The sequence below is a fragment of the Haematobia irritans genome, chromosome 1 (assembly GCF_050003625.1).
Source record: "Haematobia irritans isolate KBUSLIRL chromosome 1, ASM5000362v1, whole genome shotgun sequence".
NCBI classification, from domain to species: domain Eukaryota; kingdom Metazoa; phylum Arthropoda; class Insecta; order Diptera; family Muscidae; genus Haematobia; species Haematobia irritans.
Window position 1 is genome coordinate 70501008 of NC_134397.1, and position 121896 is coordinate 70622903.

The following is a 121896-nucleotide window of genomic DNA, read 5'->3' on the forward strand; positions in this document are numbered from 1 at the left end:
GATCGGTTTATATGGGGGCTATATATGATTATGGACTGATATGGACCACTTTTGGCATAGTTGTTAAATATCATATACTACCACCACGTACCAAATTTTAACCAGATCGGATGCATTTTGCTTTTCCACAAGGCACCGGAGGTCAAATCTGGGGATCGGTTTATATGGGGGCTATATATAATTATGGACTGATATGAACCAATTCATGCAAGGGGCTCCGGAATTCAAATCTGGGGATCGGTTTATATGGGGGCTATACATAATTATGGACCGATTTCGACCAATTTTTGCATGGGTGTTTGAGGCCATATATTAACACCACGTACCGAATATCAACTGAATCAGATGAATTTTAGTCTTCCAAGAGGCTCCGGAGGTCAAATCTGACGATCGGTTTATATGGAGCTATATATAATTATGCACCGATGTGGACCAATTTTTGCATGGTCATTACAGACCATATACTAACACCATGTACCAAATTTCAGCCGCATAGGATGAAATTTGCTTCTCTTAGAGGCTCCGCAAGCCAAATCTGGGGATCGGTTTATATGGGGGCTATATATAATTATGGACCAATTTTTGCATGGTTGTTAAAGACCATATACTAACTCAATGTACCAAATTTCAGCCGGATCGGATGAAATTTGCTTCTCTTAGAGCTCCGAAAGCCAAATCGGGGGGTCGGTTTATATGGGGCTATATAATATTATGAACCGATGTGGACCAATTTTTGCATGGTCATTACAGACCATATACTAACACCATGTACGAAATTTCAGCCGCATAGGATGAAATTTGCTTCTCTAAGAGGCTCCGCAAGCCAAATCTGGGGATCGGTTTATATGGGGGGCTATATATAATTATGGACCGATATGGACAAATTTTTGCATGGTTGTTAAAGACCATATACTAACTCAATGTACCAAATTACAGCCGGATCGGATGATATTTGCTTCTCTTAGAGCTCCGAAAGCCAAATCGGGGGTCGGTTTATATAGTAACACCATGTATTAAATTTCAGCCGGATCGGATGAAATTTGCTTCTCTTAGAGGGTCTGCAAGCCAAATTTGGGGGTCCGTTTATATGGGGGCTATACGTAAAAGTGGACCGATATGGCCTATTTTCAATACCATTCGACCTACATCAATAACAACTACTTGTGCCAAGTTTCAAGTCGATAGCTTGTTTCCTTCGGAAGTTAGCGTGATTTCAACAGACGGACGGACGGACGGATGGACGGACATGCTCAGATCGACTTAGAATTTCACCACGACCCAGAATATATATACTTTATGGGATCTTAGAGCAATATTTCGATGTGTTACAAACGGAATGACAAAGTTAATATACCCCCCATCCTATGGTGGAGGGTATAATAAAATAACATAATATTAGGTGCAATATTATTCACCAAAAAATAATAAAAATATAATCATATTCATTTGTGTTTCTAAATACGATAAAGTTTTAATGCAATAAAATTGGTATATAAATGCAAGTAAGAAATCGGTTACTCCTAAATAGAATAATGTACTTTTTAATATTTATCGGGGAAAAATATAGGATTCGATAAAAAAAAAAAAAAAACATTAATGTTTATACTTGTCTTGCGACATATAATTCATAATATCTAATATATTAACTAACGTTATGCATACACATAGAAAGAATATTATCACCTCAAACATATTTCAAAAGTAAAATGTTATTTTTGGACGGTGAACATGGAACATGTTTGTCGCAAAAATGTTGTTTTTCCGCCGAACATATACGAGTACATGCTTGCCAAAATCAGATACATAATTTCCCAAAAGATATTACATTACAGATATTACAAGTTTACTTCTTTTGTATATCAGACTTGTGAAGCTATGTAAGTAAGTCTTGTGGAGCCTTTCTACTCAATCTTTTGAAGGTTTCATGATTTGTCATTAAGTTTGATGCCAGTGGATTTGGGTGATTCCTGATTCTACTCATGTAAACATGAAACATGTTTGAGGTGATCACATTCCTTCCCTGTGTGTAGGCAATCAATTCTTATATTCGAAAAATGAGCACTAACTACAATCACAAATAATGGGGAACATGATACTGATATTGGGAGTAGGGCTTCCTTATTCAATGGGGATATTTGGAACCATCCCCCAACAATATTTTCTTCAGTATTATTTATTTATAAAAACACAAACGGTCCCCTAAATAAATCACCAAGCTACTAGGAAAAATACCAAATATTATTTGCTGTAAGACTACTTTGCCATTTCATATATAAAGTAGCCAAGCATACAAAAAAAAAAAAAAACATAAAAAGCAAACAAAATAATAAACCCCAATAAAGCAAACAAAATTGAATAAAAGTAATATCATCCTTAATGCATTGACATGTGTTTTAGCTGCCGATTTATTGGATAGCATTGAATTTATGTTACATTGGCACTTTTCAATATTATAATAATTATGTTCCCTGATATTGACTCAGACTTGGGCAATGGTTTTTTGAAAATCATCGCCAGAATTATGGTTTCTGCACAGTTGGAAGATGCTTGAGTTAAGGCAATTGGTCCGACTACCACTGCTGCTGCTAAAGCACTACCATAATTAATCAATTTTCGTTGAAGTATATTAGTGAAAATCTCAATGGTCTCAATACCAAAGAAAAATATCGAAATAAACAAAAAAAAATGGAAAATACCAGTAACCACAACGTTTTGCGTAAACGGTGATACCCTTTCTGCAAATTACACAGCACAGTGATACGAACCGAGAAATATGATAACATGATTTGATATTGTTGCGGGAGTTCATGGAAAATTGTTTTTTTCAATCGAAGTGAAATTTTAGACCAACAAAGTTTATTATACCCTAAACCACATAGTGGTCAGGGTATAATAAGTTTGATCGGCCAAAAAATGTGCCTACCAGAAATATTGATTCTAGACCCCATAAAATATATACCGATCGACTCAGAATCACCTCCTGAGTCGATATAGCGCTTGGTGTCCGTCCGTCCGTCCGTCTGTCCATGTATTTGTTGTTCACACGATTCCGGCCGCAATTATTAACCGATTTTGATGAAATTTGGTACAGGGAGTTTTTTGGGCACAAGGACGAACGCTATTGAATTTGGAAGAAATCGGATCAAATTTAGATATAGCTCCCATATATATGTATCGCCCGATTTCGACAAATGGGGTCACGTTGCGCGTTTTTTCAAACGGATCGTCACCAAATTTGGCAAAAAGTAATATTTTCCATCGCCCTTCAAGTCTGCAAAATTTCATCCAAATGGGTTCAGAGTTAGATATAGCTCCCATATATATGTATAGCCCGATTTTCCCAAATTTGGCCATAGAACACTTATTTATTAACCGATCTTACTACAAGTTGGCTAGATCCAGTCCTCTATAGTACTAACTATATGTGTAAAATTTCATCGAAATCGGTTCAAATTTAAATATAGCTCCCATATATGTATCGCCCGATTTTCAAAAATTCGCCCTTATAACCTTATGTTTGACCATACAGCCCTCATTTCGTAACTGATCTTACTCAAATTGGTTCAGATTTAGATATAGCTTCCATATGTATGCATCGCTCGATTTTCCCTAATTTGGCCATAGTACTCTTATTTATTAACCAATGTTACACAAATTTCAAATTTTGATGTACTAGCCGATCGTACTTATGCGTACTTGTAGCTCTTACATCAGAATATTGCTCGATTTTTACAAATTTGTATTTATTACCCACACTAATTTAACGATTTTCTCTTTTTTAATAATGGGCTCAATATTAGTGGCATACTAACTCCGTAGGCACAATATCAACACAGCCAGTGTTGCTAGAAGTAGGGAAAAATCCCTATATGTAGGGGTTTTCTAATATTTAGCGTCTTGTAGGGACGTAGGGCCACAATGTAGGACATTTTCACTCAACACGATTTGTAATAATTTTTACATTTTGGTGGCTCTAGAGGAGGAAATTAGAAGCCGGCAAGGCTTGATCTTTAACAATGTGTGGTAAACTTTATTTCTGTAGAAAATTTTGTCAACATTTTATTTCTATTGAATATTTTGTCAAAATTGTATTTCTATAGAATTTTTTTTCAAAATATTATTTCTATAAAAAATTTTCTCAAAATTTTATTTCTCTGGAATTTTTTCTCAAAATTTTGTTTCTATAGAATTTATTGTCAAAATTTTATTTCTATAGAAAAATTTCTCACAAAAATTTGTTTATAGAAACTTTTTCCAAAATTTAACAAAAAAGATTACTAATTTGGGTAGAATTCTACCAACTGTGGCAACCGTGGTGGTAATACAAATTTATATTCTAAGTTATATACGTCGCATATTCATGTTTTAAGATAATCAAGTACTTAGAACCATTTTTGTTTTGTAAAATTTTTTAAATTTAACGAAAAATATAGTAGGGAAAATTGTTTGGGAATGCATGGGAAAGTAGGGAACTTTTTTTGTCCTTGTAGGATAAACCGAACATTTTCCCTGGCAACATTGACTATGAGCTATAGTCAGATTGACACAAAGCACCCATAGACATGTACCCCTTAATTTTCTTAAATATGCAACTGCGGTTTATCTCCCAGACCTATATGTTACCCCACAAATGCTTATGATTACTAATTCTGTAATGGTGGTTTAGGGTATGATATAGTCGGCCCCGCCCGACTTTCTACTTTACTTACTTGTTTTATTAATGAAGTTGTCTCCTATGTTTATGGTACCTCTTGTAACACGTGTCCTTTCTGTCAGGCTGTCTGTCTGTTGTAATCACGCTACAGCCGCAGGCGGGCCAACTTCGAAGATGGGCTTTATCGGTACAGGTTTTCATATAACCCACATATAAACCGATCCCCCGATTTGAGCTTCTATAAATCTGAATTTCTATCAGAACTGTCGTGCGGATAAAAATCTATAGAATTTAAATTTCAACATATCTAAAACTGAAAGATTTCTTAAAGTGAAACAAAAACGGTTGTCATAAATACGGAATGTGATGTACTCGTAGTATCCATCTAGAAACTTTAAATTTATTTTCGGGAAGCCTACCATTTGATCGAACCAACTTGATAGAGTATATGTGATTAAATCCATCTGAAATTCTATGTATTTCTAAGTAACCCTCCACGACGAGTTTGGAAAGGAAACTTTGATTCCCTGTGGTGGGTATATTATTTAAGATTCGGCTCTTCCGAATTTAAGTCCGTATGTAATTATTTTGCTTTTAATTTGCAGCACTGTACACTTTTAGTTTTTTATCAACTGTTTTTTGGTTTGTTAAGCAAAAAACTACACATAATAAATTATATTCGCGCTGAGTTGAAAACAATATTACCGGTCAATTGGAATTATGTAGCTGGTCTGGTGCTGTGTCCTTACAGTAATTCACATTTCCTTGGACCTGAGTAAGTCATGCAAAATTAAAATAAAAAATAAAAAAACAACAAACCAACAACAACAACAACAAAATTCCCTTGGACAACCTACATTTTATTCCATTATGGTTTTGTTTTTATTTTTGATGGTATTTCTGGTTGGATGTTCTGTTTTGAACAATGGATTGGTGTTTGTGTTGCCCTGCATATACTTTCCTTGCTTTACAATCTTGAATGTTGTTTTTTGGGGGAGCTTTTATGAAATTTATGTAAACACTATGTTGATTATATTTTTGAGTTATGAGCTTGCGATGAATTTATTTTGCCCAAAACAAAAACGGAGAAAAAAAAATTTAAAGGCTCCTCCTTATGATCCACACCCTGGTTTGCGATAATAATGCCCCAATCACAACGCCTTGCACCAAATCTCATCGACAGCAGCAGCATCAATTTTCTTATAATCGTCCTCATCATATCTGGTTTTCTTTGGCCGTGATAAAGAAAAATGGTCATTGATGATGATCATGAAGGTGATGTCCATGCCTATTCGGCTGATGATCCCCATGATGTCTCTATTATTTTGTTCAACGCTGCAGTCATCCAAAAACAAAAAACGAAGGAAGATCCATCACAAAAGCAAGCGCCTTTTTTTATGGACCTTATTATATGGTACATCACAATCAAACCACATGAACCTAATGACCAACAAAGCACCGCTGGTACTTGAGTACCTTACATAAATGCTTATCTCAGAGGTCGTAAATTAAACTTTTCGTGCGTGTAATTATGAGTTGCATTTAGAGGAGTTAAAGTTGTAAATTAAAAGAATCGCACACTAAAATGTCCCATTAACAAATTAAATTTGATTTACGATTAATTTTATTTGGCATCGACAACTCTGTTTGTTTTTTTTTTACTTTGTTTGTGTGGGAGACTACAATGTCTTTTTATACAAATATTGATTTTATGTTTGAGAGATTTATACATGTTTAAGCTAACATCTTAACAAGTATATACGGCCGTAAGTTCGGCAAGGCCGAATCTTATGTGCCCTCCACCATGGATTGCGTAGAAACTTCTACGTAAGACTGCCATCCACAAAATTCAACTCACATGGTTGTTAAATATCATATACTACCACCACGTACCAAATTTCAACCAGATCGGATGAATTTTGCTTCTCCAAAAGGCACCGGAGGTCAAATCTGGGGATCGGTTTATATGGGAGCTATATATTATTATGGACTGATAGAAACCAATTCCTGCATGGTTGTTGGATACCCTATACTAACATCACGTACCAAATTTCAACCGAATGGGAAGAATTTTGCTCTTCCAAGGTGCTCCGGAGGTCAAATCTGGGGATCGGTTTATATGGGGCCTATATATAATTATGGACCGATATCGACCAATCTTTGCATGGGTGTTTGAGCCCACATATTATCATCACGTACAAAATTTCAACTGAATCAGATGAATTTTGGTCTTCCAAGAGGCTCCGGAGGTCAAATCTGGTGATCGGTTTACATGGGGGCTATATATAATTATCGACCGATATGGACCAATTTTTACATGGTTGTTAGAGACCATATACTAACACCATGTACCAAATTTCAGCCGGATCGGATGAAATTTGCTTCTCTTAGAGGCTCCCCAAGCCAAATCGGGGGATCGCATGGTTGTTAGAAACCATATACTAACACCATGCACCAAATTTCAGCCGAATCGGATGAAATTTGCTTATCTTAGAGGCTCCCCAAGGCAAATCGGGGGATCGGTTTATATGGGGGCTATATATAATTATGGACCGATGTGGACCAATTTTTGCATGGTTGTTAGAGACCATATACTAGCACCATGTACCAAATTTCAGCCGGATCGGATGAAATTTGCTTCTCTTAGAGGCCTCGCAAGCCAAATTTGGGGGTCCGTTTATATGGGAGCTATAAGTAAAAGTGGACCGATATGGCCCATTTACAATACCATCCGACCTAAATCAATAACAACTACTTGTGCCAAGTTTCAAGTCGATAGCTTGTTTCGTTCGGAAGTTAGCCTGATTTCAACAGACGGACGGACGGACGGACATGCTCAGATCGACTCAGAATTTCACCACGACCCAGAATATATATACTTTATGGGGTCTTAGAGCAATATTTCGATGTGTTACAAACGGAATGACAAAGTTAATATACCCCCCATCCTATGGTGGAGGGTATAAAAATTTGTATGAAACAAAGTAAAGTGGGGGTACCTCCTAGCACACAAAAGACTTAAGTCACAAACTTGGGTTGTTACTTGAACAAAAAAAAAAACAAAACGGGAGATGAGTACCTTCTAGCACACAAAAGACTTAAGGCACAAACATGTATTGTTGCTTGAACATATGTTTCTTTCTCATCTTATTCATTCACGCGATTAATTGAACCACTAAAACATATAATTGAAATTGTTTCAATAACGAAAATGATAATATCAAACACAGAACTAATTAGAAATAAACAAGTGTATACGGCCGTAAGTTCGGCCAGGCCGAAGCTTATGTACCTTCCACCATGGATTGCGTAGAAACTTCTACTGAAGACTGTCATCCACAATCGAATTACTTGGGTTGCAGTAACACTTGCCGATGGCAAGGTATCTTAAGACTTCCTAACACCGTCTTCTAATTATATATTACGTATATAATTAAGTTTGACAAAATTTTGTATAGAAATAAAATTTTGATAAAAGTTTCAATAGAAATAAAATTTTGCTAACATTTTCTATAGAAGTAAAATTTGGACAAAATTTTCTATAGAAATAAATTTTTGTCAAGATTTTCTATAGAAATAAAATTTTGACAAAAAATTATATTGAAATAAAATTTTGCCAAAATTTTCTATAGAAATGAAGTTTGACAAAATTTTTATAGGAATAACAGTTTGAAAAAATTTTAGATAGAAATAAAATTTTGACAAAATTTTCTTTAGAAATAAAATTTTGGTAGATTATTTTGGCTCAAGTGGCAACCATGATTATGAACCCATGGACCAATTTTTGTGTGATTGGGGATCGGCCATATATAACTATAGACCGATATGGACCAAATTTGGCATGGTTATTAGCGGCCTCATACTAACACCACGTTGCAAATTTCAACCGGATCGGATGAATTTTGTTTCTCCAAGAGACTCCGGAGATCAAATCTGGAGAACGGTTTATATGGGGGCTATATATAATTATGGGCCGATATGGAGCAATTCGTGTCCATATCGTGTTTGTTAGATGCCACATATTAGCACCACGTTCCAAATTTCAACCGAATCGGATGAATTTTGCTCCTCCAAGAGGCTCCGGAAGACAAATCTGGGGATCGGTTTATATGGGGGCTATATATAATTATGGACCTATATGGACCAATTCTTGCATGGTTGTTAGAGACCATATATTAACACCACGTACCAAATTTCAACCGGATCGGATGACTTTTGCTTCTCTAAGAAGCTCCGGTGGTCAAATCTTGGGATCGGTTTATATGGGGACTATATATAATTACGGACCGATATGGACCAGTTTTTGCATGGTTGTTAGAGACCATATGCTAATGTACCAAATTTCAACCGGATCGGATTAATTTTGCTCCTCTAAGAGGCTCCGGAGGTCAAATCTGGGGATCGGTTTATATGGGGGCTATATATAATTATGGACCGATATGGACCAATTTTTGTATGGTTATTAGAGATCATATACTTACACCATGCACAAAATTTCAGCCAGATCGGATGAAACAGGGCTGTGGAGCCGGAGTCGGAGTCTGAAGATTTTGCTGGAGCCGGAGTCGTAAAAATTTTGCTCGACTCCGACTCCGGCTAAACCAAATTTTTTAAAACACTTCACATTTTTGTAACTAAGCAAGTTTTTATGCAAATTAGTTTCCATTGCGCTATTCATTCGATCAATGTACAGCATGATTGTAAATGAAAATCAACTTCCAATTACGGCTATCTTTTTATGTTTCCTAGAATGTTAGACTAGCAGATGGGCTGGATCGATCCATTTTAATGCACATATCAATTTATTTGAAATATTTTGAACAATCGGTATTATTTTTATTTTAATTTTATTTTAAGGCCATATACATATGTGGAATATTGACAGACAATTTTTTCAAAGTTGTTTTTTTATAGAAAATTTTGTCACAATGTTATTTCTATAAAAAGTTTTGTCAAAATTTTATTTCTATAGCAAATTTTGCAAAATTTTATTTCTATAAAAAATTAATTCAAAATTTTATTACTATAGAAATATATTTTTCTATAGAAGATTTTGTCAAAATTTTATTTCTATAGAAAATTGAGTCAAAATTTTGTTTCTCTAGTATATTTTGCAAAATTTTATTTCTATATTACATTTTGCAAAATTTTGTTTGCGACAAAATTTTTTTTTTAAATGGTGTTTCTTTTGATAATTTTTTTCAAACTTTTATTTCTATTAAAAATTTTGCCAAATGTTATTTCTATACAAATTTTATTCTAAATTTTATTTCTATATATTTGGTCAAAATTTGATTTCTATAGCATAACCCGGCCCGCTTCGCTGCGCCTTCCGAAGCATATTTGGAGGAATATTTTGCGTTAACTTAGTCAACTATATCCTTCGTGCTGAAAACAAATTCGAAAAGATTTGAATTCTGTTAAACAAATCGGACTACATGATTTTTCGTTTATAGGTACAAATACGGCGGGAGAGGGTGTACCTTCTGCTATATTTCTTGTGAATTTTAAGTGTGGTTTGTCAAGGAAAGGTATCCTTCTCCTCAACATGTCTGAAAATTAAGCACTATATTATAATAACATACAAAGAATTACTGTTTCCCATACAATAAATCGGAAAAAGCAAAAATAGTAAAACATTTTACCACATTAACATTTGCTAAAATGTTGGAAAATGATGCACCCTCTACGTTGGCTGCCAATTTCATGTAAATTTAAGTTCTTTACTAAAAAGAAGTCTGGCAGAAGCCTGTGCAAAAATCATAAAATTATATACCGAGTTCCCATTTACGGACAACCCTCTACTTTCAATTTAAGAAAAAAAAAACGGACAAAAGGGAACCCTCCCCCCACCATCGCTCCACTCCGACCTGATATCGGACTATCACGTACCCTATATTAATTTCGCAACTACTCAATGGTCCCTATAAATTCTATCGAAGTAAATCGACAAAGTTTATTTCAATTTTCCCCTTCCCCAACCAGATATCGAAAAATCATATACTAATTTAAAAATCATGTATAAATTTAATCACCTCCTCCCACGTTCCCTGTAAAATTCAAGTAGATCGGCGATGTTTAAATTTTGCTCTATTGTTTTAAAGGGACGTCACTTTCCCCGATACAATATCGACAAACACCGTAGTGAATAGCACCCCTAACCTTCCCTGAAAATTCTTGAAACTTTCCTTCAAGTGTGGGGCAAGGAAGGTTGCCTCTTCGTTCATAACCTTCCCCCACTGCATTTGTAAATTTCAAGAAAACTTAAGAATTGTTGTTTTTTTTTTGCAGTTTTAGAGGAGGACCTCCTCCCCGACTAAATATCGATAAGTGATGTAGCGTATCTTTTGTAAACGTCCCAGAAAATTTCAAGCAAACTATAAGCCTAAAAGGGCGGCCTCTATATATCAACTATTAATATCGTAACCTCTCCCCAGTCCTTTGTAAATTTCAAGTAACTCGTAAAAGTTTAATTGTTTCTCTGTATGTACTTAAGAGAAGCGGATGACTCCCTGTGCCCTTTTATTTTTATTAAAAAATCGAGAACCTGATATAAATTTCATAACCCATTTTTTCCGTAAAATTTCAGTCGTGGGAGTTTAGTTTTGTTTGTACTTTCAAACAAAAAAATTCGGGCAAAGGGGTGGTCCCCCTCCCCGACCAAATATCGAAAAATAATGTAGTGGATTTTTGTCTAGATGCCAACCCCAACATTCAATGAAAATTTAAAGCAAATCGCATAATTTTGTTCCAAGTTTCAAAAAGTAGGGCAAGGGGGAGGTCCCCCTCCCCATCCTCATATGAAATCATCGGGTACTCCATATTAATTCCATAACCTCACCACATGTTCTCTGTAAATTTCAGATAATTTAGAGAATTTTAGTTTTTTCACTGTACTTAAAAAAAAGTCGAACAAAGGGGAGGCTCCCCTCCGCCACCAAATATCGAAGTAAAAAGTAGCGGATCTTTGTCTAGATGCCAACCCAAATCTTCAATGAAAATTTCAAGCAAATCGGTCAACTTTGGTCCAATTTTCAAAAAGTCCGACGAAGGGGAGGTCCCCCTCCGCGACCAGGTGTCAAAAAATGAGGAACCCTATTTTCACCAAATGAACGTCCCCTACGATCTCTGAAAGTTTCAAGTATATCGGTTCAGCCGTTTCGGAGCCAACTCGGAACATACAAACAAACAAACATACACTGAAAAAAAAGCATACTCGGTTCCAAAGATTTTGTCTTTACTTTAAAAAATTTGGTATTGATTCCGAGCCAAAGAAGCGGAGAGTACAAGTAAGTATACTTTTAAGACACAATTCTCTTTTCAATTTAGGTTTTGTGTACTTGCTTCTAGGAGCAAATTTAAAATTTTCGCTTTCTCAGCTTTTTTTCTTCATATGCTATCAAAGTCCTTTAAGTTGACGGCAACTTTATTTTCCAAATTAGGTCTCGAAATTATGCTATGTTTGAAGTAAAAAACTTCTTTAAAATAAAGTTTTGAAAATCATGTCCTATATTTGAACGATTTTTTGCTTTGTAGTGAAGATGCAAAAAGACAACAAATTTAAAGACAATTTCATTAAATTTAAAGAATTTTTCTGAATTATTAAAGTCAAGTTGAACTTAGCCTATAAATTTTTTCTTTCATGTTAAGATACCCATTTTTAAGTCAAATCACTTAATTATAAGGACAATACGACTTCATTGAAAAGTTTATCGACTTTTGGACAAGGAAAATAACTTTATTTTAGAGAAATGCGTCTTCTATGCTAAGCAAAATTTGTATTCGTACTTTAAAGATATGAAATCTTTGACCTCACGACAATATTTTTTTCTGTGTAGATTGAATTTTATATATATAGATTTTGCCAAAATTTTATTTCTATAGAAAATTTTGTCAAAATTTTGTTCCTGTAGAAAATTTATATAGAAAGAAAATTTTGCAAAATTTTATTTACTAGACAAAAATTTTTCCAAAATTGTATTCAGTGAGCATACAATTTTGGAAAAATTGCTGCTAAGTAAAAAACTTGAAATGACGCAAATTTTAAAATTTTTCAATGAATGAATCATAAATGCATTTTTTCGAAATTGTCTAAACAATTATAAATATTTCCCAAATATTGCCCGAGTTTTGAAGAAGTCTGATTTGAGATGTTATCAAAATGTAGATCTAAATACAAAGTTGTGCAAAGTAAATTATAATCGTCCCGCCCGACTTTAGACTTTCCTTGCATTTTTATTTTTCGTTAAAATTGTGTTACGTCCCATAACGTTAGATTTAAATTGTATGTACATAGATTTTGTAGAAGTATATACAATTTTGTCCAAATCGATTCAGATTCAAATTCATGCATATGGAAATATAAACCTTTATATAGTTCACAACAAATTTAAAGGATTTGAGATAGTATCAATAATTTTGGTCCACAAATACATATACTGTTGGTATCTTCTCATATTATGATGGGTATTTTATATCATTATTTTATTTATTAAACATTGTCTTAAATTTGAAATATAGAGTTCAATTGGCATCTAATGTGAAATTAAGACCTTTTTTTGCACACATAAATAAATACGATAATTTATATGGATCCACTTACGGTACCCCCACAATAGAACTACAAATTAGTGGTATTAAAATGAGATTTAGTTATATTACCCGGAGTCGACTCCGGAGTCGGAGTCGAGCTGATGAAAAATGCTGGAGTCGGAGTCGAGCAAAATTGGCTCAACTCCACAGCCCTGGGATGAAATATGCTACTCTTATAGGCTCCGCAAGCCAAATCTGGGGGTCCGTTTATATGGGGGATATACGTAAAAGTGGACCGATATGGCCCATTCGCAATACCATCCAACCTACCTCAATAACAACTACTTGTGCCAAGTTTCAAGTCGATAGCTTGTTTCGTTCGGAAGTTAGCGTGATTTCAACAGACGGACATGCTCAGATCGACTCAATTACACCACGACCCAGAATATATATGCTTTCTGGGGTCTTAGAGCAATATTCCGATGTGTTACAAACGGAATGACAAAGTTAATATACCCCCCATCCTATGGTAGAGGGTATAAAAACGCATATTTGTCTCAAAATCCTTAAGGGAAGGCCAAAATCTTTGGGTCAAAGTAAACTTTTTTTGAGTGCATAAACTCGTCGAATTAAATGATAAATTAACCTATTAACTCATCAAGTTAAGAATAAATTAAACTCAGTTCTACAGAATTTTCTTACCCATTTTTAAGTCGGTGTGACAACAATGAAGCCGCCCCTAGACAATACGGCTTCATAGAAAAGTTTATCGATTGTTGGTATAGGACAAAAACTTTTTATCAGAGAAATGCTAAGCAATATTCGATTTCGTATTTTAAGGACAAGCATTCTTTGTTCTCATTGCAATATTTCTTTCAGTGCATAAGTTAATAGATTCAACATGGCATTATGGTAATCTCTTATTGTACAGATAAATGCTCTTGAGATACGAAGACTTTCTTTAACTCGATTGTGATTCTGATTTAATTTTCTTAGCGGTATACGATAATTGAATCGGGTAAATTTTATAAGTGCAAACAAGGGCTTTTTGATGTCATTGGCTTTGGAAACTCCAAAGAGTTATCACTAAATACTTATCGAAACAAACAATTACAAATAAAAAATATATTTATAACTTATTTGAATATTATACTCCACATATTTATTTATAAAGAAAATATAAAAGTCAACAAGCCATCTCGAACATCTACATTTTACATATTCCTTCATGTTGGAATTTTAGAAATTTAAGTTCCAAACATATAGTTTTCATACCGAATCATATGAAAAACGGTCTTTTTCATCCGTGAACCTTTATATAGCTCCAAAAAATTTGAAGAATTTGAGATGGCATCTAAATTTTTCGTCTACAAATGGTGAAGGGTACGATATAGTCGTCCCCATCCGACCTCAGAATTTCCTTACTTGTTCAAATATGATTTATTTTAGAGTTTTTATATACGAATTAAGCCGCCAGTTTGGAAATGTTTTAATATTTAAGTTGATGATTTTATCTACTAAATTTAATAAATATTTTTCATGACCATAACATTTACCAAAAAATTACAACTGCACTGAGTTGAAATTTTTGTCCAGCGCTTAAGAAAAATGTGAGACTAATTTAGATATGAATTTTATTGCAACAAAACAAAAACACAAAAGCACAACCCACGATTTTAGTTCAATATTTTTTCACTCCAACCAAACAAAAAAAAACTACTAAAGATCGACTCTTAAAAACACCTAAAAAATACTAATGTCCAATTGAACCACCCAAATAGTTTTTCATATAAAAATATATTGTATCTGTTTTCATACTGTCCACTAAAAATCATTTAAAATAAATCAACTTTAAACTCTTTGTGTGGTGTTTTGTGGGGTCCATGCTAGCCCATGTTTATTAGCTGTCCTACCTGTGTACAACCGTTGAATAAGTCGACCATTTTATGATTTAATACAAGCCAGAATCAGTTAAAAACTTCAAATAATAAAAAACGCTAAGCTATCGTAATTGTACACTCAAGCAATTAAGTCAATGGTAAGAAAGAAATTTCCATAAAAATTAAATATGGAAGAGTTGAAGCAGCCAATGGGATGTTGGAATTGTGGGCAGAGAGTTTTTTAAATCCATTGTCATCATATAGTCAAATCTTATTTGATTAATTATTATTTTTCTTGAATCTCTCTCAAATTCAAATGCAAATTGAATTAAACTTCAACTGAGTACTAGATAGTATCAATTAAAACATTGGTTTAATTTTGTGATCAAAATCAAAACTTAAGTGAAATAAATTTTTTTTGAGGAATTCTCATATCGATTAGTTGCTAAGTGATCTCATTCAATTTTACACCCTAAACCACATAGTGGTCAGGGTATAGTAACTTTGATCTGCAAAAAAAAAATTCCTACCAGAATTATACATTATGGACACCATAGAAAAACACTACAACCAAAATATTTTCAATCAAAAAGTTGACTGAAGTTGAAAATTTTTTCAAATAAAAAAATTAATTGATACAATTATCTTTATAATCAAGATAGAAACATTAAATTAATTAAATCAATCACTGAACATTTTTAAATTTTTAATAAAAAAAAATAGTTGATTAATTTTTTTAATCAAACTCGGAAGACTACGTCAGTTAAAAATAAGCATATACGGCCGTAAGTTCGGCCAGGCCGAATATTATGTACCCTCAACCATGGATTGCGTAGAAACTTCTACTAAAGGTTGTAATCTACAATCGAATTACTTGGGTTCTGGTAATACTTACCGATGGCAAGGTATCTTAAAACTTCATTACATCGTCTTCTAAATTGTAAGTTAGTCCATAAGTGGTATATATTAAACAAAAACAGATTAAATACGTATATAATTCAGTTCTAGTCCGGTATATATAGGGAAGTCTACAAATAATTACGAACCGACATGAACTTTTGAACCGATATGAACCAATTTTTGTGTGATTGGGAATAGGTTTATCTGGGCGCTATATATACTGAAAAAAATATTGTTGTGAGACCAAAGATTTCATGTCCTTAAAATACGAATACGTTTTTTGCTTAGCATAGAAGTCGCATTTCTCTGATATAAACTTTCTATACCCTAAACCACATAGTGGTCAGGGTATAATAAGTTTGATCTGCCAAAAAATGTGCTTACCAGAAATATTGATTTTAGACCCCATAAAATATATACCGATCGACTCAGAATCACCTCCTGAGTTGATCTAGCGCTTGGTGTCCGTCCGTCCGTCTGTCCATGTATTTGTTGTTCACTGGATTCCAGTCGCAATTATTAACCGATTTTGATGAAATTTGGTACAGGGAGTTTTTTCGGCACAAGGACGAACGCTATTGAATTTGGAAGAAATCGGATCAAATTTAGATATGGCTCCCATATATATGTATCGCCCGATTTCGACAATTGGGGTTACGTTGCGCTCTTTTACAAACGGATCGTCACCAAATTTGGCAAAAAATAATCTTTTTTGTAGCCCTTCAAATCTGCAAAATTTCATCCAAATCGGTTCAGATTTAGCTACAGCTCCCATATATATGCATCGCCCGATTTTCCCAAATTAGGTCATAAAACCCTTATTTATCAACCGATCTTATTCAAAGTTGGCTAAATGTAATCTTCTATAGCAGTAACTATATGTGCAAAAAATCATCGAAATCGGTTCAGATTTAGCTATAGCTCACATATATATGTACCGCCCGATTTTTCTAAATTTGCCCATAAAACCCTTATTTATCAACCGATCTTACTCAAAGTTGGCTAAATGTAATCTTTTATAGCACTAACGATATGTGCACAAAATTGTCGAAATCAGTTCAGATTGAGATATAGCTCCCATATATATGTATAGCCCGATTTTCCCAAATTTGGCCATAGAACCCTTATTTATTATCCGATCTTACTCAAAGTTGGCTAGATCCAGTCCTCTATAGTATTAGCGGTATGTGCAAAATTCCATCGAAATCGGTTCAGGTGTAGATATAGCTCCCATATATGTATCGCCGGATTTTGAAAAATTTGCCCCTAATAACCTTATGTTTGACCATACAGGCCTCATCTTACTCAAATATTGCACAAGGTAACCTTTTGTGGTATTAATCAAACCCGCAAAATATTATGCAAATTGGTTTAGATTTACATATAGCTTCCATATATAACATATCCATAGCCCGATTTTCCCAAATTTGGCCATAATACTCTTAAAGGGTGATAAATTTGGTAAAGGGAAAACGCGTGTAAATCGGTGAAATCGTTTATTTAAAAAATCAAATTAAATTTCTTTTTCAAGTTAGTATAAAATTCAGGAAAAATATGCAGTTAGGCTTTCGCTTTTCCAAATCCGAATTGCCCGGCCTCACGCTTGACACCTGCCATCAGATTTTGTACAGCCACCTTGTCCACCTTCTTCGCCGCAGAAAGCCAGTTTGCCTTGAACTGCTGCTCGTCCTTAGCAGTTTTTTGGTCTTCTTTAGGTTCCGCTTGACAATAGCCCAGTATTTCTCAATTGGTCGGAGCTCTGGCGTGTTGGGAGGGTTCTTGTCATTGGGAACCACCTGCACGTTGTTGGCGGCGTACCACTCCATGGCCTTTTTACCGTAATGGTCAGATGCCAAATCCGGCCAAAACAGTACGGAACAACAGCTATGAAAATGTTGCTTTTCAAGCCACAGGTACAGATGGCTTGCCAAACCAGATATTTCTTTGCGAACTTTGACAGTTTTATGTGCTTGAAAATATCTGCTACCTTTCCCCTTCCTTTTGCCGTATAAAACTCCTGTCCCGGAAACTGCTTGTAGTCGGCTTTGACGTAGGTTTCGTCGTCCATTACCACGCAGTCAAACTTCGTCAGCATCGTCGTGTACAGCCTCCGGGATCGCGCTTTGGCCGTCGTATTTTGTTTATCATCGCGATTTGGAGTCACTACCTTCTTGTAAGTCGATAGTCCGGCTTGCGGCATCTCGGAGAGAGAGGTTAGGGTTTCGCTTGAAACTACCGGCAACTCTCTTTGTCGTCACAGCGGCTTCCGGTTTTCGATTTCCCCCCGATCCAGACTTCCTGGCTGTCGACAAACGTTCCCCAAACACTTTAATTACATTTGTAATGGTTGATTTGGCAACTTTTAGCGATTTTGCCAGCTTTGCGTGCGAGTAGCTCGGATTTTCGCGATGCGCGAGCAAAATTTTGATACGCTGCTCTTCTTGCTTGGACGGCATTTTGACAACTGAAGAGTGAATTCCAAAATCAAAATAGGAGCAACATTCTACACACACACCTTCAAAATGAGGGGTGTTCAGGTTTTTTAAATGCAAATTGAAAGAAATACGTCAAGTTTATATTGACCAAATTAATTTCATCCGATCCGGCTGAAATTTGGTACATGGTGTTAGTATATATTCTCTAACAACCATGCAAAAATTGGTTCACATCGGTCCATAATTATATATAGCCCCCATATAAACCGATCCCCCGATTTGGCTTGCGGAGCCTCTAAGAGAAGCGAATTTCATCCGATCCGGCTGAAATTTGGTACATGGTGTAAGTATATGGTCTCTAACAACCATGCAAAAATTGGTTCACATCGGTCCATAATTATATATAGCCCCCATATAAACCGATCCCCCGATTTGACCCCCGGAGCCTCTAAGAGAAGCAAATTTCATCCGATCCGGCTGAAATTTGGTACATGGTGTTAGTATATGGTCTCTAACAACCATGCAAAAATTGGTCCACATCGGCCCATAATTATATATAGCCCCATATAAACCGATCACCAGATTTGACCTCCGGAGCCTCTTGGAAGACCAAAATTTATCTGATTCAGTTGAAATTTGGTACGTGATGTTAATATATGGCCTTAAACACTCGTGCAAAAATTGGTCGATATCGGTCCATAATTATATAGGCCCCATATAAACCGATCCCCAGATTTGACCTCCGGAGCACCTTGGAAGAGCAAAATTCTTCCCGTTCGGTTGAAATTTGGTACGTGATGTTAGTATATGGTATCCAACAACCATGCAGGAATTGGTTCCTATCAGTCCATAATAATATATAGCTCCCATATAAACCGATCCCCAGATTTGACCTCCGGTGCCTTTTGGAGAAGCAAAATTCATCCGATCTGGTTGAAATTTGGTACGTGGTGGTAGTATATGATATTTAACAACCATGTGAATTGAAATTTGTGGATGACAGTCTTTCGTAGAAGTTTCTACGCAATCCATGGTGGAGGGTACATAAGATTCGGCCTGGCCGAACTTACGGCCGTATATACTTCTTGTTTTGTAAAATTTGTTTAAATTTAACGAAAAATATTGTAGGGAAAATTGTTTGGGAATGTATGGGAAAGTAGGGAACTGTAGTCAGATTGAGACAAAGCACCCATAAACATGTACCCCTTAATTTTCTGCGCAACTGCGGTTTATCTCCCAGACCTATATCAATGTTACCCCACAAATGCTTATGATTACCAATTCAGTAAGGGTGGTTTAGGGTATGATATATTTGGCCCCGCCCGACTTTCTACTTTACTTAGTTTTTTTAGTTCATTCAACTAAGTTACGCAAAAAATTATTACAGTAAAGGAAACTTTCTCCAAAAATAATAATTCCATGAGCTAATATAAAGTTATTTATTTATTATTTATTACAATTCTAAAAACTATAATAAGCATTAAAGCACTAGCTACAAGGGCTATCGGCTTAATATAAAGTTAAATTGGCTTTAGTGAAATAGAGCCCTCACTTTTTTTTTGTTAATGAAATGATAGTGCAATTTCAAGATGATTGTTAATGCATTATATTGTGAGGGATACAGGACCCAAATATAATACAGCACCAGATATAATACTGTGCTTTGTTTGTCATTTTGAAGTAATTTCAATCACCAATAAACCCCAAATAATACAGATCTTAATGGTTCCTTATTATTTCGTTATTATATACTTAAATTTCCTCTATACTTTATACTTTAAAAAATATTAATCGTCGGGTGTATGACATACACTGCATATTTAGCAACATATTCAAAGGCCAAGATTTTCATACATATATTGCCACATTTTGGTCAAAGTTTATTTCAGCATGCATTTGATTCGATTCGGTTTTGTTTCCTGTTCACTTAAGCAACCAACGAATAGTGTAGTGGTACGGTAATAAAAGACGAAAAATGACGACAAGAGCCTGAAAACAAAAAAAATACAAAACATATACAGAAAAAACATATTACATGATAATATTTTAATTTTAAGCAATGAATAAAAAAAATATTTTATATGAGATCTATAAGTATAGCCTTTATTATGTGCACCGACTGCACTATGTCTAAACATTGGCTTAATTTTTAGGAGGCGACTGCTGTAGCTTTGATTTTGGCTACAGTCAAAAATTTTTGTAGTAGTCGAGCACTTTTGTAAATAGGTTTTAAATTATTACAAAACGTGCCGTTACAAATCTTAATCATGAATTGAATTTGAAAAATGCAACATAATTTTCATGCTACACAGAAAATTAGTTTTAAAATCCATTTTGGTTGCAGTAGTGTACGTGTGTATGTGCATATGGGTAAATAGACCATGCATGTGACATTTCGGAGTAGATTATAGATTTTTTTATAAATCTTAAGTTACTCTAGTTAAAAATTATCGCTAAATTGTTGAGGCTTTACCAAGGGCACAATGCGCAATGACCAAGGATTAAAAGGTATAATCCTGACAGTAACTAATACGAAGAAGATTATAGAAATGTCCATATATTAAGGCAATTTATACTCTCCAATATAAGATACAGGGTATAGTAACAATTTCATTATAGATTGTCATTAAATCTATGACGGTTTGATGCCGACAGTCCATTTGTAAATAAGACAATCTACCATCATCGAAATATCAAAATTTTGTCTACTTGGATCCAAAGATTTTAATCTTCCCTTAAGGACTTTGGTCATTTGGCCAAAGATGCAGCTTCTCCACAATATAGAGGCAGATTAAATCACTATATAAGAAAATACAGTTCTTAATCAGTTTATATAGAGGACTATATTAATAATTATGAACCTATATGAACTAAGTTTCGCAAGGTAATTGGAGGGTCAAATTTAAAACGGATCGGATGATATATGTTTCTACAAGAGATTTCAAAACTAAATGTGAGGATCGGTTTATATGTATAATTATGAACCGATATGTACCAAGAAATCATATACTGACATCACATACAGAATTTCAACAGTATCCGATGAAATTTGCAGCTCCAGGAAGCGCAGGAAATCGAATCTAGGGATTGGTTTATAAGGGGGCTATATAAAATTATGGACCTATACCGACATATTTTCGCATGGTTGAAAATTGAACCCTATATGGCGCTAACGCTAATTTAATTCTATTTTAGTTCATGGAACTATTATGGTTTGAGAAAGTTTTGTTGACTTTAATATTTTGTATATACGTTATTAAATGAACTAAAAAGAGGGAAAAATTAAAAAATTAAAACAAAATTAATTTAGAATTAGATTTTTGTCCCAAATACATACATTTAAATTTGATTCGACGTGGACAAAATTTGTTAGACTTATACAAAATCTATCGATTTAAAATTTGAGTCGGCTAATGCTCTGGGGTGGAACGCAATGTTAGTAAAACAATATGGGAAGCATTTAAATCTGAAGCAATTTTTAGGCAACTTCGCAAAAATGTATTTTGGTATACTGGCCATTTTTGCCGAAATCAGAAAAACATACATATGGGAGTCATATCTAAATCTGAACCGATTACAACCAAATTTGGCATACATAGTTACAATGTTAAGTCTATTCCCTCTACACTGAAAAAAATATTGTCGTGAGGTCAAAGATTTCATGTCTTTAAAATACGAATGCAAATTTTTTTTCGCGATTTGGAGTCACTACCTTCTTGTAAGTCGATAGTCCGGCTCGGTTTTTGGCTCGATGCACGGTTATACACCCAGCTTATTTGCGGCATCTCGGAGAGAGAGGTAGGGTTTCGCTTGAAACTACCGGCAACTCTCTTTGTCGTCTCAGCGGCTTCCGGGTTTCGATTTCCCCCCGATCCAGACTTCCTGGCTGTCGACAAACGTTCTCCAAACACTTCAATTACATTTTTAATGGTTGATTTGGCAACTTTTAGCGATTTTGCCAGCTTTGCGTGCGAGTAGCTCGGATTTTCGCGATGCGCGAGCAAAATTTTGATACGCTGCTCTACTTGCTTGGACGGCATTTTGACAACTGAAGAGTGAATTCCAAAATCAAAATAGGAGCAACATTCTACACACACACCTTCAAAATGAGGGGTGTTCAGGTGTTTTAAATGCAAAATTGAAAGAAATACGTCAAGTTTATATTGACCAAATTTTGACCGTATCAACCTTTAGTATAAAGTTTTTTTCCTTGACCAAAGGTCGATAAACTTTTCAATGAAGTCGTATTGTCCTTATAATTAAGTGATTTGATTTAAAAATGGATATCATAACATGAAAGAAAAAATGTTTGGGCTAAGGTCAACTTGACTTTAATAATTTAGAAAAAAACTTTAAATTTAATGAAATTGTCTTTAAATTTGTTGTCTTTTTGCATCTTGACTACAAAGCAAAAAATCGTTTAAATATAGGACATGTTTTTCAACACTTTATTTTAAAGACGTTTTTTACTTGAAACACAGCATAATTTCTACTGAAAGTCAAGTCTTAGTTTGGAAAATAAAGTTGTCGTTAAATTGTTTTTAAAGGACTTTGATAGCATATGAAGAAAAAAACGGAAAAACGAAAAATTAAAATTTGCTTCCTAGAAGCAAGTACACAAAACCAGATTTTAAAAGAGAATTGTGTCTTAAAAGTATACTTACTTGTATTCTCCGCTTCTTTGGCTCGGAATCAATACCAATTTTTTTAAAGTAAAGACAAAATCTTTGGAACCGGGTATGCTTTTTTTCAGTGTACAAAATTAAAGAAAATTAGGTCAAAACTCTGGCTTCTGGCATATCGGGAGAAAAAAAAAAAAAAAAAAAATATATATATATATATATATATATATATATATATATATATATATATATATATACATATATATATATATATATATATATATATATATATATATATATATATATATATATATATATATATATATATATATATATATATATATATATATATATATATATATATATATATATATATATATATATATATATATATATATATATATATATATATATATATATATATATATATATATATATATATATATATATATATATATATATATATATAATATATATATATATATATATATATATATATATATATATATATATATATATATATATATATATATATATATATATATATATATATATATATATATATATATATATATATATATATATATATATATGGGAGCTATATCTAAGTCTGAACCGATTTCAACCAAATTCGGCAGGCAGAGCTCTAGAATCTAAATTCTACTACCTGTACAAAATTTCACGTAAATCGGATGAAAAATTTGACCTCTGTGGTCATATGAGTGTATATCGGACGAAAGATATAAATGTGCGCTACATCTAAATCTGAACTGATTTGGCACACTTTACGACGCTATCGATTGCACTCCTTGTGCAAAATTGAAAGTAAATCAGGCTGAAATTCTGGCTTCTGGGCCATCTTGGTAGACATCGGATGAAAGATATATATGGAAGCTATATCTACAACTGGACCGATTTCAATAGGGTATTCTGACCCAAAACACTTATGCTAAAATTGCGACCAGACTTTGAAAATGTGGTTCACAGACACAAGGTCAGAAGGAAGAACGGACAGAGGGACATGGCTAGATGAGCTCTAGGGCCGGGCCTGAACAATATTGTCACACAGAAAAAAAAGTAAACTACATTATGGGAAAAATGAACTATCTCGTGAGTAAATTGAACTAAATTGTATTCCAAATGTTGAGATTCATTAAACTAACGAAAATTTTCCGATATTTTTGGATCTTTAATTACCATTTACGAAATCCATTTTCCTCGAAAAGAAAAAATGAACTAGCAATAAAGAAACAATCTTAAGCGCCAGATCATTCCCATTTTAACCACGCTGTAGTTCATTCTTACTATTTTTGAGAAGTGTACGAGAAAACTTATTCTGTTTTAGTTAGAATTGAACTAATTTGTATGCGATTAAAATTTTACTGCCATTTAGTTCATAAAATTTTTGACACATACTTGGAATAAAGAAAAAACATTGACTGGGGAACATTTCTTACAAAATTTTAAAAATGAACTAAAACAAAATAAAATGTTTGCAATAAATATTAGTTCATTTTAGCATCAGTTTTACAACAGACTTTTTTTTCTGTGCATATGTCTATCTCATTTCCTTCTAGGTGTTGCAAACATATGCAACTCATCATGCCCTGTTCCACAGTGTTGCTCAGGGTATAAAAACGTTTTAAACATATTTTGTTTGAGACATAAATTGCTTATGAACATTATATGCTTGCACTTAAAAATAATATGCTAAAAAGTTGAGTTCCAAACATATGAAAAACGGTCTTTTTCGTCCCTGCAGGAGACCCAGTTTTTCGATATACTTTTCGATGAATTCGTTTTGTCCTTATAATTAAGTGATTCGACTTAAAATTAGGTGTCCTAACGTGAAAGAAAATTTCGTTTGACTAAGGTCAACTTGAACCTTATAATTCTGAATAATTTTACAAAATTAATGAAATCGAGCTGATGGCCTTAGCAGCCAATGCTACTTTTCCCTTTTTTATCATACATTTACTGTATGATTAAAATAAACAATAAATAAAACAAGTATATACGGCCGTAAGTTCGGCCAGGCCGAAGCTTATGTACCCTCCATCACGGATTGCGTAGAAACTTCTTCTAAACACTGCCATCCATAATCGAATTACATAAGTTGCGGTAACGTTTGCCGATGGCAAGGTATCTTAAAACCTCCTAACACCATCTTCTAAATTGTATGTCCATACGTGGTATATATTAAATCAAAAAAGATCGATCCAATACGTATATAATTCAGTTTGACAAAGTAGACATAAAATTTTGACAAAATTTTCTACAGAAAGAAAATATTAAAAAATTTTCTATGGAAATAAAATTTTCACAAAATTTTCTATAGAAATAAAAATTTTGACAACATTTTCTATAGAAAGAAAATTTTGACAAAAATTTCTACAGAAATAAAATTTTAACAAAATTTTCTATAGAAATAAACTTTTGACAAAATTTTCTATAGAAATAAAATCTTGGTCGATTATTTTTGGCTCTAGTGGCAACCATGATTATGAACCGAATAAAATTTGAACAAAATTTTCTATAGCAATAAAATTTTGACAAAATTTTCTATAGAAATAAAATTTTGACAATGATGAAAATTTTATTATGAACCGAATAAAATTTTAACAAAATTTTCTCTAGAAATAAAATTTTGACAACATTTTCTATAGAAATAAAATTTTGGTAGATTATTCTTGGCTCTAGTGGCAACCATGATTATGAACCGATATGGACCAATTTTTGTGTGATTGGACCAATTTTGGTATGGTTGTTAGCGACCATATACTAACACCACGTTCCTACTTTGAACCGGATCGGATGAATTTTGCTCCTCCAAGAGGCTCCGGAGGTCAAATCTGGAGAACGTTTTATATGGGGGCTATATATAATTATGGACCGATATGGACCATGTTCCAAATTACAACCGGATTGGATGAAATTTGCTTCTCTTGGAGACTTCGCAAGCCAAATCTGGGGATCGGTTTATATGGGGGCTATATATAATTATGAACCGATGTGGACCAATTTTTGCACGGTTGCTAGAGACCATATACCAATATCATGTACCAAATTTCAGGCGGATCGGATAAAATTTGCTTCTCTTTGAGGCTCCGCAAGCCAAATCTGGGGATCGGTTTATATGGGGGCTATATATAATTATGAACCGATGTGGACCAATTTTTGCACGGTTGTTAGAGACCATATACCAATATCATGTACCAAATTTCAGGCGGATCGGATAAAATTTGCTTCTCTTTGAGGCTCCGCAACCCAAATCTGGGGATCGGTTTATATGGGCGCTATATATAATTATGGACCGATGTGGACCAATTTTTGCACGATTGTTAGAGACCATATACCAACGCCACGTACCAAATTTCAGCCGGATCGGATGAAATTTGCTTCTCTTTTAGGCTCCGCAAGCCAAATCTGGGGATCGGTTTATATGGGGGCTATATATAACTATGAACCGATGTGAACCAATTTTTGCATGGTTGTTAGAGACCATATACCAACACCACATACCAAATTTCAGCCGAATCGGATGAAATATGCTTCTTTTAGAGGCTCCACAAGCCAAATCTGAGGGTCCCTTTATATGGGGGCTATACGTAAAAGTAGACCGATATGGCCCATTTTCAATACCATCCGACCTACACCAATAACAACTACTTGTGCCAAGTTTCAAGTCGATAGCTTGTTTCGTTCGGAAGTTAGCGTGATTTCAACAGACGGACGGACGGACGGACGGACGGACGGACATGCTCAGATCGACTCAGAATTTCACCACGACCCAGAATATATATACTTTATGGGGTCTTAGAGCAATATTTCGATGTGTTACAAACGGAATGACAAAGTTAATATACCCCCATCCTATGATGGAGGGTATAAAAATAAATAATGAAATCGTCTTTAGATTGGTTGACTTTTTGTTTCTTCACAGAAAAAAGGGAATAATTGAATCTAATACAAAAATTGTGAATTCAATTATTTTTGTATTTGATTTTCAGCTTATGACGAAAATTGTAAATCCAATTACCCAAATTGTAAGGTTGTCATAAAACTATTTTCAAATGAAGTAATATTTGCGTTGAGTATAAATGTAATTGGAATTTGTCAAAATATTCAAATGACATAGTACTCAATCCAAATACATTAGTATTTGAAGTATATAGTGTTTTCAATTACAGTCGTAATTGAACTGAGTACAATGTTTATAGAATTTTGTAACCTATACAATTACTATCGTAATTGTGTTTATTACGATGTTAATCAATACAATCTTTGTATTATATAATCTATATTAATTTAAGAAAATTATACAAATACACTCTGAAAAAAAATTATGCATTTTATTATAAAAAAGAAATTCTGAAAATATGTATAATTGAAAATACAGCGAAGTACATGTTTGGTAGAAAAATACAGAACATTCATTATAAACGACGTATTTAACAGGGTAACTCACAAAGTTTTTGATTTATCTGTACCACCTGCTGGAATTTCTCAAATCTTCCTCATTTATATGCGATTTGTTTAGGCATCCTGCTCTTCTGTATATTATATTTCAAAGTTTTACATGATTTTACCTTCTGTTGCTGGAAAGAAATCCTCGAAATCCCCGTTTTCGAAGTAAACACATTTTCCTCTAGGCCACATATTTTTGACAGTCGGCTTATATCCATTAATAGGGCAATTTGACGTGTACACGAACTAATTGCAAAAACAAAATAGAAAGAATGTAATTGTATATATATTCCAAAGCTTATTCGCAAGTTTTTAAACGACCCAATTCAGGATGTGTGTAAGTTTATACAACGAAAGAAATCATTTACATATTTTATTAAAGTTTTCAGCGAATTTTAAAAATTTTACGAACGTAGAAATATGTACTAAATATATTAAATTAACTTTCCATAGTAAAAAGTTTGAGCTGTGATACTTTCGTCGTGATCCCGACTAATAGTCGAAGTCACGAGAATTCTCGTGAGTCTAAAAATTGTTGTGAACCGTCAATCGTCTTTAAAAGTTCTGTTTGCGTGAACGTACATGAGTATTTCGTGAATGTGCTTGAGAGAGAGAAAGAATTCTACCAACACGTGGCACGTTAGACTCACAATGAAATTGTTCATTTTTACGAAGAGAATTCTTTCAGTGTAGTTTCCACAAAAAATGAGCTTGACCAAAGAACTGGTATTTAGATAAAGGTACTTACCTGCGGTAAAAATAAAATATGATGCGCTAGAAATGTTGTTAATGTTAACATTTCGAATCGCGGTACCGATACCACGGTTTATTTGCGGGTAAATTCGACCATTTTCTTAAGAAGATTCTTAATAATAACAATAAATGACATTTTATTGTTTGTATTAATTTATTTTTCGTTACGTAGCAACGTTATAAACAGTTTTATCAGGCAATTACGCATTATACTTGAATCAATAACTTTTATACTTGGTCCAATTGAACATAGTAATTGATGTGTTGTGAATTCAATTACCAGTGAATTTTGATGTTTTTGCCAGTTTTTCATTCAACCAATTATTTTCATGTTTGACTTAATAAAAATCGTATTTGATATAATTTTTTCATTCAATTATGCCAATAATTGATTTTTATTTTGTTTCAGTTTTTTCTGTGTTGAAAACAAGCCAAACAAGCGTTTAAATATATTAAACGTTTTTCAATACTTTAATTTAAAGACGTATTTACTTGAAATATGGCATAATTTCTATTTGAAGTCAAGTCTGAATTTCGAAATTTAAATTGTCGTTAACACATTTAAAACGGACTTTGATGACACATGAGGGAAAATTTGTTTCCTAGAATCAAGTTCGCAACACTCATATTTAAGAGATAATGTAAAGGATGCATTTATCCTTACCTAAATTGTCCGCTGCTTTGGCTTTGAATCAATAAACTCAGAGAAGAAACATGTTATTTGTCCCCGTGAAAAAGTAACATGCTGCTCCTGAAACATGTTTGGGATGATCATGTTCCATCTCTGCATGTACCAAAATCATTCGTCTAAAGACAAAATCTTTGGAACCTGACATACGTTTTTTTTCAGTTCCTATAGTTGAGTGATTCAACTAGAAACTGAACATTTTTGTATGAAAGAAAATTTTGTTCGACTAGGGTCAACTTGGCTTTAATAATTCTGAATAATTTTTCACAATTAATGAAATCTTTTTTATATTTGTCCATATAGCTCGAATAATAATTAATTGTAAATTAAGGTATAATGCATTTGAACGTTAATTGCCTGTTTCAGTAAAGGGTGATACGGTCAAAATTTGGTCAATATAAACTTGACGTATTTCTTTCAATTTTGCATTTAAAAAACCTGAACACCCCTCATTTTGAATGTGTGTGTGTGTACAATGTTGCTCCTATTTTGATTTTGCAATTCACTCTTCAGTTGTCAAAATTCCGTCCAAGCAAGAAGAGCAGCGTATCAAAATTTTGCTCGCGCATCGCGAAAATCCGAGCTACTCGCACGCAAAGCTGGCAAAATCGCTAAAAGTTGCCAAATCAACCGCTACAAATGTAATTAAAGTGGTTGGGGAACGTTTGTCGACAGCCAGGAAGTCTGGATCGGGGGGAAATCGAAAACCGGAAGCCGCTGAGACGACAAAGAGAGTTGCCGGTAGTTTCAAGCGAAACCCTAACCTCTCTCTCCGAGATGCCGCAAATAAGCTTCTACAACCGTGTATCGAGCCGGACTATCGACTTACAAGAAAGTAGTGACTCCAAATCGCGATGATAAACAAAATACGTCGGCCAAAGCGCGATCCCGGAGGCTGTACACGACGAAACCTACGTCAAAGCCGACTACAAGCAGCTTCCGGGACAGGAGTTTTATACGGCAAAAGGAAGGGGAAAGGTAGCAGATATTTTCAAGCACATAAAACTGTCAAAGTTCGCTGTCATCTGTAACTGTGGCTTGAAAAGCAGTATTTTCATAGCTTCCGGGGCTGTTAACCAAGAAATTTACATGAAAGAGTGTTTGAATAAACGTCTGCTGCCTTTCCTGAAAAAACACGGTTGTTCCGTACTGTTTTGGCCGGATTTGGCATCATGGCATTACGGTAAAAAGGCCATGGAGTGGTACGCCGCCAACAACGTGCAGGTGGTTCCCAAGGACAAGAACCCTCCCAACATGCCAGAGCTCCGCCCAATTGAGAAATACTGGGCTATTGTCAAGCGGAACCTAAAGAAGTCCAAAAAAACTGCTTAGGACGAGCAGCAGTTCAAGGCAAACTGGCTTTCTGCGGCGAAGAAGGTGGACAAGGTGGCTGTACGAAATTTGATGGCAGGTGTCAAGCGTGAGGCCCGGCAATTCGGATTTGGAAAAGCGAAAGCCTAACTGAATATTTTCCTGAATTTTATACTAAATGAACTTGAAAAAGAAATTTAATTTGATTTTTTAAATAAACTATTTCACCGATTTACACGCGTTTTCCCTTGACCAAATTTTGACCGTATCACCCTTTATCAGGCTAAAATTAAAAATAATTTGTTGACTTCTTGTATTATGAGATGTTTTTCAATACTTTAATTTAAAGACGATATTTACTTGAAATATGGCATAATTTCATCTTGAAGACGAGTCTGAATTTGGAAATTTATGTTGTCGTAAACACGTTTTTAAACCACTGGCAAAACTCAAATTTAAAAGAGAAGTTTGACTTAAATGTATCTTTGAATCAATTCTCTGCTTCTTTGGCTCGGAATACCAAAATCATTCATGTAAAAACAAAATATTTTTTTCGGTATATTGAAGCATATTTTAAATATGACTTGTATCCACGTATGTAGAATATAATAATATATAATAACACAACAACAATAAATCTAAGTACAAAAATATTATAAATAATATTTGTGTATTTGTATTTGAACTACATTTTTAATTATTTCTAACCAAATATTACATAACATTGTAATAATGATATTTTACATTTACATTTTGCCATTTTGATTCCCGAAAAAAGTTTTGTAATTGATTTTCATTGACTGACTAGCTTGGAAAATGTTCCAATTTATTACCCCTTTCATAATACATGTCGACTTTATATTTGCTACTGATCGATTGCTGTAATTTGCCACTTTGACAGTAGGTATCAGTGGAAAACCAAAAATAATACTCTTGTCTATCAAAAAAAAACGAAAAAATAACAAAACAAGTTTGTAACATAAGTCTTTCGTTTCAGTTCGATTTGTGATTTTTCTGTGAAACATTTTCTCAAACAAAACAAAAAAAAAACACAACCAAATATCATAAATTTCCAACACACCTTTTAGCAAAATTTATGCATTTCTTTGTTTATTTTAAAGAGTTTTTAATAACTCCAAAAAACATATATATTGAAAAATCATATAAACGGATTTTAATTGCAAGACAAAAGCAATTATTGTAAATAACATATGGAGGGGTGGATTAACATTTACTTTATTATCCAATCTAACCATTACGAAATGAATACAAATGATATATGACAAATGAGTAAAGCAATGATTGAAAAAGGAAGCGGGCCGAATATTGGATATCCTATAACAGAATTTGCTTAAAAATCTTCTAAAGACAATGGTCCCATGCTGCGATAATCCCAAAAAAAAATTGATTTGCTTGTTTTCCAACCGCAAAACCTTTTAATGTACAACTTTTAAGTTCTCTTTCATATGGAGTTTAAATGCAAAATCGATGTAAATCACTATGCTAGTTCTAAGGAAACAAAAATTTTGCGATTTACTTGTAGTAAGAAAGGACTGGGTTCCTTATTCTTTAAGAATGATGACCTACACCCAAATCAAAAATAATCGCTTTGTAACATATGCTCCCCAAACACATTTTGCTTCAAACAAGTAAATGTTTGGGTATTGCCCAAACATTTTTATTTTTGATTTCTCCTAACATATAATAGTTTGAAAGCATATTGGTCTAAACAATATAATGTTTGAGCAGTCGAAGTTCCAAACATTTTGTATTTTTCCATCCAAATTCAATAATCTTGTCTTCCCAAAAACTATATGTTTTTGGATATTGCCGAAACATTATTATTGGATGTTGGCGAAACATTATTATGTTTATTTTATGTGACCATATAATATGTTTGGAAGCATTATGAGCCCAAAAATATTGTATAGACAATTATCGTTACGAGCAAAAAAATTTGGAAGTTCTTCCAAAGGTACACACAAAAAAAATAACTGCAAATAAATATTAACAACTTTATTTGTATGTAAAATCTGCTGATGCTCAACAAATTTGTCTATTGAATATGGGGCATTTGTTGTTGAAATGTGTTTGTAGATGCTTGACAGAGGAAGTAATAGAAATATTCTGAATTTTCAACAAATTGTTTTGTTGCGAAAATAGTTGATTGCTATCGATATGAGACAAAAACAAAAACAAGACTGGTTACGCGCACATTGCTGAGAACATGTACGAAAGCTAAAACAAGTATGCGAAGAATACCGTTAGAACAAAATGAGTAAGAGCACATGCACGTGTATGATAGCAAGCAAAGAGCTCATTAATCAGAGAATACAGAATATCATTTAAAAATGTCTGTGAAAAATTTTTATTTTTCAATTTGGTAGTTTCTTAAATGTGTTTTATGAGATAATTAATAAAACCATATTAATATCGGAATTAGAGTTATTACAATTATAATTAACTAGAATATATATCACTTGGCAAAAAGTTGTCAAAATGCTTGCTAGACCCTGGACTACTCAAATTTAAAGTCACACATTTACAAAACTGAGTTTAGGATTTTCGACACAAAAATGTTTCATGTTCCCCGTCCAAAAATAGCATTTTGGTCATATTCCTTCTCTGTGTGTACTTAACAAAATATCTCCAAAATTGTTCCGGCAATTTTGCAATTTTGGTGCAATAATTCTGTCAATTTCAATTTAATTTTTTGTCAATACACCAATAAATTTGTTACAGGTCATTGATATACAAACCACATACAAATTTTTTCGTTCAAATTCAAAAATATTTGTTGAGGATTAAACGTAGCGTTCAGCAACAAATATTTTGTACTGTTGGAAGCTCAACAAATTACTTACAAATTATGTTATTGAGAACACAAATTATTTGTTGCCTTCTGATGGTAACGATTGCTAACAACTTTTTTGTAATAATGGTTATTAAAAGTACAAATTAGTTTGTTGCAGGAAAATTAACAAATTTTGTTATTGGCTTTCCAACAAAAGTTATTGGTTCTCAAACTTATTTTTATCTGTGTACAACTTTAAAAGCACTTCCAGAAAATGCACTCCCAATGATGTTCTTTATTTTAACTACCCAGGAAGTTATTTTAATTCATTTTTTGTATAACTTGGTTTTTTCATACTTTTAATGGATAATTTTAATTTTTTCAAATAGGTTAGAAACAGAGTAAGAATTATTAAAATGGTACAAATCATTTAAATTTTGTCGACAAAAATGCTAAATTCAATCTTAAAAAATTGTGCATTTTTGAAAATATTTGAGGTCAAACGTTTCCGACAAGCGTTATTATAAACAAGTAAGGAAAGACTAAAGTCGGGCGGGGCCGACTATATTATACCCTGCACCACTTTATAGATCTAAATTTTCGATACCATATCACATCCGTCAAATGTGTTTGGTGCTATATATAAAGGTTTGTCCCAAATAAATACATTTAAATATCACTCGATTTGGACAGAATTTGATAGACTTTTACAAAATGTATAGACTCAAAATTTAAGTTGGCTAATGCACTAGGGTGGACCACAATACTAGTAAAAAAAAAATATGGGAAACATTTAAATCTGAAGCAATTTTAAGGAAACTTCGCAAAAGTTTATTTATGATTTATCGCTCGATATATATGTATTAGAAGCTTAGGAAAAATAGAGGCATTTTTACAACTTTTCGACTAAGCAGTGGTGATTTAACAAGGAAAATGTTGGTATTTTGACCATTTTTGTCGAAATCAGAAAAACATATATATGGAAGCTATATCTAAATCTGAACCGATTTCAATCAAATTTGGCACACATTGCACACATAGTACTCCTTGTGCAAAATTTCAAGCTAATCGGGATAAAACTTTGGCTTCTGGGTCCATATAAGTGCATATCGGGCGAAAGATATATATGGGAGCTATATATAAATCTGAACCGATTTCAATCAAATTTTGCATACTAATTGTACTCCTAGTGTAAAATTTCAAACAAATTCGGCCAAAAATCTGGCTTCTGGGGCCATATAAGTCCATATCGGGCGAAAGATATATATGGGAGCTATATATAAATCTGAACCGATTTCAATCAAATTTTGCACACTTGACTATACGACTAAGTGTTATGTTTGTACAAAATTTCAAGCAAATCGGTATAAAACTGTAGCTGCTGGGTCCATATTAGTGCATATCGGGCGAAAGATATATATGGGAGCTATATCTAAATCTGAACCGATTTCTTCCAAAATCAATAGGGTTCTATTCTGACCCAAATTAGGAACATGTGCCAAATTTGAAGGCGATTGGACTTAAATTGCGACCTAGACTTTGATCACAAAAATGTGTTCACAGACAGACGGACGGACGGACAGACGGACATATGGTTATATCGACTCAGGGACCCACCCTGAGCATTATTTCCAAAGATACCATATGTCTATCTCGTCTCCTTCTGGGTGTTACAAACATATGCACTAACTTATAATACCCTGTTCCACAGTGTGGCGCAGGGTATAAACATTATTTATTTGACAAAATATCGCAGAACTTTTTAATTTACATCCAAAAAATTGAATTCGGATCACACCTAAAGAAGTGATGCAAATTCAGTGCAACGGCTGTCAAAATGGAGGACTTCCGTCCTATGACAAGCCCATGTTAAATTCATCGCTTCTCCGTCAATTTTGCACCACTTCCGGATCCAAAAAGACCATTTTCATTACTTTTTTGGTGACGCTTTTTCGCTGCGATAGTTTGCGGAGGGTTTAAAAATAACGCGTGTGTTTTCAATTGTGACATCCAAAACAATGCAAAGAAATTGTTCTATAAAAGACAACGATATCCCCTGAAGGATAGATTTTTTAAAAAAAAGAGGGATAAAACATTCGGAATCGCAAATCGCAAGAATTTATTTTTCTTGTAACGAAAAAATGGAGATACTCTCGGACTCCAATACAATTTTTGTTTGAAAATTCTCATTAAAGAGAACTTTATTACCAAGATTTAAGTTTGTATGTTAAGTTTCAGTGTTAAGAAATGTTGGCCAAAAACAACAACGTGTTGATGATTCTGAGCGGTGTTTCCAGCTGTTAACTCGTAATACACCCGTGTTTTCCGTCGATATGTGACAATGGATGAAACATGGCTCCATCACTACACTCCTGAGTCCAATCAACAGTCGGCTGAGTGGACAGCGACCGGTGAACCGTCTCCGAAGCGTGGAAAGACTCAAAAGTCCGCTGGCAAAGTAATGGCCTCTGTTTTTTGGGATGCGTATGGAATAATTTTTATCGATTATCTTGAGAAGGGAAAAACCATCAACAGTGACTATTATATGGCGTTTTTGGAGCGTTTTAAGGTCGAAATCGCCCCATATGTAGAAGAAAAAAGTGTTGTTCCACCAAGACAACGCACCGTGCCACAAGGCATTGAGAACGATGGCAAAAATTCATGAATTGGGTTTCGAATTGCTTCCCCACCCACCGTATTCTCCAGATCTGGCCCCCAGCGACTTTTTCTTGTTCTCAGACCTCAAAAGGATGCTCGCAGGGAAAAAATTTGGCTGCAATGAAGAGGTGATCGCCGAAACTGAGAGCTATTTTGAGGCAAAACCGAAGGAGCACTACCAAAATGGTATCAAAAAATAGGAAGGTCGTTATAAAAATGTGTTTTTCTTTGTTAGACCGGGGACTTATCAACCAATCTGTTAACTTTGTCATTCCGTTTGTAACATATCGAAATATTGCTCTAAGACTCCATAAAGTATATATATTCTGGGTCGTGGTGAAATTCTGAGTCAATCTAAGCATGTTCGTCTGTTGAAATCACGCTAACTTCCGAACGAAACAAGCTATCGACTTGAAACTTGACACAAGTAGTTGTTATTGATGTTGGTCGGATGGTATTGCAAATGGGCCATATCAGACCATTTTTACATATAGCCCCCATATAAACCGACGCTCAGATTTGGTTTGCGGAGCCTCTTGGAGCAGCACAATGCATCCGATCCGGTTGAAATTTGGTACATGGTGTTAGTATATGGTCTCTAACAATTATGCAAAAATTGGTCCACATCGGTCCATAATTATATATAGCCCCATATAAACCGATACTAGATTTGGCTTGCGGAGCCTCTAAGAGAAGAAAATTTCATCCCATCCGGCTGTTAGTATATGGTCTCTAACAACCATGCAAAAATTGGTCCACATCGGTCCACAATTATATATAGCCCCATATAAACCGATACTAGATTTGGCTTGCGGAGAAACTAAGAGAAGCAAATTTCATCCGATTCGGCTGAAATTTGGTACGTGGTGTAAGTATATGGTCTCTACCAACTATGCAAAATTGGTCCACATCGGTAAACAATTACACTGTTAGAAAAATATGTTTTTCATATGTTCCGATATAAACAAAATGTGTTTCGGGCACAATTTTTAAACACAATATATTTAAGTGCAAACATGTAATGTTCCTAAACTAACACAAAATGTTTGGGACACATATGTTAATATGTTAGAATATATTATGTTTGGGGCATGAATGTTTCATAAAAATAATATGTGTGAATGTAAACATATATAAATTTACAAATTTCGAGTAAACATATATATGTTGTGATACTTTATTCATAGAGCGACAGAGAGAGTTAATATAGAGAAAGAAGTAGAGATGAAAAACGGGAGGGTTGTTATGTTGAAAGATATCAACATAACGCAGCGAGAGAATGAAATGAGAGCAATTTCTGTGAAACCGCTTGTATGTTGTTTCGGAAAACTGTTGCATGATAAGGCCAAAAATTTAATATGCTTAAGTCTAAATATTATTTAATTTGAATATTAGAATGAGTATTCGGAATAAAGAGAATAGACATTCTGAACCAAGAAAATAGACATTTGAAAAAAAACAGCATATTTGTATTACAGAAAAAGATGCGAAGAACTCAAAAATTTCGTGGAAATGAAAATTATGTGAGGGAATGAGCACAATCTTCTTTGAGGAATTGTTCCAAGCATATACTATTTTTGGACTCAAAATGCTTCCAAACATATAATATGCTCACATAAAACAAACATATTAATGTTTCGGCAGTATCCAATAATATATGTGCTTCCTGCAAAATATGTTTGGAATATATGTTAGAGAAGCGATTTTTTTGAGGGTGTATATATAGCCCCCATATAAAGCGATCTCCCGATTTGGCCTGCGGAGCCTCGTGGATGATAAAACTTCATCCGATTCGGTTGAAATTTGGTACGTGGTGGTAGTATATGGTCTCTAACAATCATGCAAAAATTGGTCCACATCGGTCCACAATTATATATAGCCCCATATAAACCGATACTAGATTTGGCTTGCGGAGAATCTAAGAGAAGCAAATTTCATCCGATTCGGCTGAAATTTGGTACGTGGTGTAAGTATATGGTCTCTAACAACTATGCAAAATTGGTCCACATCGGTAAACAATTATATATAGCCCCCATATAAACCGATCTCCCGATTTGGCCTGCGGAGCCTCGTGGATGAGAAAACTTCATCCGATTCGGTTGAAATTTGGTACGTGGTGGTAGTATATGGTCTCTAACAATCATGCAAAAATTGGTCCACATCGGTCCACAATTATATATAGCCCCATATAAACCGATACTAGATTTGGCTTGCGGAGAATCTAAGAGAAGCAAATTTCATCGGATTCGGCTGAAATTTGGTACGTGGTGTATGGTCTCTAACAACTATGCAAAATTGGTCCACATCGGTAAACAATTATATATAGCCCCCATATAAACCGATCTCCCGATTTGGCCTGCGGAGCCTCGTGGATGAGAAAACTTCATCCGATTCGGTTGAAATTTGGTACGTGGTGTTAATATATGGTCTCTACCAACCATGCAGGAATTGGTCCATATCGGTCCATAATTATATGTAGCCCCCATATAAACCGATCCCCGATTTGACCTCCGTAGCCCCTTAGAAGAGCAAAATTCACCCGATCCGGTTGAAATTTGGTACGTGGTGTTAGTATACGGCCTCTAACACCCATGCAAAAATTGGTCCATATCGGTCAATAATTCTATGTAGCCCCCATTTAAACCGATCCCCAGAAAAAATCTACCAAAATTTTATGTCTATAGAAAATTTTGTCAAAATTTTATTACTATACAAAATGTTGTCAAAAATTTATTACTATACAAAATTTTTTCAAAATTTTATTACAATTCAAAATTTTTTCAAGATTTAATTTCTATAAAAAATTTTGTCAAAATTTTATTACTATACAAAATTTTGTCAAAATTTTATTACAATATAAAATTTTGTCAAAATTTTATTTTTATAAAAAATTTTGTCAAAATTTTATTTTTATAGAAAATTTTGTCAAAATTTTATTACTATAGAAAATCTTTTCAAAATTTTATTACAATACAAAATTTTTTCAAGATTTTATTTCTATAGAAAATTTTGTCAAAACTTTATTTCTATAGAAAATTTTGTCAAGTTACGGTCGTATATACTTGTTACATTTAATTTGAAATAAAAAACGAGTGACTTATTGTAGATAAGTTGAGCACTTCAATTCCATTAAGAATTGCCTATGCGTTACGTACTTTAGAACTTTGATGAGTTACCAACAACATAACAAAATTAGTATACCCACTTTCTATGACGTAGGCTAGAGTTACAATAAAATCTAGCAAAAATAAAGTTATAACATGGCAGAAATTGCTACTGTCCGGTGTATAGCGGGTGTTGGCATAATGGAAATGGTCAAATTAACCAATGCATTTTCACAACAGAGCAGTGAACACTCATAACTATGGTGATAAACAACAGTAGCCCATAACCCAAATATGCTCCCCAAACCCCAACCACCTATATATAATGGTGCAAAATATTAATGTCCTTAACCCATATAATGTATGGTTTCACTTATCTGAATGTAAGCTGTCCAACTCTTAACTGTCGGTAATCTGATATGTTTCATAAGTTTATGAGGACAATGAGCCAAAAGCCCAAATGAAGGCGAGACAATTCAAAAAAATGCCAAAGGAGGCCAAGAAAATCGGCCACCATTCAACGGACACCAACGGAAAGACACTTAGTATACCAAAGGTACCTTACTCCCGATAACATATGACCAGCTTTTGTGAAATTGATGTCAGTGTGTATGTGGAGTTTGTGTTTTAATAACTTTAATATTGTCGTATTTATTAAGTTATGAAAGTTATAATTATCTGATAATGGAATGCCACAGAAAAAAAATATTTCCAAGTGTCTAAGCAAGATACAGGGATCGTAAGAAAACACAGCAGGACATTTTTGTTTCTGAGGGAGGGAGTTCATAAAGTTGTTTGTTTGTTTGTTTGCTCCCTCCTAAATAGACTCATATTGCCTTGTGGTTTGAACCGCTGGTTTTTATTTCTGGTCATCGATAAGAAACTGACTCTGTGTGGCATAGCAACATTGTTCAAGAGTTGTAGGTCTGTTTTTTTTTACATTTTCCATCCAGCAGGAAGTCAACAGGTTAGGGATAGCATCGATGATGCGTAGATATCAATTACATGACGCGTGCTGTTTTACAATGAAATGGAACTTCTTTCTCGTTTAAAATATATTTGGCATTCAAAAATGTAAAAATTAAGTTATTATGGTGCAGAAGAAGTTTTTGTTTTTAAGGAAAATTATAAAGTAGCCCACATAAAATGTTTAAATGAGACAAGTAAAATGGCTCTACTATATATGGCTTATGCAATTTGCATACCCTCGTTCTTTGATGTGATATAATTTTTTAGAAGTATCAAAGATCACAATTTCGCATAGCTCATGGGGGTAGCTTAGGGTGTGTATATGAGTACCTTTTTACATGAGGTTCCCATGGACTGTCCATTGTGATACAACATTAAACTTCACTAACAATATCAGCAAGGTTAAATACGAACCCAAAACAAAAATGGCTGTTGAACAGAAAAAAGTTCATGATGCTAAATTTACACAGCAAAAAATGCAAAGAAAATGTTCTTTTAAGGCGGAAGTCAGTAGTTTAAACATCCCCTACATTGATTTCGAATTAATTCTTCAGATGTTAAAAAAAAAAAACAAAAAACTTAAGAAAAACCCGAAAAATAAAACTTCTTTATTTTTCGGTTTCTACCACTATGTGCAGATGTTTCGAACAATACTAACAGGTTGGCTGATAAGTCACCGGTCTGACACATAGATGGCGTCGCTAGTATTATGCATTATGCATATTATTTTTATATAGTACACTGGAAAAAAAGCATGCCCGCTTCCAAAGATTTTGTCTTTACTTTAAAAATTTTGGTATTGATTCCGAGCCAAAGAAGCGGAGAATACAAGTAAGGATACTTTTAAGACACAATTCTCTTTTAAATTTGGGTTTTGCGTACTTGCTTATAGGAAGCAAATTTTAATTTTTCACTTTTTCAGCTTTTTTTCTTCATATGCTATCAAAGTCCTTTAAAAACGAGTTGACGACAGCTTTATTTTCCATATTAGGACTCGACTTCCAATAAAAATTATGCTATGTTTCAAGTAAAAAACGTCTTATAAAGTGTTGAAAAATATGTCCTATATTAGAACCATTTTTTGCTTTGTAGTCAAGATGCAAAACGGCAACAAATTTAATGACAATTTCATTAAATTTAAAGAATTTTTCTGAATTATTAAAGTCAAATTAACCTTAGCCCAAACATTTTTTTCTTTCATGTTATGATACCCATTTTTAAGTGAAATCACTCAATTATAAGGACAATACGACTTCATTGAAAAGTTTGTCGACTTTTGGACAAGAAAAAAAAAACTTTCTATTAGAGAAATGTGTCTTCTATGCTAAGCAAAATTTGTATTCGTATTTTAAAGACATGAAATCTTTGACCTCACGACAATATTTTTTTCAGTGTACCAACCTTAAAATGATTCGTGTCGAAATTTCACGTCTGTAAGTCAATTAGTTTGTGAGATAGAGCGCCTTTTGTGAAGCAACTTTTGTTATTGTGAAAAAAATGGAAAAAAGGGAATTTCGTGGTTTGATCAAATACTGTTTTCTGAAGTGAAAAAATAAGGTGGAAGCAAAAACTCGGCTTGATAATGAGTTTCCGGACTCTGCCGCAGGGAAATCAACAATAATTGATTGGTATGCAAAATTCAAGCGTGGTGAAATGAGCATGGAGGACGGTGAACGCAGTGGACGCCCGAAAGAAGTGGTTACCGACGAAAACATAAAAAAATCCACAAATTGATTTTGAATGACCGTAAAATGAAGTTGATCGAGATAGCAGAGGCCTTAAAGATATCAAAGGAACGTGTTGGTCATATCAATCATCAATATTTGGATATGCGGAAGCTCTGTGCAAAATGGGTGCCGCGCGATCTCACATTTGACCAAAAACAACAACGTGTTGATGATTCTGAGCGGTGTTTGCAGCTGTTAACTCGTAATACCCCCGAGTTTTTCCGTCGATATGTGACAATGGATGAAACATGGCTCCATCACTACATTTCTGAGTCCAATCGACAGTCGGCTGAGTGGACAGCGACCGGTGAACCGTCTCCGAAGCGTGTAAAGACTCAAAAGTCCGCTGGCAAAGTAATGGCCCTTTTTTTTGGGATGCGCATGGAATAATTTTTATCGATTATCTTTAGAAGGGAAAAACCATCAGCAGTGACTATTATATGGCGTTATTGGAGCGTTTGAAGGTCGAAATCGCGGCAAAACGGCCCCTTATGAAGAAGAAAAAAGTGTTGTTCCACCAAGACAACGCACCGTGCCACAAGTCATTGAGAACGATGGCAAAAATTCATGAATTGGGCTTCGAACTGCTTCCCCACCCACCGCATTCTCCACATCTGGCCCCCAGCGACTTTTTCGTGTTCTCAGACCTCAAAAGGATGCTCGCAGCGAAAAAAATTGGCTGCAATGAAGAGGTGATCGCCGAAACTGAGGCCTATTTTGAGGCAAAACCGAAGGAGTACTACCAAAATGGTATCAAAAAATTGGAAGGTCGTTATAATCGTTGTATCGCTCTTGAAGGGAACTAAACGAAACGAATTTTGACAAAAAAAATTTGGGTTTTCTTTGTTAGACCGGGGACTTATGAGCCAACCTGTTAAAGTCATGCAAGTTTTAAAAAGTGCAAGAGCTCATCGATGCACAATAAAAGTTAGACTGGAAAGAGCCAAGGATAAATGGCGCGAAAATTACCAGTTACCGAATTTGGTTTTCTCCGATGTGAAATCATTCCAAATTTGACCGGCTTTTGGCAAACAAACTGATCGAGTTTACTTACCAAAGAGGTCAGCTAAAAATTTACCCCTTCGATTGGCCATCAAAACCCAAATACAGACGATTGTAATGTTAATGGATCAGGAACCAGCACCATTGCAGTCATCATTCAACCGTCGAACTGAACGGACGTGTTTTTAATAGCGGATTTTTTCATCGTAATAAGTACGAATTTCAAGTGTGGTGGTAAATTAATCCACCATGCAGCGAAATTCAAATTCATCCACTGGATTGCTAACTACAGGCCCAGTGGACGGGTATAGACAAAAGCTATAAATTTGGTCAATGACCAAGAGTTAGGCCCTATTAGTCGACCTGTAGACGGGTCGACAGGTGAAGACACTTTAGCAAGTAGAACCTTTTCTAAGGTGACGACATCATAAGGAGGTAATCCCTCACGGGAGAGATTCAAAGAACACAGAAATGCTTTGTTTATCCTAAAGAAATTAGGATCAGTCGACCCAAGCACGTTGTCGGCTAAACAAAGCGATTCTTTAAAATGGGCTCAAGGAATTCTTGACGCTGGAAAAAGGGAACGATCCCCGAATGAGCTCCCTTCCTCCAATAGGGATCAAAGATCGTTTGAATCAGTTGCTAAAGACAGCCTTGTGATGGCTATCATTAACAAAGGAGCATTGGATGGTATGGTTCCAAAGCAAAATGTCGAGAAATTGAGAAAACAATGTCTGGTATCTACACGCTCACAAAAAATCGCTTCTGTAACATATACTCCCAAACATATTTTGCTTCAAGCATATACATTTTTGGGTATTGCCCAAACATTTATATGTTTGATCTCTTCCAATATATAATATGTTTGAAAGCATATTGGTCTAAACAATATATGTTTGGGTAGTCTAAGTTCCAAACATTTTGTATTTTTGCATCCAAATTCAATAATGTTGTCTTCCAAAAAACAATATGTTATTATGTGAACATATAATATGTTTGGAAGCATTTTGCACCCAAAAATATTATATGCTTAAAAAAAAAATCTCCCAAACAATATTGTGCTCAAAATTTTATTTATTTATTTATATATTTACAATCATAATGAATTATGAAAATAAACAGATAATATAGGTGCTAACAACATAGGTTTTCGACCTGAATGCTCAAAATTTGGTTTCTACCCAATTGTATATTCCCCCACATCTTTCTCACTTCCACGAGATTTTTTAGTTCTTAGCACCTTTTTCTGTAATACAAACATTGTAGAAGAAATTATTCAATTGTATGTTTTTTTTATTTTAATTTTACCTTTTGCCGGACGGGGATTCGAACAGCGGACCACACAGTTTGTAAGGATCAAAGAAGTAGCTGATCAATTGCCCAAGGAAAAATAAAATGTTAATTTTGTAATAACAAGCAACCACCAACTTAATTCAATATCGCTCCCTGTTAAATAGCGCTCCAAGCTACTAAACACATATATGTTTATAGGCTATTTCTAAATTAATATATGTTTGCATCCAAGCATATTATATTTACAAACATTTTATGTCCCAAACATAATATGTTCTAACATATTAACATATATGTCCCAAACATGTTATGCTAGTTTATGAACATTATATGCTTGCACTCAAAAATATTGTGTTTAAAAATTTGTGTTCCAAACATATAATGTTTATAGCCAAACATATGAAAAACAGTCTTTTTCATCCGTGTACTAAGAAGTGCGAAAAAAGTTTTTCGGACCAAGTCCTCGACAGCAAGATGTTAGATCGCATGTTAGACAAGCGTAAGACTGCATTAAAAATCATATAAAATTAAAAAAAAAATGTTTATTTGTCAAAATATCACAAAATTTCTTAATTCACATCCAAAACACTGAATTCGCATCAAATCTTAAGAAGTGATGTGAATTTAGTGCACCGGCAGGTGAAATGGTGGACATCCGTCTTATGACAAGTCCATGTTAAATTCATCGCTTCTGCGCCAATTTTGCACCACTTCCGGATCCAAAAAGAACATTTTCAACACTTTTTTTGCGACGCTGGTTTTCCTGCGTCGTTTCGAGCAAATTAAACATAGTCTTCATGCTGTTTCATGCTGTTTCCGGTAATATTTGGAATATGATAGGTAACAAATGGGGATTTCAGATACATAATGTCCGAGAAAGTAACATGTTACATGTCCAACGTCCAAAAAATAATAATACTATAGGAGCCTATCATATTCCTTCTCTGGGTGTGGTACGTAAAATGATCTTCATACAACAAAATCTTGAATGTGCATCATAGATAAGATCCCCAAAACACAGGGCTGCCACAAAAGTGGTTTGAGTCCCAAACATATGAACTGGAATCTACATTAGCTGGATATAGGACGCAAGTACTTTGTTTTCGGATCCTTTGCAGATTTTTTTTTTTTTAAATAGTCGCAAATGTAAATTTGTGGTTTTAAATTCTTTGAAATTTTATTTCTCTTCTTATTTATTTCTTATTCTTTTTTGCGACATTTAACTGACCCAAAATGTATATATTGACTAAAAACAGAGTAAGAATTAATAAAACAATACAAATTTTAATCTTGTCGAAAAAAATGCCAATCCATTCTAGAAAAATTGAAAATTTTCGAAAATATTTGAGGTCAAACGTTTCAGACCAAAATATAAAAATAAGTATATACGGCCGTAAGTTCGGCCGTATATACCCTACACCATGGATTGCGTAGAAACTTCTACGAAAGACTGTCATCACAATCGAATTACTTGGGTTGTGGAATATTAAAACTTCTTAACATTAGACAAAAAAGTTATGTAAAGGTAAGTCTACAAATAATTACGAATCGATATTGACTTTTTGCACGATACGTAGAGAGCCAGAATTTAAATATGGGGGTCGCTTATATGGGGGCTATATATAGTTGTGAACTTGATATGGATCAATTTTTGTGTGATTGGGGATCGATTTATCAGAGGGCTATATATAACTATAGACCGATATGGACCTAGTTAGGCATGGCTGTTAATGGCCATATTCTAGCACAATGTACCAAATTTCAACTGACTCGGATGAAATTTGCTCCTCCTAGAGGCTCCAAAACCAAATCTCGGGATCGATATATATGGGGGATATATATGATTATGGACTGATATGGACCACTTTTGGCATGGTTGTTAAAAATCATGTACTACCACCACGTACCAAATTTCAACTAGATCGGATGAATTTTGCTTCTCCAAAAGGCACCAGAGCTCAAATCTGGGGATCGGTTTATATGGGGGCTATAATTATGGACCGATGTCGACCTATTTTTGCATGGTCATTAGAGACCATATACTAACACCATGTACCAAATTTCTGCCGGATTGGATGAAATTTTGCTTCTCTTAGAGGATCCGCAAGCCAAATCGGGGATCGGTTTTTATGGGGGCTATATATAATTATGAACCGATGTAAACAAATTTTTGCATGGTCATTAGATACCATATACTAACACTATGTATCAAATTTCAGCCAGATCGGAAGAAATTTTGCTTCTCTTAGAGGATCCGCAAGCCAAATCGGGGATCGGTTTTTATGGGGGCTATATATACCAAATGTACCAAATTTCAACTGACTCGGATGAAATTTGCACCTCCAAGATGCTCCAAAACCAAATCTTGGGATCGATATATATCGGGGATTTTTTTGATTATGGACTGATATGGACCACTTTTGGCATGGTTGTTAAAAATCATGTACTACCACCACGTACAAAATTTCAACTGAATCGGATGAATTTTGCTCTTCCATGGGGCTCCGGAGTTCAAATCTGGGGAACGGTTTATATGGGGCCGATATATAATTATGGACCGATGTGAACAAACTTTTGCATGGTCATTAGAGACCATATACTAACACCATGTACCAAATTTCAGCCGGATCGGATGAAATTTTGCTTCTCTTAGAGGCTCCGCAAGCCAAATCGGGGGATCGGTTTATATGGGGGCTATATAGAATTATGGACCGATGTGGACCAATTTTTTCACGGTTGTTAAAGTCCATATTCTAACACCATGTACCCAATTTCAGTCGGATCGGATGAAATTTGCTTCTCTTAGAGGATCCGCAAAGCAAATTTGGGGGTCCGTTTATATGGGGGCTATACGTAAAAGTGGATCGATATGACCCATTTGCAATACCATCCGACCTACATCAATAACAACTACTTGTGCCAAGTTTCAAGTCGATAGCTTGTTTCTTTCAGAAGTTAGCGTGATTTCAACAGACGGACAGACGGACATGATCAGATCGACTCAGAATTTCACCACGACCCAGAATATATATACTTTATCGGATCTTAGAGCAATATTTCGATGTGTTACAAACGGAATGTCAAAGTTACCCTCCACCATAGGATGGGGGGTATATTCTATGGTGGAGGGTATAAAAAATATTTATCTAACAAAATTCACATCCAAAATATTAATTCGGATTTCACCTTAAGAACCCATACAAATTCAGTGCAACGGCTGTTGAATGGTGGATATCCGTCATATGATAAGCCCATGTTAAATTCATCTCTTCTGCGGCAATTTCTCACCAATTCCGGATCAAACAAAAAAAAACATTGTCACTACTTTTTTGGCGATGCTTTTTTGCCGGGTCGTAGTATAATAAATCGAGTTCATGTCTTAAGTCTTTTGTTTCTTTCTTTTCAAAAATACTCACCCCTAAAAACTGTACTTCTAGCAAATAAAACAAATTCATGTAATATAAATTATACTAATGATCATAGTATTTATTTATTAAAATATTTCTATGTTTTAAATTTCGTTCGAAAACTGCCATCGATAAACCGTATTAAGCTTTTTCGTAGACCATGGTGGACTTATTGGGGACGATCTTTGTCGGCCTAAAGGGAATTCACCTGAAATAGATTTGGAGAATGGTCTACAAATGTCTGCAAAAAGAAACCATTATAAAACCAAAAGAAAATATATAAAGGCAGGCAATTAGAAAGTTATTGAAAATAATATTACTAAGTGTTATTAGATGTTTATTTTTATTTGGGGTTATAATAAAACTACGACAATATATATTTGCAAATATTCTAATGTTTGACAAAGGCATAACAAAAGACAACATAACAAAAAAGATTGTTTTTCATATATTTTGAGTAAACTAATTTAACGGATAACTAACAATAAAAAGGTGTAACATTAATTAGATTTTCTTTGTTTTTTATAGAAAGAGTTTAATGGTCATACACCAAACCATTTTTTATGCCAAACACAAAAGACGATTGTAAATCGTAAAAAGAACATTTCTGTAAGTAATTTTTTGATGGTTATATTGAAAAATATGAATTCACTTTTTCTGGTGTTTCGTAAGTCTAATCTATTGTAGATTTTCTAAGATTTGTATACCCTAAAAAATTTAAATTGTTATATTATATCTCTATATATATATATTTTTTTTGTTTCCTTTGCTGCTTCAAACTCCTCTTTTCTAAAAACTATTTTTCTTTTGATCGATTGTGGTTTGATTTGTATGAAATGGCTGGATTTTATTTTTATTGGATTTTATGGTAACTATTTTATGATGCTTGCTCAGATGTATTGAGGGACAATTGACGCATGGTAAATGTGGTTTCTGCTAAAGAAAAGAAAAAAAAACGAAACAAAACAAAACATTTAAAAAACATAAACATCACATCTTAACAAATAACACAATAAACAAACAACCAACGAGCAGTGAACAAAACACACAAAAATGGACATAAATTTTTAAGTGCTTCCAATATTGTTTGATTTTATTCCAATCATTTGTTATCTACAAAGCTAATTAACAAAAGATCAATATTTGTGCAGGGCATGCGGTTATGGGGGGAGAAGATGATGTTTCAAGCAATCTTCATGTGGATACGATGTTCTTTTATGGGCTGGTGAATTATCTTTATAATGTGATTATCATTTTACAGGTTTATAATAATATAATTTTCAATTGAGGCATCACATGATACTCATAATAGGATTCACACAGAAAATTTAGTCAATGATATTTTAGTGCGTACTCTAAGAAAATGTGAATACACCCAAAGAAAGAACTAATGCTAAATTTAACTTATTTTTATTGCAAAAAAAATGATTTGCTTGTAGTTAAATTTTATTTTGTTTAATTCAAATTTATTTTGTTTAATTCAAAATCCTACGGAAATTTTCCTTATCCCAATAATGGCTCAATTTTATGAACGAAACGTGGGTATAACGTTCAATGACTATATACAAAAGTTAAATGTAAACTAAAGCAGAAGAAATTTTTTGTACGATTCCGAAAATTAGTACTAATGAACTACTGTATGGTTCAAATCATGATTTGGCGCCAATTATCTTTTTATACCCTCCACCATAGGATGGGGGTATATTAACTTTGTCATTCCGTTTGTAACACATCGAAATATTGCTCTACGACCCCATAAAGTATATATATTCTGGGTCGTGGTGAAATTCTGAGTCGATCTGAGCATGTCTGTCCGTCCGTCCGTCCGTCTGTTAAAATCACGCTAACTTCCGAACGAAACAAGCTATCGACTTGACACTTGGCACAAGTAGTAGTTATTGATGTAGGTCGGATGGTATTGCAAATGGGCCATATCGGTCCACTTTTACGTATAGCCCCCATATAAATGGACCCCCAAATTTGGCTTGCGATTGCTCTACGAGAAGCAAATTTCATCCGATCCGGCTGAAATTTGGTACATGGTGTTGGTATATGGTCTCTAACAACCATGCAAAAAATGGTTCACATCGGTCTATAATTACATATAGCCCCCATATAAACAGATCCCCCCATTTGGCTTTCGGAGCCTCTAAGCGAAGCAAATTTCATCCGATCCGGTTGGAATTTGGTACATGGTGTTGGTATATGGTCTCTAACAACCGTGCAAAAATTGGTTTACGTCGGTCCATAATTATATATAGCCCCCATATAACCCGATCCCCCGATTTGACTTGTGGAGCCTCTAACAGAAGCAAATTTCATCCGATACGGCTGAAATTTGGTGCATGGTGTTAGTATATGGCCTCTAATGACCATGCAAAAATTGGTCCACATCGGTCCATAATTATATATAGCCCCCATATAAACCGATCACCAGATTTGACCTCCGAAGCCTCTTGGAAGACCAAAATTCATCTGATTCTTGGAAGACCAAAATTCATAATTATATATAGCCCCCATATAAACCGATCACCAGATTTGACCTCCGGAGCCTCTTGGAAGACCAAAATTCATCTGATTCAGTTGAAATTTTGTACGTGGTTTTAATATATGGCCTCAAACACCCATGAAAAAATTGGTCGAAATCGGTCAATAATTATATATAGGCCTCATATAATCCGATCCTAAGATTTGACGTTTCGAGCCCCTTGGAAGATCAAAATTCATCCGATTCGGTTGAAATTTGATACGTGATGTTAGTATATGGTATCCAACAACCATGCAGGAATTGGTTCATATCAGTCTATAATTATATGTAGCCCCCATATAAACCGATCTCCAGATTTGGGCTCTGGTGCCTTTTGGAGAAGCAAAATTCATCCGATCTAGTTGAAATTTGGTACGTGGTGGTAGTATATGATATTTAACAACCATGCCAAAAGTGGCCAATATCAGTCCATAATTATATATAGCCCCCATATAAACCGAGCCCGAGATTTGGTTTGGAGGAGCAAATTTCATCCGAGTCAGTTGAAATTTGGTACATTGTGCTAGTATATGGCCGTTAACAAACATGCCTAACTACGTCCATATCGGTCTATAGTTATATATAGCCCTCAGATAAATCACACAAAAATTGGTCCATATCAAGTTCATAATTCTATATAGCCCCCATATAAGTGACCCCCATATTTCAATTCTGGCTCTCTACGTACCGTGCAAAAGTCCATGTCAATTCGTAATTATTTGTAGACTTACCTATACATAACTTTTTTTGTCTAATATATACCACGTATGGACTAACTCACAATTTAGAAAACGATGTTAAGAAGTTTTAAGATACCACACCCCAAGTAATTCGATTGTGGATGACAGTCTTTCGTAGAAGTTTCTATGCAATCCATGGTGGAGAGTACATTAGATTCGGCCTGGCCGAACTTACGGCCGTATATTCTTGTTTCAAAGAATCGGTCTCTATAATATGGGTTTATGATTGCCGGGGTAATTTTACACTGAAAAAAATATTTACTTAATATTAAAGATTATGCAACCTAAATTTTAGGATGCACAATTTACAAAATATTAAAGACAGATTTCTTTAAAATAATGACATTTAAATTAAAACAAAGTTTATAATCTTTACTTCAAAATTTTTTTTTTCATTAAATTTAGGACACAAGTTTTGTAAATTTGCGTCCCTCCGTTAAAGTCGCATGTCTTTGAACTAAGGAAAATTTTCCTTAAAATAAAGAGACATATTTATGATTTAAATAAATCGTCCTTAAATTAACTCAAACATTGAATCTTTAGATTTGAGATAAAAAATCTTCAAATATAGGCTAAGATATATTTTGAGGATTTAGCATCTTTGGTTTAAAGTGTTTTTTTTTTTCTTTTTTTTTTGGAATTAAGAAAACATTTTTACTTTAAGGTATCCGCTATAATTTGGATTTTTAAACTGGCATTGGTTTGTACGTGAATAGCTTAATTAATAATACCCCGAAAAGGAAATTAGAATTCGATAAATGAGATCTGAATCGTAATTTTAATTTTATTGATCCTAGATTTAAGGCCATATAGGTCGCTCAAAAATGTCTTTATTTTAAAGGAGCCGCATCTTTCGCTCGGAATCAATACCAAAATCCTTAAGAGAAGGTCAAAATCTTGGGATCCAAGTAAACTTTTTTTTTTTTTTTTTGAGTGTACACTTTAGACCACAATTTGGACTCATATCAAAGGACACGTCCTGGGACAATTTAGTGAGACAATCCAATAGATAAATTCTAATGAACTAGTCTGGGACAAGCTCTAAGCCAGATATTTGATTTGAGCACCTGAATGGAAAAACTTTTGGAATCTGTTAAAAAAATAGATTATTCTGAAAATGTTATTTCAGTAAATGCTTAAATCCCATCATATTAATATAAAGAGAGTATAGAGATCAATAAATTATATGAACATTTAGAAATTGCGACAAACTGAAGCACTGATCCAAGCCCTGTGATAGGTCCAGCAGTGGCAAAGTGCACCAATTTCTCGTGGGGAACTAACCGTATTACAAACGTCGATATAACAAAAATAAATAAATAAATAGTTTTCGACAAATTGAAGAAAATTTATTAGATATAATTAATTTTTTCACTTGTTACTAATTTTATTAGCACTTTACGAAGTTGAAGAAGGAAGGATTTGCGGTAAACCATACAAATTTTAAAAAATTCTGAACTGTTTTGTGCACCGAAAAAAAAACATCTCATAGAAGAAAAAATTAACTAAAAGTAAAGAAGAAAATCGTTGGCGCCAAATCATGACCATTTTAACCATACAGTAGTTCATTCTTACTATTTTTGGCAATCGTCCGAAAATCTTCTTTTGCTTTAGTTCATATTGAATTTATGTGTATGGTCATTGAACTTTATACACATAAAATTTTTGAGACATACGTAAGAAAAGTAAGATTTCATTAAGCTGTGAAAATTTCGATAAAAATAATAAAATTTAACTACAAGCAAATAAATTGTTTCCAAAAAATAAGTTAAATTTAGCGTTAGTTTAATTAATGTGTGGGAAATACGAATTTAGTAAATTCTTATGCTTCATTTGTGTATAATTTTCTCTTTTATACCATCCACCATAGGATGGGTCTCAGATCTCATAAAGTATATAGTCTGGGTCGTGGTAAAATTGTGAGTCGATCTAGCGATGCCAATCTGTCCGTCTGCCCCTCCGTCTTTTGAAATCACACCCGTTTCCGAAGGAAGCAAGTTATGCGCCCATAATTATATATAGCTCCCATATAAACCAAATCTAAGAAGTGGCCTCTTGGAGAAGCAAATTTCATCCGATCTGGTTAAAATTTGTTACGTGGAAAGGAATAACTTCATTCTCAACATTCTGATTCCACTACTTGACAACGACATAAATTCAGTTTAGTATTTACAGATAAATATGTTCTCAATATTTTTTCTAGTGTATTATATTACTGCCACCCTATGCCACAATCTTATTTTTATGAAAACTTATGGCTTACCAATTAATTTTTTTCCACATTACTACACCTTTCCATAACCCCCACATGAGGCGCCCAATAATGATGAACAATGAGACGAACTTAAAAAATCCAATAATTTTAAGACATGACCAACTAAAACAAGCGGGATAACCAAAATGGGGGATTTTAGACAAAAACGTTCAATGATGCAAACAATCCAAAACCAAAAAAACACACAAAGAACAAGTGAGAATAACTTTTTGATTATCACATACCTGGTGTGGTGAAACCCTCTTGAATTTTGTAGATCTCATTTAAATCTCGGGCACTGCACAAAGGAGTATCCACTTGGGTGGTTTCATTGAAACGGGCATAGTCGATTTCATAGGCCTGGCGATCTTTATTGTAAACCACCACAGGATCAAAACGATGACCCCATAATATCTCAGTGTTAATATAGCTGGAACGGGCCTGTGTCGATTGACCGGTGGACTCCACTGTACCCTCCAGTATAACAACAATTTCGAATTTATCCTGCAATAAATCTGTGGCCGACATATTGTACAGAGGTGAATTTTCATCGATTTTATGCTCAATAACCATGGGCCAAATGAAAAAGATATCCGAACCACATTCATCAGCTCCTATATCCAGATCGGTGAAATGTTGAGTCATTACTTCTCCCTCTTTGGTAGTGCGTGTACGAATCAATTGAGCTCTCACTCCAGCCCCTATGATATGGGATTTACGCATATCACCAACACGGAACATTAGACTGAGATTTCCATCCCTTTGGCAAATGACAGCGTTCTTGGAGAATAACAAAGTCTGGGCTCTTTGCTTGGCTCGAGTCATTTTGGCAAAAACTATACCAGCCATGAAAGCCGAAGACATTACACCATAAATTGATTGGAAACACATCATGAATATCGCTTCAGGACATTGTTCGGAAGTGGTACGTACACCATAACCAATGGTATGTTGGGTCTCAATTGAGAACAGGAAACAGGAAGTGAAACCATTGATGGCAGACACACAAGGTTCCCAGCCACTTTCCTCTGGTAATTATAGAAAACTATTATTTGAATTCAATTTGATATTTAATACTTACCCTGATTATGAGGCAAATGTAGCTCCTCCAAATCTCCATGTGTGTACATTATAAGCCACCACAATACAGCAAATATCAACCAAGATAATATGAAGGATAATGCAAAGGCTAGCAGAGTCCAACGCCATTGTGAGTCTACCAATGTGGTGTACATATCTTGGAGGAAACGCAAACGACGTCTTGTCAAATTTTTTTGCAGAACATTACAGTCACCATTCTTGAAAACAGCTCGTCTTCGCACTTTTCGCATACTACCCGGTCGGAAGTTACGAGATCTGTAAAGAAATTTTTTAATGAGCCTAAAGATATGCTATAGTTTTATTGATATTTTGAGTGGCTATATAAAGTGGACTGTGGAACATATAAATTAATGGGTGATTCGTAGTTAATTAAATTCGCCCCTATTATTTTTTGTGGTTTGAAAACCTTTTGCAGACAAGTAAGTGGAGTCTAGAGTCGGCGGGGCCATCTCAACTGCTTCAAATTTGTTGGGAGCTATTTATACAGTGCACTCGCGGTAAGCTGAAATTTGACGTTAAAGGCGGATTTGCAAGTCAAACCCCAATTTCAAATACACTTACGGAATTTTTTAGTGATCTAGTTTGGTTTTTTTTCGTGAATTTTAATTAAATTGCTTTATAGCTATATACCCACAGATATTTTTCCGATCTTTTTTTTTAATTTTTTCATGAAATTAAATTAAGTTTTTAATATTACTAATAACAAAAATAAAAGACTATCACGCTAGAACGTGTAAAACTCCCGAATATGGCTATGGTTTGTTCCGAAATTCGATGAAGTTCGCTAACGTGAACTCTCTTGGTTTTAAATCTGAGGCGATTTTAAATAAATTTGGCACACATTGCTAAAATTTTAATTGCACTCTCTGTGCGTAGTCATATGAATCTAATTCGGGCGAAAGCTATATATGGAAGTTATATCTAAATCTGAATAGATTTTGACCAAATTTGGCATGCATAGCACGAATGTTAATTCTACTTTTTTTTGCAAAACTTCAAGTAAATCGGAATGAAATTTTGATCTACGGTGGTCAAATGAGTGTATATCGGACGAAAGATATTATGAGAGATAAATCTGAACCGATTTCAATAAAATTCGGTATGCATATTTATAATGTTAAACCCACTCGCTGTGCAAAATTTCACGTAACTCGGAGTAAAACTTTGGCCTCTAAAGCATTGGAGTGTAAATGGGGCGAAAACTATATATAGGAGCTATATGTAAATCTGAACCGATTTCAACCAAATTCAATATGCATATTTATAATGTTAAATATACTCCCTGTGCAAAATTTAAATTGAAATAAAACTATGGCTTCTGTGGTCATATAAGTGCATATCGGGCGAAAGATATATATGGGAGCTATATATGAACCGATTTGACAATTTAAGAGACTCACAAAACTTTTGAATGTACGAAATTTGAAGAAGATCGGTTGATAAATGCGTCATTTATGATCAGATCTGTTATAAATATATATAGCAGCTATATCTAAATATGAACCGATTTTCTCCAAAATAAATGGGAATCGTCTTTGAGGCGAAAAAAGAACAAATTTGAGTACGATCGGACTTAAACTGCGAACTGGACTTTGCACACAAAAATACAACAACAGACAGACAGTCGGACATCGACTAAGAATTTAATTCTAAGACTGAAAAAAAAGCATGCCCGGTTCCAAAGATTTTGTCTTTACTTTAAAAATGTTGGTATTGATTCCGAGCCTAAGAAGCGGAGAATAAAAGTAAGGACACTTTTAAGACACAATTCTATTTTAAATTTGGGTTTTGTGTACTTGCTTCTAAGAAGCAAATTTTAATTTTTCGCTTTTTCAGCTTTTTCTTCCCATATGATATCACAGTCCTTTAAAAACGAGTTAACGACAACTTTATTTTCCAAATTAAGATTCGACTTCCAGTAGAAATTATGCTATGTTACAAGTAAAAAACGTCTTTAAAATAAAGAGTTGAAAAACATGTCCTATATTTGAACGATTTTTTGCTTTGTAGTCAAGATGCAAAAAGACGACAAATTTAAAGACAATTTCATTAAATCTAAAGAATTTTCCTGAATTATTAAAGTCAAGTTGAACTTTGCCCAAACATTTTTTCTTTCATGTTATGATACCCATTTTTAAGTGAAATCACTTAATTATAAGGACAATACGACTTCATTGAAAAGTTTATCGACTTTTGGGTAAGGAAAAAAATTTTATATTAGAGAAATGCATCTTATATGCTAAGCAAAATTTGCATTCGTATTTTAAGGACATGAAATCTTTGACCTCACGACAATATTTTTTTCAGTGTAATTATGGTTGCCACTCGAGCCAAAAGTAATCTACCAGCCAACTACATTCAAATCGATGATTTGAGTTTGGCAAAGGAAAAGAGATAACATATGCTTGCAAGTTTGTATAGGCAATAGCCGACTATCAAACCTTTTTCGCAAGGTTCAAGTGTAGTTCACTTTGCGTTGAGTGAATTACCCGAATTTATGCTGATAATTGGTTGATAGTTTTCCTGCAAGTAGTGAATGCTGATGAGGAATATGGTAATTCCGAAACGTGCGTCCATCCTACCATCTTGCAGTCTATAGGGCTTTGCCCAAATAAATTTGACAAACATTCTTTTCCTCAGTTGGTTAAGCTACACTTGTAGTTTAGTCAATGCATGTTTTTAAGCTGAAATCAAAAACAACATCAAAATTTTATTTCTATAGAAAATTTTGTCAAAATTTTATTTCTTTAGAAAATGTTTTCAAACTTTTATTTCTATAGAAAATGTTGTCAAAATTTTATTTTTATAGAAAATTTTGTCAAAATTTTATTTCTAGAGAATATTTTGTCAAAATTTTATTACTATATAGAAAATTTTGTCAAAATTTTATTTCTATAGATAATTTTGTCAAAATTTTATTTCTATAGAAAATTTTGTCAAAATTTTATTTCTACAGAAAATTATTTCAAAATTTTATTTTTATTGAAAATTTTGTCAAAATTTTATTTTTATAGAAAATTTTGTCAAAATTTTATTTCTAGAGAATATTTTGTCAAAATTTTATTTCTAGAGAATATTTTGTCAAAATTTTCTTTCTAGAGAAAACTGTCAAAATCCTATTTCTATAGAAAATTTTGTGAAAATTCGATGTCTATAAGAAATGTTGTCAAAATTTTATTTCTACAGAAAATTTTGTCAAAATTTTATTTCTATAGAATATTTTGTCAAAATTTTATTTCTATAGAAAATTTTGTCAAACTGAATTATATACGTATTTAATCAGCCTTTTTAAGTTTAATATATAGGGACGTAGGGACTAGGTTAGGTTAGGTTAGATTAGGTGGCAGCCCAATGTATCAGGCTCACTTAGACCACATTGGTGAACTTCTCTCCAATTTAGCATGGTGGATGATTGTGGATGACAGTCTTTAGTAGAAGAGTCTACGCAATCCATGGTGGAGGATACATAAGCTTCGGACTGGCCGAACCTACTGCCGCATTTACTTGTTTGTTCTACTAAACTACGATTTGATATTCTTTGCTTTCTCCATTGTTGGTAATTAATTTTTATCAAATCTGTTCAATAGCCAAATTGACTTCTGATCCATGTCTTGGCTCATAAATTATTGTCATATGTCACATATTTATTTTTTCAACGCTCTATTCAATTCAAGTGGCTTCTTAGCTTTCATGGGGCAAAGTCAATGCTAATTAACATTGCACTAATTTTCCGAATGATATGCTATCAACAAATTTAGCATTGCTAGAATTAGTGTCAAGAATATTTCTATAAAAAATATATATAAACAAGTATATACGGCCGAAAGTTCGGCCGAAGTTTATGTACCCTCCACCATGGATTGCGTAGAAACTTCTACTGAAGCCGATGGCAAGGTATCTTAAAACTTCCTAACACCGTAATATATACCACATAGTCCATACGTGGTATATATTAAACTAAAAAAGGACGATTAAATACGTATGTAATTAAGTTTAAAGTTTCTATAGAAATAAAATTTTGACAACATTTTCTATAGAAGTAAAATTTTGACAAAATTTTCTATAGAAATAAAATTTGGAAAAAATTTTCTATATAAATAAAATTTTGACAAAATTTTCTATAGAAATAAAATTTTGACAAAATTTCCTATAGAAATAACATTTTGACAAAATTTTCTATAAAAATAAAATGTTGGTATTATATTTTTGGCTCGAGTGGCAACCATGGTTATGAACCGATATGGACCAATTTTTGTGTGATTGGGGATCAGCTATATATAACTATAGACCAATATGGGCCAATTTTGGCATGGTTATTAGCGGCCTTATACTAACACCACGTTGCAAATTTCAACCGGATCGGATGAATTTTGCTCCTTCAAGAGGCTCCGGAGATCAAATCTGGGGAACGGTTTATATGGGGCTATATATAATTATGGACCGATATGGACCAATTCTTGCGTGTTTATTAGAGACCACATTCTAACACCATGTTCCAAATTTCAACCGGATCGGATGAATTTTGCTCCCCCAAGAGGCTCCGGAGGACAAATCTGGGGATCGATTTATATGGGGGCAATATATAATTATGAACCGATATGGACCAATTCTTTCATGGTTGTTAGAGAACATATACCAACACCATGTACCAAATTTCAGCCGGATCGGATAAAATTTGGTTTTCTTAGAGGCTCCGCAAGCCAAATCGGGGGATCGGTTTATATGGGGGCTATATATAATTATGGACCGATGTGGACCAATTTTTGCATGGTTATTAGAGACCATATACTAACACCATGTACCAAATTTCAGCCTGATCGGATGAAATCTGCTTCTTTTAGAGCAATCGCAAGCCAAATTTGGGGGTTCGTTTATATGGAGGCTATACGTAAAAGTGGACCGATATGGCCCATTTGCAATACCATCCGACCTACATCAATAACAACTACTTGTGCCAAGTTTCAAGTCGATAGATTGTTTCGTTCGGAAGTTAGCGTGATTTCAACAGACGGACGGACGGACGGACATGCTCAAATCGATTCAGAATTTCACCACGACCCAGAATATACCCCCATCCTATGGTGGAGGGTATAAAAATTATTTAAAATTTTTTTTTTATCGATTTTGTATTTGATAAAAAGTTGGAATATTAATGATATTTTTGTTGAACGGTGGAATTTTTTATCATTTAAATCGAGGATTTGTTTTGCTAAAACTTATATACAATTGAAGCAAATTTTGTTAGTTACGCAGAAAATCTTTCACCTGATTTCGCTATTCGAATAATAATTATTGTGTATAGTTGCAATACTGCATTCATATACTTTCTTCATAACATCTGAGAGTCTCATGACTATAACTTGCAATGTTCTCAACCCACATAATTGTAATCTACCGGTATTTTTCATATGGTATAAATTGAGCATTTTGCTTCACATAAATTTTTACAAATTCCAATAAAGACATCTCACATGTATCTGATGCATACATTTTGATAGCTAACGACATTAATGAAATTAATTCCATATTAATTAATAGCATGAGCATCAAAGTTCAAGATGTGTCAGCAATGCGATCAAATTAATTCAAACACTAGACTAACACAAAAAAAAAACGCCATCGTGTCGGAATCATTGAACACCCAGCAAGAGAGATATAACATAGAATGTGGTACTCATGTTTTGGTTTTCACGTTGTGAAAATGTTTTCTTTTTTCAATCTATATATAAATTTATGATAAATAAACAACTACGGTTAATTGAGATATTTAAAAAAAAACAAGCTTTGAAGAAAAATAAATTTTTCAATGGCTACTTTTACTTCGGTAGTGAAAGGGTTAAGTTCGGCCAGGCCGAATCTTATGTACCCCCCACTATGTATTGCGTAGAAACTTCTACAAAAGACTGTAATTCACAATCGAAGAACTTGGGTTGCGGTAACACATGCCGATGGCAAGGTATCTTAAAAAATCCTTAACACCGTCTTCTAAATTGTAAGTTAGTCCATACGGCGATTAAACAAAAAAGTCCGATTAAATACGTATATATGTTAATTCAGTTCAACAAAAATTTCTATAGAAATAAAATTTCGACAAAATTATCTATAGAAATAAAATTTTTATAAAATTGTCTATAAAAATAAAATTTTGACAAAATTTTCTATAGAAATAAAATTTTGACCAAATTTTCTACAGCAATAGAATTTTGACAAACTTTTCTATAGAAATAAAATTTTGACAAAATTTTCTATAGAAATAAAATTTTGACCAAATTTTCTATAGAAATAAAATTTTGATAAAATTATCAGTAGCAATAAAGTTTTCTGTAGAAATAAAATGTTGACAAAATTTTCTATAGAAATAAAGTTTTGACAAAATTTTCTATAGAAATAAAATTTTGACAAAATTTTCTATAGCAATAAAATTTTGACAAAATTTTCTATAGAAATAAAATTTTGACAAAATTTTCTATAGAAATAAAATTTTGATAAAATTTTCTATAGAAATAAAATTTTGAAAAAATTTTCTATAGAAATAAAATTTTGACAAAATTTTCTAGAAATAAAATTTTGACAAAATTTTCTATAGAAATAAAATGTTGACATAATTTCCTATAGAAATAAAATTTTGACAACATTTTCTATAGAAATAATATTTTGACAAAATTTTCTATAGAAATAAAATTTTGACAAAATTATCTATAGAAATAAAATTTTGACGAAATTTTTTATAGAAATAAAATTTTGACAAAATTTTCTATAGAAATAAAATTTTGTCAAAATGCTCTATAGAAATAAAATGTTGACAAAATTTTCTATAGAAATGTTGAAAAATGTTGAAAAAAATTTTCTATAGAAATAAAAATTTTGATAAAATTTTCTATAGAAATAAAATTTTGATAAAATTTTCTATAGAAATAAAATTTTGACAAAATTTTCTATAGAAATTAAATTTTGACAAAATTTTCTATAGAAATAAAATTTTGATAAAATTTTCTATAGAAATAAAATTTTTACAAAATTTTTTATAGCAATAAAATTTTGACAAAATTTTCTATAGAAATAAAATTTTGACAAATTTTCTATAGAAATAAAATTTTCATAAAATTTTCTATAGAAATAAAATTTTGATAAAAATTTCTATAGAAATAAAATTTTGACAAAATTGTCTATAGAAATAAAATTTTGACAAATTTTCTATAGAAATAAAATTTTCATAAAATTTTCTATAGAAATAAAATTTTGGTAGATTATTTTTGGCGATATGGATCAATTTTTGTGTGATTGGCCATCGGCTATATATAACTATAGACAGATATGAACCAATTTTGGTATAACTGTTAGCGGCCATATACTAGCGCAATGTACCAAATTTCAACCGTTTGCTATTGGTTTGAATTTGGTAATTGAAAAGAAAAAAAGTTGGTTAATTTATTGAAATCAAATTAACAAAATTGAATTTAAAGTACTTAAATTCAAAAATACCGAATTTTAATTCATTTAAAATTACTAAACAAAAACAAGTATATACAGCCGCAAGTTCGGCCAGAACGAATCTTATGTACCCACCACCATGGATTGCGTAGAAACTTCTACGAAAGACTGTCATCCACAATCGAATTACTTGGGTTGTGGTATCTTAAAACTTGTTATTCCTGCATGGTTGTTGGATACCATATACTAACATCACGTACCAAATTTCAACCGAATGGGAAGTATTTTGCTCTTCCAAGGGGCTCTGGAGGTCAAATCTGGGGATCGGTTTATATGGGGCCTATATATAATTATGGACCGATATCGACCAATTTTTGCATGGGAGTTTGAGGCCATATATTAACACCACGTACCAAATTTCAACTGAATCACATGAATTTTGGTCTTCCAAGAGGTTCCGGAGGTCAAATCTGGTGATCGGTTTATATGGGGGCTATATATAATTATGAGCCGATGTGGACCAATTTTTGCATGGTTGTTAGAGACCATATACTAACATCACGTACCAAATTTCAGCCATATCGGATGAAATTTGCTTCTCTTAGAGGCCTCGCAAGCCAAATCGGGGGATCGGTTTATATGGGGGCTATGTATAATTATGGACCGATGTGGACCAATTTTTGCATGGCTGTTCGAGACCATATACTAACACCATGTACCAAATTTCAGCCGGATCGGATGAAATTTGCTTCTATTAGAGGCCTCGCAAGCCAAATCGGGGGATCGGTTTATATGGGGGCTATATATAATTATGGACCGATGTGGACCAATTTTTGCATGGTTGTTAGAGACCATATACTGACACCATGTACCAAATTTCAGCCGGATGGGATGAAATTTGCTTCTCTTAGGGGCCTCGCAAGCCAAATCGGGGGATCGGTTTATATGGGGGCTATATATAATTATGGACCGATGTGGACCAATTTTTGCATGGACAGTAGAGACCATATACTAACACCATGTACCAAATTTCAGCCGGATCGGATGAAATTTGCTTCTCTTAGGGGCCTCGCAAGCCAAATCGGGGGATCGGTTTATATGGGGGCTATATATAATTATGGACCGATGTGGACCAATTTTTGCATGGTTGTTAGAGACCATATACTAACACCATGTACCAAATTTCAGCCGGATCGGATGAAATTTGCTTCTCTTAGAGGCCTCGCAAGCCAAATTTTGGGGTCCGTTTATATGGGGGCTATACGTAAAAGTGGACCGATATGGCCCATTTGCAATACCATCCGACCTACATCAATAACAACTACTTGTGCCAAGTTTCAAGTCGATAGCTTGTTTCGTTCGGAAGTTAGCGTGATTTCAACAGACGGACGGACGGACGGACGGACGGACATGCTCAGATCGACTCAGAATTTCACCACGACCCAGAATATATATACTTTATGGGGTCTTAGAGCAATATTTCGATGTGTTACAAACGGAATGACAAAGTTAATATACCCCCCATCCTATGGTGGTGGGTATAAAAAAACAAGTATATACGGCCGTAAGTTCGGCCAGGCCGAAGCTTATGTACCCTCCATCATGGATTGCGTAGAAACTTCTTCTAAACACTGCCATCCACAATCGAATTACTTAAGTTGCGGTAACGCTTGCCGATGGCAAGGTATCTTAAAACCTCCTAACACCATCCTCTAAATTGTATGTCCATACGTAGTATATATTAAATCAAACAAGTATATACAGCCGCAAGTTCGGCCAGGCCGAATCTTATGTACCCACCACCATGGATTGCGTAGAAACTTCTACGAAAGACTGTCATCCACAATCGAATTACTTGGGTTGTGGTATCTTAAAACTTGTTATTCCTGCATGGTTGTTGGATACCATATACTAACATCACGTACCAAATTTCAACCGAATGGGAAGTATTTTGCTCTTCCAAGGGGCTCTGGAGGTCAAATCTGGGGATCGGTTTATATGGGGCCTATATATAATTATGGACCGATATCGACCAATTTTTGCATGGGAGTTTGAGGCCATATATTAACACCACGTACCAAATTTCAACTGAATCAGATGAATTTTGGTCTTCCAAGAGGTTCCGGAGGTCAAATCTGGTGATCGGTTTATATGGGGGCTATATATAATTATGAGCCGATGTGGACCAATTTTTGCATGGTTGTTAGAGACCATATACTAACATCACGTACCAAATTTCAGCCATATCGGATGAAATTTGCTTCTCTTAGAGGCCTCGCAAGCCAAATCGGGGGATCGGTTTATATGGGGGCTATGTATAATTATGGACCGATGTGGACCAATTTTTGCATGGCTGTTCGAGACCATATACTAACACCATGTACCAAATTTCAGCCGGATCGGATGAAATTTGCTTCTATTAGAGGCCTCGCAAGCCAAATCGGGGGATCGGTTTATATGGGGGCTATATATAATTATGGACCGATGTGGACCAATTTTTGCATGGTTGTTAGAGACCATATACTGACACCATGTACCAAATTTCAGCCGGATGGGATGAAATTTGCTTCTCTTAGGGGCCTCGCAAGCCAAATCGGGGGATCGGTTTATATGGGGGCTATATATAATTATGGACCGATGTGGACCAATTTTTGCATGGACAGTAGAGACCATATACTAACACCATGTACCAAATTTCAGCCGGATCGGATGAAATTTGCTTCTCTTAGGGGCCTCGCAAGCCAAATCGGGGGATCGGTTTATATGGGGGCTATATATAATTATGGACCGATGTGGACCAATTTTTGCATGGTTGTTAGAGACCATATACTAACACCATGTACCAAATTTCAGCCGGATCGGATGAAATTTGCTTCTCTTAGAGGCCTCGCAAGCCAAATTTTGGGGTCCGTTTATATGGGGGCTATACGTAAAAGTGGACCGATATGGCCCATTTGCAATACCATCCGACCTACATCAATAACAACTACTTGTGCCAAGTTTCAAGTCGATAGCTTGTTTCGTTCGGAAGTTAGCGTGATTTCAACAGACGGACGGACGGACGGACGGACGGACGGACATGCTCAGATCGACTCAGAATTTCACCACGACCCAGAATATATATACTTTATGGGGTCTTAGAGCAATATTTCGATGTGTTACAAACGGAATGACAAAGTTAATATACCCCCCATCCTATGGTGGTGGGTATAAAAAGATCGATCCAATACGTATATAATTCATTTTGACAAAGTAGACATAAAATTTTGACAAAATTTTCTACAGAAAGAAAATATTAAAAAATTTTCTATGGAAATAAAATTTTCACAAAATTTTCTATAGAAATAAAAATTTTGACAAAATTTTCTATAGAAAGAAAATTTTGACAAAAATTTCTACAGAAATAAAATTTTAACAAAATTTTCTATAGAAATAAACTTTTGACAAAATTTTCTATAGAAATAAAATCGTGGTCGATTATTTTTGGCTCGAGTGGCAACTATGATTATGAACCGAATAAAATTTGAACAAAATTTTCTATAGAAATAAAATTTTGACAACATTTTCTATAGAAATAAAATTTTGACAATGATGAAAATTTTATTTTGAACCGAATAAAATTTTAACAAAATTTTCTCTAGAAATAAAATTTTGGTAGATTATTTTTGCCTCGAGTGGCAACCATGATTATGAACCGATATGGACCAATTTTTGTGTGATTGGACCAATTTTGGTATGGTTGTTAGCGACCATATACTAACACCACGTTCCTACTTTGAACCGGATCGGATGAATTTTGCTCCTCCAAGAGGCTCCGGAGGTCAAATTTGGAGAACGTTTTATATGGGGGCTATATATAATTATGGACCGATATGGACCATGTTCCAAATTACAACCGGATTGGATGAAATTTGCTTCTCTTGGAGACTTCGCAAGCCAAATCTGGGGATCGGTTTATATGGGGGCTATATATAATTATGAACCGATGTGGACCAATTTTTGCACGGTTGTTAGAGACCATATACCAATATCATGTACCAAATTTCAGGCGGATCGGATAAAATTTGCTTCTCTTTGAGGCTCCGCAACCCAAATCTGGGGATCGGTTTATATGGGCGCTATATATATTTATGGACCGATGTGGACCAATTTTTGCACGGTTGTTAGAGACCATATACCAACATCATGTACCAAATTTCAGCCGGATCGGATGAAATTTGCTTCTATTTGAGGCTCCTCAAGCCAAAACCTGGGGATCGGTTTTTATGGGGGCTATATATAATTATGGACCAATGTGGACCAATTTTTGCATGATTATTAGAGACCATATACCAACACCATGTACCAAATTTCAGCCAGATCGGATGAAATATACTTCTCTTAGAGGCTCCACTAGTCAAATCTGGGGATCGGTTTATATGGGGGCTATATATAATTAAGGACCGATGTGGACCAATTTTTGCATGGTTGTTAGAGACCATATACCAACATCATGCACCAAATTTCAGCCGGATCGGATGAAATTTTCTTCTCTTTGAGGCTCCGCAAGCCAAATCTGGGGATCGGTTTATATGGGGGCTATATATAATTATGGACCGATGGGAACCAATTTTTGCATGGTTGTTAGAGACCATATACCAACACCATGTACCAAATTTCAGCCGGATCGGATGAAATGTGCTTCTCTTTTAGGCTCCGCAAGCCAAATCTGGGGATCGGTTTATATGGGGGCTATATATAATTATGGACCGATGTGGACCAATTTTTGCATGGTTGTTAGAGACCATATACCAACACCATATAGCAAATTTCAGCCGGATCGGATGTAATATGCTTCTTTTAGAGGATCCACAAGCCAAATCTGAGGGTCCCTTTATATGGGGGCTATACGCAAAAGTGGACCGATATGGCCCATTTTCAATACCATACGACCTACATCGGTAACAACTACTTGTGCCAAGTTTCAAGTCGATAGCTTGTTTCGTTCGGAAGTTAGAGTGATTTCAACAGACGGACGGACGGACGGACGGACGGACGGACGGACGGACATGCTTAGATCGACTCAGAATTTCACCACGACCCAGAATATATATACTTTATGGGGTCTTAGAGCAATATTTCGATGTGTTACAAACGGAATGACAAAGTTAATATACCCCCATCCTATGATGGAGGGTATAAAAAGGAAAAAATTATGGAAATATTTGAGCCTCTTTTATGGTGAACAATGAATGGATACAATTGTTATAATTTGAATGGAAAACTGATTAGGATTAATTAAATTTCCTCTTGCAGTACCTTCTGAAAAAAGTGAAAAATATTTTATAGCATATCTAACTTAACTACTTTAGTTCATAAAAGTTTGTTGATTTTAATTAAATTTTGCCAAATGCGAAAAAATTTTCCTAAGCTTCTGTTTAAATTTGGAAGCCCCATCTCATTTTTGGATACATTGCGAATTTTTATACCCTAAACCACATAGTGGTCAGGGTATAATAAGTTTGATCGGCCAAAAAATGTGCCTACCAGAAATATTGATTTTAGACCCCATAAAATATATACCGATCGACTCAGAATCACCTCCTGAGTCGATCTAGCTTGGTGTCCGTCCGTCCGTCTGTCCATGTATTTGTTGTTCACAGGATTCCGGTCGCAATTATTAACCGATTTTAATGAAATTTGGTACAGGGAGTTTTTTTGGGCACAAGGACGAACGCTATTGAATTTGGAAGAAATCGGATCAAATTTAGATATAGCTCCCATATATATGTATCGCCCGATTTCGACAAATGGGGTCACGTTGCGCGTTTTTTCAAATGGATCGTCACCAAATTTGGCAAAATGTAATATTTTCCATCGCCTTTCAAGTCTGCAAAATTTTATTCAAATCGGTTCAGATTTAGATATAGCTCTCATATATATGTATCGCCCGATTTTCCCAAATTTGACCACAAAACCTTTGTTTATCAACCGATCTTACTCAAAATTGGCTAAATGTAATCTTCTATAGCACTAACTATATGTGCAAAAAATCATCGAAATCCGTTCAGATTTAGCTATAGCTCCCATATAAATGTACCGCCCGATTTTTCTAAATTTGGCCATAAAACCCTTATTTATCAACCAATCTTACCCAAATTTGGCTAAATGTAGTCTTCTATAGCACTAACTATATGTGCAAAAAATCATCGAAATCGGTTCAGGTTTAGATATAGCTCCCATATATATGTATAGCCCGATTATCCCAAATTTGGCCATAGAACCCTTATTTACTAACCGATCTTACTAAAATTTGGCTAGATCCAGTCCTCTATAGGACTAACTATATGTGCAAAATTTCATCGAAATCGGTTCAGATGTAGATATAGCTCCCATATATGTATCACCCGATTTTGAAAAATTCGCCCCTAATAACCTTATGTTTGACCATACAGGCCTCATTTCTTCAAACTTGGCCATAGTACTCTTATTTATGAACCAATGTTGCTCAAATTTCAAATTTTGATGTACTAGCCGATCGTACTTATACGTACTTGTAGCTCTTACATAAGAATATTGCTCAATTTTTCAAATTTGTATTTATTACCCACACTAATTTAACGATTTTCTCTTTTTATACCCTAAACCATATAGTGGTCAGGGTATAATAAGTTTGATCGGCCAAAAAATGTGCCTACCAGAAATATTGATTTTAGACCCCATAAAATATATACCGATCGACTCAGAATCACCTCCTGAGTCGATCTAGCACTTGGTGTCCGTCCGTCCGTCTGTCCATGTATTTGTTGTTCACAGGATTCCGGTCGCAATTATTAACCGATTTTGATGAAATTTGGTACAGAGAGTTTTTTGGGCACAAGGACGAACACTATTGAATTTGGAAGAAATCGGATCAAATTTAGATATAGCTCCCATATATATGTATCGCCCGATTTCGACAAATGGGGTCACGTTGCGCGTTTTTTTCAAACGGATCGTCACCAAATTTGGCAAAAGGTAATCTTTTCCATCGCCCTTCAAGTCTGCAAAATTTCATCCAAATCGGTTCAGATTTAGATATAGCTCTCATATATATGTATCGCCCGATTTTCCCAAATTTGGCCACAAAACCTTTATTTATCAACCGATCTTACTCAAAGTAGGCTAAATATAATCTTCTATATCACTAACTATATGTGCAAAAAATCATCGAAATCGGTTCAGATTTAGATATAGCTCCCATATATATGTATAGCCCGATTTTCCCAAATTTGGCCATAGAACCCTTATTTATTAACCGATCTTACTAAAAGTTGGCTAGATCCAGTCCTCTATAGTACTAACTATATGTGCAAAAGTTCATCGAAATTTACATATAGCTCCCATATATGTATCGCCCGATTTTGAAAAATTCGCCCTTATAACCTTATGTTTGACCATACAGGCCTCATTTCGTAACTGATCTTACTCAAATCTTGCACAAGGTAACCTTTTGTGGTATTAATCAAACCCGCAAAATATTAAGCAAATTGGTTCAGATTTAGATATAGCTTCCATATATATGCATCGCTCGATTTTCCCAAATTTGGCCATAGTACTCTTATTTATTAACCAATGTTACTCAAATTTCAAATTTTGATGATCGTATTTATACGTACTTGTAGCTCTTACATAAGAATATTGCTCAATTTTTCAAATTTGTATTTATTACCCACACTAATTTAACGATTTTCTCTTTTTATACCCTAAACCATATAGTGGTCAGGGTATAATAAGTTTGATCGGCCAAAAAATGTGCCTACCAGAAATATTGATTTTAGACCCCATAAAATATATACCGATCGACTCAGAATCACCTCCTGAGTCGCTCTAGCGCTTGGTGTCCGTCCGTCCGTCCGCCCGTCTGTCCATGTATTTGTTGTTCACAGGATTCCGGTCGCAAATTTGGCCACAAAACCTTTATTTATCAACCGATCTTACTCAAAATTGGCTAAATATAATCTTCTATAGCACTAACTGTATGTGCAAAAAATCATCGAAATCGGTTCAGATTTAGCTATAGCTCCCATATATATGTACCGCCCGATTTTTCTAAATTTGGCCATAAAACCCTTATTTATAAACCGATCTTACCCAAATTTGGCTAAATGTAGTCTTCTATAGCACTGACTATATGTGCAAAAAATCATCGAAATCGGTTCAGATTTAGATATAGCTCCCATATATATGTATAGCCCGATTATCCCAAATTTGGCCATAGAACCCTTATTTATTAACCGATCTTACTAAAATTTGGCTAGATCCAGTCCTCTATAGTACTAACTATATGTGCAAAATTTCATCGAAATCGGTTCAGATGTAGATATAGCTCCCATATATGTATCACCCGATTTTGAAAAATTCGCCCCTAATAACCTTATGTTTGAGGCCTGTATACCTCATTTCTTAACTGATCTTACTCAAATCTTGCACAAGGTAACCTTTTGTGGTATTAATCAAACCCGCAAAATATTAAGCAAATTGGTTCAGATTTAGATATAGCTTCCATATATATGCATCGCTCGATTTTCCCAAATTTGGCCATAGTACTCTTATTTATTAACCAATGTTACTCAAATTTCAAATTTTGATGTACTAGCCGATCGTACTTATACGTACTTGTAGCTCTTACATAAGAATATTGCTCGATTTTTACAAATTTGTTTTTATTACCCACACTAATTTAATGATTTTCTCTTTTTTAATGATAGGCTCAATATTAGTGGCATACTAACTCCGTAGGCGCAATATCAACACAGCCAGTGTCGCTAGAAGTAGGGAAATTCCCTATATGTAGGGTTTTTCTAATATTTAGAGTCTTATAGGTACGTAGGGCCACTATGTAGGACATTTTCACTCAACACAATTTGTAATAATTTTTACATTTTGGTGGCTCTAGAGGAGGAATTAGAAGCCGGCAAGGCTTGATCTTTAACAATGTGTGGTAAACTTTATTCCTGTAGAAAATTTTGTCAACATTTTATTTCTATAGAACATTTTGTCAAAATTGTATTTCTATAGAATTTTTTTTTTCAAAATATTATTTCTATAAAAAATTTTCTCAAAATTTTATTTCTGTGGAATTTTTTCTCAATATTTTATTTCTATAGAATTTATTGTCAAAATTTTATTTCTATAGAAAAATTTCTCACAAAAATTTGTTTATAGAAACTTTTTCCAAAATTTTATTTTTATAGAGATTTAACAAAAAAGATTACTAATTTGGGTAGAATTCTACCAACTGTGGCAACCGTGGTGGTAATACAAATTTATATTCTAAGTTATATACGTTGCATATTCATGTTTTAAGATAATGAAGTACTTAGAACCATTTTTGTTTTGTATTTTTTTTTTTTTAATTTAACGAAAAATATAGTAGGGAAAATTTTTTGGGAATATATGGGAAAGTAGGGAACTTTTTTTGTCCTTGTAGGGTAAACCGAACATTTTCCCTGGCAACATTGAATATGGGCTATAGTCAGATTGACATAAAGCACCCATAGACATGTACCCCTTAATTTTCTTAAATATGCAACTGCAGTTTATCTCCCAGACCTATATGTTACCCCACAAATGCTTATGATTACTAATTCTGTAATGGTGGTTTAGGGTATGATATAGTCGGCCCCGCCCGACTTTCTACTTTACTTACTTGTTTAATAATGGGCTCAATATTTGTGGCATACTAACTCCGTAGGCGCAATATCAACACAGCCAGTGTTGCTAGAAGTAGGGGAAATTCCCTATATGTAGGGGTTTTATAATATTTAGCGTCTTGTAGGGACGTAGGGCCACAATGTAGGACATTTTCACTCAACACAATTTTTTACATTTTGGTGGCTCTAGAGGAGGAAATTAGAAGCCGGCTAGGCTTGATCTTTAACAATGTGTGCTAAACTTTATTCCTCTAGAGAATTTTGTCAACATTTTATTTCTATAGAACATTTTGTAAAAATTGTACTTCTACACCCTCAAAAAAAATCGCTTCTCTAACATATGTTCCAAACATATTTTGCATGAATCACATATATTATTGGATACTGCCGAAACATTAATATGTTTGTTTTATGTGAACATATTATATGTTTGGAAGCATTTTGAGCCCAAAAATATTATATGCTTGGAAGAATTTGCCTCAAAGAAGATTGTGCTCATTCCCCCACATAATTTTCACTTCCACGAATTTTTTTAGTTCTTGGCACCTTTTTGTGTAATACAAATAATGTTGAAGAAATTATTCAATTTTTTTTTAATTTTTACACATTTGTACATAATTTCATTTTTACCTTTAAGGCCGGTATTAAGTTGGCATTATCACTCTAAAATGGAAATGTTTTGCCTTTTACTTTTCTTTAATAATTCATTTTAAAGAAAATAATCTTTTTCAATTGTTTTAGCTGCAAAACTCGAACTTAATGTCCGCTTTTCTACTTGAAGGTGTCCGTCAACTCCTCTTGGTCTATTCTCTTGGTTCCGAATAAAATATCACAACATATATATGTCTACCCGAAATTTGTAAATTTATATATGTTTACATTCACACATATTATTTTTATGAAACATTCATGCCCCAAACATAATATATTCTAACATATTAGCATATGTGTCCCAAATATTTAGTGTTAGTTTAGGAACATTAAATGCTTGCACTTAAATATATTGTGTTTAAAAATTGTGCCCGAAACATATTTTGTTTATATCGGAAAATATGAAAAACATATTTTTCTAACAGTGTATAGAAATTTTTTTCAAAATATTATTTCTATAAAAAATTTTCTCAAAATTTTATTTCTGTGGAATTTTTTCTCAAAATTTTATTTCTATAGAATTTATTGACAAAATTTTATTTCTATAGAAAAATTTCTCACAAAAATTTGTTTATAGAAACTTTTTCCAAAATTTTATTTTTATAGAGATCTAACAAAAAAGATTACTAATTTGGGTAGAATTCCACCAACTGTGGCAACCGTGGTGGTAATACAAATTTATATTTTAAGTTATATACGTTGCATATTCATGTTCTAAGATAATAAAGTACTTAGAACCATTTTTGTTTTGTAAAATTTTTTGAATTTAAAGAAAAATATAGTAGGGAAAATTGTTTGGGAAAGTAGGGAACTTTTTTGTCTTTGTAGGGTTAACCGAACATTTTCCGTGGCAACATTGACTATGAGCTATAGTCAGATTGACACAAAGCACCCATAGACATATACCCCTTAATTTTCTTAAATATGCAACTGCGGTTTATCTCCCAGACCTATATGTTACCCCACAAATGCTTATGATTACTAATTCTGTAATGGTGGTTTAGGGTATGATATAGTCGGCCTCGCCCGACTTTCTACTTTACTTACTTGTTTCTATTTAATAACACATTTTCTTAAAATTTCTTATGTGTATTAATTCAGTAGGTTTGGTGTATAATATCATATATATTTCTTATGGACTTATTCCATCCATTTATATAATCGAATACTAATTTTAGTGTCATAAATAAGGGCAATATTCTATCACGACTTTCTCGGTGTTTTAGTGTATTATAGTACTGATGTAATGAGATTTTTGTGATTACTTTCATTTTATGACTTCCCCTTGATATGTAATTTGGTGTAATTTACAACGTTCTACACAATCATATACGAACATTTGGGTGAGATGTGTCTCTCACCGCTAGAAGATCATTTCACATAGATAAATTGATTTATTATCATATTGGGTATATTTTTATACCCTCCATCATAGGATGGGGGTATATTAACTTTGTCATTCCGTTTGTAACACATCGAAATATTGCTCTAAGACCCCATAAAGTATATATATTCTGGGTCGTGGTGAAATTCTGAGTCGATCTAAGCATGTCCGTCCGTCCGTCCGTCCGTCCGTCCGTCCGTCCGTCCGTCTGTTGAAATCACGCTAACTTCCGAACGAAACAAGCTATCGACTTGAAACTTGGCACAAGTAGTTGTTATCGATGTAGGTCGGATGGTATTGAAAATAGGCCATATCGGTCCACTTTTACGTATAGCCCCCATATAAAGGGACCCTCAGATTTGGCTTGTGGAGCCTCTAACGGAAGCATATTTCATCCGATCCGGCTGAAATTTGGTATATAGTGTTTGTATATGGTCTCTAATACCCATGCAAAAATTGGTCCACATCGGTCCATAATTATATATAGCCCCCATATAAACCGATCCCCAGATTTGGCTTGCGGAGCCTAAAAGAGAAGAAAATTACATCCGATCCGGCTGAAATTTGGTGCATAATGTTGGTATATGGTCTCTAACAACCATGCAAAAATTGGTCCATATCGGTCCTTAATTATATATAGCCCCCATATAAACCGATCCCCAGATTTGGCTTGTGAAGCCTCTAAGAGAAGCATATTTCATCGAATCCGGCTGAAATTTGGTACATAGTGTTGGTATATGGTCTCTACCAATCATGAAAAAATTGGTCCACATCGGTCCATAATTATATATAGCCCCCATATAAACCGATCCCCAGATTTGGCTTGCGGAGCCTCTAAGAGAAGCATATTTCATCCAATCCGGCTGAAATTTGGTACATAGTGTTGGTATATGGTCTCTACCAATCATGCAAAAATTGGTCCACATCGGTCCATAATTATATATAGCCCCCATATAAACCGATCCCCAGATTTGGCTTGCGGAGCCTCAATGAGAAGCAAATTTCATCCGATCCATCTGAAATTTGGTACATGATGTTGGTATATGGTCTCTAACAACAATGCAAAAATTGGTCCACATCGGTCCATAATTATATATACACCCCATATAAACCGATCTCCAGATTTGGCTTGCGAAGCCTCAAAGAGAAGCAAATTGCATCCGATCCGGCTGAAATTTGGTACATGGTATTGGTATATGGTCTCTAACAACCGTGCAAAAATTTGTCCACATCGGTCCATAATTATATATAGCGCCCATATAAACCGATCCCCAGATTTGGCTTGCGAAGTCTCCAAGAGAAGCAAATTTCATCCAATCCGGTTGTAATTTGGAACATGGTGTTAGTATATGATCTTTAACAACCGTGCCAGAATTGGTCCATATCGGTCCATAATTATATATAGCCCCCATATAAAACGTTCTCCAGATTTGACCTCCGGAGCCTCTTGGAGGAGCAAAATTCATCCGATCCGGTTCAAATTAGGAACGTGGTGTTAGTATATGGTCGCTAACAACCATACCAAAATTGGTCCAATCACACAAAAATTGGTCCATATCGGTTCATAATCATGGTTGCCACTAGAGCCAAAAATAATCTACCAAATTTTATTTCTATAGAAAATCTTGTCAACATTTTATTTCTATAGAAAATTTTGTCAAAATTTTATTTCTAGAGAAAATTTTGTTAAAATTTTATTCGGTTCATAATAAAATTTTCATCATAGTCAAAATTTTATTTCTATAGAAAATTTTGTCAAAATTTTATTTCTATAGAAAATTTTGTTCAAATTTTATTCGGTTCATAATCATGGTTGCCACTCGAGCCAAAAATAATCTACCAAGATTTTATTTCTATAGAAAATTTTGTTAAAATTTTATTTCTGTAGAAAATTTTGTGAAAATTTTATTTCTATAGAAAATTTTGTTAAAATTTTATTTCTGTAGAAAATGTTGTCAAAATTTTATGTCTACTTTGTCAAACTGAATTATATACGTATTGGATCGATCTTTTTTGATTTAATATATACCACGTATGGACTTACATACAATTTAGAAGATGGTGCTGGAGGTTTTAAGATACCTTGCCATCGGCAAGCGTTACCGCAACTTAAGTAATTCGATTGTGGATGGCAGTGTTTAGAAGAAGTTTCTACGCAATCCATGATGGAGGGTACATAAGCTTCGGCCTGGCCGAACTTACGGCCGTATATACTTGTTCTAAATACCCTACAACAAAACAATCAGTATGTCAGAAGTTTGATTAGCGTTTGATACAATTCGGATCTATATTTTGGGTAGAATTTTTCCCGTGTTTTAGTTCATTTAACTAACGTACGGAAAAAATTACTAGAAAAAAGGAAGCTTTCTCCAAACTACTAAAATAAAGTTAAATTGGCTTTAGTGAAATAGAGAATTAACTTTTTTTTGAGTGTAGGCCACGATGTATTGCAATAGGACATATATAACATGCATATACCCACACAAACTTGAAATGTGAATGAAGGAAGATGAAGTTTAATTTCATAATTTTTTATCACAAAAAAAAAAACAAGTATATACGGCCGTAAGTTCAGCCAGGCCGAATCTTATGTACCCTCCACCATGGATTGCGTAGAAACTTCTACGAAAGACTGTCATCCACAACCGAATTACTTGGGTTGTGTCAAAACTAACCGATGGCAAGGTATCTTAAAACTTCTTAACATCGCCTTCTAAACTGTAAGTTGGTCCATACGGGATATATATTAGGCAAAACAAGTATATACGGCCGTAAGTTCGACCAGGCCGAAGCTTATGTACCCTCCACCATGGATTGCATAGAAACTTCTTCTAAACACTGTCATCCACAATCGAATTACTTGGGTTGCGGTAACACTTGCCGATTGCAAGGTATCTTAAAACTTCCTAATACCGTAATAAATACCACATATTTAGTCCATACGTGGTATATATTAAACTTAAAAAGAACGATTAAATACGTATATAATTAAGTTTGACAAAACTTTCTAGAGAAATAAAATTTTGACTACATTTTCTATAGAAGAAAATTTGGACAAAATTTTCTATAGAAATAAAATTTTGACAAAATTTTCTATAGAAATAAAATTTTGACAAAATTTTCTATAGAAATAAAATTTTGAAAAAAATTTTCATAAGATCTAAAATTTTGACAACATTCTCTAAAGAATTAAAATTTTGACAAGATTTTCTATAGAAATAAAATTTTGCCAAAATCTTCTATAGAAATAAAATTTGACAAAATTTTCTATAGGAATAAAATTTTGACAAAATTTTCTATAGAAATTTAATTTTGCTAGATTATTTTTGGCTCGAGTGGCAACCATGATTATGAACCGATATGGACCAATTTTTATGTGATTGGGGATCGGTTATATATACCTATGGACCGATATGGACCAATTTTGGCATGGTTATTAGCGGCCATAAACTAACACCACGTTGCAAATGTCAACCGGATCGGATGAATTTTTGAATGGTTGTTAGAGACTATATACTAATACCATGTACCAAATATCAGCCGGATCGGACGAAATTTGCTTCACTTAGAGGATCCGCAAACCAAATCTGCGAATCGGTTTACATGGGGGCTATATATAATTATGGACCGATATGGACCTATTCTGGCATGGTTATTAGAGACCAAATACCAACATCATGTAGCAAATTTCAGCCGAATCGGATGAAATTTGCTTCTCTTTGAGGCTCCGCAAGCCAAATCTGGGGATCGGTTTATATGGGAGCTATATATAATTATGGACCGATGTGGACCAACTTTTACATGGTTGTTAGAGACCATATACCAACACCATGTACCAAATTTCAGCCAGATCAGATGAAATAAGCCTTTCTCAGAGGCTCCGCAAGCCAAATCTGGGGGTCCGTTTATATGGCTATACGTAAAAGTGAACCGATATGGCCCATTTGCAATACCATCCGACCTACATCAATAGCAACTACTTGTGCCAAGTTTCAAGTCGAGAGCTTGTTTCGTTCGGAAGCTAGCGTGATTTCAACAGACGGGCGGACGAACGGACATGAGTAGATTGACTCAGAATTCCACCACGACCCAGAATATTTATACTTTTTTCTTCTAGTAAATGGTGTAATTTCGTGAGTTGTAGTTAAAAAGAACACCTACGCTTTGTGCAAATTTCAAAATGTGGCGTATAATTTCTTTTTTTTCTTTCTTTCTTTATTTATTTGCTTTCCCATGCACAAGACCACTTGAGTCTCATATTTCAGCATGAGAAGTTTAAAATCATAATGTACAATTAAATAAATATAATATAATTACAATATTAGGTTTCATGAAATTTTTTTTTTTTTTTTTTTTTTTTAAATTTAAAAAATTAATCAAAATAGATCTATAAGCAAATAACCTTAATATTTTATATTGAAAAACTGATTACAGACTGAAAAAAAACACTATTAGAATTTAAGTTTGACAATTGTAAAAAGAGGAGAAAAATAACAACAATTAAAATAAGATTTATAAAATTTATAATTACAGATAATGGATAAAGAATATTAAAATTGAAAATATGAAAAAGAGAAACAAAAACAAAAAATTGAACGAAAATTTTATAACAAATAAAAGAAAGTTATAAATAAAAGTACATATTGCATAAAAATAAGGGTACATATTGCATGAAAACGAAAACAAATTTTAAGAATTAAAACTAGCTAGCAAACAGTTTAGAGTAAAATAAAACAAATGATAAAGAATCTTGTTTAATTATTACTCAAAAACGAGATAACATTTTTCTTAAAGGCATCTGCATTACTTATACATTGGATATTATAAGTAAGTGAGTTCCACAGACGGATGGAGTTAATAAAAAATTGCCACTCAGAGACCAAACAGCTATGACGAAGCAAAATTAATCTTTTTCCTCTATTAAATCTTGAAAAACGCAGGCGTTGAAATAAATGCACCGGGTGACCACTATAAATAATCCTATGCAAGAAAATAAGGACTCTTAACTTAAGTAGATTGTGAAATGTCATGTCATACAAGCATACTGAGAAAGCCGAAACACTGTCATATCTTCGTATACCATATACGTAGCGGGTAATGCTATTGAACGTCCTATTCATTCTCTGCATACTTAGGGCATCGCACTTAGCAAAAAGTTCACATCCGTAAAGCATAATGGACATCAAGAATGACTTGGCTAAGATAACCCTTATTCTTAACGGAGTACAACGTTGTGACTGCCATAATGTCCGAAGTATTGAATATACACGGCCACACATAGCGGTAATATGGTCAGACCACGTCAGAGTGCTGTTGAACATCACCCCAAGATTTCTGGCACGCTCCACTATCCCAATCGTCTGATTATCTATCCTTATGTCAACATTAACTCTAGACCTCACTGTTCGCCCTTTAATCACCAAACACTTAGATTTCATTGGGTTAATAGTAAGACCATTGGCCTGTGCCCACATTGATATCCTTCCAAGATCCTCATTCAATAGAGCCTCACAACTACCAATTGATGACGGTTCGCACCCTATATATAACTGAACATCATCAGCATACATTCGCATCCGACAATGTCTCACCTGCGTAGGTAGATCATTAGAGTATAGGGAGAAGAGCAAGGGTCCTAATATTGAACCTTGCGGAACACCTCTGTTTACCAACCGCACCTGTGATTGCCTGTCCCCAATCCTGACATATTGATACCTATCCGAGAGGTATGATGAAATTAATCTTGCCGACGTGTTTGAAAACCCAAAGAAATTGCGTAATTTAGCACAAAGTAAATCGTGGTCTACGGTGTCAAATGCTTTAGAATGATCTAAAAGCACTAGCAACACATATTTCCTTTCATCCATAAAGCGCCTGATATCCTCCGACACGTCAACAAGGGCTGTAATACAACTATTCTTCCGTCGAATAGTTTTCCCACGACGTACTTCATTCTTGCTATAAAGTAGTTTACTTTTGTGTTCGTTGTACTAACTTTGTCATTCCGATTGTAATACATCGAAAATTTTGTTCTCAGACCCCATAAAGTCTATTCTGGGTCGTGGTGAAATTCTGAGTAGATCTAGCGATGTATGCCGTCCGTCTGTTAAAATTACGCCAACTTTCCAACGAAACAAACTATCGACTTGAATCGTAGTACATGAAGTTGATGAATTTCTTTAAAATAGAGAAATATGAAGTAAAATACAGTTTATAATGTTCTTTTATGTAACAAAAAATTTGCTTAATGTTTTGTTGAAAAATAGATTGCAAATAAACAGAATTATTAAAAAAAAATAATGTTCTTTTTTATTAAATTGAGGATAAGATTTTTTTATTTAAATTCAAGAAATTTCAATAATTTCAATAAATATTCCTTAAATTAAATGAGATATTGAATCCTTGGATTGTCATCATTAACAATTTTTTTACACTTAAAAAATATTGACGTACACTGAAAAAAAATATTGTCGTGAAGACAAAGATTTCATGTCCTTAAAATACGAATGCAAAATTTGCTTAGCGTAGAAGACGCTTTTCTCTAATATAAAGTTTTTTTCCTTGTCCAAAAGTCGACACACTTTTCAATGAAGTCGTGTTGGCCTTATAATTAAATGATTTAACTTAAAAATGGGTATCATAATATGAAAGAAAAAATGTTTGGGCTAAGGTCAACTTGACTTTAATAATTCAGAAAAATTCTTTAAATTTAATGAAATTATCTTTAAATTTGTTATCTTTTGGCATCTTGACAACAAAGCAAAAAATCGTTCAAAAATAGGACATAGCGTAATTTCTACTGGATGTCGAGTCTTAATTTGGAAAATAAAGTTGTCGTTAACTGGTTTTTAAAGGACTTTAATAGCATATGAAGAAAAAAAGATGAAAACGCGAAAAATTAAAATTTGCTTCCTAGAATCAAGTACACAAAACCGAAATTTATAAGAGAATTGTGTCTTAAAAGTATCCTTACTTGAATTCTACGCTTCTTTGGCTCGAAATCAATACCAAAATTGTTAAAGTAAAGACGAAATCTTTGGAACCGTGTATACTTTTTTTAGTGTACGTTAAGTTAGATACAGTGGCAGCCCGTTATTTAATGCTGAACAATATTTGGTGTTCGATTGAAACTGGAATTGAACCCACACAGCTGTATCTCAATATTAACCTATTTCCACGCAAATTGTAGTAAAATTATGGTCCTTATGGTCATATGAGTGTTAATCAGGTGAAAGTTATATATGGGAGCTATATCTAAATCTGAACCGATTTCAACCAAATTTGTCATACTTTATGATACAACCCGTTGAACTCCCTGTACAAAATTTGAAGCAAATCAATATAAAATTCTGGCCTTTGGGGCAAAATAATGCATATCGGACGAAAGATATATATATATGGAAGCTATATGTAAATCTGAACCGATTTAGCTAATATTTTACAAGTTTTACGGGTTTTTTGAAGAAGATCGGTTCATAAATACGTCAGTGATAAATATATATATATGACAGTTATATCTAAATCTGAACCGATTTTTTTCCAAAATCAATAGCGATTTTCTTTGATCTGAAAAACGGCCCCGTGCCATCAGACTTAAATTGCGAGCTGTACCTTGCATATACAGACTAGAGGTGTGCAGGTGACACGAAATTGTCTTGACTCACGAAAATTTTCGTGACTCACGCGTGAGTCACGCTGATGGTAACGGCGTCAGTGTGCGTGATTAATCAACCAAATGTCGTGCGTGAGCGTGAGTCACGAAAATAATATCTTCGTGAGTGAGTAACGAATTTCGAAAAAAACACGCTCACGAAAATAATTCCGCTTACGAACATAAAATGCTTACGAGTTCAATTCATATATAATTTTAGTGACATCCTAAGTGTTAAAAGTTTTATAAAGCGCTCGATTTTAATCATACTCATATTTTTCAGTCAGGTAAATTACTCATAAAATTATTATTATACATTTTTCGTGAGTCACGACATTTAAAAGATTTTCGTGCGTGAGTACAAATTTTCTTTTCGTGAGTCCTACCAAAAAATATCGTGTGTGAGTGTGCGTGAATAAGATTTCTCCGTCGTGAGTTTGCGTGAATAAAATATTATTCACGTGCTCACCTCTAATACAGACAGACGGACATCGCTAAATCGACTCTGAATTTAATTCTAAGACGATCGGCATTCTAAAAGATGGGTCTAACTACTCTTTTTGGGCGTTACATACAAATGCACAAACTTATTATTCCCTGTACCACAGTAATGGTGAAAGGTATAATAAATCGGCCCATGTCTAAAATTTATTTTCGGGAAAAAAGTATTATTTTTATGTGTGCGCGAAAAGTGATCTAAAGAGCATTTAAGTATGTCGACTATATCTACAAATTCTATCTATTTCGACTAATGATTCCATTACACCGTAACTAAAATGTTGACTTATAGATAATTTGTTGAAAGACAAAAAAATCGTAAATCGTAATGATTGTTATTTAAACGCTATATTTATGTGTTCCATTCAAATGCATTTGAGGTGCTTTGACGTCACATACCGTATATCGCTGAAAACCCAAACGGCGAGAAGATTTTTTTGAGCATTCCGTTCAACGGAAATTTCAGCAACTGCATATCACAAACCTAAAAAAAAGCTTGCAATAAATGTAGTAAAAAAGAAAACTCTTAAACAAAAAATCCTCATTAAGTTCAAGTTGAATGTCGTACTAATTTAAAAGAATTATGATAGGCGTCTTTATAACCTCTGAGTGTGTATGATAGAAGAGTTTTGTAATGGATCTGCTACGGGCCTCTTCGTCTTTCGAAAAATGATGGTTGATAATTTAATGGCGTAGTTTAAATTTAAATTACTATCTGCAATTAGACACATTTAAACGAAGTACTTTGTAATTATGTATTCAGAATGGCATGAAATGTAATAATGAGGAAATATTTTATTGGAATCAGTTACATAACTTAAGTAATGAAGAATTATGTATATTGAACTTGATTTTTTATAGCAAAAAATAACATAAAATGTTTCAAAATTCTAACGGGTAATAGATTGTTGTTGTTTAAAAAAATCTTACTAAAAAAACAAGGCCAGACCGGATCTTGAGCATTCCCTACATAATGAATTGCGTAAACAGTTCTACTTAAAGCTATCATCCAAAATCGAACTACTTGGGTATTGGTAAGTTATAGTTTTATTTGTAACATTATCTTCTAATGTTAGTCCACATAGAATCTATATTAAATAAAAACGCGGCTTATCCATAAAACCCTCTTTTGCTTTTGTTTTTATACCCTAAACCACATAGTGGTCAGGTTATAATAAGTTTGATCGGCCAAAAAATGTGCCTACCAGAAATATTGATTTTAGACCCCATAAAATATATACCGATCGACTCAGAATCACCTCCTGAGTCGATCTAGCGCTTGGTGTCCGTCCGTCTGTCCGCCCGTCCGCCCGTCTGTCCATGTATTTGTTGTTCACAGGATTCCGATCGCAAATTTGGCCACAAAACCTTTATTTATCAACCGATCTTACTCAAAATTGGCTAAATGTAATCTTCTATAGCACTAACTATATGTGCAAAAAACCATCGAAATCGGTTCAGATTTAGATATAGCTCCCATATATATGTACCGCCCGATTTTTCTAAATTTGGCCATAAAACCCTTATTTATAAACCGATCTTACCCAAATTTGGCTAAATGTAGTCTTCTATAGCATTAACTATATGTGCAAAAAACCATCGAAATCGGTTCAGATTTAGATATAGCTCCCATATATGTATCACCCGATTTTGAAAAATTCGGCCCTAATAACCTTATGTTTGACCATACAGGCCTCATTTCTTAACTGATCTTACTCAAATCTTGCAAAAGGTAACCTTTTGTGTTATTAATCAAACTCGCAAAATATTATGCAAATTGGTTCAGATTTAGATATAGCTTCCATATATATGCATCGCTCGATTTTCCCAAACTTGGCCATAGTACTCTTATTTATTAACCAATGTTACTCAAATTTCAAATTTTGATGTACTAGCCGATCGTACTTATACGTACTTGTAGCTCTTACATAAGAATATTGCTCGATTTTTACAAATTTGTATTTATTACCCACATTAATTTTCTCTTTTTTAATAATGGGCTCAATGGGTTCAGCCAGTATTGCTAGAAGTAGGGGAAATTCCCTATATGTAGGGTTTTTCTAATATTTAGCGTCTTGTAGGGACGTAGGGCCACAATGTAAGACATTTTCATTCAACACAATTTGTAATAATTTTTACATTTTGGTGGCTCTAGAAGAGGAAATTAGAAGCCGGCAAGGCTTGATCTTTAACAATGTGTGCTAAACTTTATTCCTCTAGAGAATTTTATCAATATTTTATTTCTATAGAACATTTTGTAAAAATTGTACTTCTATAGAAATTTTTTTCAAAATATTATTTCTATAAAAAATTTTCTCAAAATTTTATTTCTGTGGAATTTATTCTCAAAATTTTATTTCTATAGAATTTATTGTCAAAATTTTATTTCTATAGAAAAATTTCTCACAAAAATTTGTTTATAGAAACTTTTTCCAAAATTTTATTTTTATAGAGATTTAACAAAAAAGATTACTAATTTGGGTAGAATTCTACCAACTGTGGCAACCGTGGTGGTAATACAAATTTATATTCTAAGTTAAATACGTTGCATATTCATGTTTTAAGATAATAAAGTACTTAGAACCATTTTTGTTTTGTAAAATTTTTTAAATTTAACGAAAAATATAGTAGGGAAAATTGTTTGGGAATGTATGGGAAAGTAGGGAACTTTTTTGTCCTTGTAGGGTAAACCGAACATTTTCCCTGGCAACATTGACTATGAGTTATAGTCAGATTGACACAAAGCACCCATAGACATGTACCCCTTAATTTTCTTAAATATGTAACTGCGGTTTATCTCCCAGACCTATATGTTACCCCACAAATGCTTATGATTACTAATTCTGTAATGGTGGTTTAGGGTATGATATAGTCGGCCCCGCCCGACTTTCTACTTTACTTACTTGTTTCTATATGTGTATGAAATGGGAAGATCGGTCTATATGGGGGCTATACTAAAACATGGACCGATAATCACAGTTTTCGGCACACCTCTTTATGGTCCGAAAATTCCTCTAGATTTCCAATTTAAGGCAAATTGGATACAACTTCGGATCCTAGAAGCCCAAGAAGTAAAATCGGGAGATCGGTCTATATGGGGATTTACCGAAACTTGAACCGATACTCATCATTTTTGGCACACCTCTTTATTGTCCGAAAATACCTCTAGATTTCCCATTTCAGGCAAATTGGATAAAAACTTCGATTTCTACAAGTCCAAGACCCCAAATCGGGAAGTCGGTTTATATGGGGACTATATCAAAACCTGGACCGATATAGCCCATCTATGCAAATTTCAGCACGATTGCTTCATTATTGAAGACTGTTGCGTGATTACAACAGACAGACAGGCGGACATGATTATATCGTCTTAGAATTTCTCCCTGATCAAGAATATATATACTTTATATAGTCAGAAATCGCTATTTCGATGTGTTACAAACGGAATGACAAACTTATTATACTCCCATCACCATTCTATGGTGGTGGGTATAAAAATAGAAAAAAAAATATAAAAAGGCGACGGAGATAGATAACGAAGATATCTTTCGGAAATTGAAAATTTGGTATGTAATGTCTAAATAAATAAAAAGATATGCTTGGGGTGAAACATAATATGTTTGCACAGTACAAACATTTTTTTGGTTGCACAAATTCTAAAAATATATATGTTTGTAGCAAAATATATGTATATGTTACAGATGCGATTTGGGGGTGTATTATGTTAGTTTCAGAAGTCCAATCTTTGGTCGGTTTATTTTTGAGCTATATATAATTATTGGCCTGTTGCACTCAAGAAAAAGTGAACTCTCTATTTCACTAAAGCCAATTTAACTTTATTTTAGTTCATAGAAATATTATGTTTGGAGAAAGCTTTCTTCACTCTAATACTTTTTTGTGTACGTTAGTTAAATTAACTAAACCCGAGGAAAAAAATATACTCAAATGAAGCATAAATATTCTTGTCTTCCACAAATTAGTTCAGATTTTTTTTTTTTTTTTTGATTTGTAAATTTTACCAAAAATGCGTCCATCGTGAACTTCGTATGTCACTAAAGACATTCTTGCAATTTTGAACTCTAAGTTTTTTCTTCAAACTACAAAATTTTCTTTAACAAGTGAAAAAACTTAGTTATGTCTAATAAATTTTCTTGTATTTGTCGAAAGATATTTACTTATTTTTATGACATCGGCGTGATGCCAACGTTTGTAATACTGTTTAGTCAAAATTTTCTACAAATATTCAAAATTTTCTAAAATTAACCGAAAGTTTTCTTCCTGGTGGGTTCACTGTTTTTTCAGTGTGTTAATAAATCTCCAAAATTCTTCAATAGCAACGAAATTATTTTTAAATTCGATAATTTTTTATGCAATTATAAAGCTGAAATGTGGTCAAAAATAGGACACACCAGATTTTATTTTAATGATTCTTTTGAAATTAATATAGGTGATGGCGAGAAAATTAAGATTTGTGTCCTAGCACGGAAAACCCTAAAGTTCAAAGTGAATGGCGCCTTTAATGTATCCTTGGGCAATTGCTATCTTCTTTGGCACGAAGTCAATACCAACACAATTTTAAGTAAGTGTAGGTTAGGTATAGTGGCAGCCTTATACCTTATATTAGGTATAGTGGCAGCCTTATTCCATATATTAGGTATAGTGGCAGCCCTATACAGTGGTGAACTTCTCTCTTATCACTGCATTCTCTTTCGCTTTTTTTCAAGAAACTTCCAGAATTAAGAATTACAACATGCACTTCAATCGGTTTCAGTTTTTATGCGCTATGCAATACGATATAATTAAGTCACAATTTACTTTAAAAATCCTTTTTAACACAACATTTCACCCACCCTTTCACCAATGAATTGCTTGATCCTTTAAGGGCTTCATAATAGACTCCTCCTTGGGAGGGAGTGGTTGATATTCCACGCATATATTGACGTTTCCAATGATTGGTTAAAGCACTTTGATCTTCTTTATCGACATAGTTTTCGTCCTCTTCCTTAAGGACATGAACATCGGTTAGTTTCGCGTTATGCATATCGTTCGTTAGCGTTTGATGACGCTGTAAAAACCAACAAAACAATAGAAACGAACCGAAAAGGAACACTAAATAGAAAATCTTCAAAACGAAGATCCTTTAGGAACACGATAAAGTCCTATAGCCTTTCGTTCCGCACAAACAATCCGAACCGATTTTAACCGCCGTGATCTTAATTCAATCCACGAACTTTTTGAACTAAATCTCAGGTGATAAAACTCAAATTGATTTCACATTCATGGGTCTAAACACGACTAGGAGGATTATTGATCTAAAATATTATGACCCCCGCACACAGATAAATATATTCTCAGCGCCATAGTTAGCTAATCGGATATTGTGGTAAAATATTTAATTATTCCAATACATTTCCCCCTATTACGATCATACTATATAGCCGCAAGCAAACTACTTTTAAAAATTTAACGTTTATCTTCTGTTGACATTTCAAATTATCTTTGACATGTGAAAAAACCTGTAAATGAGATTTATTTGGACGGTTCGCTGCCAATCGATTGTGGATCTATATTTACGTTTATCGAGTGCCATTAAAATAACCATTTCACACCTCGTTTAATGTGAAGCATTTTATGGGGGGAAAGATAAAACAACAAAGAAAAATTGGATCACGTGAAAAGAAGCCATTTAGGTTGGGATAACAGCTGTTTCATGTAAACATCACAATTTCTTAAAAAAAATAAAATCAACATAAAGTAGGGTATACACACATATTTTGGATGATTCCAATTGTTTTTTAAGTTCTTCCACAAATATCCTACACAGAAAAAGAAGTAAACTGTTTTATAGGAGGAATGAACTACCTCGTGCGAATTTCAGTAAATATTTTTAGTTCACCATATACGAAATGGGAAGGATTTTTCCTTAAATAAATTTCCAACACAGTAATTATTGCATCGTTGATTGTATTATAAAAATACACAGGCAATATAAAAATCTTACTACCAAATGTCGACAATTTACTAGGAAAATTTTTTGTATTGAAAAACATTTTTGTAGTAAAAACTAACTAATCGATTCGTATGATGGCTACCTACAGCTTATTTCCCTTTTTATTATAAGTTGGAGTATTTTTCCTCACATTGAAAATTTTAGATAAAGTATAATAAACAAGTAAAGGGTGATTCTTTTGAGGTTAGGATTTTCATGCATTAGTATTTGACAGATCACGTGGGATTTCAGACATGGTGTCAAAGAGAAAGATGCTCAGTATGCTTTGACATTTCATCATGAATAGACTTACTAACGAGCAACGCTTGCAAATCATTGAATTTTATTACCAAAATCAGTGGCAGAAAATCCGCTTTTTTATCGACAAATTTTGTTCAGCGATGAGGCTCATTTCTGGTTGAATGGCTACGTAAATAAGCAAAATTGCCGCATTTGGAGTGAAGAGCAACCAGAAGCCGTTCAAGAACTGCCCATGCATCCCGAAAAATGCACTGTTTGGTGTGGTTTGTACGCTGGTGGAATCATTGGACCGTATTTTTTCAAAGATGCTGTTGGACGCAACGTTACGGTGAATGGCGATCGCTATCGTTCGATGCTAACAAACTTTTTGTTGCCAAAAATGGAAGAACTGAACTTGGTTGACATGTGGTTTCAACAAGATGGCGCTACATGCCACACAGCTCGCGATTCTATGGCCATTTTGAGGGAAAACTTCGGAGAACAATTCATCTCAAGAAATGGACCGGTAAGTTGGCCACCAAGATCATGCGATTTGACGCCTTTAGACTATTTTTTGTGGGGCTACGTCAAGTCTAAAGTCTACAGAAATAAGCCAGCAACTATTCCAGCTTTGGAAGACAACATTTCCGAAGAAATTCGGGCTATTCCGGCCGAAATGCTCGAAAAAGTTGCCCAAAATTGGACTTTCCGAATGGACCACCTAAGACGCAGCCGCGGTCAACATTTAAATGAAATTATCTTCAAAAAGTAAATGTCATGGACCAATCTAACGTTTCAAATAAAGAACCGATGAGATTTTGCAAATTTTATGCGTTTTTTTTAAAAAAAAAGTTATCAAGCTCTTAACAAATCACCCTTTATATACGGCCGTAAGTTCGGCCAGGCCGAATCTTATGTACCCTCCACCATGGATTGCATAGAAACTTGTGCTAAAGACTGTCATCCACAATCAAATTACACTTGCGATGACAAGGTATCTTAAAACTTCTTAACACCGTCTTCTCAATTGTAAGTTAGTCCATACAGGGTAGATATTAAACAAAAAAAAGGCCGATTAACTAAGTATATAATTCAGTTTGACAAAATTTTCTAAAATAAACAAGTATATACGGCCGCAAGTTCGGCCAGGCCGAATCTTATGTACCCACCACCATGGATTGCGTAGAAACTTCTACGAAAGACTGTCATCCACAATCGAATTACTTGGGTTGTGGTATCTTAAAACTTCTTATTCCTGCATGGTTGTTGGATACCATATACTAACATCACGTACCAAATGTCAACCGAATGGGAAGAATTTTGCTCTTCCAAGGGGCTCTGGAGGTCAAATCTGGGGATCGGTTTATAAGGAGGCTACATATAATTATAGACCGATATGGACCAATTCCTGCATGGTTGTTAGATACCATATACTAACACCACGTACCAAATTTCAACCGAATCGGATGAATTTTGCTCATCCACGAGGCTCCGGAAATCAAATTTTGGGATCGGTTTATATGGGGGCTATAGGTAATTATGGACCGATGTGGACCAATTTTTGCATAGTTGTTAGATACCATATACTTACAACATGTACCAAATTTCAGCCGGATGGGATGAAATTTGCTTCTCCTAGAGGCTCCGCAAGCCAAATCGGGGGATCGGATTATATGGGGGCTATATATAATTATTGACCGATGTGACCCAATTTTTACATAGTTGTTAGAGACCATATACTTACACCATGTACCAAATTTAAGCCCGATCGGATGAAATTTTCTTCTCTTAGAGGCTCCGCAAGTCAAATCGGGGGGTCGGTTTATATGGGGGCTATATATAATTATAGACCGGTGTGGACCACTTTTTGCATGGTTATTAGAGACCATATACTAACACCATGTACCAAATTTCAGCCGGATCTGATGAAATTTGCTTCTCTTAGAAGCTCCGGAGGTCAAATCTGGGGATCGCTTTATATGGGGGCTATACGTAAAAGTGGGACGATATGGCCCATTTGCAATACCATGCGATCTACATCAATAACTACTACTTGTACCAAGTTTCAAGTCGATAGCTTGTTTCGTTCGGAAGTAAGCGTGATTTGAACAGACGTACGGACATGCTCAGATCGACTCAGAATTTCACCACGACCCAGAATATATATACTTTATGGGGTCTTAGAGCAACATTTCGATGTGTTACAAACGAAATGGCAAAGTTAATATACCCCCATCCTATGGAGGAGGGTATAAAAGTTAACTAAAAATAATGAAAACAAATATATCCTTCACAAGTTCGGCCCGGCCAAATCTTAAATACCATAAATAAATTATAATAGTTTCCTTATAAAACTCATCATCCTAGCTTGTTAATTGAACCTATATAGAATTTTAAGTGGACTTAATGGCAGATATTATCCCTAGCAGATGGGTTAAACTGGTAATATTCCCGAATTTACATTAAAAGTTTCTACATATGGAGGCTACATCAGATTCTGGATTTGTAAGGAGCAGGTGTGTTTCAGTTGTAGAGAAATCTTAAATGCGTCATCCAAATGTGCACGAAAATCCGATAGAATAACGTGTTTCATATGATTTGAAACTAAAATTCTATATATTTTACCCCCACGACTCGAATAAGCACGGGGATTAATCTCGGAACTGTAGATTCGTGAAATTTACATGACGAGTGCTCCTTCTATCCCCTCTAGTTAAATGGGGAGGCCGGTGTATATTAGGGTTAAATAGATTTAACAAATTCATTACGATCGTACAAAGACTGCTATGTCTATATGCACAAGTATTGAAATATAGGTACCTCATATACCTATATAGGTACCTTACCAAAATAGGGACCATTTTAAACCAAAATACTACTAGATTTCGAATTTCCGGCAAATTGGAGAAAATTGCGGTGTCAAATCGGGAGATCAGTCTATATAAGGGCTTTTTTAAAACATGGTTCAATAAAACCCAAATTCAAACACCTAAAAAATCTCCAGATTTCCAATTTCAAGCAAATCGGATAAACATTGCGGTGTCGAGAAGCCTAAGAAGTCAAATCTTGTGATCGGTCTATATGGCGCTTATACCAAAACATGGCCTAAGGCACACCATATTCGGCAGACCTATTTGTGGACCACACGTACTTCAAAATTTCCAATTTCAAGCTTATCTGATAAAAATTTATGTGTCTAGAAACCCAAGAAGTCAAATCTGGTAATCGGCCTATATGGGGTTTATATAAAAATAGGAACCGATACACATCATATTCGGCACACCTTTCTGGACCCAGAATATTGCTATATATATATATATATATATATATATATATATATATATATATATATATATATATATATATATATATATATATATATATATATATATATATATATATATATATATATATATATATATATATATATATATATATATATATATATATATATATATATATATATATATATATATATATATATATATATATATATATATATATATATATATAATTTCAGGCAAATCGCATGAAAATTGTGGTGAATAGGTTCTCAAGACCCCACGTACGAGGGCAGTTCGGAAACTTCTTAGCCTAGCACAAAAAGAGCGGTATAAACAGAAAAAGTTAAGTGGTTTGGAAACTTCCATCTCTGTTATGAACACATGTTAAATTTTGTTTCGATCTGGCAACTCCTTAATATAGAAACAGGTGTTCAAAAAAGATGCATCCGCAATTTTTTTACAATGGAAAAATTAGAAATGCGTGCTGTCATTAAATATTTACATAAAAAAGGTTTATCGGGACAAGAAATTCATATTGACATGGTGAATGTGTTAGGTGAAAGTGCTCCTTCATATGCAACAGTAAAAAATTGGATTGTTCAATTTAAACCAGATGAAGATGAACCACGTAGTGGACGTCCAAAAACAGCAACAACAACAGAAATTGTAGCCAAAGTGCATGATATGGTATTAAATGATCGACGAATAAAAGTGCATGAAATTGCTAATATCATGGGCATCTCAAATGATCGAGTCCATTTAATTTTGCATGAAGAACTACAGATGAAAAAGCTTTCTGCAAGACGGGGGCGGCATTTGATCAAAAACGCATAAGAATGAACATTTCTCAAGCTTGTTTGGATCGTTTTAAGCGAAATAAAATGGATTTTAAGCGTCGTTTCATAACTGTTGATGAGATATGGATCCACCACTATACTGCAGAGATAAAAGAACAATCCAAACAATGGATTGAAGCTGAAGGAAGTGCCCCAAAGAAGGCAAAAACAATTCAATCGGCTGGTAAGGTTATGGCAACGGTTTTTTTGGGACTTTAAAGGTATTTTATTGATTGACTATCTGCAAAAGGGTAAAACAATAAATTCAGAGTACTATTGCAACCTTTTGGATCAATTAAATGTAGAAATTCGAGAAAAACGTCCTGGCTTACAACACAAAAAAAAATTTTTCATCAAGACAACGCACCAGCGCACCAGTGTTTTAACAATGCACTATGGGCGGAAATTGAAAATTTGCGACAAAAATTATTTACAATCAATCTAGTATCGCCAAACATGGTATATCGATATATCTTATCAAAATCAAATGTTACCAACAAAAAGGGAGTCATTCCCCCTTATTCCAGGTGCGTTACTATGGAGGGGTCGAAATTGTAATTCCACTTGGAATACTATAGAATATACTCTTAGATGGAGTTTAATTTATATTTGCTTATTTTCATTATTAAGAAAGCGCCTTATCCCCAGAACTTGATGTAAATAGTATAAACCAATTGTCATTTTATTAAATTAATTTTATTAATTAAAATTAAACAAATATTAACCATCAAAATCACATTCTTCGGCATCTGACTCTAATTCCTCTCTCTAATTCCAAACTCTGTGTTTGTTGTTCGCAGGATTCCGGTGGCAATTATTAACCGATTTTGATAAAATTTGGTACAACATGTTTTCTTGGTCAAAGGACAAACACGGTTGAATTTGGAAAAAAATGGATCAAAGTTACATATAGCCCCCATATATAGATATCGCCCGATTTCGACAAATTAGACCATACTGTGCTTATTTACCACCCGATTTTCTTCAAATTTAACACAAAGTAATTTTTTATAGTACCCTTAAAGTGTGCAAAATTTCATCAAATTCGGTTCAGATTTAGATATAGCTACCATATATATTGTTACGTTTTTATATTTAGGCGTTTTTAATTACCCGACAATTAAAACACAGTTCTTTTAAATAACGACAATCTACAATTTATTTACTATGACTTCGCACTTTACAATTCGTTCACACTGAAGTTATTCGTTTGACGCTTTAATTAAGACTGACTCGTTAGCAGCATGCGAGCGCTTTTATATATGACGGTGTGGCAATACGAGAACATTCTGGTAGCACTACAATATTCTGGCAACGCCAGAACATTCTTAGGCAATGCTAGAAGAATCTACGACCATTAAGTTATTCGTCTGGTGGCTGCCAAACACATACACACTCACATAGATATATGCTCGCATTACTACAACAACAATGACAATAGACAATGAGATGAAATGAGAATGCAGAATAACAAAGCAAAGGGGTTGCTATTCTATGAGAGAGTAAGAATTAACATTTCGGTAAGCAAACAAAAGAACATAAAAGAAATTCAGGAAAATACTAGAAAAATGAATAGATGATTCCAACAAGTGATAGCGAAATTTTATCGTTACGATTTTAAATTTTAAATTAACGGAAACTATTTTAAATAAACTTATGTCTATAATTATCAAATTCGTAACAATATGTATCGCCCGATTTTCCCAAATTTGACTATAAAACCCTTACAAACTTTACAGCACGTAAAAGTATACTTCCTCACGAACAATAATAAGCAAAAATGTTCATTAACAATCGTTAACATTTCTAGTTCTATTCCTCCCAAATATACGTATGTGTTACAATTGTCACATATAAACCGCACTTTTAAATCCATAAATTCAAGTTCAAAAACAAAAATATTTTGTAAGGTCTTTACAACATTTTGAACTACTAAACCTCCTCTTAGAATCTACATTAAAAAGTTTTCTTTATTCACTTTTATTGCGAAAAAAAAAAATAAGCACGAAATTTGTAAATTTTTGTTCGCCTTGATTAAACGCAACTGGCATAAAGTTTGGTAAACATTGGCAGCCTTTTTCTCCTGAACAGGGTTGCCAAGTTTTAAATTTACTTTCGATTTTTACTATCCAAGATGTTCTATAGTAATTTCAATTGGAATATCCAATAATTTTTCATTTTGAAAATTTGACTTTTTGCCGCTGTTTTGCGATTTCCGCCCATAGTGAAATGGCTAAATTAACGAATTAAAGTACGAGTTGCTTGACCACCCACCTTATTCTCCTGATTTAGCTCCCAGTGACTTTTACTTGTTTCCAAATCTAAAAAAACTCCTTGCTGGCAAGCGTTTTACCTCAAATGAAGATGCATTTACAGTTGTAAACCGCTATTTTGAAGACCTTGAGGAAAACTATTTTAATCAAGGGAAAGAATTGCTAGAAAAGCGTTGGACTAAGTGTATTGAAAAATAAAAATATTTTTGAAAAACTAACTATTCTCTTTCATTGATAGGCTAAGAAGTTTCCGAACCGCCCTTGTAAAGGGATCGGCTTATATGGGAGCTATATAAAAACCTGCACCGATATAGCCCATTTACGAACATAGCCTGCGTGAAGACAAAAGACGAATCTGTTCCAAACCAGGACGATATCTCCATTATTGAAGGCTGTAGGTGATTACAACAGAGAGACAGACGGACATGCTCATATCGTCTTTCAATTTCTCTCTGATCAAAAATATATACTTTATATAGTCGTCAATCGACATTTCATTGTGTTACAAACGGAATGGTAAACTTATTGTACTCCCATCACCATTCTATAAAAATCATTGGCGCCAAATCATGACTATTTTAATCGTCCATTCTTATTTTTTTTCTTTTTTTTTTGGTATAAAAAATAGGTTACATTTATCCTTAGTTTAACTACGGACTTTTTCAGTGTGGGAATCACAGTGGTGCACGGGTGCTTAGTAACATATGCTCGCTTTACATACAAAGAGTGGCAGATTCAATCCCAGTCTCGGCCGAACACCAAAAAGTTTTTTCAGCTTTTGTCTATCCTCTCCCAGTAATGTTGGTGTCATTTCTGAGTTCATTAAAACCGTAATAATGTGGCGCGCAGCATCAAAGTATTCCGGAACAACTGATTTTTGAAGACCTTCACGAAATTCAAGAATTCCACGAATTCACTATACGGTGGATAAACATTGGTCCTTGGCGGAGCTGATCGCCAAAAAATTAATTAAGTTCATCGACGCACAGTTGTTGAGTTATTCCACGTCACAAGTAGTAAAAATCGCACGAAAATGTTAACGATTTAATTCCATTTCTTGCGTAAGATGAATCTTTTAAGTTGCTGTAAACAACACAAATAGCGCTCGTCTACGTTCTGAGTACATATAACCTAAAAAATTTGAAAGTCTACGATATAGATGTCTGTGGGCATATTATAACACTAGGGTTGCCAATCCCGCAAAAAAATCAAACCCCATATACCAAACCAAGTTAGTTAGTCATAGGTTTAGGTACTTCATTCGTTCCAACCGAAAAATATGAGTAGCAAGTATAGTATTTACAATATTTTTATACCCTAAATCACATAGTGGTCAGGGTATAATAAGTTTGATCGTTCAAAAAATGTGCCTACCAGACATATTGATTTTAGACCCCATAAAATATATACCTATCGACTCAGAATCACCTCCTGAGTCGATCTAGCACTTGGTGTCCGTCCGTCTGTCCATGTATTTGTTGTTCACAGGATTCCGGTCGCAATTATTAACCGATTTGGATGAAATTTGGTACACGATGTTTTTTGGGCACAAGGACGAACGCTATTGAATTTGGAAGAAATCGGATCAAATTTAGATATAGCTCCCATATATATGTATCGCCCGATTTCGACAAATGGAGTCATGGTGCGCTTTTTTACAAACCGATCGTCATCAAATTTTGCACATAATAAACTTTTTCATCACCCTTTAAGTCTGCACAATTTCATCGAAATCGGTTCAGATTTATATGTAGCTCCCATATATATGTATCGCCCGATTTTCCCAAATTTGGCCATAAAAACCTTATTTATTAAGCGACCTCACACAAACTTGGCTGACTCTAATATTTTATGGTACTGACAATATGTGCTAAAAATAATCCAAATCGGTTCAGATTTATATATAGCTCTCATATATATGTATCGCCCGATTTTACCAAATTTGGCCGTAAAACCCTTATTTATCAACCGATACTACTCAAAGTTGGCTAAATATAATCTTCTATACCTCTAACTGTATGTGCGCAATTTCATCGAAATCGGTTCAGATTTAGATATAGCTCCCATATATATATATATATATATATATATATATATATATATATATATATATATATATATATATATATATATATATATATATATATATATATATATATATATATATATATATATATATATATATATATATATATATAGCCCGATTTGGTCAAATTTGGCCGTAAAACCTTATTTATCAACCGATCGTACTCAAAGTTGGCTAAATGTAATCTTCTATAGCTCTAACTGTATATGCGAAATTTCATCGAAATCGGTTCAGATTTAGATATAGCTCCCATATATATGTATCGCCCGATTTTGCCAAATTTGGCCGTAAAGCCCTTATTTATCAACCGATCGTAACCAAGGTTAGCTAAATATAATCTTCTGTAGCACTAACTGTATGTGCAAAATTTCGTCGAAATCGGTTCAAATTTAAATATAGCTCCCATATATATGTATCGCCCGATTTTGAAAAATTTGCCCCTAATAACCTTATTTTTCACCATAGGAGCCTCATTTATTAACTGATCGTACTCAAATTTTGCACAAAGTGACCTTCATACCTGCAAAATATTATTCAAATTGGTTCAGTTTTAGATATAGGTCCCATATATACACCCAGAGAAGGAATATGATCACCTCAAACATGTTTTGAGAGCAAAATGTTATTTTTGGGTGGTGACCATGTAACATGGTTTTCGCAACCATGTTATTTTATCGGAAATCATGTATCTGATTTCGGCAAGCAGGTTATATTTGACGAGAACATAACATTTTAGTGACAAACATGTTTCATGGTCACCATACAAAAATAACATTTTGCTCGCAAAACATGTTTGAGGTGATCATATTCCTTCTCTGCGTGTATGTATTGCTCGATTTTGTCATATTTGGCCATAATACTCTTATTTATTAACCTATGTTATTCAAATTTTGTGTACTAGCTGATCGTACTTAGACTTACATGTAGCTCTTACATAAATCTATTGCCCTATTTGCAGAAATTTGGATTCATTACACACAACTAATTGACCGATTTCCTATTTTTTAATAATGGACTCAATATTAGTGGCATACTGACGCTTTTGGTGCAAAATAAACTATAGCTCCTAATATTAGACATTTCTGCTCAGATTGTGACAAGACACCCCATAAAAAAAGATTTCTTAAATTATCTTAGACATATGTACTCACCTACAACTAGCCTGTCTTGTAAACGGCTTTCCATTATGCATGGTCAATCCATAATATGTGGTGGGGCGATTTGGTATTATCGTTATGGGATACGATTGAGGATTCGAGAGAACACTATCCAATGAATCTGGTTCTGGATCAATGGATACCTGTTTGTGGAATTTATTGGGATCGGCTAAAGGTTCCAATACTGATTTATCAGAAACTGGAGATGATTTACTCTCAGAATCTGAGGATATGGTACCCATAAAATTACATTTCAGTCGTGATATCATTGTGGAGTATCAAAGTTTAAAACAAGTCTGAAAAAGAGAACATATTAAAATATTTAGAATATTTTTATAGCCAATCTTAATGATATTTGCATTTTATTGTAACTACAAGTAACGGTAATGAGTATAACAAATCGGAATGTTAATGTATTATCTTACTGCGATGATTATTGTTTTTGCATCGCATGATATCGTAGCAAATATATACTATCATAAAAATGTTTAAAAACGTAGGTGTGAGTCACTCGCATGACTATTAAAAATCTGCAGGTCTAAATTGTGAAGGAACTCAGCAAAAACTCGATAAGTAGTTGGGTGAAAAACTCTTATACCATTATCCTCGTTCAACAATCACAATTTTCTCATGAGTACAACAATGTTGAATATCCGTCTAGAGAAATTCGGTTTGGGTAAATGGGCCATATCGGATCACTTTTAGGTATATCCCCCATATTTGATCTCCGGGACTAATTGGGTGACTAAATTTCATCCGATAACAACTATGCACAAACTGGTCCATATCAGTCCATTATAGATAGTTCCAATATAAACCCATCCCCATATTCGCCTTACGGCGCCTCTTGGAAGAGCAAATCACAACCGATCAGGTTGAAAATTGGTACCCTAACCTGAAAGTTGTTTCGTGATAGTAGTATATGCCTTCTACCAACCGTGCAAAAATATTTTCTTATCGGTCCATAATTATATATAGATGCGATATAAACAGATCTCCCAAAATTTAACTTCGAAACAACAATTAAGGAACAAATCATATTGAAATTTGACTCTCCAATTACCAAAATTGGTTTTTATCGGTTGATAATTATTTATAGGCTATATAAAACGACCACTAACCACACCACAGAAAAAAACAAGTAAGTAAAGTCTAAAGTCGGGCGGGGCCGACTATATTATACCCTGCACCACTTTGTAGGTCTAAATTTTCGATACCATATCACATCCGTTGGGTGCTATATATAAAGGTTTGTCCCAAATATATACATTTAAATATCACACGATCTGGACAGAATTTGATAGACTTCTACAAAATCTATAGACTCCAAATTTAAGTCAGCTAATGCACTAGGTTGGAACACAATGTTAGTAAAAAACAAGTAAGGAAAGTCTAAAGTCGGGCGGGGCCGACTATATTATACCCTGCACCATTTTGTAGATCTAAATCTTCGATACCACATCACATCCGTCAAATGTGTTGGGGGCTATATATAAAGGTTTGTCCCAAATACATACATTTAAATATCACTCGATCTGGACAGAATTTGATAGACTTCTACAAAATCTATAGACTCAACATTTAAGTCGGCTAATGCACTAGGGTGGAACACAATGTTAGTAAAAAAATATGGGAAACATTTAAATCTGAAGCAATTATAAGGAAACTTCGCAAAAGTTTATTTATGATTCATCGCTCGATATATATGTATTAGAAGTTTAGGAAAATTAGAGTCGTTTTTACAACTTTTCGACTAAGCAGTGGCGATTTAACAAGGAAAATTTTGGTATTTTGACCTTTTTGTCGAAATCAGAAAAACATATATATGGGAGCTATATCTAAATCTGAACCGATTTCAATCAAATTTAGCACACATGACTATATTACTAATTGTACTCCTAGTGCAAAATTTCAACCAAATTGGGCCAAAAATCTGGCTTCTGGGGCCATATAAGTCCATATCGGGCGAAAGATATATATGGGAGCTATATCTAAGTCTGAACCGATTTCAATCAAATTTTGCACACTTGACTATACGACTAAGTGGTATGTTTGTACAAAATTTCAAGCAAATCGGTATAAAACTCTGGCTGTTGGGTCCATATTAGTGCATATCGGGCGAAAGATATATATGGGAGCTATATCTAAATCTGAACCGATTTCTTCCAAAATCAATAGAGTTCTATTCTGACCCAAATTAGGAACATGTGCCAAATTTGAAGGCGATTGGACTTAAAGTGCGACCTAGACTTTGATCACAAAAATGTGTTCACAGACAGACGGACGGACGGACAGACGGACGGACAGACGGACATCGGAAAGACGGACATGGTTATATCGACTCAGGGACCAACCCTGAGCATTATTGCCAAAGACACCATGTGTCTATCTCGTCTCCTTCTGGGTGTTACAAACATATGCACTAACTTATAATACCCTGTTCCTGTTATAATACCCTTCGCAACAGTTTATTTATGATTTATCGCCCGATATATATGTATTAGAATTTTAGGAAAATAAGAGTCATTTTTACAACTTTTCGACTAAGCACTGGCGATTTTACAAGGAAAATGTTGGTATTTTGGCCATTTTTGTCGAAATCAGAAAAACATATATATGGGAGCTATATATAAATCTGAACCGATTTCAACCAAATTTGGCACGCATAGCAGCAATGCTAATTCTACATCGTGTGCAAAATTTTAACTAAATCGGAGCGAAAAATTGGCCTCTGAGGTCATATGAGTGTAAATCGGGCGAAAGCTATATATGGGAGCTATATCTAAATCCGAACCGATTTCAATCAAATTAGGCACACTTAACTGCACTACTAATTGTACTCCTAGTGCAATATTTCAAACAAATTGGGCCAAAACTCTGGCTTCTAGGACCATATTAGTCCATATCGGGCGAAAGATATATATGGGAGCTATATCTAAATCAGAATCGATTTCAACCAAATTTGGCACGCATAGCTACAGTGCTAAATCTACTCCCTGTGCAAAATTTCAACTAAATTGGGCCAAAACTCTGGCTTTTAGGACCATATTAGTCCATATGGGGCGAAAGATATATATGGGAGCTATATCTAAATCTTAACCGATTTCAATCAAATTTTTCACACTTGACTATACTACTAATTGTACTCCTAGTGCAAAATTTCAACGAACTTTGGCCAAAAATCTGGCTTCTGGGGCCATATAAGTCCATATCGGGCGAAAGATATATATGGTAGCTATATCTAAATCTGAACCGATTTAAGTCAAATTTTGCACACTTGACTATACGACTAAGTGTTATGTTTCGAAATTTCAAACAAATCGGTATAAAACCCTGGCTGCTGGGTCCATATTAGTGCATATCGGGCGAAAGATATATATGGGAGCTATATCTAAATCTGAACCGATTTCTTCCAAAATCAATAGGGTTCTATTCTAACCCAAATTAGAAACATGTGCCAAATTTGAAGGCGATTGGACTAAATTGCGACCTAGACTTTGATCACAAAAATGTGTTCACATACAGACGGACGGACGGACAGACGGACATGGATATATCGACTCAGGGACCCACCCTGAGCATTATTGCCAAAGACACCATATGTCTATCTCGTCTCCTTCTGGGTGTTACAAAGATATGCACTAACTTATAATACCCTGTTCCACAGTGTGGCGCAGGGTATAAATATCATTAAAATATTTCAAATTAAAAAGTCGATTGAAGTTGACCAATTTTCAATTTATAAATTCATTGATACAATAATTTTTTAATCTGGATAGAAACATTAAGTTAATTAAACCAATGATTGAAAATTTTAAAACTTTTAATTAAAAGTTAATTGATACAATTAACTTTTTTATGAAACTCAGAAGACTAACGGCCATTTTCATGTATCTCCGTTAGACTTTAACTCCCAGTTAACAGAAAATAAAATCGAAATATCTTCTCCCTGCTTAACTTTAACTGAAAATTTTTTTTATCCGTTAAGTTCCTAACTGGTATATGGGATATATAGACATGATGACATTAATGTCCATAGTACGGTTTAAAAGTTCGTTAGCTAACGTAGCACTAACGGAGCTTCCTGAAAATGGGGGTAAGTTAGAAAAGTGATCGAAAAACTTTTAATTAAAAATTTATTTCAAACAATCAATTAAGAAAGTAATTGAAAATAAATTGAAAATAGTTACGTTTTTAATTCAAAAATTAATTGAGTTTGCAATCAACATCAATTAAATTCTTAATTCAATCAATTAAAAAATTAATTGAAATTTGCTAATGAAATCAATTAATTTTTTAATAAAGTATTTGTTATGCTCAATTAAAACTGTGATACTAGCATTTTCGTGATTGAAGACATTTCAAGTAAAAATTAATTTACTTCGGCACCGAATCAAAAAAAAATAGTGTATGGACCCATTTTTTCATGGTTGCTAGAGGCCGTGTACCAAATTTCAGTCGGATCTGATAAAAAGTCCTCCTCCAAAAGCCTACGCAAGCCAAATTTAGGGGTCAGTCTATATGGGGGCTATACCTAAAAGTGGTGGCTACACCATTTGTTAGCGTGATTTTAACAGGCGGACATCGCTACAAATCGCAAATTTGACTTCTTTACCCTCAAAAAAAAATCGATTCTGTAACATATACTCCCAAACACATTCTGCTTCAAGCACATATATATTTTCAGGATTTGTCCAAACAAAATATTGTTGGTAGTATTCAAACATATTATGTTTCACCTTAGATATAAAATGATTAAGGAGCCAATAGGTTACTTGTGTTGGATTACAAAGAATAAAAAAAAATTTAATATCCAGATAGCAGTCTTTGTTCAATGGAATCCATTAACGGGAAATTTCGCCAGGTGATCTTTCAGATTACAAAGAATAAAAAAAATATGTATTTATTTGAATATTGTACTCCAAAAGTCAGCAATCCATCAACAAGTCCACCTAATGGTGAACCCTGTGTTCTGTTGATGTATTTCGTTATCTCTCACATTCGCCATCTTTAGTTTTTCTTTATACTCCCTCGGTCTCTCTTTCTAAACATATAAATATTTACAGGCAATTTCTAAATTAATATATGTTTGCATCCACACATATTATATTTAAAAACATGTTATGTTCCAAACATAATATGTTCTAACATATTGACATATATGTCCCAAACATGTTATGCTACTTTATGAACATTATATGCTTGCACTAAAAAATACTGTGCTAAAAATTTGAGTTCCAAACATTTAATTTTTACACCGAAACATATGAAATACAGTCGTTTTCATCCGTGTTGATCGTCTGAATGGCCAAAATTTAAGTAGTACAGACAAATCCAAATTTAAGCAATGGATCCCAAAGGACATCCATAGTAAACATGAATATTGAATATATAACACAATTTGTAGTCGCATAAATGAATACTTTGCAATCCACGCTTAAATATACGTTTCCGCCTTAGTTTATCTGTATCAAATTTGCTCAGGTTGGAATGAACATCCAATAAAGATAGAATGGGAAGCGCTGTAAAGCAATATGCACAGATACACAGCCATAATGCTATGCTAATAATTTTATTGATTTATTATAAAATTATAGAACAAGTAAAGCAAATTTAATTTTACAAAGCACACGTTTAGTTTTATATAAACACGAGTACTGCAATTAAAATGCATTGCAATGAATCGGTTAAGATGACATAATTATGATGATGAGGAGGAACACTACTTTAGTATGTACACATGAGCAAAATGCCCTTTGGCAAAATTTTAATGCACTGAAAAAAATATTGTCGTCAGGCCAAAGATTTCATGTCCCTATAATACGAATCTGAATGTTACTTAGCATAGATGACTCATATAAAGTTTTTTCTTTGTCCAAAAGTCATTTCAAAAAAAAATTTTTTTGTCCTTATAGTTAAGTGATTCAATTTAAAATTGGATATCCTTTAATAATTCGTGAAAAATTCTTCAAAATTAATGAAATCGTTTTTAAATTGCTTGCCTTTCTATTGTCCTTTGATCTCGACTATATAGATACAAGCATATAAATATTTAGATACAAGTATAAAAAATATTAACCAATTTTTTCAAGAAGTGAGCCAGAAGTTAAATAATTGAAATTTGGGCATCGGTTTTATGGGGGCTATATATAATTATGGACCGATATAGACCAATTTTGTCATGGTTGTTAGAGACCATATACTAACACCTCGTACCAAATTTCAACCGGATCGGATGAAATTTTCTTTTCCAAGAGGCTCCTCATGCAAAATCTGGGTGTCGGTTTATATGGGGGCTATACGTAAAAGTGGTCCGATATGACCCATTTACAATACCATCCGACCTACATCAATAACAAATACTTGTTCCAAGTTTCAATAGGTTGTTTCGTTAGGAAATTAGAGTGATTTCAACAGATGGACGGACGGACATCGTTAGATCGACTCAGAATTTCACCACGACCCAGAATATGCTATATACTTTATGGCGTCATAGACCAGTATATCGAAGTGTTACAAACGGAATGACAAAGTTAATATATCACCCGTCCTGGAGGATATAAAAATGGAAGTAACCAATTAGCGCCTTAAAAATATATACAAACAAATAAAATGTCATAAAAAGTGTTTTCTACCAGTGTATTCCAAAGGTGAATATGTTTGATTATGTAATATGTTTGAACAATACAAACAATATTTTGTTTGGACCAATCCTGAAACTATATATGCTTGAAGCAGAATGTGTTTGGGAGTATATGTTACAGAAGCTATTGTTTTTGAGGGTGTGGGAGCTAACAGGTTGGCTGATAAGTCCCCGGTCTAACAAAGAAAAACACATTTTTTTTTGTCAAAATTAGTTTTTATTATTCAACATAGTTCCCTTCAAGAGCGATACAATGATTATAACGACCTTCCAATTTTTTGATACCATTTTGGTACTACTCCTTCGGTTTTGCCTCAAAATAGGCCTCTGTTTCGGCGATCACCTCTTCATTGCAGCTAAATTTTTTCCCTGCGAGCATCCTTTTGAGGTCTGAGAACAAGAAAAATTCGCTGGGGGCCAGATCTGCAGAATACGGTGGGTGGGGAAGCAATTCGAAGGCCAATTCATGATTTTTTGCCATCGTTCTCAATGACTTGTGGCACAGCGCGTTGTCTTGGTGGAACAACACTTTTTTCTTCTTCATATGGGACCGTTTTGCCGCGATTTCGACCTTCAAACGCTCCAATAACGCCATATGATAGTCACTGTTGATGGTTTTTCCCTTCTCAAGATAATCGATAAAAATTATTCCATGCGCATCCCAAAAAAAAAGGGCCATTACTTTGCCAGCGGACTTTTGAGTCTTTACACGCTTCGGAGACGGTTCACCGGTCGCTGTCCACTCAGCCGACTGTCAATTGGACTCAGGAGTGTAGTGATGGAGCCATGTTTCATCCATTGTCACATATCGACGGAAAACTCGAGGTTGTTACGAGTTAACAGCTGCAAACACCGCTCAGAATCATCAACACGTTGTTGTTTTTGGTCAAATGTGAGCTCGCGCGGTACACATTTTGCACAGAGCTTCCGCATATCCAAATATCTTTCTGGCTTCCATTGCGTTCACCGTCCTCCGTGCTCATTTCACCACTCTTGAATTTTGCATACCAATCAATTATTGTTGATTTCCCTGGGGAAGTTTTTGCTTCCACCGTATTTTTTCCCTTTAGAAAACAGTATTTTATCAAAACACGAAATTTCTTTTTTTCCATTTTTTCACAATAACAAAAGTTGCTTCACAAAAGACGCTCTATCTCACAAACTAATTGACTTACAGACGTCAAATTTTGACACGAATCATTTGAAGGTTTGTACTATATAAAAATAATATGCATTTAATACTAGCGACGCCATCTATGTGTCAGACCGGGGACTTATCAGCCAACCTGTTAGTTGTTTATTCGTACTATTATTGGGAATCGTACGAAAAATTTATTTTGCGTTAGGTCATATTGAACTATAAAACCACGTTTAGTTCATTAATGATTGAGACATACTTAAACAAGTATATACGGCCGTAAGTTCGGCCAGGCCGAATCTTATGTACCCTCCACCATGGATTGCGTAGAAACTTCCACGTACCAAATTTCAACCAGATCGTATGAATTTTGCTTCTCCAAAAGGCACCGGAGGTCAAATCTGGGGATCGGTTTATATGGGAGCTATATATTATTATGGACTGATAGGAACCAATTCCTGCATGGTTGTTGGATACCATATACTAACATCACGTACCAAATTTCAACCGAACGGGAAGAATTTTGCTCTTCCAAGGTGCTCCGGAGGTCAAATCTGGGGATCGGTTTATATGGGGCCTATATATAATTATGGACCGATATCGACCAATTTTTGCACGAGTGTTTGAGGCCATATATTAACATCACGTACCAAATTTCAACTGAATCAGATAAATTTTGGTCTTCCAAGAGTCTCCGGAGGTCAAATCTGGTGATCGGTTTATATGGGGCTATATATAATTATGGGCCGATGTGGACCAAACACCATGTACCAAATTTCAGCCGAATCGGATGAAATTTGCTTCTCTTAGAGGCTCCACAAGTCAAATCGGGCGATCGGTTTATATGGGGGCTATATATAATTATGGACCCATGTGAACCAATTTTTGCATGGTTGTTAGAGACCATATACTTACACCATGTACCAAATTTCAGCCGGATCGGATGAAATTTGCTTCTCTTAGTGGCTCCGCAAGCCAAATCGGGGATCGGTTTATATGGGGGCTATATATAATTATTTACCGATATGGACCAATTTTTGCATGGTTATTAGAGACCATATGCTAACACCATGTACCAAATTTCAGCCGGATCGGATGAAATTTGCTTCTTTTAGAGGCTCCGCAAGCCAAATCGGGGGATCGGTTTATATGGGGGCTATATATAATTATGGACCGATGTGAACCAATTTTTGCATGGTTGTTAGAGACCATATACCAACACCATGTACAAAATTTCAGCCGGATCGGATGAAATTTACTTCTCTTAGAGGATCGGCAAACCAAATTTGGGGGTCCGTTTATATGGGGGCTATTCGTAAAAGTGGACCGATATGGCCCATTTGCAATACCATCCGACCTACATCAATAACAACTACTTGTGCCAAGTTTCAAGTCGATAGCTTGTTTCGTTCGGAAGTTAGCGTGATTTCAACAGACGGACGGACGGACGGACATGCTCAGATCGACTCAGAATTTCACCACGACCCAGAATATATATACTTTATGAGGTCTTAGAGCAATATTTCGATGTGTTACAAACGGAATGACAAAGTTAATATACCCCCCATCCTATGGTGGAGGGTATAAAAACGAAAAATATTAGTTCGGCTGTGGAAAATTTCGTTAAAAATAATAAAATTTAACTACGAACAAATAACTTTCTTCCAATAAAAATAAGTTAAAATTATTATATTTTCCATTATGATAAGTTCACTTTTTTGTTTGAGTGCAGACATTTATGGACGTCATCAAAATAATAATTTCAATTAAATTCATATCATATTATAAATTTACATCATTTAGAATTTTCATATATGATCTGCTGATTTAATTATCACACTCGGGGATAGTAGAATCAAATAAATATTCATAAATTAGCAAACTTGATCAATGACTGTAGGATAGATTTAGAAACAGAATTGCTTTTAAGGTAAATTTACAATCAATATTTATGCAAAATATTTTACCTTCTATGTGGATAAAATGGTTACAGCAACAACAACAAATACACAAAAAACACTTTAAAAGTGTTTAGCACAAATAAAAATTAACACCTTTGTGGCATTTATACTGCGTTAATCATGATTGATGGCATTAGTACACCAGAAAATATCTGCTAAACTCGATATTAATTCACACATTTCTTATGATCTCCAATAGGAATGAATTATTTTTCATTTGATTATTTATATTATTATATATATTTAGAGCACATTTTTTTGTTAATTAAACACTTGTTAAAGAAACACTAAAATAAAAAAAAATATTATTTTTGTTTTATTTCAAAATTTCCGGAAATTAATTTTCATTTCCTTTTTTCGGTTAAATTTTGTTTTTTTTTTTGTGTTTTTTTTTTAGCTTGCCGTTACGCTTATTTTTCAAAACATGCTTAATGGCCGAGGGTTTCATTCAAAACTAAATTCCAGCAGTGCCAGATAATTTTTATTACACCGTCTGTCCATCTGAGTGTTTGATATCCATCCATTGGGCTCTCATGTGGAGAGAATGTGATACCCACAATTGAAGTGATCCCACATCCATAGACGTGTCACTAGCCGACTACTGAGAGAAGAAAACAAGACTCAATTATAGCCAATCATCAGCTCATGTCAAGAGCGAAATTCTCAAAAGTGAATGCGGGAAATTATTGGCACTTTATGGTGGTTCAACAAGAATGCTACAGTCATCATGCATAGTCTAGATGATCACTTAGTTAACCCTTAAGATTTCACTAGATAAACATGTTGATGTCGATATCGATTTAACGATACGATGTATAATAAGAACATTAGCGTAGCTAGACAATTTTCCTAGGGGGGCTATAGCCCCCCCAGCTGAAAATTTATAGACTGAACTTATAGGTTCAATTAATGTTTTATTTCATAAAAATGAATAACAATATAGGCATCAAAATAACTCGACAATTAATTTATAATAAAGCAACTAAAAGTAGTTCCACAATTTTCCCAGCAAAAAAATTGGGAGTTGTTCTAATGTCACATCTTTAAAAGCACTTCCAAAAATGTCCTCACAAAGAAGTTAATTATTTTAACTACACAGGAAGTTTTTTTACTTCATTTTTTCATATTTTAATGCGTAATTTTTTATTTTCTTTTAAAAAAGGGTAAGAATAAATAAAATGGTACAAATTATTCAAATTTTGCCACAAAAATGCTAAATTCATTATAGACATTTTTATAGAATTTTTGAAAATATTCGAGGGAAAACGTTTCAAACAAGCGTTAGAATGCATTAAAAATCATAAAAAATATAAAAATTAATTATTTGGGAAAATATAACAAATTTTTTTAATTCACATTCAAAACACTGAATTTGGATCACAACTGAAGATTGATGCAAATTCATTGCAACGGCTGTTGAAACGGTGGACATTCGTTCTATGACAATTTCATATTACATTCATCGCTTCTCCGCCAATTTTGCACCACTTCCGGACCCAAAAAGAAGATTTTCACTTCTTTTTGGCTATGCTTTTTTGCAGCATTATTAAGATATTAATTTATGAAAGAATAGTATCAATTACTATTTTTTTTAATTAAATTGACTAAACCAGACTAAATAAAATAATAAAGGAACTTTAGTTATTCAACTAAATCAAAAGTTCAACCACAGATTTATTTATAAATATCAGATTTCAAAAATTGCCATCGGCAACTGCTATCACAACTAAATTAATTCGATTGTGCATGAAAGTCTTTAGCGGAACTTTGTGCGGTTGTATATACTTGTTTAATTTTTAGAAAAATGTAAAATCGTAAATAGGTTTTCAAATTCTGGGGGGGGCTAAAATTTTTCTGGGGGGGTCTAAGCCCCCTCCCCAGAGGCCTTCCTACGCTTATGAATAAGAATAATATTAATTACCAGGGCTGGGGAGTAGAATTCTGAAGGTCGTACATTTTGTTCGACTCCAACTTTATCCAAACAAAAATTTTAAAGCTATCTATAATTTTGTAACTAAGGGTATGGTCACACTAGACAAATATATATTTATATTTAAATCTTGACAAAAATGTTTCTTCTTCTAAAATTTACATCGGCTAATACCCTGAGGGGGAGCACAAAGTCGGGCGGGGCCGACTATATTATACCCTTCACCAATATGCAATGACGTAGCTAAGGGGTGTTGGATGGAACTACGCCACCGCAGAAAAATTAAAAAAAAAAATTCGATAGTACTCGATGAGAGGAGAAAAGTAATTTATGGATTGTGGTAGAATTGGTGCCGTTCGTTTTTTATGAGCCTCTATAGATTTTTTGCCAAATTCGATTCGGAGAACTTTTTTGCAATTTTCTTATATATATTTATTTTTTTTTTTTTTTTTTGCAATTGTCATATTATATATTATTTATATTACACAACACAAAAATTTCCTATAAAAAGTCACTTATCCCAGCCGAAAGTACTCGATGAGAGGAGAAAAATAATTTATGGATTGTGGTAGAATGGGTGTCGTTCGTTTGCCTCTATAGTTTTTTTTTTTTTTTTGCCAAATTTGATTCGGAGCATTTTTGCAATTTTCTTATATTTGTTTTTTGCAGTGGTGGTATGAAGTTGTTGTGTACTAAAAAGTTGTTCATAATTTTATAAGCTACATTTATTCCCTTGATTGTTTTGTACAATTTTCAATACTTCAAGAGCTGTAGTCGAAAAACTGGAAAAAGTGGTAATTTTTTCCGCATTTTTGGGGTTTTGAGCATGAAGATTAACATTTTTCCCGCTTAATATATTCCGCATTTTTTTGGCCAAGTTAAGAGCTAAACTATGTTGAAGACCGAAAAACAAATCACACCATTTTGAGTGTTTTGGCCATGCGAAAATTAGAAAGAATTGCAAAACAGTGCTCAAAATCAAAATATATCGAATACAAACGCTCATAAAAAAACGAACGGCAACCAATCCAGCAAAATCCAGAAATTACATGTCGAAATTTCGTAGCACCGCCAATGCCAATATGTATACAAAAAAAATTGTTGGGAGCTACATAAAAGTTTATACTCCCATATATAAATATATAATTATGAACCGATTTGGACAAATGTTAGTAACAACATATTGAAAATATTTAAATCTAAAGCTATTGCAAAAAATTTCGCACATCTGCATTTACGGTTTATCGGTCGACACATACGAATTATATTATAGGTAAATCTCTGATATAAAGTTTTTTTCCTTGTTCAACGATAAACTTTTAAATTAAGTCATTTTGTCCTTATACTTAAATGATTCGACTTAGAACTTGTTATTTTTATATGAAAGAAAATTTTGTTTGACTACAAAAACCAAAATCATTTACAAATAGATTTTAATATGAAACAATTGAATGTGAAAATTTATGTTGTTGCACTGAAAAAAAACATGCCCGGTTCCAATGATTTTGTCTTTACTTTAAAAATTTTGCTATTGATTCCGAGCCAAAGAAGCGGAGAATACAAGTAAGGATATTTTTTAAGACACAATTCTCTTTTAAATTTGGGTTTTGTGTTCTTGCTTTTAGGAAGCAAATTTTAATTGTTCGCTTTTTCAGCTTTTTTTCTTCATATGCTATCAAAATCCTTTAAACACGAGTTAACGACAACTTTATTTTCCAAATTAAGATTCCACTACCAATAGAAATTATGCTATTTTTGTTTTCAAGTAAAAAACGTCTTTAAAATAAAGTTGAAAAACATGTCCTTTATTTGAACGATTTTTTGCTTTGTAGTCAAGATGCAAAAAGACAAAAAATTTAAAGACAATTTCACTAAATTTAAAGAATTTTTCTTAATTATTAAAGTCAAGTTGACCTTAACCCAAAACTTATTTTCTTTCATATTATGAAACCCATTTTTAAGTCAAATCACTTAATTATAAGGACAATACGAGTTCATTGAAAAGTTTATCGACTTTTGGACAAGGAAAAAAATTTTATATTAGAGAAATGCGTCTTCTATGCTAAGCAAAATTTGCATTCGTATTTTAAAGACATGAAATCATTGACGTAAGGACAATATTTTTTTCAGTGGACTTTGATAGCTCATGGAGAAACAAGCTGAAAAATAACAAACAAATTAAAAAGTTTTTCCTAGAATCAAGTACTGGATTTTAAAAAAGAATTGTGTCTTAAAAGTACCATTACTTAAATTTTTCGCTTGTTTTGTCCGACATCAGTACCAAAATCATTAGTGCAAAGAAAAAATCTTTGCAATCAGCTGGTTGTTTTTTCAGTGCATATATATTTATCACCGTCATAATGGTGTCCTTCTGAACTGATCTTCTTTAAATTGTGTACATGTTAATGTTTTGTTAGTCCCGTAAAACTTGCAAAATATCACCTAAATCGATTCAGATTCAGATATAGCAACCATGGTTAGGTTAAGTGGCAGCCGGATGTATCATGCTCACTTAGACTATTCAGTCCATTGTGATACCACAGCGGTAAACTTCTCTCTTATCAGTGAGTGCTGCCCGATTTCTTGTTAAGCTCAATGACAAGGGACCTCCTTTTTATAGCCGAGTCCGAACGACGTTCCACATTGCAGTGAAACCACTTATAGAGCTTTGAAACACTTAGAAATGTCACCTGCATTAGGTTAGGTTTGGTTAGGTTAAAGTGGCAGCCCGATTAAATTTCAGGCTCACTTAGACTATTCAGTCCATTGTGATACCACATTAAACTAAAAGTACCTATTACATATGGACACTTCTAGTTATTTACCTTCTCTATTATTTACTTTTGTGGAACCAACCAGATTGCTCCAAAAACATTAACAAACTGCTTAAGTTAACGTTTTCCAGGTCCGCCAGTAATCTAAAGCTATATGCTCCTAAAATTCGCTTACACAAAAAGCGGGACACTCACACAAGAGGTGATTCTCTTTCTTCCGCATCATGACAGCTTATACAATAGTCATTATACTTCGCACCTATAGTTTTTGCAAATTCGCCTATCATGCAGCGACCCGTTATAGCAGATATCAGGAGTGCTGTCTGACGCCTTGAGAACACTAGCATATCTAGTGTGCGGTTTAAGTTTAAATGGGGCCATATTAGTTTGGTGTCGTTACAACCCTTGCAATTCTCCCATCGAATATTGACCATCATAACAGCCTTCTCACGCAGCAAGAGCTTGCAGGTGGACAGAGGCATACCAACAGATTCTAGTTCCCCTGGAATATGTAAGGTAGTTCCTAGCCTTGTTAACTCATCTGCTTCGCAGTTCCCCGGTATGTTCCTATGGCCAGGCACCCATATTAGGTGAATATTGTACTGCTCAGCCATCTCGTTGAGAGATTTGCGGCAGTCTATGGCCGTTTTCGAGTTAAGGTACACAGAGTCCAAGGATTTTATTGCAGGTTGACTGTCTGAGTATATATTAATCCCAATATTTGTTGGAACATTACTTCTCAGCCAATTCATTATTATTGCCAATATTTCAGTCTGAAAAACTCTACAGTGATTAGGTAATCTTTTCGCTATTTGAATTTCCAGATCTTTAGAATATACTCCGAACCCCATTTGTCCATTCAATTTGGAGCCATCAGTATAGAAATCTATATATCTTTTATTCCCCGTGGTCTGTGTACACCACGCCTCACTGTTGGGAATTAGAGTTTCAAACTTTTTGTCGAAAAGTGGTTTAGCCAGGGTGTAATCCACTACGTTAGGCACATCTGGCACTACTTTGAGGACCGGCATTACTGAGGTGGGATAATCCATCGCTGAAAAACTTTTTGGTGTTCGGTCGAAGCAGGAATCGAACACACGACCTCGTGTTTGCAAGGCGGACATGCTAACCATTGCACCACGGTGGCTCCCATATAGCAACCATATATGTGTATTTCTTCCGATATGCATTTACACTCTTTTAACCACATAGGTAATAGTTTTACCCCCATGACATTCTAACATGCTATATTTTGTCAAAATCGATTCAGATTTAGATAAAGCTCCCATATATACTTTTCGGCCGATATGCACTTCTATGACCCCAGAGGCCACAGTTTTACCTTGAGTTGCTCCCATTTTTACACAAAGGCTACAATTGATGGTGTCGTAAAATATTCGAAATATGGCTGAAAGCCGTTCAGATTTAGATATAGCTTCCATACTAACATAATGTTTTGTCCCACACTGAAAAAACAGTGAACCCATCATAAAGAAAAAATTTAGTTAGTTTTAGAAAATTTTGAATATTTTTTGAAAATTTTAACTGAACAGTATTATAAACGCTGACACCACTCCGATATCACAAAAATAAGTAAATATTTTTCGACAAATTCATGAACATTTATTAGACATAATTAATTTTTTTCACTTCTTAAAGAAAATTGTATAGTTTGAAAGAAAAAATTAGTGTTCAAAATTGCAAGAATGTCTTTAGTGCCATACGAAGTTCATGATGGGCGCATTATTGGTAAAATTTATAATTAAGAAATTCTGAACTATGTTATTTTGTGGGATACACGAATTTAGTTAATCTTTATGCTTCCTTTGTGTATAATTCTTTCCTCTGCTTTAGTTAATTTAACTAAAGTAAGCAAAAAATTATTAAAGTCATGGAAACTTTCTTAAAACGTAATAATTTCGTGAACTAAAATAGAATTAAATCAGCTTTAGTGAAATATAGGGTTCACTTTGGGAGCCACCGTGGTGCAATGGTTAGCATGCCCGCCTTGCATTATCCCAAAGCTTCTCTAAGTGGTTTCACTGCAATGTGGAACGCCGGTCGGACTCGGCTATAAAAAGGAGGTCCCTTGTCATTGCGCTTAACATGGAATCGGGCAGCACTCAGTGATAAGAGAGAAGTTCACCAATGTGGTATCACAATGGACTGAATAGTCTAAGTGAGGCTGATACATCGGGCTACCACCTAACCTAACCTAGGGTTCACATTTTTTTTTGAGTGCATGGCGTTAACCAATTCAAATTGTAAGGCTAAAGATGGTATCATTTTTTTTTTACAAAGGGTATAGTATAGTCGGCCCCGACCTACTTTACACTTTCGCTACTTGTTCAGTTTGTTCTAGCGTAGAATATAATAAGGGTTTCGCCTGATTATTGTTTTTTTTTTTTTTTTGCTGTTTGATTTATGTGACATTCAGACAACAACTATATTATAAGTACCTAATATAATGTAAATATTGTTTTCTTTTTAATTTTTATGGACTATGGATATATCAAACATCTTCAATAAAATAATCAACGAAAATGCAAAAGATCCACTAATTATTATAACAATTTAGCATATGTCAAACGAAAAACTTAAATAAAACCAAAGCTCCTTTTTAAATATATGGAACATAAATAAATAAATAGGTGCAAGTTTTCGCACCATCACTCAATGCCATTTTCAGATTGCAGCCAATACACTGAAAAATATGCATGCCCGGTTCCAAAAATTGGTTCTTTACAATAATGAGATTTGAGAATTTATGGAATTAAAGATTTAACACTCAATTATCTTTTAAAATTGAGTTTTGCGTACTTGATTCTAGGAAACAAATTTTAATTTGCTTGTTTTTTTAAGCTCATCAACCAATTTATAACGCTTTTTATCTTTGTAGTCAACAAATTTAAAGAAGATTTCAATAATTTTAAAGAATTATTCAGGATTTTTAAAGTCAAGTTGACCTTAGTCAAACAACATTTTCTTTCATGTAAAAAACATTGTCAGAGAAGTGCTTCTTCTATGCTAAGCAAAATTCGCATTCGTATTAAGGGGACACAAAATCGTTGGTTTCACGACAATATTTTGTTTAGTGTATAAATGAGTTGTTACAGCAACACATTTGCATTCTAATCTGGAAGATAAGGAAACTGCACTATGATTAACAACAATACTTGAGCGTTTTCGATTCAAGTGCAATGTATAAAGGTACTTGTGTCCAATGTGAAAAAATAATGATAAACAAATCCAAAAACAAAAAGAGGAAACAATAAAGATATTCACAAGAGTAATTTTCATTGTCAAATTGTGGGTAGACAGTAGAAGTGAGGAATACCGCACTGTATAGTTTAGTTCAAAAAAATATGTAATCATAGGTTCATTTACATTTGGAATAAGATTAATTCTGGATTTATCTGAGGGCCATTCGTGATACATCCTAACTTTATATTAACAAATGTCATTTAGTTCAGGCACTTAAACTGACTGACAATTCTGAATGTTGACCCAGGTATACTTAGGCTGTTAGACAAACTTCTAATGAGGAGACATATTTCAGCCACACTGGGACAGTAAACATACAAAGGTATGTGAACAGAGGCACTCCCCTAGAAGGAGTTCTATCACCTCAACCATCCTTCTGGTTTCCCTAGAAAAGGAAAGGATAACAGTGGTGGCATACGCAGATGATGTGGCTCTAGCAGACAGGGGGAAAATTCCCATCCACAATCAGAGATATTATACAGAGAGCCCTCCGGATGACTGAGAAATGGGCGAAAGAGAATGGTCTTGGGGTAAATCCTGTAAAGACAGAACTAGTCATGTACCGCATATATCCTTAGGGGACATTGAAATTCCCTTTGCTGAGTGCGCCAAATACCTTGGCGTTATTTTGGACAGGAAGCTGAACTTTAAGCTTAATATTGAAAAAAGGGCGAGAAAAGCAACGGTAGCTTTGTACTCGTGTAAAAAGGAAATAGGAAACAAGTAAGTAAAGTAGAAAGTCGGGCTGGGCCGACTATATCATACCCTAAACCACCATTACAGAATTAGTAATCATAAGCATTTGTGGGGTAACATATAGGTCTGGGAGATAAACCGCAGTTGCATATTTAAGAAAATTAAGGGGTACATGTCTATGGGTGCTTTGTGTCAATCTGACTATTGCTCATAGTCAATGTTGCCAGGGAAAATGTTCGGTTTACCCTACAAGGACAAAAAAAAGTTCCCTACTTTTCCATACATTTCCAAACAATTTTTCGTTAAATTTAAAAAAATTTACAAAACAAACATGGTTCTAAGTACTTTATTATCTTAAAACATGAATATGCAACGTATATAACTTAGAATATAAATTTGTATTACCACCACGGTTGCCACAGTTGGCAGAATTCTACCCAAACTAGTAATCTCTTTTGTTAAATCTCTATAAAAATAAAATTTTGGAAAAAGTTTCTATAAACAAATTTTTGTGAGAAATTTTTCTATATAAATAAAATTTTGACAATAAATTTTATAGGAATAAAATTTTGAGAAAAAATTCCACAGGAATAAAATTTTGAGAAAATTTTTTATAGAAATAATATTTTGAAAAAAATTTCTATAGAAATACAATTTTGACAAAAAGTTCTATAGAAATAAAATGTTGACAAAATTTTCTACAGGAATAAAGTTTACCACACGTTGTTAAAGATCAAGCCTTGCCGGCTTCTAATCTCCTCCTGTAGAGTCACCAAAATGTAAAAATTATTACAAATTGTGTTGAGTGAAAATGTCCTACATTGTGGCCCTACGTCCCTACAAGACGCTAAATATTAGAAAAAACCCTACATATAGGGAATTTCCCCTATTTCTAGCAACACTGGCTGTCTTGATATTGCACCTACGGAGTTAGTATGCCACTAATATTGAGCCCATTATTAAAAAAGAGAAAATCGTTAAATCAGTGTGGGTAATAAATACAAATTTGTAAAAATCGAGCAATATTCTTATGTAAGAGCTACAAGTACGTATAAGAACTATCGGCTAGTACATCAAAATTTGAAATTTGAGTAACATTGGTTAATAAATAAGAGTAGTATGGCCAAATTTGGGAAAATCGAGCGATACATATATATGGAAGCTATATCTAAATCTGAACCAATTTGCATAATATTTTGCGGGTTTGATTAATACCACGAAAGGTTACCTTGTGCAAGATTTGAGTAAGATCAGTTAAGAAATGAGGTCTGTATGGTCAAACATAAAGTTATTAGGTGCGAATTTTTCAAAATCGGGTGATACATATATGGGAGCTATATCTACATCTGAACCGATTTCGATGAAATTTTGCACATATCGTTAGTACTATAGAGGACTGGATCTAGCCAACTTTTAGTAAGATCGGTTAATAAATAAGGGTTCTATGGCCAAATTTGGGAAAATCGGGCTATACATATATATGAGAGCTATATATAAATCTGAACCGATTTCGATGATTTTTTGCACATATAGTTAGTGCTATAGAAGACTACATTTAGCCAAATTTGGGTAAGATTGGTTGATAAATAAGGGTTTAATGACCAAATTTAGACAAATCGGGCGGTACATATATATGGGAGCTATAGCTAAATCTGAACCGATTTCGATTGTTTTTTGCACATATAGTTAGTGCTATAGAAAATTATATTTAGCCAACTTTGAGTAAGATCGGTTGATAAATAAAGGTTTTGTGGCCAAATTTGGGAAAATCGGGCGATACATATATATGAGAGCTATATCTAAATCTGAACCGATTTGCATGAAATGTTGTAGACTTGAAGGGCGATGGAAAACATTACCTTTTGCCAAATTTGGTGACGATCCGTTTGAAAAAAAAGCGCAAAGTGACCCCATTTGTCGAAATCGGGCGATACATATATATGGGAGATATATCTAAATTTGATCCGATTTATTCCAAATTCAAGAGCGTTCGTCCTTGTGTTCAAAAACCTCCCTGTACCAAATTTCATCAAAATCGGTTAATAATTGCACCCGAAATCCAGTGAACAACAAATACATGGACAGACGGACGGACGGACACCAAGCGCTAGATCGACTCAGGAGGTGATTCTGAGTCGATCGGTATATATTTTATGGGGTCTAAAATCAATATTTCTGGTAGGACATTTTTTGGCCGATCAAACTTATTATACCCTGACCACTATGTGGTTTAGGGTATAAAAAGTGGGGACTAAACCCGAACATTGTGCCTTGGCTATACACGGCAGTGGTTAGACCTATAATGCTATATGGTGTTGTAGTCTGGTGACCGGCACTTCATCAGACGACAAGTTTAAATAAACTTCAGTGTATGGCGTGCTTCTGTATCTCAGGCGCATTCAGTAGGACAGTAACAGATTTCCTTAATGTCAGGCTGCATCTATTGCCTGTAGACATTTTGACCAAACAGTCAGCTGCAACAACGGCTGTGCGGTTGTGCGAGCTATCGGTGTTGTCGAAGAAAAGGTACGGTCACAGTTCGGTCCTCAAAATAATGCCAGATGTGCCGAACGTAGTGGATACACTCTGGCGAAACCACTTTTCGACATGCTCACGCACACTCACGACTGAAAAATCATACTCACGAACACTCACGCACGATATATTTTGGTAGGACTCACGCTCACGGACACTCACGAAAACAAAATTTTTACTCACGCACACTCACGCATGAAAACGTCGTGACTCACGAAAAATACCGTGACTCACTAAGAATATCGTGACTCACGAATAATTTTATGATTCATTTATTGAGACACTTCTGGAAACATGAACATTATTAAAATCGAGAGTGTTATTAAACTCTTAACATCCGAGGTGTCACTAAAATTTTAATTGAATTTAACTCTTAAGCGTTTTATGTTGGTGAGCAGGAATATTTTAGTGAGTGTAATTCGTTACTCACGCACACTCACGAAGATATTATTATTTTCGTGACTCACGCTCACGTACGACATTTTGGTTTGTTAATCACGCTCACGCTGTTGTCATGAGCGTGACTCACAACTCACGCACGAATCACGAAAATTTTCGTGAGTCACGACAATTTCATGTCACGTGCACACCTCTTCTTGGAACTACCTTTCATATTCCAGGGGACCTAGAATCTGTAGGTATGCCTCTAGCTATCTGCAAGCTCTTACTGCGTGAGAAGGCTGTTATGATGACAAATGTTCGATGGAAAATTTGCAAGGGTTGTAACGACACAAAGCAAATATGGCCCCATTAAAACTTAAACCGCACACTAGATATGCTAGTGTTCTCAAGACGTCAGATTTCACTCCTGATATCTGCTATAACGAGTCGCTGCCTGATAGGCGATTTTGGACAAACTATTGGCGCGAAGTATAATGACTATTGTATGAGCTGTCATGATGCGGACGAAAAGGAATCAATTAAACACCTCTTGTGTGAGTGTCCTGCATTTTGTGCAAGGCGTAAGCGAATTTTAGGGGTATGTAGCCTTAGATTACTGGCGGATCTGGAAAACGTTAACTTAAGCAGTCTGCTAATGATTTTGGAAAAATCGAGAAGGTTCAGTGGTCAAAATTGTGCCCATATGTAATAGGTACTTTTAGTTAATGTGGTATCACAATGGACAGAATAGTCTAGGTTAGGTAAGGTGGCAGCCCGATGTATCAGGCTAACTTAGACTATTCAGTCCATTGTGATACCACATTGGTGAACTTCTCTCTTATCACTGAGTGCAGCCCGATTTCATGTTAAGCTCAATGACAAGGGACTTCCTTTTTATAGCCGAGTCCGAACGGCATTTCACATTGCAGTTAAATCACTTAGAGAAACTTTGAAACCCTCAGAAATGTCACCAGCATTACTGAGGTGGTATAATCCACCGCTGAAAAACTTTTTGGTGTTCGGTCGAAGCAGGAATCGACCCACGACCTTGTGTATGCAAGGCGGGCATGCTAACCATTGCACCACGGTGGCTCCCGACTGACTGAATAGTCTAAATGAGTCTGAAACTTAATCGGGCTGCCACTTTAACTTAACCTAATCTACCATGAAGTTATTGTTAGGAAAATGGGTTTGTTATACCCACCATCACAGTGTATAATATCGAAATATCGATTTCCGACAATATAAAGCAATATAAATATATATTCTTCATTAGGGAGAAATTCTAAGACGATATAACCATGTTCGTTTGTCCGTCTGTCTGTTGTAATCATGCTAAAGCTTTCAATAATGGCGCTATCGTCTTTTAATTTGGCACAGATTCGTTTCTTGTTTGCAGATTTTAAGGTCTTGGGCCTCTAGAAATCGCATTTTCTATCCGAAATGTCTGAAATTGGAAAATTTAGGACCACAAATAGGTGTGTCGAAAAAGGTGTCTATCGGTCCATGTTTTGGTATAGCCCCCATATACCCCGATCTCCCGATTTTACTTCTTTGGTGACTAGAAACTGCATTTCTATCCAATTTGTCTGAAATTGAAAATCTAGAGATATTTTACAACTACAAATAGGCGTGGCGCAAATGGTGAGTATCGGTCCATGTGTTGGTATAGCCCAATTCGTGGGATTCTAGTTGTTTTTATCCAATTTGCTGAAATTTTAAATCTTGAGATTATTTAGGACCATAAATAGGTCCAACGGTACAAATTTCATATATTCCCCTTGATCGTACAGACATCCCAACTTTTATTCGATTTGCTGAATAACCCACCATATAGACTGATCTCCCGATTTTACTTCTTGAGCTTCTAGACACCGCAATTTTTGTCCGATATGGCTGCAATTCAAAATTTTGAGGTATTTTATGTCCATAAATCGGTGTAGCGAATATGGTGCGGATCGGTCCATGTTTTGGCATAGCCCACTTGTGTTAAGTCTCCCTATTTCAATGTTGGTACTTATGTTTACTTAGGTTAGGTTAGGTGGCAGCCCGATGTATCAGGCTCACTTAGACTATTCAGTCCATTGTGATACCACATTGGTGAACTTCTCTCTTATCACTGAGTGCTGCCCGATTCCATATTAAGCTCAATGACAAGGGACCTCCTTTTTATAGCCGAGTCCGAACGGCGTTCCACATTGTAGTGAAACCACTTAGAGAAGCTTTGAAACCCTCAGAAATGTCACCAGCATTACTGAGGTGGGATAATCCACCGCTGAAAAACTTTTTGGTGTTCGGTCGAAGCAGGAATCGAACTCACGACCTTGCCTATGCAAGGCGGGCATGCTAACCATTGCACCACAGTGGCTCCCTTATGTTTACTTGGTAGGGTATCTGTCATCAAATTCCCCTGAAATTCTAAATATTTTCAAATAACCCGACGAAGAGTTTTCAAAGGAAACAATTATATTATTTGAGTCATGGTGGTGGATTTAATATTCACCCCGGCTGAACATAAATCCGTATTTACTTGTTTGCGGCATTTAATTGTTTTCGACAGACAGGCACATGATTAGATACTCTTAGAATAGCACTCTACTCAAGAATATGTGTATATAGTTTATAGAGTGGGAAATCGACATTTCTATGTGTTAAAAACGGAATGGCAAATTATTACACGTCCTTTCCCATCCTATGGTAGTGAACATAATAAAAGACAATGTTTGCTATTTCAGCAAACAGTGACTTCTTTCCCTTGTTCAATAAACTTATATCGGTGTAGAAGTGCCCCTGGAACACACTCAAGGGTCTTAAAAACACTGAAGATAAGCTTATTCGAAGTAGATTGGGAAGATTTCTCCGCTTTTAATTAACTTTTGTTTTCCTGATATTTTTTCCGCAATGTACTATAACTTTTTTTATATTGTATGTCATAAAACCTTGACTATAGATTATAGAAATTATTGAAGTTGATTGATAAATAAAATAAAAATGATAATATATTTTTTACATTCTTTGATACTTGAAAATTATTTCTGAACTTAAAAACAAACACTTGTTATTTTGTTTTAACCCGCTAATTAACACCAAGTAAAAATAAATCATTAAACATGTAAATGGGATTCTCTATATTGCAAATAAACCAAAATGTCTAGTTAAACAAATGAACAACTAAATACCATTCATTGTGCACTACAATTTGGCATAATTAAATTAAAACGACAACATTCACACAGATTCATCAATACAATGAATAGACATCAACTAATGATGTTTAATGGCTCGGAACAAATAATTTATTGTGCAATGAGACAAAAGGGCTTTTGAATAACAAAACAAGAAAATCTATGAATGAATGGTTTTGGAATAAACGTCAAACACCGGCACACTCTACAGGTGAGGATAGCAATATTATGGGCATATCATATCCCATTGTGCTGATATCTGAATTTCAAGTGGTTGGCTTATGGTGTATCTGCTAGCAGATGAATGACATGTGCGAGAAGTAGTAGGTATTCTATTTACTGTCATTTACGGATCACTGATCTACATAACCCAATGAATGTTTTCGTTAATGAAATCCATCAAAATGTTATAATGAG

General features: G+C 34.2%; 1 protein-coding gene across 7 annotated transcripts; it reads right to left on the reverse strand.

Moving 5' to 3' along the window:
• Window positions 1-47245: 47245 nt before the first annotated feature.
• Irk2 (Inwardly rectifying potassium channel 2) lies at window positions 47246-121578 on the reverse strand. Of its 7 annotated transcripts, none has more exons than XM_075290693.1 (5): window positions 121474-121578; window positions 96967-97268; window positions 53799-54073; window positions 52963-53745; window positions 47246-47437 (listed from the first exon to the last, which is right to left on the reverse strand). In XM_075290693.1, the coding sequence occupies exons 2-5, from the start codon at window positions 97239-97241 to the stop codon at window positions 47301-47303; spliced, it is 1470 nt and encodes a 489-aa protein (XP_075146808.1). In that variant the 5' UTR covers window positions 97242-97268; window positions 121474-121578; the 3' UTR covers window positions 47246-47300. The 7 variants fall into 7 exon arrangements, with proteins under 7 accessions (XP_075146808.1, XP_075146809.1, XP_075146807.1 ...); XM_075290694.1 differs by lacking the exon at window positions 121474-121578 and adding an exon at window positions 106721-107249 and having other exon boundaries at window positions 47246-47404; XM_075290692.1 differs by lacking the exon at window positions 121474-121578 and adding an exon at window positions 106721-107248.
• Window positions 121579-121896: the final 318 nt, after the last annotated feature.

Coding starts and splice junctions, on each gene's coding strand:
- Irk2 (XM_075290693.1), bottom strand. CDS start 97,241: ATGATATCACGACTGAAATGTAATTTTATGGGTACCATATCCTCAGAT. Junction 53,746..53,798: donor ACATTTGCCTCATAATCAGG/GTAAGTATTAAA, acceptor TATAATTACCAG/AGGAAAGTGGCTGGGAACCT. Junction 47,438..52,962: donor AGAGGGTTTCACCACACCAG/GTATGTGATAAT, acceptor TTCTTTTTGCAG/ACATTTGTAGACCATTCTCC.